Source organism: Sylvia atricapilla, chromosome 9 (genome assembly GCF_009819655.1).
Source record: "Sylvia atricapilla isolate bSylAtr1 chromosome 9, bSylAtr1.pri, whole genome shotgun sequence".
Classification (NCBI taxonomy): domain Eukaryota; kingdom Metazoa; phylum Chordata; class Aves; order Passeriformes; family Sylviidae; genus Sylvia; species Sylvia atricapilla.
In genome coordinates, this window is record NC_089148.1 from 12,938,339 (window position 1) to 13,054,257 (window position 115,919).

A 115,919-nucleotide genomic window follows, 5' to 3' on the forward strand; every position below is an offset into this window, starting at 1 on the left:
CTATAAAAAGGTTTTTTGATGGTATGCTTTGAATTTTTTGGTTTTATTGTGTGAAAATGGTGGTTCAGCTGTGCCAATGCCCACAATGTGGTCAATAGTGCCGGATTTATTCTGATGATAGGAAGGTCCTCACCCGTCGAGGCTGGTGGGAATCCACAGCCTCTCTGAATCTTGTGGGGAAGCAGTAAAGACTGTGGTGGGATTAGCCTCCAATCTTGAGTGCTCAAACTGCTGCAAAACTGAGCTGTGTGTCTGAGCTCATCCTCTGATCCTGCTGCCCCCCTGGAGGACGTTTGGGAGACAGGAGCACAGGGGAGCAGGAGGCTGCTGCTGTGGTGGCTGGGAGCTGAGAACCACACTGTGCCACCCCTGCTGCATCAGGCCCACCTCCCACCAACCCATCTCCTGAGGTCTGATGGTGCAACTGCCCCAAACCCATCCTCTCCCTCTGCAGAGATGGCAAGGCACAGAAATCTCTACCATGATACAGTAGGGAAAAAGAAAACAAAAAACCCAACAAAACCCAAACCCACACACAAACATCCTTTGGAAGGGAATAAATCTGTCTGAGTGGGGACACCTTCCCCCGCACTCGTGCCTTCCTGAGGATGCTGAGGTACAAGGGAACACAGAGAATTTGAGTGGGTGTCTGCAAGCCCGTCCAGGCTTCATTCAGAGCCCTGTCATTTCCATCCCTGCTTGGTTTTGATGCCTCTTTGTAAATAATAGGTAAAAAAGTCTGGCACGTGGCTTGGCATGTTAGGTGAAATTACTTGCCTGGGAAGGGATCCTGGCCCATGCAAGGATTTCCAGCACAGCCCCCAAAATTTGGGAAAGCACCAATCTCCCCCATCTTAAACTGGGGAAAAGGAGGGAAGTTCTTGGTTCTGGATTGCCTGTGCACAGGGGTTTTTACTAGAGGGGGTCATCTGCAGGGCTGGGCCAGGGAAGGTGCTGGAGGGTGAGGAGCGATGCTGAGGAAGAGGTTTGGTCTGGTACTGGTGCCAGGGCAGGAGAGGCAAGCAGGGGAGCTGCCAGGGCTGCCCTCGGGGGGAAGGGGGTTGCTGTCAAACAGGTAAAGCCGTTCCTGGTTCCCAAATAACCCTGAGTGGGGGTATTTGGGCGCTTTACACCCTTGTTATTAAACTGTCGCAAGGAAAAAAAAAATAATTCACCGATACTCAGAAATCCCTCATTCCACACAAATCCATCACTTCTTGTTTGTATCTGAACAGTCGGGAAAATGGTACAACCTTGTCAGCACCCCCAAAACGCCCCCAGGGTTCCTGCAGGGAGTGCCGTAGGTCCCCCGGGGTATGTACAGTTGTACTTTAATTGTGATTTGAATGGTACATTTCCTCTGCCCACCTCTCCTCCTGCCTGCTTCATCTCTCGCTGTGTGGACCATCACCCCCATTCCTGTTGGAAACAGCGCTCCGGGGCAATGTCGTACTGTGTGAGTGAATTCCCGCCTTACGAATTTCGGTTTTTTTCAGCCCCCACCCCTTTCTCTGCCACCCTCCCCTTGGATTTCTGCATTTTTTCTGCAGAAATGAAGTAAGCAGACCTGGTACCCTGAGTCTCAACTCACTGTGGATGTGCTATTTAGAAAACACATTTGTTGTAATGTGTGTGTATATATAAATATATATATATAATGAATATATCAAGAATATTTCTAAATAAAGTTTTACAAAGCAGCCTCCGCTCGCTGTCTGCCTCTGTCCCACTTGAACCCATGAACCCATCATTAGTTCGGTGTTTCATCCCTGAGTGGAGATGCCCGGGTGGCCCTTTCCCAGCCAGCCACAGACAAAAACAGACAAAAAAAAAAAAAAAAAAAAAAAAAAAAAAAAAAAAAAAAAAAAAAAAAAAAAAAAAAGTTGCAAAAGTATCTGCTGAATTTTTTAATTTTTTTTTTTTTCTTCCTTGCTTGACTCACGCCGTCCAGCCCGGGCGGGAGGAAGAGCGCGGGGCCGGCAGGAAGGAAGGCGGGCGATGAAGCAATGCCCCGCCGCAGGCGAGCGTTACCAGCCACCCCCACCTCAGCCCCAGCCTGCCACTCGCAGGTCCCCCAAAGGCTCCAGCGGCCTTTTCCCTTCTTTTGGCGAGGCTGACTGTGCAAGGAAAGGGCTGCTGGGGGCCGTGCTACTTCCCTTTGTACCGTGGCAGGCCTTCGGCCATGATTTAACAGGCAGGGAGAGTAATTCCTCTTTTTTTAGAAAGAAATTATCGCAGCCAAGCGCATAAGTGCTTTCAAAAATATACAGCACTAATTAGGGAGAGTTTACAGGCTAAGTGGTCCATTGAACATGTGTGTGTTCGATTATATATATATATATATCTCCTATACATATATATATATCTCATACATATATACATCTTGTACAATATATATATTATACACACACATATATATATACACCTTATGCATATACATTTTTTATATCTATATAAAATATAGATATATACAGGACCATGCTGCTGATGGCAGCTGACACCACACCAAGCAGAGCAGATGAGCAGGAATGGAACCACGAGTATTGTCTTGTCTTTAATTTCTATGAATTACAGACTGGTTGCCTATTTAAACAAAGCCTTTTAAACATCCTTTGCTTCTCTTAAAGCCTCCCCACCAAAGCTTAGCTGCTAACCTCTCCTCCCCAGCAGCCTGGGAGCCAATGCTTGCTTTTAAGGTTTCTAGGTGAAATTTCCCCCAGATGGAAGAGGAGACCCTTTCTCAGGCTGCACTCTGGGCGTGCAGGGAGCCCTGTCCAGGCAGAGCCCCACATGAGGGACATGGGGGTGTCCCCTCCACAGCCAGGCTAAGCAAAGCCCCAGCAGCCAGGACTGGGCTGGTTTCACCCCAGGCACTGGGACAAGGCTTGGGGCAGGTGTGGGCAGTGTGTGGCTGCTGGGTGTTTATCTGGAGCTGGGAGATCATGGCTGTACATCTGGTTTAACCCGTCTCCTGTTCTGCTGCCAGCCCAGCAAGAGCTGATAGTTCACCCGTCGGTTATCTCTGTCTCCCACCTCCTGCCTCTCTCCCTCTCTCCTTCCATTGCCTGGACAATTCTCCTTTCACCTCCCCCTTCTGCTTTTTTTTGTTTCCTTCAAGTAAAATATCCTTGATGGCCACAAGCTGTTTGCAACCAGCAAAGGAAAAACACATCCTTAAGGGAAAAACACCTGCAGGGTGAAGGTTTCAAACAACTCTGTGCACGTTTATAGGTTCTGTAAGCAATGGAAAGGGCTGAGAGGCTTCCAGTGCCACCTGCTCCGTGGTGGGATGGTCAATGTCATCACTCCTGATGGATCCCAGTGGTGGGGAGACCCTGGGTGCTGCTCTGCAGGGACAGGCTCCAGGGCGGTGTCCTCAGGTGGTGGCTTCATGTTGGCCATCCTGGAAGAAGTATTTTTTTTTCCAGCATCTTTTTCTCCTGAGCATCTGGACCTTGTTGCTGCTTGGCCACCAAAATGCAAATGTCAGAAAAGGTAGCAGACATTAACCTGCTTTTGTGTCTCTTTTTAAAAAGTAATTTTTGAAAACCCTTCCCATTCTTGTCTTCCAATGGAAAATTCAATTCATTTCTCATCAAATGGTAATTTCTTTTTAGAATCATGTTGTGGTGCAATGCTCTGTGGATTCAAATATATGGGGAAAAAAATAACCAAACCTAACCCTTTTTTCTCCCCCTTGTTCATGCAAAACAGAAAAGAAATTTGGGGAAAGCACCGTAAGGTCCTGGTTGCCACTGCACAGAAGGGATTGGTGCAGCAGGAGGGAAATAGCCTGGGTGTCATGGGTGGCATTGCCCTCGACTGGGACAGTGCTGGGCCTCATCTCCCACTGGTGATGGGGGTTCTGTAGGGCAGGAAATTTTCTGACAAATAGCAGTTTCTTCACAAACTTGAAACAGATGCATTTAAAGGTGTTTTGTCCATCCAGATTTGTAAGGTGCTCCAGAAACTCAGTGACATTCAGGCTTCCAGAGGCAGGAAATTTCCCTTACAAGTGCATGGGATAACACTGGGGAGTGAACACAGCGGGGACCTACACTGAGATAAAATCGAATTAAAAACCAGAGAGAAGATGGGAAGATTGCATATATCCACAATGATCAAACAAGAAACACCAAACCCCAAAATCACACCAAATTTGGACAGCTACTATTTTCCAGCCTCATTATCTGTTTTTAATTACAGCCTTTGTGGCAAAGCCATGTTGAGGGCAGCTTGCACTGGCAGCCCTGCCTGGGAACACTGCCGAAACCAGGAGCAAGGACCTGCTTCATTAAGGGCATTCCCACATGATTGAATCAAATATGCTCACGGAAACGACAGGATCCAAACATTCCCACCCCGGCAGCCGATGAGAAAGCTTCTCCTCTTCGCTGTGACAGGCGAAGTGACAACAGGAGGGAGTAATTTATGGCTCTGTGGGACTGCTCGATCTGCCCTCCATCCCAGGGCTCATCCCTGACATTCCCAGCGCCACACAAAGGCTGCAGCCGCCCAGTGGTGCCCAGGGGACACCGCGCTGTCACACACAGCAAGGAGATGAGCAGTGAGCAGGATCCTCTTTCTCCTCCCAGCCCTATTTTTTCTCTCTGGCCCTCCTGCCTCTCCTTTCGCCTTATTTCTCACTCCTCGTTATTTTTTAGTCTCCATCCCGAAACTGGGATGGGAGAGCAGCGCTAGGGATGGATGGGAGAGGATGAGGATGCTTTTGAGACCACAGAGGCCACAGCGGGGACCTGCACCTCTGATGGGGATGCAGGAAACCTCCTGGGGGTGGGTCCAACAGGCACTTTCAAACTTGTCCCCCCGGTAAACATTCCTTTTCCCCTGCTCTTGGAGCTATTCTCAGCCGCCCCAGTGACCTTTCCGGGGAACAATTTACTATTGTGTTTTGGTGAAGCCCAGCCTCTATTTTTACACTCTGTTTTGCTGATGCGGGCGCAGGGAGCGAGACGGGAATCCAGCAGGAAATGGGAGGGAGCGTCTGGAGCACGGTGAAAACTGCCCCGGAGCTTTGATGTGCCGTGGCCGAACCCGACCGGCAGCACGTGGTGGGGCCGGGGGCTTCTCTCCATGCCCAGCCCTCTGGCAAATCCCACACGGCACCAGCTTAATCTGGCCGTGCCAAGGTGGTGATGGGTCCTGCAGCAAAGGGCTTTTGGCAAAGGGGCCGGCAAAGCTGCGGTGGTACCGTGCTCCTCGGTGCAGGCAGAACCAAAGGCAGCTTTCTGCGGGCATTGTATCGCTCAAGGAACGCTGGAAAGAAGGGAAGGAGCTGACCTGTTGACTGGGCTAGGAGAGGTTTGAGGACATGCCCAAGCTGGCGTCCAGGAAAGGCATGACAGAGCATCCTGGCTTGCATCATGGGAAATAAGCAGGCTGGAGGTTGCAGGTCTTCGTGTGAGCGGCTGTCAAGCCGTGATCCTTCCTGGTGTGGGACCTGGAGCTGGGCTTGCGGGGAGTGAACGGCTCCAAAAATGCCAAGCATCACAGCCTAGAGTGGCTAGGGAAGCGTGGCTGCCTGCACGCCCTGTTCACCGTGTTTGTGGCAGGGAACAACAAGAGTCCCACTCCAGATGTCCATCTGGGAAGATGGCCAAAGCCCAGGCAAGGGAGCGAATGTGTCCAGCCCTGCAGCTGTTCTGCTTCCACCACTGTCAGCACCTGCAGCACAGCCCCTGAGGCAGGAATAGGACCCTGCTGCCCAGGGCTTGCCCAGAGCCCACAGAAACCAGAGGTAAAGTTATCCTGCATGTCTGAAGGGTCCGGCCATGGTCTCACCTACTGCCCATCCAAGGCTGTCTGAGGGGGATTGAGAGCAAAGGCATGCTTTACAGCAGCTGTCTCATCTCATGAGCACTTTGCTTGCCGTGATATATCCCTTCACACGCCACTGCAGCTGAAACAAAACACATCAACACCAACCCAGTCTTGTCTTGCAACCATCCAGCATCGCAGCACCACTGCTCTGAGCATCCAGTCTGCTCCACCCCAGGAATGGCACTGAAACGGGAGCTAGAGGCTGGCAGGGGTGTCCTGGATGGGGTCAGCAGTGAGCCATTGTGGATGGGAAGTGCCTGCTCCTGGTGGGGAAGGCTCTGTGCCTGCCAGGGGTGCAGCTGGTGAACTGGTGCCCTGCAGCCCTGCACAAAGGGTGCAGGAACAAGCCTGGATGAGGCCCCAGTGTGGGACATCTTTGGAGGTGGGTTAGCAGTGACACATCTTGTGACAGGGAGTCACGAACACACGCTCCACAAATACCTGCCCATGCAGAGGACAGGTGAGTGTGCACTGCCATGCTCACCAACGTACAGCCCACGTGCTATTGCACTGTAATGGTGCACAGACACAAACTCCCCTTTTTGCACATCCCATTCCGGTGGGCACGCCCATGGATGCACATTTGCAGGCAGTCCTAAATGCATGTTTGGATGGATGCGGACATGCAATCCTGCATGTGTCTCCAAGTCCCCCAAGCCCATGACAGGCTCACAGACGTGTCACCCCTTGCACGCTGCCTTGCTTGTTGTCCCCAGCAGACAGAACTCCAGGGTGGTTTTGCTTTCGGCTGCCATCAGCAGAAACCAAGCTGCTCCCTGCCTCATCCTTGCAAACCCTGAGCTGTTTTGTCCCTTCTGGGTCAGGTGCCACCAAACCATCCAGAGCAAGCACTGGCTGTTTTTCCCGGGGTGTTTCCAGGGCAGCAGGAAGGCTGAGCTGAGCCGTGCCAGCCGTTGCTCCTATCTCGGCTCTCTGCCCGTCCCCGGGACCACCCTCCAGCTGGCTCCCTCCTGCCCCGAGCTGCTCCCCTCTATCGCGGCGTGCAGGTGCCGAGGGATGCGGATAAGGCCCTACACCCACAGCCCCGGGGACGGGCAGAAAGGCGGCGTGAGCGGGAGCGTGTCCGTCCCCTCCAGCGGGGACACTGTCCCCTCGCTGGTAACGCCAACGCCACCGCTCTCCAGCAGGAGCTCGCAGTGGCCCCTCCGCAGTGCCGTGTCCCGGGGTGGCAGCGGGACTGTCCCACGCGGTGTCCCCCGAGCCCCGGCCGCCTCCTCCGGGCGCCGTTCAAAGCGCCTCTTTTGAACAGGGCTGAGGGAAGCCCCTCGCAGATACACGGCACATCAAACCCACCGCAGCGCCAGCGCTTCCTGCCGCGGGCCGAGCCCGGCGGAACCGGAGCACAGCCGGGGCAGAAGCGGGCCGGTTCCGGAGCCGAGCCGCACACGGATCAGAAGCGGGCCGGTTCCGGAGCGGAGCCGCACACGGATCAGAAGCGGGCCGGTTCCGGAGAGGAGCCGCACACGGATCAGAAGCGGGCCGGTTCCGGAGCCGAGCCGCACACGGATCAGAAGCGGGCCGGTTCCGGAGCCGAGCCGCGCACGGATCAGAAGCGGGCCGGTTCCGGAGCCGAGCCGCGCACGGATCAGAAGCGGGCCGGTTCCGGAGCCGAGCCGCACACGGATCAGAAGCGGGCCGGTTCCGGAGCCGAGCCGCACACGGATCAGAAGCGGGCCGGTTCCGGAGCGGAGCCGCACACGGATCAGAAGCGGGCCGGTTCCGGAGCGGAGCCGCGCACGGATCAGAAGCGGGCCGGTTCCGGAGCCGAGCCGCACACGGATCAGAAGCGGGCCGGTTCCGGAGCCGAGCCGCACACGGATCAGAAGCGGGCCGGTTCCGGAGCGGAGCCGCACACGGATCAGAAGCGGGCCGGTTCCGGAGCGGAGCCGCGCACGGATCAGAAGCGGGCCGGGCCCAGCCCCGCCGCTGCCGCCAGAGGGCGCCGCGCCCCGCCCCGAGCGGCCCCGCGGGAGCGCAGCGCCCGCACCGCGGATTGTTCGTAACGGGGCTTAAAGTTCCCTCGGTGTTTTCCAAATAAAGTGTGTTAAAGGCTGTCCTTTCCCCTCTGCCTTCTTCCTTCCCTTCTCCTTTCTCCTATCCCCATTCTCCCTTTTCTCTCCTCCTCCCTTTCTCCATTCCTCCTTCTCCTGTTCGCCTCTTCCACCCTCAACAGGATCTTCCCGGGGTTACCGCAGACCGACAGTGGCTGTGTCAAACCCGCTATATTTGAACACTGCAGCTATTTTCCTGCAGAGTTTTGTATTCTGGGATAGAAGGCTAGAGATAGCTGCTGTTCCCCCCAGTTCGGGCAGGCTCTGGGGGTCTCGGTGCTGTCTGCAGGTTCCCACTCGCTGGAACGTGAGGCAGTGGGTTCTGTGGCCATCAGCTCCCCGTTGGCTCTGAAATCTCCTGGGATTTCAGCAGAGGTGAGGTGACCCTGTGAGGACTCACACTTTCCAGTAGGAACGCTGGTGGCTGTGCAGATGCCCTGCTATTTATTGAGTTCTAATTAATGTCCCGCCAGTCCTGGAAACAACCTCTCCGCCTCAGTCCCAGGCAAAGGCATCTCTCAGGGGTCTTCACCTTTTGTCCTCAAAACCTGTTCAGGGCTGGATCCAAGAGGAGCCTGTTCTGAGCTGCTGTGGCACATCGGCACGGTTAGGCACTGTTCGGCCCTTTCCTGTCAATCCTGTCCTTCTTGCAGGAGCCCTGGATCCCTGTCCCCATCTCACGACACTCAGCGTGTCTACAGCAGCCTCCTGGGGGGCCGGCAGCCTCCAAAGCCTCAGGAATGGGTTAAAGTTCCCAAAAATCTCTCCTGACTTCAATATACCCTGAGAAATGCCTTTTTCGGGTCTTGGAGTCACATGAAATCCCTCTGGCCTTTCCATGTCCCTCCCAGTCCCTTCCCCAGCAGTAGAAGTCACTGCTCTGAGGAGATGAGGACAGGTTTTTCCCCCTCTCCTCCATTACCTGCATCTGCTCTCTTGGGCGGCAGCCAGAAAAAGGACTTCATGCATTCAATCTTTTTTTTTTTTTTCCCCTTGCCCTTTATTTTTCATTTTATTTTTCTACCAGCCCAGGGCTCCCGCCTGTTGTAGAGTCGAGGGGGAAGCATCCCGGCCAAATCCTGCCCCTGTGTTATGGTAATCGCGGCTGCCACCCAGCAGATGCAGCTCGCCGAAATAAAAAAGGCTGTTTAACAGGCACGGAGAAGGAGAGGGGAGCTTTTGTTTGGCACTCGCCAGGGCTGGAGTACACTTGTAAAGCAACAACTGGAGCTCGTTGAAAAGAAGTGGAGGTTATTAGATTCATTTCACTTACTGCCGATGGTCCTGTTATTTTTATCCCTTCACATTCCAGGCCCTGGTTCTCAGAAGGAAAAGGAGAGAAATGCCACCTGAAAACCTGCTGCTTCTGCTGCTGGAAATAAGGCTGGTGCTTGCTGGCAGGGTTCTGGCTGATTGCAGCCCAGAGCTCAAGGATGCTCAGGCTGGTCTCCTGTACTGGGGATGCTCCTCACTCTGCCCAGGGCCCTTTCTTTTTCCCAGTAAGACCGTGGGGCTGGAGGAAGGAAATTACCTTCCTCAGATGGTGCTGGGCAGGAGTGCCCTACTGAAAGCAGGGATTCTCCGCCCCTTGGGGACCTAGACAGTCGTGCAGGGGTATCCTGCTCATGGGACATGGCCTCTCCTGATACTCCTCTACCTTCCAGGATGCTTGGTCCTGCCTGTTGTGAGACAGCAGAGTTAAGAAGACTCAAGAGCACACTTAATTGTACTTGAAGCTATCAAAACACAGGGCTTGTCACCGGAAAAGGTAGTCCAGAATCTGTCAGAGCTTGGACAGCAATGGGTTGCTGATGGGAAGGAAAAAAATTCAAGTGACTGCAGAAGCTGGGATGATATAAACCTGTGTCCTTGGGGGTTATATTTGTGTTTTAAAGTGTTGCAGTTTTGGATGGGAAAATGGCAGAAAGTAGTGCCATGGGGGTTTTGTCTTCCCCCAGGTAAGTGGGGACAAGAAAATTATTAGATGAGTTGGATTTCTGTCCCTGGTTCCCTCTACCTACCTATCCAGCCCTCTCCCTTGATCATCCCTCACCAGCCCTCTTTGCTCTGAAAAACAGCAGAGATCCCCTTCAGATGCCAGGAATAAAATCAGTACATTCCCTCTCCAATTCAGGTAGCTGTCCATAAATCTTCCCAGCTTCAGGCTGGTCTCCCAGGACTCCCACATCAGTTGGGAACCTATTTAATCACTGAGATGATCTGTGCTGTTTGCTGCCCAAAGGCCCTTTGAACTCTTTGTCTCCTCGCTGAATGATGCTCGAATCCCGTGAGGGTTTAGCCAGATTGGCCCATTCTGTGTGACAAGTCTCAGGTGAATAATGCCTGGAGCTGGCAGTGCCTCCTGGAGGCCGGCTGCGAGCCCAGGGTGCTGAGAAGAGTCACGGCCCCTCTGCCAAGGCTTTATCACCACATCTTCCCATGGCCCCTCGCTTGGCTCTTTCTGCAAAGCTCCATAAACCCACACCAGCATGAAGAGCACCCAGCCTGGTGCCAGGGGAGAAGAATTATAGCTCTTTTTGGGAAGGCTGGGAAAGGGCTGGAGGGGGTGTATGAAATCACAACCTCCTCCTCCTGGGGCTGCAGGTTTGATTTTCAGCATATTTTTAGTGCATTTTATGTTTTAGCTGGTTTGGAATCAGATCCATGCAGCAGCTTTGCTGAGGCACTTCTGGAAGAGGTTTTTCCATGCTGGTCCAGCTCTTGGAAACACAGACCTCAGCATGGCTTAGGATATAACCTCCAGGAAACAAATCTAAAGCTGCCCCAAAGCAGCAGGACTCTTGGATCAGTTTTCAACCAGGGAAACCCTGGAGTGCCACCTTTAGTAGCTGGGATTCTCTTCCAGGCTGTATTGAAGTTGTGCTGGACATGGCTTTCCCCTCCCTCCAGCAGCCTCCAAGAAAAGCAGCCTGGTGAGACCCATCCAGGTCCTTGCCCAACTCCATCCAACTACGGCCCAAGGGGTCAGTGTTTCCAAAGGCTTCTGCACTCCATGAATTACAGTTTAGCGTGGACCACCGTCAAAACAGGCAAAGTAACCTAATCTGCGGGCGTATTAGGGTGTTGGGAAACAGTAATCCAAGAAGGAAACACATTATCTGGCCTTGTTACTTTACAAAGTAATTTAAATTAATTTTTCCCTAGAGTGGTTAGGGAGCAGTGCAACTTGCCCTTGTCTATTCTCTCCGGCTAATGAAGCTTTACCAGAGGCTGCTCGTGAATTCCTATTAAGACCTCATCTTAGAGGTTACAGGGCAAAGCAATTTCTGCTCCTGGGAAAAATGCCTATGAATTTGTAATTGTAAGTCCATGTTTGATAGGGATTAGCATCTGAAAGGGGTAGAGTGGTGGGTAGCAGGCAAAACATTATTTCAATTAGCTGAAGAAAAGCAATTTAACATCTGATTATACTTTACACTTAATTTTCTCCTGTTTCTCCTGTATTTTTTCCTAATTTTCTGGCATCTGAGGTAATTGTTTCCTGAAAGTTTCCACCCTCACCAAATCAGCCACCTTTCCTTTTGTCCATAGTAGTTGAGATTCACATGTAAATGGTGAGTGAGTTGGGTTTTTTCCTTTCCCTCCTTCTCTCCAGATTCACTGAATTTGAGGCTGGTATAGAGGATGCTGTGTCAAATCACACTGAAATGGGACATGATATTTCTCTTCATGCCAAGGAGGTGAAAGATGAGGATGAGGCTTCTCTCCACATCCAGGCTCATGGTCAGGCTTGTGCCCAGCAGCCTGACACGGTGCCAGGGCCCAACTCTCCTGGGCAGAGCCCCAGTGCCTAAAGATTCTCTCTGTGCTCAGAAATTACTTCCAGTTCCCTCTTCCTCCCACCCCTTGGCCTTAGCCTTGAGCTCAGCTGTGCTCCATCTATTTTTTCGTGCCTTCTGGTCTCCTATTTCCTAATGACGATGCAATCAGCTTTCGGGTGGGAGATTCCTCGTGAGAAGCCTTGTTGTTATTTAAGGAAGATCCTGAAATCCATCCTTAATGAAAGGACGGGAGAAAACCCTTCCACCAAGTTACACTGAAGCCTGAGATTATCATTTTTATGGGCTCCCAATCTTTCCTGCCTCATGTCTTATCAGCAAATGCAGCTGGAGGCTTCAAAAACCCTCCCAGCTTGCTGCTGATTTTATGGGATGAAGATTAGAGATGATCGGATAGCAAATTATTCATTCCATTCGATATCTCTGGGCAGGAGGGAATATCCAGAGCAAAGTCAGCTCCTTTCTCCCTTTCTGAGCATCACACATTGGAAACCTTCCTATCTGCCACTCCAGCAACCCAGCGGCGCCTTCCCCCCACACTCAGAGGTGATTAGGGGTGCAGAATTCCCTCTGAGCAGATGGAAAAGCCAGGGGGAATCACAGATGCAGGCTCATCCCCCAACAATAAGGCAAAGCAGAGGCAGGAGTGGGGTTTCTTCTTGTTTCAGGGGTTTTTAGTTGGATTCCTCCTGGCCCAGAGCAGTCCATGTAGGTGTTTTCTCAGCCTAATTTTCCAAGGCTGTGGGGCCTGAGGCTGAGGTGAAGGTGCTGTCAGAGCTCTGGCAGCTCTTGATGTCAGGGACAGAGGAGCAGGGAGCTCAGAGGGGACAAGGGACAGAGGAGAGACCCCAGAGCTGCCCTCGGATGTGGGAGCAGCAGCATCAGGCCTCAGCACAGAGAGAGCAGGGCATGAATGCTGCCCAGACATCCATCCCAAAGTCAGCTGGTGTAGAAAACATCATCCAGGATGTCCCATGAAATACTCATGGGCCGCGGTGGTGCTGCTGGGCAGACCTTAAGGGCAAATGAAAGCCATGGATGCCTTTTGCCAAACCATTGACACTGAGGTTTTCAATAGCACACACACAGGGAAATATATATGGCCATTTAAAGGCATTTTTAAGGAGGAAAAATGAGGTACAGAGCTGTGATGGATGAAAACCCAGAGCAGGAACTGCTTTTTTCTGCTGCCTTTTACCCACACTGGCATACTGAGCCAAAAAAATGCCCTTTTTACAGTGGCTGTAGCTCCTGGTTCTGTCCTGGCAGCATCCAGAGCAGGATTTGCAAGACAAGTGTCAATGGGAAATGAGAAAAATCTGACAGAAGGAAAGAATATTTGGTTTGAATGGTAAATGTCAAAAGAAACAAGAAATTATAAATTTGATTTGTGGTTTTTTGAAGGGGTTTTGTGGTTTTTTTTTTGTTTGTTTTTTTTTTTGTTTTTTTTTTTTTTTTTGTGTGTGTGTGTGTGGTGTTTTTTTTTTTTTTTTGGTTGGTTGGTTGGGTTTTTTTTTTTTTTTGGGGTTTTTGTTTTTTTTTTTTTTTTTTTGGGTTTGTTTTTTTTTTTTTGTGGGGGGGGGGTGGTAATGTTTCATAGCAGCCATTGAAATGTAATAAATTTATAATTACTTTTCCACAAAAAAATACAATCTCTTCTTTAGGGAATGTTCAGGTATGCTCTCATATAGTATTTTTTTATTTTTGTGGTTCTGTCTGGGAGACAGGGAATAAATGGAGATGATGAAAGAGGGAAGGAAGGAGGGAGGAAGGAAGGAAGTGAAGGAGGTGAAGAAGAAAGAAAACTATTTCCATTAAAACACAGAGTCCCACAATGTTTTTCAAAGAGGAACTAGCATCTGTGCTTTGAGATGCATCATCCAGGAATGTTGCTTTGAGCAAATATTAATTTTTCCTAAAAATCATGTATTTTTTAGGGGAAATAATCACCAATTTTTTGGAGTCTATTTGTGCAAAGCCTGAAATTCCACTCCCTGCTTTGTGTAAACTCTGTTATACAGGCTCACATGGGTCCTTGAAAGAGCACTGAGCTGGCTCTGGCTCCACTTGGCTTTGATTAAATTGATTTGCTCTTCTGCACCTCAGTTTCCCTCGGCTCTGAAATGGACCTGTAGGGCTTTGTCTCACCACGGCTGGGTGAAGCTGGAGGCTAAAATGAGAGAGACAGCAAGATTTCCAGCATCCTGCAGCAGAAACACACAGTTACTTGTTATTGCAGTTTCCAAGCCACGGCCAGGACGACAAAAGGAAAACAAACCTGTTTGGCAAATAATTCGTTGAAGTTTCAGACTTTGCCCCTGCAGTGAGGCTGCTACAGCGACTTGCAGCCTCTTGTGCCCGCAGGCCAGACCCAGGGACATGCAAGCAAGGAGCTGCCACGGGGGTTTTGTCACAAAGGGACATACCTTCCTGATAGCTGTGGGGGCCAGCCCTGCTTCGGGGCACAGGGGAGCTTTGAGATAAGCACTGAGCGATTCCCTGGCCTCATCAGTGAGCCCAAAACGATTAAATCATTGAATTGACTTAAATTCCGCATCAGTGTGGGAACATGTGATTGGTAAAGTGTGATTTGCTCCTCAGGATGGAGCTGACAGCGAGGCCACTGTCTGGAAGGCACAGAGCCCTGCCCTCATCCCAGGGCCTGGTCGGTCATGTCCTGTCACCCCAACGCACCACAGCATGTGGGTGGATCCTTGAGACCTCCCTGTCTTTGGGAAATCAGCCCAAAGTCCCCGCAGCCATGCTGTGCAGAGCCCTGAGCTGATAACACAACCCAGAGGACGTGGAGAAGGAGCCTCAGGATCCAGCCCCAGGCGTGACAGGGGAGTGGACAGCAACAGCAGAATGTCCCAGACCTTGAGTTTCCCAGGGGCAGCAGCAGGACCGGCTTCTCTAGGGCTTCTGATCTGCTGATAAAGCCTTCTGCTCCAAACACCCCGGCTGCTTTGGCTGGGCTTTTGCAAAGAGAAAAGCAACAAGCAGGCAGCAAATGTGGCAAGCTCTGCACCTTTTCCCAGATAATGTGGAAGCAGGTCTTGGGGAACCCAACGTTCACTCTCGTTTTTACTTATTCGCAAGCCATTCCTTTTCCCCTGTAATATGATTAGGTTGTTTTACAGGGCCTGATTATGGGCCCCTGTTGTGACACTTCCTTGCTGGGTGCAGTAGGAAAGTCCCTGCCCCAAGATTTCACAAGCCAAAATGAGCAGGCTTGGCAGTGGGGTGATTCCACTTTGCAGCTGGGGACCTGGGGCCATGGAAAGGAATTTGGGAAAGAGTTGGGGACTGGCCTTTGATCTTGTACAGCTCAAAGTCAGATCTGGTTTGTCTTCAGGATAAACGATATTATTGTAAATACAGGGGAAAGAGTAGAGATGAAGGAGGGACGTCCTCCTTCAGTGGATGTGCACTCCTGAGGGTGCTGCACATTCCTGAGCACGGGTCCCATGGGGATAAAGTGTTATTTGCGTCTCAGGACAGAGCACGCAGACAGGGTCCCTGGAGGGGAAATCACCAGACCCAGAGGCTGGGGCTCAGATGCTGCTGAGGGGTTACAGAGATGCTGTGAGACATCACAAGAAGAGTGACAGTGAAAACCTCCTGGCTCACAATTTTGTCATTTCCTTCACGGGCAACCGAAGTTTCCCAGCTGTGAAGCCAAATAGCTTTTCTTCTTCCTGTGGGGTGGGTTTGCCAGTCATCCAAACCTGACACGGGCTGGAAAACTGCTGAATACGGAACCTGCAACACTCTCTGTCCTGCAGCATCAGTGCAGCTTTTGTGAAGGGTAAGCCTTGCAGCCTGCTGCAGCTCTTTGGCTGTTTCTACCTCTTCTGGCGCTGAAGAAATTTCAGGAACAGCCCTAATGACTCAGTAAAATGAAGGCCGGGTTTGCTCTGTTTAGTAGTGTCACCATTAAAGAAGGTGTGGGAGGTGAGAGGCAATTCCCAGCACAGAGTCTGGTCGATTAATTGGATGTTTTGAAGTCACAAATTTGTGTTTTGCTGGGCTATTAGTGACACTTGTTGTAAAGAAAAAAGCGAGGAAGTGAGTGGGGTGCCCCACAGGGCGGGAAGGAATGTCAGAGCTGGGGCATTGCTGGACTCCCCGGTGGGGAGGTGACCTGGGGGACACCACAGTGGGGCATTGCTGGATTCCCTCTGTGGGGAGGGGACCTGGGGACACCACACTGGGGCATTGCTGGATTCCCTCTGTGGGGAGGGGACCTGGGGACACCACACTGGGGCATTGCTGGATTCCCTCTGTGGGGAGGGGACCTGGGGACACCACACTGGGGCATTGCTGGACTCTCCTGTGGGAAGGTGACCTGGGGGACACCACGCTCCCCAAGCACCACAGCTTCACCGAGGAAGAGTTTTAGCCGCTTTAGGTCTCGTTTTTTCCACCTGGGCCGACGCGAATATTTTGTGCCCGAGTTGCCTTCCACGCCCTGCCTAAGGGGACTGTCAGGTTCAAGTCACCGTGGCCCGAATTCCCCGCGGGAGAAGGCGAAGAGGCACCTCCTTCCCGCAGCGGGATTTGAATAAGCAGGTGAGAGAGAGAGAGAGCGAGAGAGCATCGGCCTCCCTCGTTAGGGCGTTTGATAATTGACCAGGCGCTCATTCCTGCGGGAGGGCTCCGTGCCCCAGAGCAGCGCCCGGCTGTCCCGGCCCCGCTGCCACCATGCCCGCCCGCTGCCTGCTGCTCCTGCCGCTGCTCCTGCAGCTGCCGGCCGCCCTGTGCCAGCAAGGTGAGTGCGGGCACTGCCCCAGCGCGGGACACGGGGACACGGGGACACGGGGACACGGGGACACGGGGACACGGGGAAAGGCGGCAGGGTGCGCCCAGCGCCGGGCGAGGGGGACGAGGGACAACTATGGGAGAGCCTCGGGAAAATACATCCCAGCTCCTGCCTGAGCTTTAGCCCTGCCTTCACTTCAGGATGGCTGGGCGCTCGGTGGGGTTGAGGGGTTTTGCTGGAGCCGGGACATTGAGACTTTCTGCCTGTTTTGCTGAAGGCTGGAACTGCCACCTGAGGTTTATCTGAGCTGCTTGCACAGGGATGAACTGCTGTGGTTTACCTCTGGCAGGACTGTGCACCGAGATGAGTAATCTGTTTTCTTAAAGCCTTTTTTTTTTTTTTTTTTTTTTTTTTTTTCTTTCTTTTTTCTCACTCTTATCCTTGAGCAAGTGTTGTTCTGGGTTGCTCCCTGAGCTTTCAGATCCTCCTGTTAATCTGTAATTTTGATCATTGCTGTGAGGAGAGGGAGCAAATATTTTCCTCAGCAAATTGACCTCCTCTTCTCTTCCCAAAGACTTGACAGAGAAACTTCCTATGCTAGGGTATTATTTTTAGGAAATTCACTGAAGGGCTTCTCTAGTGCTAGAAATAATGAGGAGTAATCAAAACTCATCTGGTGCTGCCGAAGTCCCGGAACATTCCCTCCCCCTTTCTCCTGCTGATGCCCCAGCCCTGACCGCTCTTCCTGTGTTTGTTTACCAGCTTGCTGAGGATCTAAGAGTCTGGGGTGTCCATTGTCAGCAGGGTTGAAAGTTTTGCTCTTGCTTGGAAAGAAAAAAAAAAAAAAAAAAAAAAAGCAACCAGAAATCCTTTAATGAGGGTTCAGAGCCTGGCACAACTTCCTTAGAGAGTGGAAAAGATAGGCCAGCCAAAGCTTTCCGAACGCTCAGGGAAAAGGTGTAAAAAGGTGTTAAAAAGCAGGCCTGTGTCATCAAAGTAGCTGTTGAGTATGGAGATGGAATTGCACCTAGTGCACAGGGTTGTTTTGGCACCAGATGTGTGGAGACACATCTGCCAGGGCTGCAGATTCCACATTGCTTAGTTTGGCTTCGGAGATCTTGTTTGTGAGGGAAGAGCCCTTCATTACCATGGGGCAACACCGAGAGGAGGTGGCAGAGCCTGAGGGACAGGCTGACCCAGGCGGGGCATCCCCAGTGAAGCACTTTTCCAGGAACTCGGTCCTGTTTCCTGGGGTGAGGCTCATCCTCTCAGCCAGCCCTCCTGGCAGGGCAGTGAGCTGTGCTTGGTGGGGCTGCAGCCAGGCAGTGCCCCCGAGGGCTGGGACCCAAGCAGCCACTCCCTGGATAGATCCTATCAAGCTCTTGCTTCTGGCTGATCTCTATTCCTCCTCTCTTATGCCCGTGCAAGTTTCCCAGTGGGTATTTCAGCCCAATGGAGAGCCATTTGCCGTTCCCTCACCACCCTTATCTCCCCTTGCAGCCAGGCCCTACATGGTCTCTCAAAGCCAGAACCTCTTGATTTTGGTTTGGTGTTTTCCCTTTTGGCTTTGGATGCTCTGGAATCTGGTGGGAACAGCCACAGGAGTGAGATTTCACTTCCAAAAACACCCAGTACCTCCTGAGCATGGTTGCTCCAAGGAGGTTTGTTACCGCTTCTCTTCCCCCTCCTTTGCAGGAAGATCACGAGATGGAGATTTGGCAGTTTAAGTCTTTGCTGACTTCATTCCCTGGTTGAACTCCCTTAACCTCAGCAGAAACCTCATGAAGGGCTGGACCTGACCACCCCCCCACTCCAGGCTTGGGCTGGAAACCCTGAGTCTGGCAGGAAGAAAAAACCATAACTAATACATAAATGTGGCCAACAGCCAAGGGCAGAGTGAGGGAAGGATGCAAAGAGAGCCAAAATCCATCCAGGAGGCAATAGGTGTGTTTGGGGCTGTGCTCACAGGGGTGGTGGGCAGGAGCATCCTTGACCACCAGTTGGGCAGGAGGGGACCGACCCCTGCTCTTCCCCACTGTCACCACCCCTGGCTGCCACCAGCAGCAGCCTGCTGATACAATGGTATTTAAACACGCTGATACAAGAGGGAATTTCCATCTGAATTCCTCCTGCTTGAGTTTCTGCCCTGGGACCTTGCAGAAACACGACAAATGTCTCTGTGGGGAGAGGGGGCTGAGATGCTGCTCAGGGCTGTTCTCACAGGCCCTTGCCCAGGAGTGCCACTGCTTTCCAGACTGGCACTGCTGGTGGGTCAGCTAGCCAGGCTGATTTCACTTCCAAGAGGAAAAATGAGCTCTGTTTTGGGCTCTTTGAGGTTTTGTTGTTGTTTTATTTATTATTTTTTAAATAAAAATCTCTTGCAGACTCCAGGAGCTGGGGGTCTTGCCCAAGGACAGCCCCTTTCCCCGAAATCAAAGGGAGGGCAGGAGAGCTGTTAGCAGCAGAGTCAATGTGAAGCTGGATGTGGGTTAGGAGCTTACACGTGTGGAGCATGCAGCCTACTCTTACTACTGCTAGTAAAGATTATTTTCTGTTCATAGCAGAGGTTTGTCTCCTGTCAGACAGAGGAAGTGTTCACTGTAAAGTTCTGAGGGAGACCAGGGTATCCTCTGCTCATCCTGGGGCAGCTCAGCCTCGCAGGTGTCCCTGGCTGGGTCTGGGTGTCCTGAGGCTGGTGCTGGGGCTGGCAGGTGCCACCCTCCGCCTGCCCATGCAGAGGGACCACGTTATGTGCTGGGGTCAGTGCTGTGATCAGTGGATGAGGAAAAGCCAGGTCTGAGTAAACAGCAATTAAATCTCAAGGGGATGTGGCTGTATGGACAAGGTGTCCTTTAGTGCTGATGCGACAGCACTTAAGAAGGGGTTTGACTACATCTGTGTGCTCCATTGCCCAAAATCCAGTGGGAGGCAAGGAGCAGCCATCTCAGCAAGGGCTGGGACAAGATTTCCTCCTCTCACTGTCGGCCCTTGCATCCTGCCCACATCCAGGAATGTGTTTCACAGCCTTCCCACCCATGGCTGGATTCCTGCTTAGGTCTGGATAGAGAAAAACAAACTTGTCAGTCTGTTCCATGCCTGGGAGAAATGGGGCTATCCCAGTCAGCTCCCAGTGCCCACCCCAGTGCTGCCTTGGGCCCTCTGCCAGCCCCACCTGTTCTTTGTGCTGAGGTTATTCCTCTGATTGCATCAGCATCCAATTTCTGTCATAAATTGTTTGCTGCTCTGGAAACTTGCTGAATGGAAGATTGCATTTTACCAAGATCTGCAATGACAACTTTTTGCTGCGAGAATTACACCCAAATTTTACACTCTTCCTGTAACAGAGTCCTCATTTTACCAGTCAGTATTTGGAAAATATCCCTGGAATAATGTGTGTGGCATCTGGGCACAGAGAACAAGCAGTTTGCTGAAACCCCTCTGCCTTCCTTCCTTCGGCAGACATTCTCCATTCCTCCATGTCCCCCATGCCTTTCTCCCCCATCACAGAGTCACCAGCCCCTCAAAGTGCAGGTTTATGCATTTGTGTGTGTGTGTCAGTGTGTATGGGGCCCCAAATCTGCAAGGCACCACACTCCGTATACAAACACCAGTGAAAATGCTGTAAATTGTACTTTATTTCATTGCTGTCACCCAGGTAAGCCTCCCTGAATTGACAGCAGTGTGTTCTGCTCAGGTTTACAGGATCAAGCTCTCATCTGGACCTTGCTGAAGCTGGGTGGGAGAAGCTGGGGATGAATTTCTAACAGGTGTCCTCTTCTTTCCCTGCAGCCCGAGGCAGCCTGCAGCCGTGGTCACAGGGTGTCATCGCAGTGGTTGTATTTCTAGTCCTGGTGGCCATCGTTTTCGTGGTCAACAGGTTCTGGTGTAAGGATAAAGTGTAAGTGTGGGAGGCTGCTCTGGGTTGGGCTTAGCTGCCTTGGCACATGCCACTTCCAGCAGCCTCTGTGCATGTGCCAGGGCTGGGAACACTGTGCTTGCTGTGCTGGGAGATGGGCCGGGAGAGCAAAGACTCCCTGTCCTCGTTTCCCTGTCCTTTCGTCCCTGTCCTGGTCTCTGATCCCTGTTACTGATTGCCAGGTGTGAGCTTGCACCAGTCAAATGCTGCCATGAGAAAGAGCTGTGCTGGGCATGGCAAAGCCACAGCATCATGGCTGGATTACCTGGTGTCCAGGGGCTGTCCCAGCCTGGTTTTCTATGGCTTTGGGGGGTGCAGTTCCTGTGTGCCTTATATCTGTGGGATAATAAGCCTGAACCAGCTTTTTTTGCAAAGTAGACAGAGCCAAGTCAGAGAGGAGCTGGGACAAAAAGGAGGTAGCCAAGCAGTGGCAGTACTTTTCACCTGGAGCCCCTGTCACAGGCAAACGTGGTGTCTTTATTCCTCTGAAAAAGTCTCTGTGGGATGGGTTACCTCCTGCCTGATGCTGGCCAAGCGGAGTCACAGGCTGCTGCTCCTGTTCAGCTGAGCAAGGCCAGCTGGCTGAGTTACAGTAACCTGATCTTGAACCTGAGCCCAAAGGCAACAGGGGATGAAGACCAAAAACATCCCACGTCTGTTTCCTGGTTCCTCTGCACTGGTGAGGTTGCTTTAGGGTGGATTCCTCTTGTACCTGTACATTCCTGGTGTTTACCCTGATGCTCAGCAGGTCAGCTTTAGCCCCAGAGGCATTTTAAGCAGGTCTGTTTGGGATGCATTCTGGGCCAGTGCATAACACAACGTGTGTGTATGTATATATTGATATGGTCTGATTTGCCACTGTAGTCTTTGTTTCCCAAAGAAGAGCCTTTGTCCTCAAACTGAAGGAACCCCCAGCCCACGGAGTGGCAGGCAGGGATGGTGTTTCCCACTGCTGCCCATGCCTGACTGCCTTTTCCCAGCCTGGAGGCAGAGGATGCTGAGGAGAGCTTGAGGAGGGATGGTGCCTTGTTTTAATTAATCTGGCCTTTCTTCAGAAGAGCAGGAGCGAGGCTCGGCAGCCTGGAGCCCTGCCAGCTCTGCGCTGTCACTGTGACAGCAGCTATCAGCCCCAGCCACTGCCTGTTTATACCGGGTTATTCCTTGGAGAAGCCTCGGGAGCTGCCCTTGGGCAGGTGCTGGAGGAGGCAGGGATGTGCAGGCAGGGTGGACCCGCACCCATCCTCTGCAGCTAAATCCCCCTGGCGCTGCTCAGGCTACAGGCTCGCTCTGGAGCTGAGCTTTTGGAGCCTGGCTGAGGTTGAACACCCCATCCCTGCCCAGTGGTTCCTCCTGCAAGCCACCCAGACTTGCTTTTGGGAGAGAGCAGCTCGGCTTTGCTCACATGGACGTGCACAAGAACAGCCCTCCTGTGACAGGGCTGAGCCTCCAGCAGAGCCTTGACTGCTCTCTCCGTGTCCATCGGGATCCACAGGGGACTGTTCTGCAACAGATTACATAGGAGTAGACTGGAAAAACCAGTTAGCAGGAGAAAACAATCCCACGTATTGACAATGAGTCCTGCTGACTGCCAGCACGATGCTGGGCGTCGCAGCTGCAGAGACAGGGGCTGGACCTTGGCACAGCCTCTGCAAACCTGCAGTGAGGGTGTTTCTCCTCGCCCTTGTCCTGCTGGGAGGGAGGCTGAGCACGGTGTCCAAGGACAGAATCACATCCAGGCCCCTTATTGTCTCCATAGTGTCATTACCAGTTAGAGACTGCTCCCCAGCATAGCTCCTTTGTTACCCTGTCCCAGCCCCTCTCTTCTCTCCCTCCAGGGAAAATGCTGAGAACGTGGTGAGTGTGGAGGACAAGCCAGATGCTGTCATATCCAATGGCCACGAAGGGAGATATGTATCAGCTGCAGCTGACTTCAGGTGAAGGACGTGCTCAGACTTCTTCTCCATGGCTCCCAAGCTCTGTTCTGTTCCCCTGGGGACAGCTTAGACATGCAGAGCTGTGGTCTTGCCCACTCAGGGTCTTACACATCCCATGCACCTATTTTTGGGGCTTTAAAGCTTTCCAGGGGCTAAGCACAAGGCAGAGAGGGAGTATCCCCTTCTCCCTCATCTCTCACTGTCTCTGCAGCCCCACAATCCATCCACCACCTCCCAACCTGCCACACCACATTTTTCTTATGCTACATCAGAGCTTTCCAAGAGAGGAAACCACCAAAAGTGACCACGGGTCACCACGTAGATGGTGGCAGCCAAAACAGCCCTCACTAAAAATTAGAGCAATTCCCACCCTACACTTGGCTCTGGTCCCTTCAGGATCACCCCTGCTGTGGTCCCCATCTGACCCCTCTCTCAGTGCACAGCTGGCAGCAGCGAGGTGAGGGTGCCGGGGGTGGCTTTGGGGATGCTGCTCTTGCTGGGACAGAGCTCAGCAATGCACTTCTCCCACCGATGCAGGTCCAAAGAGAACCAGCACGCCTACGAGAACACCGTGGAGCCTGAGGAGAAGGTGATCACCACGGCCATGTAGCAGCACCCACCCGCCACCCTCCTCTTCCTCTCCGTTTGCTTCCCGCTATTGCCATGGGTGTTGTCACAGAGACCCTCTGCACTGGCACCCCCTGGCAGTGACGGGGCCCTGGCCTCTCCACGGCACCACTGCCTCCTGGTCCTTTCCTTTTCCACCCACAGGACATGCTCCTGTCCCTCTGGGGCTGGTGGTCCCCAGGAGAGGTCTGGGGGTGCCACCTCTCCTGCCTAGTGGTCACCCCACCTGGTTGGCGAGGTTCATGTCCCAAGTCCCGGGAGGGTGTTGACTTGTTCAAGACACAGAGGGGATCCCGCTGGATGCCTGGGACATCCCCACGCTCCCAGCTGCCCTCCAGGGAGCTTCTGATGGAAAACCTGCTCTTTTCTCCCCAGTTCACCCTCCTTTTTATGACCTACACCATGCATTTTAATGTCAGAACAAACCTCCCCCTCTGTACATATATTCCCGGTGAGCAATAAAGAGAATTGTTGCCTATGACAGCAAAGAGGGTCATTCTGCTAATCAGACAAAGGACTTTCTGGCATCTCAGCCTTCAGGCAGCTGGGAGAATGAAGGACATCAGGGAATGCTCAGCATTTGGACTGCCCCAGAGCCTCAAAGACATGTATAGGGAGTGAGAGCATCATTCCACTCCGATTGCCAGGTGGGGTTACTGAGCCACAGAAACAATCCAGCACTTCCCAGTGCTGCTTAATGGGTGAAAGGCAGCATTCCCTGAATCCCACTGACTCCAACGTGCAGCCCTACAGCCAGCTGGGAGCCATTTCCAGAGCTGGAGGCTGTGAATGGCAGTCATTAATCAATGCTGCCAGGAAGTGGCTGGGGGCTGCTCTGGGCAGTGCTGGCTGTCCTAGGGCAGCTGGCCATAGTGCAACCTGCTCCTGCCAGGCTGCTCATTAACCAGGGCCTGTCTTCTGCCGTGGTGGGGACAGTGCCAGGGCCACCATGGGAACAGCGAAGATTTCTAAGCTGTGGCATTTGTAGACTGAAATGAGAGACCTCTGATGCTTTGGCCATTCCCGGAACATAAGTTACTCCAGTGGCATGAAGGGTCTTCCTCCTGACCAGTGAGGAAAGGATTAAGGGACTCTGCAATCAAGGGCAGCGCAGCTGGAACAGCACTGGGGTGGGAGATTTATAAGAGGGGCATTTTTGGCAGCTGCAGGTTTTGGGAGGAGCAAGGTGTTCCTGGGGGTCTGCTGTGCACTTCCCACAGCTGAAGCTGCTGATGTCCCGAACAAGTGGAGACACAAAAATTCAGCCAAGTGTCCTCCAGTAACAGACCCACCTCAAAAGGCATTTTCCCTAGAGGCTGAGGTAGGTGAGTATTTCAAAAATGCCCTCAAAGGCTTGGCGTTGAGAAATCACAGCTCCCGTTGAGAAATTGCATGGGAGTAGAAGAAAACAGGCAGGAGGGTTAGAGGGGTCAAGCCCTCAGATGCAAAGGCAGGATGGCTGCATCTCCGGCATCACATCAGAGCTGTTTCCATCTACCACCCTCCCCTGGGTACCTGGAGGCTGAACCAGCCCCAGGCTGTGTCCTGGACCACCCCACTCGTTCCCTTGATGGATGCTGCTCTCCTGACTTACCTCTCACAGGTGCCAAACGTCACGTAGGTTTGGAAAAACCCAGGTTCCTCAAGGTTCAGTGGTACTGCTGCACTCAGCAGGGTTTAAGGATTAGTCATTACCTGCCGTGTCAGCACTTGGGCTGGGGGTGTGGCAACAGGAAGGGAACCCATTAATTTTTCACCTCTCGGTTGCAAAAGAAGTAAACGATGTCATCCTTACAATGAGTAAAAACAGGAGTTTATTCCCTGCCCTGTGTACACAGTGGACGTGTGACAGCTGCCTGAGCTGTTCACCCCACAACGCCTGGATGTGGGGTTGGAGCGGACGTGTACTGAGGGCTCGGTGGGTCTCCGTGCCCCTTTCCCCACAGGTCCCTGCCATGGCTGTAAGTCTGAGCAAGGACAAGGCTTTATTTACTGCTGGGCTTGCCCAAGAGCTTCCGTGCTTGGTCTTAGCACAGCCAGTGCCCCTTTGGAGTTCACTTCCCTGGGGGAAAACACCTCACGCAGGAGCCAGTGCCGTGTCCTAGCAGGATCTCACCTCTGCACTCTCCAGGGTGCTGCCCTGCCTCAGTTTCCCTCGTCTGTGAAGCTCCAGTCGAGGCTGACTGGAGCTGCCTTCCCACCAGCTGTGCAGTCGCTTGCAGACGCTTCTCGGTGTGATCCTAAAAAGAACAAAAGGGAGCGAGCATAAATGAAATTTATTGTTGGAAAATCTTAATTAGATTTTAAGCCCCAAAGGGAGAAAAGTGAGGTATTATCTGACACAGCTAATGAGTGTTAAGGGTCCATTGTTATATTTCTTGTTTACCTTTCTGTAGTGGCTGATACAGCCCAGATCCTCGCCTGTACTGCCATAATTAGGATATCTCATCTCTTGCTGATAGGGTCGGGATGCTCTTTAAAGCACAATGCTGTCTCATCCCTCCCTGGCAGGATGAGCGTGATTGGGAAGACAACTTCTGGCGTGCCAGTGCTCCTGCCTTCCACACCTCCCCCATGAGCTGGGGAATGTCCTCCAGAGCCAGGGCCGTAGCCGAGAGCCCCAGGTGAGGGACACCTCCCACAGCCTCAGTGACCTCTCTGAAGGGGCCTAAGCCAACCTGCCTGAGGGCCAAATCCTCCCCAACACCTCTCTCCATGCAGCACCGGAGCATGAAGGGGTCCTCCACAAACCTCCCCATGCCCAGCAGTGGAGGGTAAGGACACCACGAGTGCTCCATCCTGCCCCCCATTCTGTAATGCCATTATCTCTGAAGCCTTGGCCTTCAGAAGATGTCCATGGTCGTGTTCTGCTGCAGACAGGATAATCTCCTTTGGGGCAAAAGATATCCAGGGTGGGGTTTTTGCATCTCCACTTTGTTACAAGGTGGATCACCACTTTTCCTTGCGACAGAGGAGAGTGCAATCCATCTCTTGGAACCCCAGACAATGGGACATCTTGTTGAAAGCCACTTTTACTCTGATGAGCTCCCCCAGTCTCTCCTGAGCTCTTTAGCTCTGAAGGTTTGAGATGTCTCTGTTCCAGCTGTAACTGGAGCGTTTTGGGCAGGTGGACACCTACGATACAAATTATCCCAGGGTGATTTAATTACAGACTGGCTGTATTCAGGTAAACTGCTGCTGGAAGCAGCGCCAGCTCTATTCCTGCACCTGGGCAATGTAGCCTGGGGTTTATATCCTGGCATTGGGCACCTGGATACCCAAGAGGTGTCATTTGGATCTCCAGAGGGAAAAAAAGGGGGCCTGTCCCACCCTGGTGGTCCTTTGGGTGGGGAAGAAGCCCAGCCACCCAGGTGGAAGCCAGGAGCAGAGCATGGAGGAGTGGCTGTGTGTGGGCAAGGGGGCTGCAAAGTTTTTGGTCTCGATTCAAGCCACTGAAAGCCAGAAGTAAAATACCATCCATTGTTGGTTTATACACCCGTAGTAGCCAAACAAACATCCCCGGAGCCCGTCCTTATCACTTTATTACACCTGCTAGAGTGAATAGATTAAAGAGGATGGGGGAGGGGGGAGAAAGCTGAAGAATCCAGCAGAAAAACTGGGGTTTGGGATTGTTAATTATTCTCTGGGGTCTCTAATCTTTAACTGGCAAACAGCATCACTAACTGTCTTAAAGCCCCTCCTGGAACATCCTGATAATAAGCCATCTGCATGAAGGCACCCCGTTATCTGCCCTCCTCCAGCCGCCTGTGACATGGCTGGAGTGGGAGATAATGAATGTGTGGTGTGTAATAACGACACGTCATTCATGATTATCGGCCTGATACCCAACCTTTTAGCGCCATTGTTTGTGCTTCAAAAAGACAAAAAAAAAAAAAAAAAAAAAAAAAAAGAGACGGGAAAGAAGAAAAAGGGGAATTTTTTGGTGCTATGGATTGTCCCGGGGTCCCCGAAGTGTCTCCCTGCCAAAGGGGCTGGCTCTCGCAGCATCTCCCAGAGGGTTTGTCGGTACTCGGGAAGGGCTCGGCCGTGGATTGGCGGCTGCTGTAGCCATGGTGATGGAGCTGCGGCAGCGCAGAAATGTCACTGCCTGGCAGGGAGATACCCGGGGCAAAGGCGAGGCGATTAGATCTGTGTCCCTGGCTGCTGCCCGGCTCCTCGCACAGCTCCTCTGCTGCTCTCCCGACCGTTTGGTGGTGCCTTGGCAGAGGAGGTTATCTCCTACAAGCTGCTGTCCAGAAGCTGCCACCGTTTGAAGGTGGGGGGGATGTTTGTGCTGCTCAGTTTGACCTGGCTAAGCTGAAAACTGGAAGAATTTCCTCCCACTTGCTGCTGCTTTGGGGCTTCATGGTGCGTTGGTGCTGTGAGGCCTTCCCTCAAAAGCTTTGGCCCTTCAAACTGCAAACCTGGTTTAAGCATGATTCTTAACAGGAAGAGATTTTAAAGTGTTTGGCTCTGCTTACCTCAATTACTGTCATACTGCCATAAATACTGGAATAACAATCCACTTTTTGCATCAAAAATGGCAGCAGTTTTTCCTCTCTTTCCCAAGCAGATTACCAAGAGCAGTTTCCCTGGAGAAAGTCTCCCCTGGAAGTGGCTGGGGTTTGGCCATTCATAACAATCCAGCAATCAGAAGGACTCTTGGAAACCAAATGGGCAGCTTTGGCCATGGCAGTGAATAGGGTGATGGTCCCAAAACACAGGTCAGTGTACAGGCCATGGGGTAGGCAGCAGCTGGGGGTCCTAACCCCCATTCCCAAACCAGAAGATGCTGTAGTGACACCTTTAAGTGCCACAGGGTTTCTTTTGGAACCCACCACCAAGGAGACTGGGATGGGTTTTTGTGGCAAGAGCACCTGAAGCCTGAAGCTCATGTCTTGGAACTCCTGCTGGAGAACAGATGTGCAGAACTTCAAGGTAGTTTCCCTCTTCCCAGATGGGTGCCTGAAATGTCTGACAAATAGGATTTCTCAGTAACAAAAAGGTGTTTTTAAACCACTGCCCTCTGAAGGCCTCACTGTTCTGGAGCTGGGGAGGACAGCAGGAGTCTGACCTTTCAGACCTGACTCCACCAGCAGTGCCAGGGTGGTGGCACTGGCATCTGCACAACCTGCATTCAGACTCCTTCTGAGGGTGAGAAGAGGAGGTTTGGGAGAAGAGGAACTTGGTCTTCAGCTGCCCTGCAACATAAGCACAGCCTGCACCTTGCTGGTTAATCTCAGCATCCCTGTGCCTTTTGGTACCCAGATAGCTGAAACAAAGCTCTGGCTCCAGCCTGAGGAGAATTTTGTTTCTCAAGCTGAGGATGCAGCAGGCAGCAGAGATGGGGAGCAGGAGGGCTGCAGGAGTTCAATCAGATGGGGAGATGCTCAGGTTTAACTCTCTTGATCTGGCCATCAGCAGAGCTGCCCAGGCAGACAGACAGACAGATATGTCGGTGCCTGCAGTGATTCTGGTGATGCCTGTGCTGTGGATGAAAGCCGCACAGCCTTGTCTGTCCCTGTGGCATGACACATATGCAGGGTTTTGTGCCTTAGTTTCCCTTGCTGCCCACTGAGTGTCCAGGCCCTGGCAGTGACAAACTTCCCCTGGGCTTTGGGTAACACCACAGACACACTGGGGACTCTGAGAGACCAGTGGCTGCTCTGCTGAGCGTGGGGGACAGGGATGTCCCCAGGGATAGGACACATCATCTGCCTTGCTGTGCCCAGCCGTGCTGCCTGCCAAGGCCAGGGGTTTTTATCAGGGACCAGGCAGGACTTTTTCTGGGTCTCCCACTGCCACCTACTGATCCAATTCACACCCCGGACCTGCAGCTCATCCAGATGAGCTGGATCCACCTGCACTGGTGCTGGGGAAAGGCTCCTTGTACCCCCACAACACGCCCAATGCCAGGGTCAATGCTCACCTGCACCCCTTCGGCAGGCCACTCTTGAACTGAGCAGGCAGTTCTCAGCCTCTGCAGGACATGGTTTGAGGCAGAGTCATGCCTCCTCTTGTTTTATTTTCCAAGCTGACTTTATTCTTACTACCAGCACTTTTGTATGTGCAGGGTGTATTTCTGTTCTGCTTTGTTTGACCACAGATCATTTCAGTTGTTTCCTTACCACTGAAGCTCCTGGAGTCAAAGGTGAGGTGACAGGTGGTGGGGGATATGTGGAAACAGGCTCAACAGGGTGCGTGGAAACAGTGCTTGTGGCTTGAGGAAACACTGACAGTGCTGCACCCTTGGGTGCAGCCTTGCCTCTGGCCAGCTGGTACTCCTCTTGTACCCTGCTGGGCCCCAAATGCAAAGGAAGCCAAAGTCATGCTTGGAGATCATCACCACAAGGCTTTATTTTCGTTTCAGAGAGGAGAACAATGCCAATCACAGTGTGCCAAGTGCTTCCTTAGGTTAGCTGGTGGCATTTTCTGTGCTGGCTCCTGAGCACCCTCAGCTGAAGGAAGTTCAGAGCTGGGGCAGAAAGGAACCACAGGCATTCATGTCCATAATGGTGGGCACAGTGCCAGCCCCAGAGCAGGAATCCTTGGGAGGGAGGTGCGTGGGGACGCAGTGAGGCTGCTGGGAGGAGCGCTCCTGGTCAGGCACACCCAGGCTGGAGGCAGGGCAGGGGCTGTGCTGGGGCAGCACCCAGGCTTTAGGCATCCCTGCAAACCATGCCAGGTATTGTTCACTGCCAAGCCCAAGAGGGGAACTGACAATGGGACAAATCCACAGGCAGTTGGCAGAAGTCCTGTCAAGGAGCTTATCAGGGTAGGTTGGAGATGAGGAGATGAGCAGGACATGGAGGAGGATGCCCATGGAGGTGAAGGATGGGCCACAGCCATGCTGTGGAACCCCTTTGGGAGTGCTGCTCCCCCTGCAAGGAGGAGAACTGGACCTGCTGGGTTTGGTGTTTGTGGGCTCAGCAAGGCCCTCTGGACAACAGTGGGACAGGGGTTAATATGGGAGAGGTCCAATGTGCCCTCTCTGGGTCTGTTTGCTGATCCCCTCTTAAACCTCTGGGTGGAGGGTGTCCCTTGGGAGAGCTCTTGCTCTCCTGCCATGGTACCATGTGGGATCAGAAAATCCTCTTCAAATGCAGGTGTATCCCGTTGCTGGACCTGAGGACGATCTGTGGTATCATTATGGGAAACCTGGATGGGTCCGGGTGGAGCTCGAAGCGCTGCAGGGTCAAGGCCAGAGCCACCTTCATCTCATTCATGGCAAACTGCTGCCCGATGCAGTTCCTGGGGACAGGGTGACAAGTGCTCCAGTCCCTGCCTTCATCCCCAGCCACCCCCGAGCTGGACTCAGCCCATGTGTGAGCTAAACAAGGGAGTGGTGTTCCCAACACAGGCAACATAGAATGTAAGCATCTCCACAAAACCTCAATAAAATGTATGAAATCCTACAGTGACCACAGAGCTGACAGAGCATGGAAATCCTGTTACAGGAGATGCTGTAATAGGAGATCCCATTATGGAAAACCTGCTCGAGTTGGCCCAGCCAACTTGGCTTGTGGAGACTGAGGGAGGATTAGCCTTAGCAGCTCACATCTGAGCCAGGTCTCACATGCAAGGCAGCCTGATAGGAAGGAGAGGGATCAAAGATCTCCCACCTGGATCCGGCAGAGAAAGGCAGGAAAGCATGGGAGTGCCTCTGTGCTGAGTTCTCTGGAGAAAACCTCTGAGGATCAAAAATCTGTGGGAGCAAAAAAGACCATTTGGTCAGTGTTTGGTCTGATCTGGGCAGCACCAGGTTTTATTTTTTGGTCCCCAGGTTAGGGCTGGATGTGGCCTCTGCTGCTCCTGGGGGAGCTGCAGATGACAGATGACAGTCATCTCTCTACAAAGCCCCTGAGTGGATCTTCCCCTTGGAGATACCCTTGTCACCCACTACAATGCCCAAGATGCCTGCAAGTGTTTTCTCATCCATGGCAGCAGGGATCAAGCCAGGATCCCTCCATTCCAGAGATGCCTAACCTTGCTCTCCAGACAGCCACTGGAGAGAGGCAGCTATGCACCCTTCTCCAAACTTCCCAGATGATTTTTGGAGCCTCTAAAATATCATCTTCAAATAAAACACTGTCTTGTGGGGCTTGGGACTTCTCATACTATTCTAAGTGTGTGCAGGACGGCTGAAAGCAGTCAGAGCATCTCTGTCACCATGCACAACGAGACACTATTGAACACCATTTCCCAGCCCTTCGTCATGTTCAAAGCCTTTGGGGTGTTTGGTAACTCGATTGAACTGTGCATTTAGATGTGGACTGCTGGAATGAAAAGGGAAAAAAAAAATATAGGAGGGAGGCACAGGCTGCCTTCTTCAAGGGGAATGGATGTCTGGACTCAGAGACCATCTTCCCTTTCTTGTTATCAAGGTGAAATACCTCGGGGTCCTCCCACACTTCCCGGTTCCTGTGAATACCAAATATGTTCAGTCCAACCAGACAGCCTGTGAAAGAAAAGTGAGAAAAAGCTCATGACACCTCAGAGTGAAAAAGCAGGAGAGGTGTTTTTGGGTTACTCTCCCTCCCTGGGCTCTGCAGGGCTGTTCCAGGAGGTCAGGCAGGGATCTCCTGAAAACCTTGCTCACCAAAAACAAAGACCTCAGAGCAAGGTCCCTTTTTTTTCTATCACTTTGTATCACTTTCACTTGGCCAGGAACAGCACTCCACAAGTCTCCCCTGAGCTCTGGAGCATGTTCTTGGGACTCTGTCTGGCCACCCTTTCCAGGCTCACGGTGGTAGCAAGCTGTGGTAGCTCCATACAGCTACAGGAGAGAGAAGGGAGTCTGGAAGACCCTACGGCCCCTCCATGCAGAGCAAGGAAGCCACGCTTGCCACAAACAGCAGCATGAAGGATGAACAAACTCCACAAACCTGCTGGCAGGCTGCGTCCGTCAGGAAATGTGACGGGTTTGGAGAGCTGTCGGGACACGGCAGGAACCGGTGGGAACAGGCGTAAGCTCTCTTTGATGCACATCGTGGTGTAGGTCATCTTCCCAAGATCCTCCCTGAAAGCAAACTTGCTGAGGATGCACTCAATCCCTTTCTCTATGTCACTGACAAAGATGTTAGTGGTCTGTCCCAGTACGGACCCCTGAGGGAAACCACTCATCACTGATCTGGACAATTGACCACTACTCACTGGATGTCACCTTCCAAACAATTCCTCAACCAGGGAACAGTCCACCCACCAAATCCTTATCTCTCCAATTTAGGGAGAAGAATGTTGGGAGGGACTATGTCAAAGGCCTTCAAGAGTAAATTAAAAGAGTTCAAGATAAAGGAATAAGAAGTCCTATCTTACCACTCAATGGTATCTCGGTCTCCCAGGATGCCCTGGATCTCCTCCCTGCACCGTTGCTGGTGCTCAGGGTGCAGTGACATGCAGAAGAAGAGCCAGGAGATCCCACTGGCTGTGGTATCGTGACCCTCAAACATGAAGGTGTCCACCTCGGCACGCAGATCCTCATCGGACAGTCCAACTCCATTTGCATCCTAAGAAAGAGGAGAGCATGTCATTCCTAAGCACACAGGTCTTTTAATTTTTATACACAAAGAAATTGTATGATTTGGTGTCTCTTGTGCTTCCCTTCTTGTACTGATGCACCCTGGGTGCCACACAGTTCTGTTCTTTGGCATTTGGTATGATCATTTCAAACATTCACCTTGCTACAAAGAAGGATGTCCAGAAAATCCAGATGTCTCTTCTTCTGGATCTTCTCAAGTTCCTTCTCATTGGAAAGCAACATCTTTCTTTCTTGTATTACCTTATCTGCAGTGAAGAGAGATCAGTTTGGTGAATCCTGCCCCTCCAGAGTACCCTCGTGTACTTGACCTCTCAGTCATCAGCTTGGACTCTGTTTAATGTGTAACCCTCTGGCCAGTCCGTGCTGCAACCACACTCTGAGCCACTCCAGGGGCAAGTAGGAGAGAGGTTCAGCTGAGAAACAGCACTGGGGAGAAAGGGGCAGGAATACCTGTATGGGTGTGGGCCAGCTGGCAGGCATCCTGAAACTCACGGCCTTTGCGGGTCAAGCCATAGAAAATATCCTTGAAGGAAAGATTCTGGATTCTATTGCTCAGCAGGTGGCTCAGGTCAAAAACAGCTCTAATATAATAGTGGGAGTTGCTGTAAGGAGGCCAAAGTCAAAGCTGGTGTTAGCAAAATGAGTGGCAAAACAGGAGCCTTTGCTTTCCCAGGGTTTGGAAATTCAGGCACTGACCTCTCAGTCTGACAGTTGGAATTAAAACTGAAGGCACATTTCATGATGCTGTCTAGTGTCATCAAGCTGACATCCTGAAAGAGCTCCACTGACTTCCTCTCTGTGATCCTCTTGTCCCATTTATCCTAGAGGGAGAGGCAGGGGTAAGGAGAGACAGACCACCATCTGTGGTCAGGTCATATTTTCCTGTCACCATTCTCAGATCCACACAGCTAATTGCTTTCTTTTCTGGAAGCAGAGGTCCTAACTCATGGATATTCCGTGAACCTAATCTCACTCTTCTGCACATTTCTTTTCCCAGGTATGAAAGGATAATCATCAAGGCGTGAAAGGATATCCTTGCAGTGGTTGATTTTGTTGGCAAACAAAGAGAATTAACAAGTGGAATGTCCAAAGGAAGGTGAGGGGAGCAATTTTAGAACTTCAGAACTACTCCAAAAATTCAGTGAAAGTAGAAACTCTTTGAGTGCCATTCTCTTTCTCTCAGTCATTTTTTATTTTCACTGTTTCACAGCTGAAAGGTAAAAATGGCAGGAGTGGGGATTCTTACCAGCATCACTTTGACTGAGTCTGACATCAGGGCCACGTAAGGTCTCAGCACATCGTAATGAAAGGCTGGGGTGAGCATCTTCCTGTGCTGGAACCATTTGCTTCCTTCCAAGACCAGCAGCCCCTTCCCTGAAGCACAAACAGAAAAGGCACAATCAGTTCCTGCAGGCTCTGACCACAGCTCTGACAGCCTCACTACTGCTTTTGACTTACCAATCCAGGGAAGTAGGAATTTGTAGGGCATACTAGCCTTGGGATCTGTAAAATGGAATAGATATCAAAAAAGTATGAATAACTAATGAATTCAACACAACAAAAGAGAAAATTCAGGATAAATTTGCATTGGATTTCACCCTCTAAATCACATGATAGAATTAATCTCATTTCAATACTTAAAATACTGTACCACCAGAGGTAGAGTTTAAAAGTGATCATCTACAATTATGACAGCAGTAGACTTCAAAAAACAGAGAAAGTTAGAATAAAAAAAAATGTGTGTGGAAAAGAAACAGCCATGGTAAATTCTAAAACTGAGAACAATGGATGTGAGTTACTGGGGATGGCCATGTCTGTACCACTCATGCTCCACAGAAGGAAGCAGAGGAGAAGACTTAAGATGCCTCCTGAGAGCCATTGCCATGACAACTCACACTTTTTACTGGGTTTACTGGGAAGCACAAATATTGTGGTGGTAGAAGCCATAGAAGACAATAAGACAGGTGACCCTTAAATTGGGAACTGACAGGAATCTGGAAGGAGCAGGCACCAGGTCTCTGTTTTGCACAGGAATACAAACTGCTCCATGAGACCTGGGGCAGCCTCAGGGTGTTTGTGAAGAGGCGCAAAAGAACAATTGCAATAGCTGTGAAGGAAGCTGGTGGAGGGAGCAACTCCAGGCAAGTTTCTCAGTATTTTCTTGGTAGGAAAGTTTCAAAGGTTTCTTAAAACCAGAGGTAGAGACTCACCTGTTCGGCCAAGTATGCATTTGGCATATTCAGGATGGTGGATGACTAGAGAAGGCAGGACTGATCCAAACCATCTGGGAAAGGCATAGGGATATTCTTCTCCCCATGACACTAACTGGTGTAATAATTTTTCAGAAGTTATCTGCAATGAGAGTTAATCAGGGATTAAAAAGGGCAGAAAAAGAGGGACATGCCAGGGAGAGCAGAGTTTAAACTTGCAGCCTCATGGAAAGCACATGCAAGACATTCTCTCTTGGGAAACGAAGGAAGAGTGGGAGGACTTGGCACACAGGGGCTTTTATGGTGCAGGTGGAGGAGAGGATCAGCATTGCAAAGGGCCTGTGCACAAGAGGTAAAGCTGCCTGAGCCACCAAATCCCTGCAGCACAAGACAGCTCCATGGAGAGACCCTTGCTGGGCTGGCGACAGCTGAGACACCTTAGGGTGGCCTGGGCTTGGAGCAGCTCTATGTTGAACTTGGGAGCTACAGCTGGCATGGGCAATGCCAGGAATCCTGGTGGACAGGCCAGGAGGACCAAGGCTGTCACATCCCTGTTCCCCAGTTTCAGCAGTGCAAGGTGGGCATGCAGTGTGAAAGCAAAACATCTTCACTATGGAATGATGAAAATGGCTGCATTAAAACTCTTCAGCAGCTATAGAGTAAAACACTCCTTTTGCTAGAAGATTTCACGTAGCAAAGAGACATTTTATGATTGGTCATATTCAAATAACTTCACAGAAGCCCCATAACTCTTTGTTTAAGGTCATGATTGAAAAGAGCATGACTCTTTTTTGCTAAATGATGCACACCACATATCCAGCACCCTTTCCTCCTGCCCTGCAGAAGTATGCAGAGATACTCTCATACATATGCAGGATATGGCACTCCCTGTGCAGGGATCCTCTCCTGCAGGAAGAGACAGGAGCAGGGGACACGCACACCCCATCCCATCCTTCTCATCCTGACTGATACTTTGCACAGCTGACACAAACCCACCCTGGCTGAGCCCAGCCCACTCCTTACCAGGTGGTTGTGGCCATAGAGCCAATGTTTTGGGGGCCCAGGAAATGGCTCCATAGCTTTGATGAATTTCTTCCTCTCCCAGTAGAACTGGAGCACCTTCAGCAGCACAAAGGCTACACCAAGCAGCACAGACAGCTGCAGGACGATAGCAGAAGGTCTGACTATGTTGTCCAGAAGAGATGCCATGCTGCCTTCTGCCTGTTTCTCTCACACCTCAGCCAGGTGGTGAGCTCAGTGTGGGTAAAAATCCTCTTCCTCCTCCTCTGCAGGAGCTGAGCCCTGAAGTAGAGCTGACAGCAATTTATAGCTGCTGGGATGTCACGGCAAACACTGCGTCAGCTCAGCCAACAGCCTGTCTCACCCTTTGACCTGCTTTCTGCAGGTTATCTCTGCAACCTGGAGAACAAACAGCCACTGAGTATTTCCTGCTTTCTCTGGAGTCCTAGCAGTGCTGCCACACACATCCACAGTCCTCCATGCCCAGGGGGGTGAAGGCAGAGGAGGTGAGATGTAGGCAGGCTGGGGCTCTAGCTGAGCTCTGTGCTGTGCTCAGGGAGTTCAAGTACAGAAGCTGTTCATCTGCCCACGGGAAGTGAGGAACACACAGCACACAATGAGTGAGCTGCAGGGACTCAGCCACCTCCATCTGTGACAGCAGTGCTCTGTGTGTCTGCAGCATCAGCCAGCTCTGCTGGGTCATTGCCTTGGAGAACATCCCTGGTAGACACTACACCGAGCAGCGTTACCTTTTCACACACTTGGCCACCTTCATGAAAATTAGTGTACCTTTTCATACTGAGCCAGCTGGATCTGTGTGAAAGTGCAGGGCAGAGTTAAAGGTTGGTCTTTAGGCTGTAATCAGGTCAGCATTTTTTAGGAAGGCTTTGGCTGTAGCCAGAGCATAAGGGACTTGGTTTGACATGATAAACTCTCATGTGAAGATCTGCAGAACATTTATAAATATCATGATGCTGTGTAGCTGGGTTCCTCACAAAGGCTGCACAAGGAAAAGAGGGAGGTCTGATGGCTGAGGCTTTGTTCAGTGCCAATGGAGCTGTTTGGAATGTCCTGTGGTACCTACATCATTACCAGATGACCAGTCCAGACTTGGCTGGCACCTTTCAGGAATCCCCTACAAAATAAACACTAAATACCCCAAACCCACAGGTGGAGAGGCCAGGCCAGTGGATGGAGTTTCTGGTGCAGCCACAGATGAAACTTTTATAACAACACTGAAATTCTCAGTGGTCACAAAGTCCCTGGAGAGTGGGTTTGACCATGAACAGGGTCTAATGTTTACCAAGCTAGCTTCGTTATAGTTATAAAATAACTAGTTACCACTGTTGAGCGTGAAGCCAAGGAACATGGGTTGTCTTGGAGGGCAAGTGAGATACCAAGTGCTGAGTGGATATGGAGGGAACATAGAGGACAGAGTGGCTAAACTCACTTTTATGGGGATTTGGAGCAAAGATCTGATTTTGGGTGATAGCAAAACTGGTTTCTTAACCCAGCCTTCAGCCTCTGCATTCTATATTTCGCTAGTGGAGGGGAGAGAAAAACCTTTCTCATGTATTTCAGAGGTTTCACTGCAACAGAAGCCATGATCGCTTGCAGCCTGGGGAAGAAAACTCAGGAGGTTTTGCAGGGAAAGAAACAATGAAAGTCCAAAAGGGAAAGTGAAGTTGCTGCAGAGCTGCAAGTGGAGGAAAGTGAAAAGAGACAGTATTGATCATTGTAAGGGCCTAGAATAAGGCCAGAACAATCTGTTAGCACCAGGAGAATTTACAGCCCTGGTGCTGGAGGACTCCAGAAAAAGATCTCAGCATGAAAGGGCAGGTACAAGGGTCTTCTGAGAGCCACAGCAGCCTGGGGAGGCTGGCAGGGGGAACAGAAGCTTGGCTTGACTTCTGGACATTTGAGACCACTGAAACTGCAGCTGGGTGTTAAAGGACACCTGGAAAGTTGTCAAACGTTTGCAGAGAGCCTCTGGAGGGTTGGCTCGATGCTGTGGATGTCCAGGTGATGGCAGTGGGGCCAAAACGGTTCAAACCATCAACATAAAACAACCCACTTAACACTGAAGGATTTCCATCCCATCCCACAACCATGGACACAGCAGGCTGTGGAATTTGCTTTCTGGGTTTTGGGAATTTCTCCACTCACTTTAGACACCCAAGCAGAAGAAAGTGAGGATCTTCCCCACTGATGTAACTCACACTGTTGGAATTCATTGGAGAAAAAGTGATTTACTGAGCAGGTGAAATTTTGGTGGCAAATGGGTACTTTGCCCCAGAACACAACCTTGTAGCAGCTGCTTTCCCTGGTTGTGCCTGTGTTTATTCAGATAGGAAGAGGAGTCCAGGCCCATCTGTCCCTGTGTGTTCCTGCAGCACTTAGTGATGACAGATGAAATGTAGCAGTAATGCCAAAAAAAAATAATAACATTTCAAGCTTCCAAACACATGATAGATGAGAAAATCATGGCAAGAACCCAGCAAGTGTTGCAGAGTAATGCAAGCTGCCTGGATCCCATCTGACCACACATGTCTGGAGGATGAATGTATATCTGGAAGCATTTAATACAGCTGTCTTACAAATATGTTGCAATGCTTATTTAATTTACAGGCTGCTTCCAGTGTAAAACCCCAGGGGAGTTTAGATGGAAATTGCTGGTGCCGTCTGACAGTGAGTTCGCCTGGAGAGCGGGGTGGGTCCTGTGCAGGGACTGCATTCCTGGTGCTGCGAGCCAGCTGCTCTCCCTGCTGCTCCTGCTGCCTCCAGCACGCCTGGCAGCAGCTGAGAAAGTGCCACCAGCCAACTGAGACAGACACACACCCTTCACTGACCGCGATGTGGCCGCACAGCGCCGGTGACAACCTGTGGGGAAAGCAAAACCTGCAGGAACAGGTGGCATCTTTGCCCTGCTGCTGTCGGAAAACCAAAACCGCCGCGAGAAAAATCTGAGATGTTTTTAACTGAAACAAAGACTTCACTTGTTGCACCTTGTACAGCCGCTCCATGAGTGCTTGTCGAAAGAGTTATCTGAAGGTCTGAATCGCACAGTCCAAGGTCAGCCCACCATCTTTGCAATTACCCTTCCTGCAGAAAGTAGGGGAGGGTTGAAGAAGGAGGTAAAAGGACATAAACTTCCTGCAACTGGTCCTTGACTGTCTTTATTGCAGTGAGCAATACATCCCATGTGACAAGGTCTCTTTATTAATACTATATCTCTAATACCTAGGAGGGGAAAGGTAACTGCAGGGAATTGCTCCGAGGAGTCACATTCTGGAGAGATCTGGAGAGATCTGGCTCGCTCTGGCACTGGGCACAGTATCTCCAGGGGCCCTGCTGCAGCCTCAGCCTTGCTCTCCAGTTTGGAAGCAGGGCAGCCACGGGAGATCTGTGATGCAGGATGTGGCATGATGCAGGATATGAGATATGGGATGCAGGATGTGGGATGCAGGCTGGCTGGCCTGGCATGGAGAGCTGGCCTGCAGTGCCGGCCCTTGTGGCCCAGAGAAATTGTGAGCTGGGCTGCCACGTGTGCTGTTTTTCTGCAGATCGTCTCCTGTTTCTGGCCTTGGGGGGTGACAGCACCAAGGAGAGATTTGTAAGCAGATTTTATGCTGGGTTTGGGTGGCTGCAGGGGTACCCAGGCTCTGCTCCCTTCTCATGTGAAGAAGCCAGACGCACAACTCTGAGAGGACAGTAAGAATGCTGCAGAGTGTCTTCCCTTTTCCTCTTCAGATATGACGAGATAGCTTTTTAGTGAATTAGAAAAGTCATGAAGAAGACAATGACTGAACAGGATGAGGAAAGGAGCAGTCAGGCTTTTCCATCCCAGGGCCAGGAACATTCATGTTTTGGATGGTCCAGTTGGGACAGCAGCAGTGCAGCTTTTCCTGTACTCCCAGTTCAGTCCACTCACAAAAACCAAACAAAACCAAACCTTCCCCAGCCTTCTACCACATCCATTACCTCCTCTGGGCTTCTGGAGTATTCAGTAAAACCAGTCACCAACTTTTAAAACCTCTGCAGACTCCCCAGATAACCTGTGCCAGGGCTTGAGAAATCTTAGGGAGTGCTCGATGTTGTGTAATCTGTATCTACCCAGATGCAATTTAGCAGCTGCCATTTATTTACATAATGCCAGGACTGTTATGTCAAGTTCCCCTAGTGTGATCTCCTTTAACCTACTTTCTTTCAGTAGGTACACCATGATTTCAGCCTTTGCTGTTGCTCATTAGATGCTTGTGCTTTAATCTTTCACATTGGAATGCCAAGGTTCATCCACTCCTCTTTAGATGGTATTTTTTTTTCAAATCTTGTCTTTTTAAGAAAATTGCATCCAATACAGAGATGTATGTAATTTACTTCTGGTAACTTCAGTTATTTTGATTAAAAATTTTCTCATTTTGCACTTTAGAGTATGTAAGCTTGGAGTAGATGCAGTTGCTTTTATACTTAAATCTGCAAGCAGGGTTGAAGGACACTTTCTCATTTCATGTGCTGAAAGAGACACAAGTGAAAAATTTTTGAGAAATATTTGTGTTTATGCATCCAAGTAAGATGTTTGCTGTGATTGGAAACAGCAGGATATTATTGACTCATATTACCTTTTCTGTCTCTCCGTGTACAGAACATCCACTGGAGAGATTGCTGCCTGTCAGTCTTTTTTCCTCTTGGTTTTGTGCAATGCCTGTGCCTGTTCTTGTGCTCATGGACTCACATCCCATTCACTGCAGCAGTTTTTCAATTTACCAAGATAATTTTGTATCCTGACATGGCCCTCCAAAGAGCTTTTAGTGTCTCATAGTTTCATAACTTCTGACATTTTAATAAGCATCATCTGTCTCTCTCCATTGCATAATTCTGATTTCAGCTCAAGAGGTGCACCTCCTGTCTGAAGAGGGGACAGGCAGCTGGAGCAAGTGGATTTTCTCCTGGGCTGTCCCAGCACATCCCTGCAAACCAGCCTCTGCAGGTGAAGGCTGTATGAAGTCAGCTGCTGTCTAACTGCACAGCAGCCTTCTCACAATCCTGGAACTGCAGCTGACATCACTGTGATGATAATTGCAACAGCAGCTTTTGGGATTTCACAGTTTGATGTGTGATATTTTATCCCAATAATGATTCCTGTAGAGGCAGAGGACAGCTCACTAGTTTCCTCCAGTGTACCAACTCTTGTAATTTTATCAGCTTAAGAATATAAAATAATACTAAAAAAAGAAGGGATCTCCACCCCCTCAGACACACTTTCTAACTATCAGAACTTTGACTGATTATTGATTATTGGACCTGTTAAAGAGTTGCCCATGGAAGCAGATGCTGCGTTGGCTGGAGACCCACAGGCAGTTTCCTGCCCTGTCCAGGGTGGTCTCTTGCTGCTCATAGGCTTCCTCTCTCCACCTTCCATTTCTAAAGGGGTTTTACACAGCATTTGTGATGAAGCAGGCAAGCACCAGCAATATAAACAACACAGCTGCTCTTACAGGAAAAATTATTGGTTTATTAAGACAAAAATTACAGACTATTTTGCAGTTTGGGCATGATTTCGGAGCCCAAACTGGAATCAGTGCTTCCAACAAAACAGAGACCCGCTGAGTGTGAGAAGTGGGACAGAGGTCTGTCACAGGCTGCCCCCACTGCAGGAGAGGAGGGCTGACCTCTAGGCACTGAGGAAGGTGCTGATGACGGAGCAGGGCTGGAAATGGTCATGGATTTGGCCAGGGCACGAGTGTGAAGGCAGGATTTGGTAAGAAGGAGGCTGGCAGGACCTGCAGATGTTCCCAGACCAGGCCGGGCCAGCCCATATTGCAGTGCAAGGAGACAGAGAGCGTGGCCGTGCCTGGCTGCTCTCAGATCAGAGCGCTGGGGCAGAGGGTCTGTGCAATGTCATCCCAGCCTGCCAATAGCCTGGAAAGGGCGTTCAGCTGGTGGACAAAGCACTGAAATCAGGAATCCCCATTCCCAAACCCTGCCCTGCACTGCTGCCCAGAGAAACACCGTCCCGTCATCCGCTTGCTCCCTCCCTCTGGTGAAGGCAGGATGTTTTCCAGCATCAGCGGATTTTCTTTAAATACAGGGGAATGCCGTTCTTGGAGCGCAGGATGATCCGAGTGATTTTGAGGGGAGGCTCGGCAGGGTCGGGCAGGAGCTCGAAGCGCAGCAGGGTCAGCGCCAGCGCCACCTTCATCTCGTTCATGGCAAACTGCTGCCCGATGCAGTTCCTGCGGACAAACGGAGCAGCTCAGCCAATTCCACCCCAGTGCAGTCAGCACAGGGCAAAGGGAAGGACTGGCAGGGGGGGTGAAAGGGGGGAATGAAAGGGCAGGAGGGTGGGGTGCAGTCTCTGCATGGAGGAGAGGAGAGCAGGTGAGCTCAGGATGCTGCAGGCTCCCTACAGGATGCCAACAGGATGTTCCACGGCTCTGGGACACAGTTCTCTATCCCCAGAAGGGGCTTGGCAATGCTGCCTTCCCATTTTTCCTGCTGCTATCAGAACCCCTCTGTTGCACCAACACTTATATCTTCATTTAACTATTTAACTATGTAATTCTGCAGGGCCAGGACTGCAGGTGGTGGTCTCTGCACTACTCCTTCAGTGTTCAATTCCCTTTACCTCATTCCAGCAGAAAAAGGCAAAAAGGCATGAGAGTGCCTGCCAGAGACGTTCTCCGGGGAAAAACGCAAAGGGTCAAACACCTGGAATTGAAGAATATGCAGCAAGGAAAAGCGATTATTTAAAGAACACAGTACTGACTGGTATCTTGAGAAGTGTGACATCCCTTAATTTCTGAAGAACCCCATAGCAGAGAGAGAATTCTTCTCTCCTGTCAACAGGCGAAGGGGACATGGGAAGAGCTACATCACAAAGGGAAAAAAATTATTAGGAGATGAAAAGAAAACTCACCAAAGGATCTTTCCATACTTCAGGGTTTCTGTGAATGAGGTAAATGCTTATTGCGATGACGCTGCCTGGAAAACAATTGAGGAGGAGAAAAGGGCTCACTGGCAAAGAAACAAGCCAACATCTGCACAGCCCTGCCTGAACATCTGTGCCAGCAAGGATGCAGCTGGTGCCTGAGAGCAGGGGTTTGGTGCAGCAGGAGTGGGATTTACAGACCTTCAGGCAAGGTGCGTCCATCAGGGAAGGTGATGGGTTTGCTGAGCTGCCGGGACACGCCGGGCACGGGCGGGTAAAGGCGCAGGCTCTCCTTGATGCACATGGTGCTGTAAGTCATCTTGCCCAGGTCCTCCCTGTCAGGACAGGCAGGCTGAGCCCCACACTCCCCCCACCATGCCCAGCCACAGGCTGCTGGAGGCTGGGGATGCCGGGACACCTCGGAACAAATTGAACAACCACGGAACAAGCTCAAGTGCAAAGTGACAGTGAGAAATGCACATCTATGATGTTCTGAGAGAGCAAAGAGTAGTGGACTGCCTCGTGGCCCAGGACTTGGGATGGCATCCAGAATGCCCTTTCCAAGGTGGCAGACTTATCTGAAGGATCTGCTCCACTCTGTGAAGTCCCTGTGCATGCAGCAACCTCTAGCACCCCAGCTTTTGAGCCTTGAAGATGTCACGCACTTAGAAATGGTAATGACAAGAAAAGAGATAACAGCAGAGGAAATGGTGCAAACTTACCACTGGATTGTGTCCCGGTCCCCCAGGATACTCTGGATCTCCTCCCTGCACAGTTGCTGGTGCTCAGGGTGTATTGCCAAGCAGTATAAGAGCCAGGAGATGCCACTGGCTGTTGTGTCGTGGCCCTCAAACATGAACGTGTCCACCTCAGCACGCAGGTCCTCATCAGACAGCGCAGCTCCATTCTCATCCTAACAGTCCAGAGACACTCTCAGTGGCCCATATATATAAAATATATATATGTATTACAGTAACACACACACATATATATAAACATGTGAATATCCCAGTAGGGGCCATTATATTCTTTCAGCTATTGCAAAAAGGGCGTGATGATGCCTGTGGGATACACGTAAACAAAATCAATGTCTGTTCACACTGAATTCAGAGACCCTTTCCCTTCACTTTTAAAACTCTTTATCTCCCCATATTAAACCACTAGGACTACAAAATCTCTCTGCATTTTGTATACCAAAAAGATGCCTTCAACTGGGAGGGACTGGGATAATTTTTTTTTAATGGCTTGTGCAGTCCTGGGGGTCTCTGGTGGTTTGTGGCACCCTTGCAAAAGCTTTTGCACACTGTGCTCTGCCATATATACACTCCTTGCCACTCACTTTGGCACACAGCAGAATGTCCAAGAAGTCCAAATGTCTCTTCTTCTGGATCTTTTCAAATTCCCGTTCATCTTTAAGGGATTCTTTTCGCTCCTGGATCACCTTGTCTGGGGGAGAAAGGCTTAAAGGTTCAGCAGGTTCAGGAGATGCCAAGCTGCAAAACTATCCTTCCTTTGAATGCAAACCTCACCCAAGGAGGTGAGCACTGCTCAGTCCATGATGCATTTGAAATGTGCTTCTACACTACAGGCACTTTGGCTTTTTCAGCAGCATGGCAACAAATGCCATGGATATTGTCATGTATTTCTACAAACTTCTTTGTTCATCATGGACTTCCCACCTACTTTACACGCCCCTCGTGCATGAAAATCACACCTGACTTGGAATGGAAAATCATTCCTTGCACTGGTGTTGCCTGCAGTGCTCATCCCAGGCCAGAGGAGCATTTCCAGAGGGCAATTCCTCCATTAGTCCAGTTTAATGACCCAGGAGCTGCAAGGCCCCTTTGCTTCATGCCTGGATCAGACCACTACTGCAAGCTGAGGCCCTGCTTGGATCTCAGCTCTGAGCCTCTGGGCTGGGTCACTGCACAGGCAAGGAGATGACCTGACTGCCTCTGTTCCAAGTTTTGGGAGAGGATGCCAGCAGGGAATACCTGTGTGGTCATGAGCGATGCTGCAGGCCTTCCTGAACTGGAATCCATGGGGGCTGAGCCAGTAAATAATGTCATTGTGGTAGGGGAAGATGCGGAGGCGCTGGTGCACCATGTGGCAGAGGTCGTAGACAGCCTGGATGTAGGTGTTTTTCCTGGAGAGAGAGGAATAGGAAGCTTGTAAATTTGGGAGCACAGTGATGAGCAATTTGCCCATTTCCCTTCTGAGCTGCAAACTTCCTGCCAGGGTTTGGGGCAGCCAGTACTGACCTGTCTGTCTGGCAGTTGCTGTGACAACTGAAGGCACATTTCATGATGCTGTCCAGAGTCATCAAGCTGACATGCTCAAAGAGCTCCACTGGCTTCCCATCTGCTGCCAGCTTTTCCCATTTATCCTAGGGCACAAAGGAGACAGAAATGAGAAGACAAGGGTCAGCTCTGCATGATCTGCAGTCACTCCCTGGTTAAAGTGCTCAGACAGAGACACATCCCAGAGAACTGGAAAAAAAGAAGGGGATTTCTTAGCTACCAGCAAAATCCCAGAGAAGCCAGGAGTGGGATGGTTAATATGAGATTTGCCTCAGGCAGCTGCTATTCTTGGATCCTGGTGGTGGTGAGCCCTGCTATATCGTATCCTGAGGCAAGGGCATCCTGGAGAAGCCCAGGACAGGTGCATTTCTGGGTGATGGGGAGTACCTAAGTCTTTCTTAGGATGTAGTGTGTTTTTCTGTACAGGAGCAGCATATGCTGGCATTGGGCTTCCCTGGGTGTGTTCCTGAACATATTTGAGCTTGGTGCCCAAGATGCAAGCCTTGGAGCAAGGTTTTTTCTGTGTCACACAGTCTTTGTGCCAGTGTGTTTTGCCAGCACGTAATACAGGAGCTCTTGCTCAACTCTTCGCATAGGGGATCCCCAGAGAAACTATAAATCCTGCCTCTATTCCCCAGCAGACACGAAGTGATGATGAATCCTCGGTCCTCTCTCGGCTGTAACGAGTGGACTTAAAAGCTGAGGAAAGGAGGGGAGGGAGGAGCACGGTCACATCGGAGCTCCACAGCACCAAACCAGCCTTATGGGGACAGAGGCACGTCTGTAGCACATGCAGCGATTGCCACCTGGTGGCATGGGCTCACACAGCTGGCGCTGTGCACACGGAATTTCAAACCCCCTGAGGTTGGCTCTCCAGCCCCCGGCTCCTGGCTGCTCCCTGGGCCAGAAGGAGGAATCCAGCCAGGATCTATTTGAAGCTGCTGGGGAGGCTGGAGTGAGAGAGGTGAAGGAATAGCAATAGATCCAGACTCCTCCAGGTCATATGCACATAGCCTGGTGCCCTGAGTCTCCTGTAATTCCTACTGGTTTCCATCCTGCCCAGTACCAGTGGATTGAAGAGTAACACATTTTCACTGTTTATGAGGCATGGCAGGGATTGAAGTCCAGTCATGGGTATGTTGACAGCAAATAATACCCTTTAACTCCAGGTCACAGTATAGCTCTTCGCCAACCTTTATTTTTGGTGGATTTATTGTGATCATTTATTTACCTCAATTCTTTATTTAGACAAACGCCTTATGAGAAGTGGCCATTGAAAACGAGATCATGCACAGTTTGGGGATGGCAGTAACATTAATCCTGAAATCTCAGCCACAGATCCCAAGGCAGTACCAGAACACTGTCATTTACAGGGAGGCTCAACCTGCAAGGGTTGCTCAACTTCCAAGGGATGCTCATCCCTTCCAGCTCAAGGACAGGGATTTGGGGTGGCCCAGAAAGACTGACCATCAGGATATACCTTACAATTACCAGATAAAGGAAACCCTGCTCCAGCATCTACCTCCTAACCAGACAAGATGGGGAAAAGGAAACAGAGCAGAGAGAGGAGCATCATGAGTCCTACCAGCATCACGTTTGTAGACTCTGCCATCAGGCCCACGTACGGCTTCAAGACATCATAATGAAACCCTGGAGTCAGGAGTTTTCGGTGTTGGTGCCATTTGGGCCCATGTAAGATCAGCAATCCTTTCCCTGGGGAAACACAGGCAAGGCATGTTTTGCTGGGCACAAGCAGGATGCTCTCAGCTACCTGCAAACACAGCCTCAGCCTGCACAGAGTGTGATTAAATCTGCCATCTGAGCTGCTGTGAAAGGGTGTTTCCAAATGCTGCCATCAGCCCCAGGGTTCCTGGAGCAGAGCAAAGCCATGCTCATCAAAATGGCACAATGGTGTCTCTGAAAAGTAACACCAACCCTACTGGAAAAGAGAAGTTCAAAACAGCAGATACATTTTTCACCAGCCCTCCAATGAATTTAAGTTTCTCCCATCACCAGTCTTTGCTATCTATGGACATGTAAGTATTTGTACATATGTTATGTCTGAACTTTCCTTCCTTGAAAATAAATAGAACTACTTAGCACCTTTTTCAGTAAATGTAATTTTTTCAGGAAGCTTTTAGCTACAACTCCATCAAGGAAGAGGTACAGTGTTGTTTATTTATAGCATGGTTTTGACTACCTTCAGAATCATTTCTCCCAGGCAAAGCCCTGGGAATACATACCAATCCATGGGACAAGGTGTTTATAGCTGATATTATCCTTGGGATCTGTAGAAAACACATAAAGAAAGAGAAAATAAAATGGTAAATGTTCCATAGCACTAATCCAGGTTTGCAGCTGAAAGCACCTTCTAGGCTCTCACTTTTGGTTGGGTATGAAGCAAAATCAGTGGCATCCCTGCAGAATTCCCAGTAATTCCACACAAAACAACTTAGTCTCTGCCAACTGCAATAAATATGTATAAAAGCAGATGCTCACACTGGAAAAAACCAAGAATATTGGTAGTCCAAAGTCTGCACAGTCTGATAAATGATTAACCCTCTCAGACACCATTGTTCAGCCACCTTTCTTCTCAATGCACTAAAGATACTTCTCTGCAGTAGTAGCCAGGACCCTGAACCCAGAAAAAAAGCTCCTATGTGTCTTCTCCTTGCTGGGATCAGGCACTTAATAGTTAAATTTTCAAGGAGCACTTGAGGAAGTCTGATTTTCCAGCAATGGATTTGGAGCCAGGTCAGCCCTGTAGCCCTGTGCCTGAAGTACGCAGGGCACAGCAGGAAGGAGGGGTATTTCTCCATGCCTTTAGATGATCTGTGCAAGAAAACCTCTCTGTGAAACCCTGCCTTGCTATGAATTTTGAGGCTGGCATGGGAAATCTGCAGGCTGGGGCTGCTGCTCCCCAGCTGAAGCCATAATCTCTCACCTCCTCTGCTCAACAGCGCCTTGGCATAGTCGGGATCAGTGATAACCAGGAATGCTGAGAAACTCCCAAACCACATAGGGTGAGCATGTGGGTACTTCTGTGCCCAGATCTCTGCCTTGTCCAGCACCTCTTCCTCCTTGAGAAACTAGATGACAAGAAGAAAAAAGAGAAAGAACACACAGATTTAGAGGGGAAAAAAAAATCTCCCAGTACATTGTCCTAAAAGTTCAATGTCTTTCTGAGCACAAAACCACGTAAGGACAAAAAAGGTGTTTTTCTTCTGTGTTTGCAGAGCATGAGAAGCAGAGATGTTTGCCGCTTTTAAAGTTTCTGTAAAATAATTCTTCCTTTTCACTTGACCTTAAGCTAGAGAATATCCTTAGGCACTATGGTGGTGCCTATCAGCTCATATGTGTTATTTGCTATTTTTCCATGGCCACCCCATGGAAGACCCAGATTTGCCCCAGACAGCATCTGCATTTTGTGGCATGTAACTATATCCTCACTTGCACATGGCTGAGCAATTAGCATCCTGCAGCTGGGAGAAAATACAGCAGCCAACAGCATCACTGCTGGGTCTGCCCCAGTGCAGCTGTGGGAAACCACAGTCCCCTCCACATATTTAGGTGGAGAAGGCCAGTGTCCAGGAAAAATTCAACAGAATTACTCCAAATGGACTGTAGAGAGAAGGGAATGCTGCTTAGTAACAGTACATTTAGAATTCATTGATTCCTGGGAATTGAATTTTAAAGGCAATGAAGAGCTGGTGCTCCTAGAAAGGTTTATCTCCTGTCCTTGGAAGCTGCAATCTGAGGAGCAACATGAGCACCAGCTTTCGTATCAGCAGCAACGGCAGGTTCACTCCAAAGTAATCACTGCTTTATTGCTTTTACAGCCTATGTTGTTATGCACAGGCAATAGACAAAGAACAAGTGGAAAGATCCACAGTCACAGCCAGAGGGAAAAAAAAATCACAGAGACAAAATCATTTAAGATTCTTTTTTCTTTGAAGAGAAACTACTCTGGGCCAATATGCAGGGGGAAGTATTTTGGTAAGCCACATCGACGTAGCTGCTGCTGCTTTGACTTGAAGCTTGAAGGTTAATTAAACCAGCATACTGGTGCAGAAATCTGCCTCAAAGTGACCCTATTGACTGTATCAAGTGAATATTTGCTCAGTTGCTTTAGTGCTGAGTTATCTCAGCTTTTAGTCTGGCTGGTGTTTCTCAACCCAGGACATGGCTTGAGATCACCCACATCAAATAATCAGCCACGTGTGGTCTTGGAGAGGGTGCTCGTGAGTCATGGGGCGTCTGCCAGGGCATGTCCAGGTTCAGTTTCAAGGCTGAGCCCCACCTTCCTCACAAGCTGGGGGGTCCCTGCAGCACATCCCATGTGACTCCCAAATGCAGCAGAATTATGAACTACAACTAGTTATTACTTATTACAGAAAGCTCAACTTTGCTTACTCAACTTCAAGATTTTGAACACAATAAATAGAAGCATCAAGTTCTCTGACTTTAAGGATCAAGTTTTGGGGCAAAAGGAGGCAGCCCCCCTCAGCACTCAACTCTTCAGCAAATGCCAGCAGAAGCAGGGCTTGGAACAGGGCTTGGCCTTTAGCTAAGTGACACTTGAACACGTAAAGTCCCTTTGATAGAGCTGCTTGTGCTTCTCCTGTCATGAACCTCCAAACACATAATGGAAGTAACCGGGAGATGCTGAGCAAGCCTCGCTGGCAGAAGTCCTAATCCTAGAAGCCTTTGCATCCAACCTTGTCTTGGAGCACCACCCTTGGCTCGTGCTATCAAGAACCATCCCTGTGCTGGCAGAGGGTTGAACGGGTTTATTTCAGAGGAGAGGTTACCCTCAAGATGAGTAACCTGCTGCACCACGCACTCCTGGAGCAGAGGGTGTAAAGTGTTCCTCTGTGAGCTGCAGAGGAATAGAAAGCTCTCACGCCTTAATCAGGGCTCCAGCTACCCGGCTCTGCATGAAAGAACATCACTTCTTCTTCCCTTAGGGGCTTGAAAATAAAAGTATAAACCCCACTTGGGTCTAAGAAAGAAAGGTAATTGCCTAATCTCCTGCTGAAATGCAAGTTTTGAAATGGATCCAACACTAAAAGCATCTGGGAAGAGGCTTAAGGGCATTTTTAATGACTACACACTGATAGCAAATGAAAGAGAAAACCCAGGAGCTGAAATCTGAGCAGGAGAGTGTGCGGGGCGCAGCCAGAGCCGGGCTGGCTCCTCCCCACACGGGGCAGAAGTGGACAAAAAGCTGCCGAGGGACTGACACCCTCCTGGGCCAGCAAGGCAGTGACCCTGCCCTCCTCTGCTGCCACCACTCCCGTGGGGAGTCAGTTTGGTTCAGCTCAGGGTTTTGTCACTCTGGGCTTTAAGCAGCACGAAGTCGTGCTGCTGCAGTGAGACTGAACAGCTCCACACAAGCTCTTCCTGATATTTTAATGTCGTTTCTACTGAGTGATTTGGATAAGCAGAGACTAATACCCAGGGAAGGCCTTAAAAAAAAAAAAAAAAAAAAAAAAAAAAAAAAAAAAAAAAGTGATGTATTCCCAGAAGATCCACCCAGAGCATGACAAATACATTTGATATTCTAAAGTGGCCTGGATCAAACCTGGGAAACAATCAGTTAAATCAGCGGAACAGGAAATGGCAGTGCTCTGCCTCTGCTCACAGGTCCTCCTCCAGGTGTGTGCAAACTTTGTGTTCGATGTGTGCCAGACCATTGCCGCTCTCTTTGCTGACTCGGCGAACTGTTAGGCTTTGGGGAATTCAGCGGTATTAATCAGCAAATTATCAAATCTTGGAAAAAGGAATTCTCAAACAAACATTGTCTGAGGTAAAAGTTGAACAACCTAGGCATGATGACAGCGAGCATTTGCCACAAGTGATCGAATTTCCGCCATGACAAACAGTCATATCTAACAAACAGTAGAACATACTTTATTTAACTGCAGTTTTAAAGTCTAACTGGCAGTGCAACAAAGCCCTGAAACTGGCCCATCTTCATGCTTACATTGCCAAAAGACTCCTTGTCCCGTCCAGCACAGCAAAACTGGCGCTGCCACAGCACAGAGACAAGCCCTGTGAGGTCTCTTGATTTCCCAGACATTTTTCAGGGTGCATTTTTAATGTGCCACAGAAGTGGCTACGGCAGGACATCAGCAGAGCCCAGCAGAGGGCAAGGTGATTCTAAGCGGCGTTTAGCACGTATGGAAAAGCTGTTTGCATCAGGCAAGCTCAGTTACACCTCCTGAGGCTGCCGCTGGGTTGTGCAGATCTGTTTGCCAAGGCAGCCGTGGTGATCTGTGTGGGCAAGTGCATACCTCGGGGAATAGTCATCCGCGCCACCAGTGACCAGACACGGCTCGCCTGTGTAAGTGGCGTTAGTCATGACCTTAATGCAAAGTAGATCCACAGCCCCTGCACTGGGTGCAATGCCTGTGTTGTGTTTTGCGGCTGAAACGTGGCCCAAAATTGTCCGGTTCAGCTGGCCGTGAGGCCGGTGTAAGCCGGCGGGGAAAAGTGCCTTTGGATGCCGGGAGCAGCGAGCATCTGCTCAGCATCTCCCCAGCTCAGCGCCGCAGGGAGAGCGGCAGCGGCCCTGGCCCGGCTGTCAGAGGAGCAGAGAGGTGCCACCGGAGCCTGCCCCGGGACAGAGCAGCACGGCGGTGGCCTCCAGCCTCGCTGCCGGCTCACACCGCGGGATGACCCTGCCTATGCCACACTGTGTTACCGCTCTCTGCTTGCGAGCCAGCCGCCACCCTTTTCCGCCGTGCAGCCTGCAGCAGCCCGCGGGAGCTCTGCGTGAGCCGTGCTCTCGCTAAGCATCACAGACAGGGAAAGCACATCGGCCCGGCTGGGAAAAGGGATGCCCACCTCTCACCTACCCAGCAATTCTCGCGGACCACGGGGACAAGTCCCACCAGCATCATTCCCACACGCCCCCCGGGAAAGAAAGCTGCTCCCCGCACTTCCCCCCGCTCCCGGCAGCGCAGACCCGGCTCTCCCCCACCTCGTGGACGTGGCCGAAGAGCCAGTGGGTCGGGTGCCCGGGGAAGTCGGCCAGCGCCCGGAGCAGCTCCCGCCGCCGGTGGAACAGCTGGATGGCTTTCAGCAGCACGCATGTCAGGCAGAACACGGCGGCCAGGTGCAGCACCCTGGACACATCCACGCCCAACCACAGGAGCTTCATCGTCCCGGTGAGAGCCGCCAGCCGCTGCCTCCGGTGTCCCCCAGCGCCCCGGCGGCACCGGCCGCGGCAGCCAATGCGGGGCGGAGAGGCAGGTCCAGAGTCCGAGCGGCTGCCAAATCACGGCAGCGCTTGTTGGGAGGGAAGGGAAAGGAAGGGAAGGGGAGCATCCCGCGGGAACGCTTCGCTCGCCGCCGCACCGGCTGGGAGCTGCTGCCCGCCCCGAGCCCCCGGCACCGGCTGGCTCCACGCCGGGACCTCAGGCTGAAGAGGGAGGGAAAGACCGCACCCTGGGATTCCTCCTCCCGAGGTCTTCATCACATATTCCTGCCTCACGAGGTTACACCCTCATCTCCACCTATTCCCATCCCGCATCCCGGCTGACATCTCCCGCTCTCCTTCCCTGTCTCCCTCCCGGCTGCCGGCGCTGTGAGTCGCATCCCAGCGCCGACCGGGACAGCATCTCCCGGCAGCGAGCGCAGGGAACCCCGCACCGCGCCGGGCTGGCGATGCCGTGCGTCAGCCGAGGGCCGGGTACCGCGACCGCTTTGGCACGGCTTTGGCACGGCCTGGTGGCAGGTAGAGGGCAAGCAGCTGCCGGGCAACACCGCTTCCCTGCCGCCACTATCTCTGCGAGCAGCAGCCCCCGCCGAGCCTGGTGGGCGAGGGGTCGGAGCCCGGCCACAGCGGGCGGCCCCAACCGGGCCGAGCCCCCCGGCGCCTCACCGCCCCCTTCCCCGCCCGTCCCACCCGCCGGGGGCGGGACTCGAACCCGCGGCCCTGCCCGCGCTGGGCGGCCCGCGCGGGGCGGTCCCGCGGCGGCCAGTGGCAGCGCGGCTTGCTGGCAGGCGGGCGCGGCGCGGCCCGAGCGGCCATGGCGCGGGCGGGGCGGGCGGCGGCCGCGGGGCCGGGCGAGCCGCCGCGGGGCCGGCCGGGGAGCAACAGCCGCGGCCCCGCGGAGCGCCTGTAGCCGCCGCCGGGCCGCAGGCTGGCGAGCCGGGGCGCGCTGGCGGCGGCGGCGGCCGAGGAAGAGGAGGCGGGCGGGAGCCAGCCGCCGGCCGTGCCGCCGCCCCACAAGAGGATGAAGAAGCGGAAGGAGCTGAACGCCCTCATCGGCCTGGCCGCCGACGGCCGCAGGAAGAAGCCCGCCAAGAAGGGCTCTGGCCACCGGCTGCTGCGCACCGAGCCGCCCGCCTCCGACTCCGAGTCCAGCTCCGAAGAGGACGAGTTCGCAGGGGCGCGGGGCCGCTGCGGAAAGTGAGTCCCGGGCGCTGCGCGGGGCCCGGCTCGGACAGTCCTGCCCCGGCCCCGCGGCCGGGCTGCGCTGCCTTCAGCGGGTCGGGTTCCTAGCCGGCGGTGGAGGGGGCTGTGTGGGGCTGGGGACTGCCAGGGGACACGCGGACTGCGCTGAGCGTGTCCCATCCCGCAGGTCGCCTGTCTGGGGATAGAAGTATCGTCGAGTCGCAGAATGGCTTGGTTTGGAAGGGACCTTAAAGATCGTCTAGTTCTAGCCCCTCAGCCATGGCCAGGGACAGCTCCCACTGGACCATCCCCTGCTTTTTTTCTTTGTTTTGGGGGGTTTTTTGGTTTTGTTTTGTTTTGTTCTGTTTTGTCTGTTTTTTGCTCACCGCAGCACAAGTCCGTGTGGACCAAACTTGGGGGCGGCTCCTGGAGATGCTGGGCGCAGTTACACGTGTGTGTGCGCTCAGCGTGGCACCGTCCTGCGAGCCGGCTCACTGCTGGTTTTCTCGGGGACGTGCTGTGCTTTTGCCAGTAAATAAGCTTTTCAGTTAAGTAACAGCATTAATAATGGGCCTCTGTGCATACCTGAAAGTAGGCATGTCTCGGGGAAACTTGGGCTTTCATAACTTAGAACGCTCTAGAAGTACTTGTCGTAACATTATGGTAATACCTTGTCTTGAAGCGTGTTTTTCAAGCTGTCAGACAGATGTGCCTGACATGAGTTTGTGTCAGCAGAGCAGGATATTTTAGTAAAGGAAACCTGACAGTTGCTTTTAAATACGCTAGATGTTGCCTACTGAGGGTGAACTGAATAGAGAGTAACAGCTCTGACGTGACTTTATGGCCTTGTTTAGTCCTGAAAACGCTCTTTGTTGGCCCTTGTCAGCCAAAATGGGTGCTGTTACAACGCTGCCCCTTACTTTGCTAGAACAGCATTTAAAATAACACTTTTCTAGGCACTGCTGTATGTTCACAAGCTGTTCCTTTGTTTTCTGCAGGGGAGACTACCTGCGATGCTGCAGGTTCTGTTACCCTTTGTGTGCGTTTGTCATTCTTGCTGCTTGTGTGGTCGCGTGTGTTGGCTTAGTCTGGATGCAGGTGGCCCTCAAGGAGGATTTGGATGCAATAAAGGAGAAGTTTCGAACTAGTAAGTATGAATGTAACTACTATTCCGCATTTCCTTTGGGCAGTATGAAGAGCTTTAGTTGCTTGCCTGCTCAGTCAAAGTCTGAAAATACTGAGTAGACAAATAACATTTGAATTGAGGAGTGCTCTGAGCCAAGAGCACAGGCTTGGCAAATCTGAGCTGAATGTTATATATTCTTGCCTGCTCTGTATCTTCTGAGGAGCTGTGACACTGTACTGGGTGGGCCTGTAGTTGCTTGTATATACATTTCTAAAATTCCTTACTTTGGTCTTCAGAGTGCTCTCTTCTGAAGAAAGACCCTGTTTAAAATGTTCTGATCAGACCTGTCAAAGCAGTCTAGGATATTCTGGGGAAAAAAAAATTAAGGAAAATGGTGTTTTTGTCTTCAACTCTTTTAAAACCTCTGATACTTGCTGTGGAATTACTGCAATTTGAATGTTACTTCAGTACTATATTTTCTGTCTGTATCCTCTGAATGTTTTTCTTGCTTCACTGACCTGTTCTTGTTCAACTTTTACATTGTGTGGTGTAGAGTTAATATGTTTAACACTTTGAAGCGTGGAGTTAAGATGAAGCGTTTTGCTTGTAAAGGTTAGATTTTCTCAGTCTGTATTATGATTCCCATGCCAAGATTTTCAATGTAACCTCTGTAGGCTGAGGTAGAACAAGTGATGATTATATGCATGTAAAGTATGCTCTTGGCTCTTTGAACCTCACCTCTGGGCACAAGATGTATTTTGGTGCCTTGTGTTAGTAGTGTTTAAAATCCCACGTAGATTGAAAAAAGTAAGCAAAGGTGTTGTCTTGCTTGTCGTAAAAGAGGCATTGAGGAAGTGTGTGTAGAAATTCTTTGCTGTTGGTGTTTAGGTGTTCCTGTTCAGGCCTGTGAGGTGGGGAGTTGTCTGCCAAAGTGGATCAGGCTGCCTGGATGTGAGAGAATTGCTGATAGATGTGTTTTTGTATTAAATGCTATTGAACTGTGAAAGTTAGCTGTAGTTGGTGTCTGCCAGTTCTGGAGGATCCCTTCAGTTCCAGGTGCTGCTTTGTGGCTGTGAGTGTTCCCAGCAGTTCTGCAGTGGCTGTTTCTGTGTTCTGGGTCAGCAAGTCTGCTCTTCATAGACTGCTCCCCTTTAAGGGTGTGCTGGTGGTAAAAGTTTTGCATGAGGACAGCATTTGTTGGCTTCGGTGTTGTTAAGTTTCATCATTCCTGTTCAACACAGACCTCTTTGTTAAAGCAGCTGTTCTCCCTGACGGTTGTTCTCCCTGTCTGGCAATTACAGATGGGCTTGTTTTCTTCATAATAGCTCTGATAGAAAAGCTGTGCATTTAAGGAGTTGGACTGGAGCCTCATAGTGAGGCACAGCATTTAAATACAACAACAAAAAAAGCAGGGAGCAAGATCAACCTGGTTCCCAAAGGTAACATTTTGCTTTGGTGAAATGTGTGGGTGAACAGAGAAACAAAGGCAGGTGACCCATCTGTCGTACAGCAAGTTTGGAAAAGGAACCTTTCTCTGAATCTTCATCCAGGCTTTTTTCCCCATAAGAGCAGATGTTTGTGGCAGTATTTGATATGTTCTGTCATCCTTTGCACAAAGTGAACATGGGGTGAGTGCTTTTTATAAACAAGACATCTCTGCATCGAGTATCTTTGGAATAGGAGGGGTTCCATGTAATGTTTTCCCTTCAGTTGTCAGCAGTGATGCTAAGAACACGTGTGGCATTTAACCTTCCTTGTGTTGCAAAAAGCTCTTCAAGCAGAGTCCCACTGCTCACAGTGAGAGTGACAAAATGGAAAATAATTTGTCTACAAGAGCCTATGAAAACATGAGATTTAGTGGCAGCTGCTTGTGTACAAAAATGCACAAATTAGTTCTCAGTCTGTTTTGGCTAAAATACACCTTTCAGGGTCTTAACTTACCCAGAAGTGTTTTTTGGACCTTGGGTGATCCAGTTCAGATTTCTTTGCACCTACCTAGAAAGTATTTTTAGGACTTGCTAAAGAGAAGTGAGGCGAGTTTCTGAATATGCCCAGCTTTCCAGTTTTGTGTGTTGGGGCATCCACTCCACAGGCTTCTCCTTTTGACTGGATGGGTCACACGTGGTAATTTGTTCTGGGATCTGCCAGCTACACATCACACAGGTCTCACTGCTCTTGACAGGCTGGTCTGAACCGTGGCTGTTTGTTGTGGAGGTTTCCAGTGCTGCCTTACAGGGTGGACGTGCAGATTTTGGAGAACTCTGTCATCCTCGTCTCAAAAACCTTTGCTTATTTGTTTCTCAGACCTAGGGATTTAGGATTGCCACATGGCACAGCTAAACAGCTTAGTCACTGCAGATCTGGAAGGGCTGCATTTCTGAGGCTCATGGAATTGCTTTGAGCTGCATGTTTCCCCCTTCCTGTAGTATTAATTGCAGTAATAACTGACTTAATTTCCAGGGACCTTGTTTACTGATTTGTTTACCAACAGGCATTAGTGTATCAGCTTATACATTATTTTTTCAGTTGTCTTTCTGTCACACAGAACAACTAATTACATTACTCTCCTTGGAATTCACTTCATCTTCAGCAGCCCCTCTGCAGGCTTGAAAAGGGCACTGAGGTTCATTTCAGCTGCCTCCTTTGCCCTGGGACTGTTGGCAAATCTTATTCACAGGCCCATTACTATTTCATGTTCCCCTGTGGAGGTAATGCAAAATAACTGCACTAAATAAAGACCTACTGAGGTTTGCCAGAATGACAGGACTATGCAAAGTGTTAAATTTAGTACTGTCTCTCTGGGTTCTCTCTGCAGATATTGGTACTCTTAAAACAAAAAAGAGCTGTCATTCTCAGCAAACACTGAATCCAGACTGGCAATAAACCTGTATGTAGAAACTGTTACTGCCTTCTTTCACTGTTGTAAATGTTGCTGTTTGTAATTTGTTTTATGCCTTTTGGTGTTGTTAACCTGGATTTTTGTTCTGGTTTGCTTTTCATTCCTTCATTCTTTCAGTGGAATCTAATCAAAAGACATCATTCCAAGAAATTCCGAAACTGAACGACGATTTGGTGCAGAATCAAAAGCAGCTAGAACAAATTGAGACTGGAGAACTGGGGCTGAGTAAAATTTGGATAAATATCACAGAGATCAATAAACAGGTGAGAGGAGATCAGTCCATGGTTTTGAAAAATAATAAAATATTCCATTCAATTTTTTAAATGGAAATTTAATTTTATCTAAGGATTTCTGTGACCATATACGTAGCTTTTATTTTTAAAGTTCAAATAGGGTATAAAGCTCATTATAAACAAGCAGAAAACAGCTTGAGCATCCAGCTGGGCTGGAGACTCACAAGAGGAAAAATTACATAACTGGTGGAGGGAGTTCAGGCAGAATTTAAAAGAACCCGAGAACTGTGCAGTTCTTAATTTTTCTGCCAAGCAGTTGTGATGTTTATTATGAGAGATTTGACATTTCAAGTTTCTGAGAGTGTTTTGTAAGGTGTGGAAAAGATTTACTTGAGTCAGAGCAAGCTCCTGTTGCTACAAACTAGGGCCTGGTGTCCTGGGAATATAAACCCTGCTAACACACACTCAGCCTCTGAGCTGGAGTAAATCTTGGCACTGTTGATGGGGCTAAAACTAAGCCACTTAACAGAGACCTCTTTGCTCAGCTGCTTTATTAACTCACACTTCAAATGAAACATCCAGCAAGGCTTCTACTGAAATTTCTGCCCTGGAGGGTAAAAGTTCAGAGCTGCTCACAGTGAATGGTATGGAGAGGTGTATGTGGGTAACTCTTCTTGCCCCAGGTGCTCTGGTTTAATTTGTTAGAGTACTGAGGTGCTTGCCTAGATGGATTTTTCTTCAGTTCCATGTGGTGATTAAGTGCTTACTGGGGCACATCTGAAAATTTGATTTGCTTTCTTTAGCATCTCACTGTTTTAGCCACAGTTATTCAGGCTCTTCATGAGACTTTTAAAATGCTCTTATCTGCACCTGGCTGTTAAAGATACTTGCACGTGGTTCTTGCAGGTCCTCAGGTTACTTCAAGGTCTGGTTACAGTCTGAGCCAGATCTTGTGGGGATCAAAATTTCCTTGCTGTTTTTTCTTTTATTCGTGAATTGTTGGGATGTGCTGCTGGGAATAATCTCAGCCAGTGTTCAGAACTGTGAGCTGGAGAGTTTGCATGCCAGCTGATTAACATTGACCTAATATAAAATTAGGATCTTTTCTTCACCTTGCAAAACAACTTTGTTTTTTAACCAGAAGAAAGTGGATTTTAGTCTGTTCCACTTGTGTAGCAGAGGGTTTGGATGAGAGGCACAGCTTCTTTCCCCATCACTCAGCTGGAGAGCTTGCATGGCTTTGCTGGGTTTTGCCAGGCAGGTTTCATTGCTAAATACAAAAGTGGGTGGTGGTTTCCTCCACATCAAGACTTCTTGCACAATTTTTTAGGTCTTTCTTGGGCAACAGCCTTTCTCTAAGATGATGAATGTAAAACTGGCTTAGGGTGCCTTACTGAAAAGACAGGTTTTCTGTGGCTTTCATTTGGTTTTAAAAAATAGTTAAATAAAAACTTGCTCTTTTGCAAGAGGCAGAATATTTTTAATGTAGCCTAGGCAGGGCTTCTAACCTAGAGATGGGTGGGGTTTGTGTGTCCATGTATAATTTTGTATTGCCTTACAATTTAATATTACACATTTAAGCCATCAGTATTGGGGGAGGTGAGAATCAGAATTATGTTACCTAATTCTAAGTACCTCTTTTTGATTTTAGATATCACTATTGACCTCAACAGTAAATCATCTCAAAAACAATATAAAATCTGCTGCTGACCTGATTTCTCTTCCCCTCACAGTAGAGAAACTTCAGAAGGTAAGTTCTGTAAATGTGGCTACCACAAAATGTGTTCTGTGTGCTAAGCTGCAGCTGGGCTCATGGGGACAGCACTGACAGCAGGAGCTACCTGAGTTAAAAGGAATATTTACTCCTCTTGTCTTCAAAATTTGACTTTATAAATTGTGTGGTCCTATGATAATATGTGGCACGTAGAAAATTTAGAGGCCTTGTTTATCCCTTTTGGAGATGCATTTGTTTGTATTGTGCTGTCCCATGTGCACCTTGGAGCCGATCTTTCTGGTTACTTTCCTTCAAGTTGCAAATCTTAATATCATGTGAGACACTTGGAAAAAGTCTGTCTGCAGTTTTATAACTGCATGCAAATAGGTGGTTTGTTTAGCTTTTTTAATTGGAAAAGGAAATGCATTGCTTTCTATTAATACAATGTCTTAGTGTGTGCCTTACTGAGCATTCCTTACCGAAGAACTGTCCTGTTTATTTTGGTTAAAAAAATAGCTTGTTGAAACTTGACTGGCTCTTCCATGACAGTTCTGTTTATTTAGCAATAAACATTTATGTTGTGCTAATACTTAATGTTAGTCCAGTCTTTGTGGCGTTATAGGTTTCCCCATCTCATTTCCTATCCCTACAAAATTAACGTACAATCAACAAGCTAATTATATGCAAAGCAATGAGTGTCGTTTGCTGATGCGGCTGCCAGGATTTCTTTTTCTGGGAGGAGTGCAAAGCTGTTTGCTAAGCTCCTTATTTGCTGCTACAAGCAGGCTGGATTTTCACTGTGTCCAGGTCAGAAGCAAGCCTGAAGGCACGTTGTTAGGAGGAGTGTGGCCAGCAGGACCAGGGCAGTGATTGTCAGAATCAGAATCATTAGGTTGGGAAAGACCTCCAGGATCATCAAGTCCAACCCAAGCCTAACCTCAACTAAACCATGGCACTGAGTGCCACATCCAGTCTTTTCTTAAATACATCCAGAGATGGTGAATCCACCACCTCCCCAGGCAGACCATTCCAATACTTTATTACCTTTTCTGTAAAAAACTTTTTCCTGATATCCAGCCTATATTTCCCTTGTCCTCCTGTACTGGGCGCTGGTGAAGCCACACCTTGAATCCTGTGTCCAGTACTGGGTCCCTCAATTCAGGAAGGACATTGAGGGGCTGGAGAGTGTCCAGAGAAGGGCAGTGGGGCTGGAGAAGGGTCTGGAGCACAAGTCTGATGAGGAGCAGCTTGGGGGTGTTTAGCCTGGAGGAGGCTCAGGAGGGACCTTACCACTTTCTACAACTCCCTGAAAGGAGGTTGCAACCACATGGAGTCAGGCTCTTCTCCAAGTGACAAGTGAGAGGACAAGAGGAAATAACCTAAAGCTGTGCCAGTGGAGGGTTAGATTGCATAACAGGAAAAATTTCTTCACTGAATGGGTTGTCAAACAGTGGAGCAGGCTGCACAGGGAGCTGCTGGAGTTGCCATCTCTGGAGGTATTTAAAGGACGTGGATAGGAGCCTGGGGACACGGATTAATGGTGGACTTGGCTTTGCTGAGTTAACAGCTGGACTCAGTCTTAGAGGTCCTTGCCAACCTAAGTGATCCTATGACAAGACTGCATTTCTTATGTGGGATTTGGTTTTCTTGAGCCTTTTTCCTTGTAGGTACCATTCCTGGAAATAAGGATGCCTGCTAATGTTAAAATCCTGAGAGAATTCCTCTTGGGCAGTGGCTTTTGTCCATACTGGTGAAGGATGCTAGAGGTGTCCTGAGGGCCTCCAGGGCTGAGGTTGCTTTGGGTATAATTTGGAGTTTTGAGTGAAAAGAAAATCCAGATTCTTCAAACTTGTGTGCATGATTTTGTGGCAGTCTGCCTGCAGTTTCACTAACAAAACATTGTGTTTGTGATTGGTACTTTGGGATTGTGCAGTTTGAGGAAGGCTGAGATTCCTGTCATCTTTTTTCTTGCAGACTGTAGCCAACATAGGTAGCACCCTTACCAGTGTGGCTCATGATGTTGAAAATATACAGACAGCTATTGAGGAATACAAGAAGTCCATAGAAGTACTCCAGAATGATGTGGTAAGAAAAATGCACTCCTTTAACACTGCTTAATATAAAGCAGGTTAAAGAAATGCTTGGAGTTCTGCCTTTTACCTTTGAAACACTTCTGAGGTTTCAGTAGGTTGGTACATTAATTAGTAAATCTTCTAATCCCTGTGTGACATCTGTATGGTACCAAGTACTTGTTTCTCTGGAACAAGAATTGTTCCTTTCTACACTTCCTCTCCTGCATTTTTTTGCTTCTTGTTCCATGGATATGGGGCCTTGGGAAATGCTCCTGTGTGATGCAGGGTACTGCTTATGGTAACTTTCCTCTCTGTTTTAGTTTGAGAATGACAGAAAGTTGATATAGTTTGTTGGTTGAATTAAGAATCTATTTAAGGATTAAATTACTGACTGTCTTCAGCAGAAACTACTCACTCTATTTATCCTGACCTCTCACTTGGGGTTGACAAACTGAGTCAATAATTACAGTTTTTCAGCTGAACTGCAATACAAGAATTCTTGCAGATAAAATCTAAATTAGACACATAATAAAGCTTGATTCAGTCAGTGGGTCCTCTAAAAACATTGCAGATAATGGCAGTGTGTATGGTAGCAGTGAAATGTGTATCATAATACTTCATTAAATGGAGAAGAGTTCATTAGAAGGGTTTAATGAAAATAAATTTGGACCTTATTTTTGAAAGAGAAAACTATTAGCCTAGTTAAAATACTGCATGTACAGCAGATCTGAGTGACTGTAATTGTAGTAAAACATCCTTAGCTACAGTCTGCCAGTCGTTAAAACACTTACTCACAGGGATTTTGTAACACAATTTTTTACTTTTTTTCCTTAGAAGGAATTAAAACAGCTGCCTTCACTTCCTTCCACTGTTGTGCCAAGCACTGAGGGAAATCAGACAGAATACTGCAAAAAGGTATTTTTCTCCCTTGCATAAGAAGTTTTGGTACAAGTGTCATGGATATGTCACTTAGCCATGTGTTTTGCAGTACTGTAGTGTGCAAAAAATGTTTTTTATCCAGCATGCTTCAAAGCAAATCATAAGATAATTTTGCTATCGTTTGTTTCTGTGTATGTGCAAACAGGAAAGTGCCCTGGTCGGAGAGTGGGGGTTTTTTGTGTTTTGATTGGGTGAGGTGTAAAAAGAGTGAAAGCAATATCTGACAAATTATAGGTGTGCTTTGCTAAAGTAAATGAAAATAAGTTAAAGGCTTTTAGTGGAGTGCATTTTATGGCAGGTACTTGCTAATCTGAGCAAACTTGGGAGTGGCATGTTCTGAGTCACCCTCAGTGTAATGAGGTGTGGAAAGTAGTAATTCAGCAACGAAAAAAATAGAAAAGAAAAAGATTAATGTGTGTTTAGCTGAATGGGTTGGAACAGAATGACTGCACTTACTTACATTTAATACAGTCAATACCTTCCTTAAAAATGAATCCTGTATATAAATATGCTTGGTACATGCTTTCTTGGGAAAAAATCGTTGTTGTGCTTACAAAGCTTGACCTGGAAAATGAGATGAATAGGCTTTCTGTGTTCATTGCACAGCTGAAGTGATTATGTTAACAACAAAGAGGCTAGCCCTGGGGAAGAATCTGTTTCAAACTTTCTGAAAGTTTGGGATAACTTTCTGGAAGCTTCCAGTTGGCTGTTTTCAGTGATGTCAATGGAGAGCCAGCCTGAAGTCTGCCCAGGAAAACTGGGTCAGTCATGTTGTTAATAGCAGGAGTTGCTGCAGAGGTTGGGTAAACTGACACGTGCTCTGTTGATATTTCAGGAAAGCCAGGCACTGCATGCAGCTTTAGAACAGCTAAATAATACTGTAGTGGTGTACCAGAAGTTGAATGACATCAAGCTTCTAAATGTGGATTCAGCCATTGGCAACCTCAGCCGGAAAGTTACACTGCTGGAAAACTCTCCCCTGGTTGTGAAAAACCTGGACAAAAGAGAGAACTCCTCTACCATCGTGGTAAGTGTTTGACGGCTCAGGGTGTCTCCTCAGGCTACTGCTTCCTCCACACTGCAGATACAGCTTTTCAGACCTAACTAAAGAAAATGTCAGAGTGAAACTTGAGATGCTTAGGAGTTGTTTATAAAAGGCTGGAATTTGTTCCCGAACAAATAACTGGCATTAAGAGTGTCTCAGAAGCAGTATTTAATTTCTTTCCTGTAGTATCTACAGGGAAGTGTCCTAAACACTCTGACGTTTAAGAGTTGGGTGGGTGCTTTATGAGGCAGGATTCACAAACTGAGATATGTTTTAGGAATCACTCTGGCATAGATCTGTTAAGTCCCACTGAGGAGCTAAGTGGGACTCTGCATTTATTCAACAGTGGTTAAATTCTAAAAAAGCCTCCTAAATGAGTTTGTAAATTCTTCCAGTATTTTCTGTTTGCCACACTGGGGCCAGTCTGTGAGAACATGTTCTGTATGTTTAACAATAAAGGAACATGCTGACATTGCTGTGGTAAATTATATAACCTATTTATATGCCTTCATGTTTATTCTACAGTGTATCTGCCCTGGTTTTTCTCTGCTTAATGTCTGCCAAATTTGAAGGAAAGAAACTGTTGTAGAAAATAAAAAGCACATGAATAAACTCTGCTCTGGTTTTTTTCTGTAGGGGAATGATGCAACTACCTCTCTAAAAGTGAAAAATGAAGATCAATTAGATATTGAAACTCAGTCAAATAAAGAACTGAAGGTAAAGTAAGGAAATACAAATTACACTGGATTAATAGAGCATGTAATTGTCTTTATAAAGATGTTTTAAATGGACCTTAATTGAGCAAAGGTCTGCAAAGAGGGTCTAGTGGAGTCAAGGACTTGCTGAAAGCTCCTCTCAGTGATGGCCTGTCACTGGGAATGAGTTTCACTAAATGGCCAAATTGTGGGCTGGAGATAGGAGGGTTTGCTGCTGCGTTTAGTTTCCATCTGCTGGAAAGAAGGTGGGTGAGTGAACAGGCTGCACTGTCAGTTCTGGGCTTGTACTGATGTGAACTCAACCTGTCATCTGGAATGTGCCAATGAATAGAGTAAAGGAGCTGCAGATTAAAAAAAATATGGGGTTTTTAACAGGGATGCAGTGGCTCCTGCACAAAGGTATTCACTACTGCACACAAACCTTTGAGACAATGAAGCAGTTTAATTAATGTATAAATGTTCACTCCAAGGATGCTTGATTGTTTTATATTACAGCTTTCCAGCGTCTTGCTCTTTTCTGTAGGAAAAACAGAAAGTAAAAGATCAGATTCTTTTACAATGCCTGTTTCTCAGGCTGAGTTATTCATTCTGCTGTTTTCCTACAGACCATGTGAATTTTTTCATTGTATCTTCCCACAGATTATTTATTTATTTATTTATTTGGTTTAAATCTTTTTTATAATTTTAAACTTGATCAGCCTGGATAACTCAAAGTCAGTCAAAAGTGCTGACATATTTTAAATTATTACCTGTTCTGGTCTTCTGCATCTACTAAAGGGGTGCATTTTAAGATTTTTTTTTTTTCTGTTACACATGCAGGAAGCAGGAACTAGAGATTCTCAGGTATCAAAACTAAAAGAAACTCTTCAGCTGATCAGTGCTATCACAAGCAAGTCAGAAAATGACAGACCCATTGAGGCATCGAAGAATGGTAAGAATGTCTGGTAACAGTAGTACGTAAACCTGGAGGCTCCCCTCGAGTAATTCAGAATAACTAATTAAGGTGGATAATTTAGACTCTTCCTTAAGATTTTGATGAAGGTTTTTTAGTAAAGTGGTAGAAACTGATCTTCCTAAACCAGAAGACTCTGCATGATTCCAAAATTTGAAGGTGAATTAGAATGTGTATGGCAACATTTTCAAGTGGATTGATGGCTGGAGTTTGAAGGCATGCACTGATTAACTGTAGGACTTTATACCCAGTAACATCTGGTTTTGCTTTTTCAAAATGTAAGTGTAACAGAGAGGAAAGGTCTCTGCCTCTGCTGACTCCAGTTCTGCACTTCTGCTGAAGGTCAGGTTTTTGGATACTTCACTGCAATAGAACTGTGCTGCTTGTTCATTCCAAGCAGGAGTTTGGAAATTTAGCTGTTGGGGGATATTGGTATTGATAAGGTGAAAGCAACTGGGATGGGCTGGTGTAATTTGCTTAATGAAGCTTCTTCAGCACCCTCAGAGTGGGGAGCAGAAAATACTCCCATTCATTCTTTGTATGGGAGTTTATAAATACACACCTCCTAGTACAGAATGGAAGATTAAAGCTGTGTGACTGTCCCAAAACTGGTCTATCAATTAAAGTAAAAAGGGACAACACTGCTACATTCTGAAATATTGCATCATTCTTATCCTATACAGCTACTATGTTAATTTTATTGGATTTTTGTTTGGTTTTGCTAGCTGTAATTCTGTGGAATTAGTAAAACTAATAGAAATTGTTTTGTAACAGTTGATAGTAGTCAGAGTACTACAGCAAAGCCCACAGACCTTTCAAGGGTGACTTCAAGGTCAACTGATGACAACACAGAGAGAAACGGGCAACTGAGCCATCTGTCCTTACCAGGAATTTCCAGCATTGAAGGTATGTCCTTTTTAGGCTGACCTTTTCTTCTGAGTATTTCTTGTAAGTGTTAAGGAGAGGATAAGTATAAATATTGTGGGAGATGGGAAGTCAATTTTAAAAGCTTGAGGACTATGAGGTTGTTATTTTTTTTAAAATGCAATTAAGAAAAGAACTGAAGGGAAAGAATAGCATGTAAAAGAAAAGAAACTGAGATTTAAGCAGGAGTGTGTATTATTAGTGAATTATAATTGTTTTGAGTACCAAAGTATTACACTGAGTGCCCCAGAGGCTGGGGGAGAAGTCAAGGGCAGAATTAACGTGCTGAAGGAAAAAGAAGTAGCTATGAATGTGTATGTTCTGGGGCTTTTTTCTGTTCTGTATTTTTTTTTTTTTCCAAGAGAACACTGCCTGGTCAGATGAATGGTTTCTGGATCTTGCTGTTCAGTCTCTTCAGCTCCTGAAAGGGCAACTCTTTGCATAAGGAAATGAATAGACACTTTTCCCTTTATATCATCTGTCCTGTTGGTATAGCAACAGTCATTCAGAGCTTGCTTTTGTGGGGGATAGCTGCATCTGTATGCCGTTAGTGGTTGTAAAATGGGCTGTTAGTTGTGGCCAGAAACAGGGATTACTTTCTTCAGATTTAGTGCAATTTAATCCAGAAATGTTCATGCTTTTTTTTTTCCTACTAAACTGTTACCAGCAACTTGTGACAACATAGGAGGCAAACTCCTCACTCAGGGATGCTGTATGTAATTACTGGATGCCAAGAGACAGTGCTGTAAAACTGAGAAAGCAGCTTACAGGATATTCCTGTGGACTTAAAGGAGCTGTTTCTCAATCCTTGTTCTCTTTGCAGATCTTCAGAAACTGTTTGAAAAAGCACCTGCAGATGCTGATGGAAAACTCTCATACCAAGATCTTCAAAAGCTGCTTGGCTCCACAGCCCAAGAACTACAGAGCTTTAAGGAGTTTGACATAGATGGAGATGAGAAATACACACTAAAAGAACTGAGATTAGCATTAGGTGTCTAGGGTATATATTTAGAAATGTGATATTGGTGGATGTTACTGTAGCTAAAGGAAGCTACAAGACATGAAAAACTATGGCTGCACTTTCCCAGTGTTTTACTGATCTTTGGAGTTAAATTACTGTACACATTGCCACCTCTTTTGTTCAGTTGCATTTATTGAAAAGAAATTTACAGATTTATATGTCCACAGGACATAATATTGGGACTTCGTTAAAATCCAGAAAATTCCCAAACTTGGAAACATTTTCCTCTCGTTATTTCCTTTTCAAGGGAGATATTGGTTATAATTTAAAATGTGTACATACTAAAATAAAACTATGGTTTTGTATTTCACTGAAATTTGCCTTAAATTAGAGAGCTGCACTTTATGTAGAGCAGAAGGAAAATCTGTCTTGTGAAGATGGGCTGCTTCTGCTTGTAAATATTTGAGATAGAGTAAATTATGCATATTTAAGGAGAAATTGTGTCAGGGGCTGTGTTGGTAGTAGCTGTTTATAATGAGAGACTGAGCCTGGAATAGGGGTTTAAGAGCTTCAGCTAAAGTTTTGATTTTTCCTAAGTATATCCATGAATAAATTTGGGCCCAGTCAGAGGAAAGCAGGAGGGGTAAGTCATGCCCATCTATAGCAGGATGTATTTTTGAAGGGAAGAGTTGAAAGTGTTTTTATATCATGAGCCTACAGGAGCAATTAACTTACCAAGTGCTTGGGTTTTCACTTCAGCATTCTTTAGGCTTTGCTGTGTTGCATTCAGATTATATTTTGTGAGATGAGCCTGTCTATTTATTTTTTGAAATGAACATATTTAATAGCTTTAATAGATGCTTAAGAAGTAAAAGCCTATAGTGCAGTCTGCGGAGCAGCACCTGAGCAGTCCAAGCAGTCCTCAGTGTTGCTCTGACACACTCCAGGAGTGTGAGCGTGTGGGAAGGCCCAGAAAAGACTTGTGAGCTCTTTCCTGACTATTGTGACAGTCATCCCTTCTTGGTACCTTTATTTGTTTTGTCTTCTTGCCAACAGGAGGATGTATAAAGCTGTGTAGGCATGTGCAATGGCATCATCATTCTGTACTGACACATGGTTTGTAAATGAGGTTTCCTTACTAGAGGAACTGAAAAGATCTGTTAATACTAGTGGATTTAAACACAGAGTGTATTTGTTACCTTCTGGAACATAGAAAAATCACTTTTGCAGAGGGGATTCTCTCTTGCAGGCTGGATCAGGGCCAAGTTGGGTGATTTTGCTTACAAATATCACTGATCTTGTTAAAGAGTTTTTTGCATGATTAGTGAGTTGAAGTTGCCCACCTCGCTGAAACATCAGCTTCTGAGGAAGTCCGTTCATAATTGTTGACTTTTATATAACTTTAGACTGGATGTTTTATCAATAATTGTATTTTGGAAGTATGAATCAGCAAAGGAATGTACAAAATGGAGCCCTGTTACCCATTTCCTTGGCTTCTTTCGCTGTTGCTCCTCTATCCTGTTTGGATAATGGAGATGCCACCTAGTACCAAAATGCTTTTGATGTGACATTTGAAAATGCCGTATTTAAAAACAAAACCAACCAACCTTGGCTTTAGAGAGGACAAGAAGCCAACACTTGCTTCTTGCCACTGCCCATTTTATACACTACTGTATAATTCCTTAACCAAATAAAGAAAAAAAGCAATAAAATGTAACCATTCTGATATTTTATTTGTACATACTGTATCATAGCCATATGCCAGAGTTTGCAAAATATTTTTGGAAGTTTATTTGTATGAAATCTGACTTTACCTTAAAATTTAAAAATTACGGTGAACCGCCTTGTGAATCTTTTAGTGTTTTGTTTTGTTGCAGTTTGCTTTACTTTTAGAAAGCTCTTTAGCAGCAGTAGTGAAAATGGCAGCTAGACCTGATGTGTGCTGTTCCACTGCCCGTGTCCTCTGCCTGTGCCCAGGGAGCTCACGGCTGCCCAGGGCTGCTTTTCAACTCGCATGTCGAGGGCCCAGCCGGTGGCTGATTGCTGCGGTCACTTGAGGATGGGCTTGTGCTGTCAATTAGAGAAAATCCGAGCGTCCCTAAGCACAGTGGTACCGCAGGCTGGGGGCACCGGTCCCGTCCCCGTGTCTGGTACGCCGCTGCTGTCCATCCCGCATGCTCGCTGTGGGCAGGGTTCCTCTCCCCTGTTTATTCAGGGCAGATGAAAAGCCGTGAGTGTAGTAAATGCGCTTGTCCGGATCACCTCCGTGCCCTAACTGGCGCAGCTGCTGCTGGGGTACCAGCGGGGCGGCTGGATGCTCTGGGCAGCGAGTCCTTGAGAAAAGGGCGATATCTGCGGGAAATCGAAAGCAATGAAGTAGTGAGAGCAAACTGTAACAGGGAAAGAGCTATGCCCTGCCGAGACTCGCTGTTGTGCCGTGATTCCTGGGTTCGCTTTCGGGCTGTCGCTGTGAGTTTGGGTGACCACTGTGTACTCCCGCTGCGGTTACCGCCCTGCGCCGGGAGCGGGGCCGTGCCCAGCGCGCCTGTCCGCTCCGCGGCGCTCCATCGTGTAACGCTGTAATGTTGGGTAAATAAATGCTCCTTTCCAGCCTGCGGCTCCCGCCGGTTCCTGACGGGGGAGGTGGAACGGGCGGGCTGGGCTGAGGGGAGGAGATTGCGGACCGCAGGGCGGGCTGAGGGGAGAAGGGAGCGGAGGGCGGGTGTGGGGCGGGCTGAGGGGAGCGGAGGGCGGGCCTGGGGCGGGCTGAGGGGAGCGGAGGGCGGGCCTGGGGCGGGCTGAGGGGAGCGGAGGGCGGGCCTGGGGCGGGCTGAGGGGAGAAGGGAGCGGAGGGCGGATCTGGGGCGGGCTGAGGGAAGCGGAGGGCGGGCCTGGGGCGGGCTGAGGGGAGCGGAGGGCGGGCCTGGGGCGGGCTGAGCGGAGCCGAGCCATGGCGGGGCCCCTGTGCCAGGGCTGGGGCCTGGGGGCCGCCCTGCGGAGCCGCGCCGCGCTCCGGCCGCTCGGGCTGCTGGCGCCGCCGGCACGGGGAGTGCTGGGAACGGGAACGGGAACGGCAGCGGGATCGGGAGAGGCGGCGCTGGAGGAGAACCCCTTCTACGGGAAGTACCGGCACAAGATCCAGGAGCTGCGGAGGTGGGCCCTGGGGGAGACGGCAGGGACGGGCCCGGGCGGGCTGTGCTTTGCGGAAAGGGCGTGCCTGGGGAGGGTCCCTTCTTTACTGGGGGAGGGATTTCTATTTTAGCTTTTCGCCCTCATGAGAAACTCGGTTAGTTTAGGCCGTTTGCCTTGAAATTCATGTCAGTGAGAGTCGTCTCCCAGCGTGGTCAGCTTGATAAGAGATGGTGTTGAGAAAATGAAATTAAAATTTTAAGTTAAGAACTTGAATCAGTATCATAATAAACATTTTAAAATGCCAAATGATGGTAATCACCCAGCACTGCTCTCCACATTTGGAAACCACTGGAGCAGGTTAAGAGTGTTCCAACTTCGGAAATCATTTGAGCTAGCAAAGAGTATTCCAACTTACAGTCTTCCATCATGTTATTAAGGAGGATTTGGGCAGAAAATGAATATGCAGAAGTTGGTCTTATTTTAGGCGTAAGTCTGTCTGCTGTCCAGGCCACAAATCAAAACAGCTTATAGAAGAATCATGGTTTTGAATTATCCTGATAAAGATGGATTACCTTACTTAGCAATATAAATCAATGAAGCAAAAGGCTTCACTGACTCACAGAACCATGGAATGGCTTGGGCTGGAAAGCAGCTTAGAGATCAGCCACTTCCAACTCCCCTGCCGTGGGCAGGAACAGCTTCCACTAGGACAGGTTGCTCAGACCCCCATCCAGCCTGGTCTTGCTGGAATCCAGTGCCAAAAACAAATCCAAATCCTGGGGGTCTAGGAGATATTGTGCAACAGCTTTTCTTAAACACAGTTTCTTAACTGTGCATTGATTTTTCCTGTTTCTTGTCATAATTAAAACATTAAGATTGTTTAACAGCAAACTGGAATGTTTTAGTTACAAGAATTTATATCCAGATGGACAGGGAGCAGGGAGTTGGAGTTGGGTGATCTTTATGGGTCCCTTCCAACTTGGGCTGTTCTGTTGTTCTGTTGTACTGTTAACACTCCCTGTTCCAATTCAGATCCAGTCCAGATGTGTTTGAATCCCGTATGGAAAAAAGAAGTGAAGTGAAAAAGCAGCCTGTGGGACATTCCAAACAAGGGGAGTTTATCAGATGCATGGAGGAAAAGGCAAGGCCAATTTTCTTTGTAAATCACATACATTAAAGCTGTAATGTTATTTTTATAGGATCAGTGTAATGCTACAAACTTGAAGCACTCCTGTTAGTAGGAGTCCAGGAATCTCACTGCATGATGGCTAAAACCATTGTTCTGTATTCCTCTCTATTATTTTTAGGCTGTAAATTCCCTGCTTGAAACTTTCTTAAAGTTTAATTACTTCCAGATTAGTCTGGCCAGAGGAGTGACACAATCCTGCATTCATCATTTTTTAGTGAATGCAAGAAAACTGTTCAATAATATTGGATGCAAAATGCATAATAATTTCCTTTTGACTAATCCTTTCTGGTCTTGAAATTCATAATTCACATTAAGTTTCTAAGTTTCTTACTTACTTCACCTAATCAACCACGTATTTTATTGAAAATGCACTGCAGTAATCTTCAAGTATCTTGAGCTCCCAGTCAGGAGTTTTTGTCAGCAGGCAGGTTATGTGTGGCAGGGAAGGCAAATCAGTGGTATGAAAGCATTAAAGAAGAATGTTTTCTTGCAGGCAGAAGGCTTGGGCAGCAAGACATCAAAGGGAGGATTCACAAAGGATAAGGTAAGTGTTAGGAGGGGACATGATGGCAAGGCAAGGGTGTGGATTAATTTTTATTGCCACAGATAGTGTTTGTGCCAAGAACATTGATATAAACCTGGTGTTCATTATGCTGCATTTGAGTGTGAGATCTTGGTTTACTGTTGGGATCCTGTTGGGATCACTCCGGGTTTTTATTACCCTGTCCTTTCTCTGTGACACCCTGGAAGTTTCTTCCAGCTGGGGCATCTGTTCTGAACATTAAATGGAAAGGCTTAAGCTCCTTTTACAGCATGGAAATACATTTTCAGTGATCAGCCAGCCCAGGGACAAGAGAATTCTCTTTCACATTATTTTGGTAAATATTCAGTGTAAATCTGCCAAAGAGCATATCTTTGGCAAAAAAGGCAAAAGGCTGCAGCTCCTCTTGCAGCTTCAGTGGAGATCTACACAACTGGAGCAAAGCATGTGCTGTGTCCTGAAAGAATCTCAGTGTATGAATCTACATGCCAGTGTGTTGCTGCTGTATTTTGTTTGGCAATTAAGGGGATTAAGTAACACTGTAAATTGTATCAAGTTCCTCTAGGTTGATTTTGTTCTCTGTAATTGCATCCATTCTTTCTGGATTCTTACAAGGCCAGAGAAATGCCACCATGCCAGATTTTTTTTATGCTTTCTCTTGCAGACACTTGATTCAATTCTTAATGTTGAGATGGTGAAAGAAAAATCAGCAGAGGAGATAACACAGGTGATGGATTTAAACGGAATAGACTTTGCTTCACATCTGTGCTTAATAATAATCCACATGTAAGGATGGAAATTTTACTTAGACTGAAAAATAAAACACTGCTGTGGATGGATATTTACAAAAAACATATTCCATAGGAGAAGATAAAGTTTTCTCCATCTAGGTAAGTCCTCCTAGGATGTACTAGGAGGTGCAGGTACACTGGGTGTTGCCATTCTGCTGTGCTGAAGAAACACAACACAGAGGAGCATCCTGCAAAGACTGGTCTTCTGTTGAGAATGTTTTGTTTGTTCTTTATTAAAAAACCCCAGCAAAACACCACCAAAAACGCCAACCAAAAGTCATTAGTGTGACTTTTGGGAAAAATGTGAGAAGCACTCCTGATGGTTAATAAATACTGAGCCACCTCTGAGCCCACTGCTGATTTCTGTTACCTGGTTGGAATCTGTCCTTTGGTACGCTGGAACCTTTGGAGAAGTGTGTTGCATTAGCAGGAAGATCAGGCTTGATTGAAAAATGACTCCCCAAAGTGTTTACAAAGTTAGTTGGCATTTTAAAGCTTTTAACGTTGCTGCTAAATGCTGGACTTAATTGTATCTCATCTTCTTTGTTTCCTACAGATTTGGAATCAGTATTTTTCTGCAAAAGACACGGTTTATGCTGTTATTCCTGTAAGTAGTTCCTCTATAGGTCTGCAGTTGAAAAACCAGCATGCAAAGCTTTCCAACTGAGATTCTGTTGCTTTTAAAAGCAGTCATTAAAGGAGAGTGAGATTTCAAGAACAAATTTACTTTCTGGACTGAGTGATTTTATTGCCCCAAACAAAGGCTTTTGTTTTCAGAAATGCATACCCCTGTTTTTTCCTCTCTCAGAAGAGTCTCAATAAATCAAGGACCTCTTTCTGCACACCTGGCTGGAATTTCCAGGCTTATTTTAATACAAGCATCCAGTATTCTTCACAAGGCCCTAGTGTTTATTAAGTAGCATTTGTATTTTTAGAGGTATTTACTTTTTCTCAGAGTTGCTTCTTTCTTTGCCCTCTTCCCTGCAGCACAGGCAGCTGCCTCAAGGTTGATGTGGCAGTCCTAGAGCACTTGGCTGGTAACTTGCATGTGGCTAATCACTTAGGACTTACTTTCATACATTCACAATTATTGGCAGCACTGTCTTTCTTGAGATTGCAGGGTGTTTCCTGAGATAAGATCATACTTCTTACTCCCGATGACTTTTCCAGATGTTAATTGTTCTTAGTTTGCATTAGGCTGGAGGAGGCTTTTTTCACTTTGGGGGTTTCTCTTTATTCTTTTCTTCAGGGTCATTCCATGATTGTGATCTCTTAAATCTGGCTTTTCACAACTGTGTGTTCCTTGAGTTCTTGAAAGCTCATTTAGATCTGGGGTCAGATTTATAATTGTATTTGACCCTTTGAGCTGCAACTGAATTCAGTGGGAGGCAGTGTTCTAAATGTGTGATGTGCTGTATGCTCTGAAAGTGGAAGTGTGGGATTTGAAGTCAAGCAGCTTCATGTTTTGGTTTTCCCAACATGTGGATGTTGTGAAAATAGTTTGATTTGCACTTTTACTGTAGCAGAGTGCCAAAGCCATGGACTCCAGTTAAAATGATGTAGGTCTGTCATTAGTGGGGCTGGCACTTTGCTTTGGTGCACTGTTTTATGAGGAGTGTTGGAAGCTTTTTAAGACTTTAATGCAAACCAGATCCCAGGCACATTAGGAAGCAGTTCTTGGTGTCATCGAGGGGAATAATTCCCTTTGTCTTTTGCCAGAAGCTTTTTGTTGGCTGGAGGAAAGGCCTTTTATAATTCTCCCATGCTCAAAAGTACACATGAAGGAATTTCTTGTTGATGAATGGCATATGTTTTCTTTCCTGAACACCTAAGAGAAGATATTAATATAGTGCTGGGAAGCAAAAAAAAATTAGGCAAAAGATTTGGGGAAACACAGAACATGTGAATGAGATTGCCAGGTTTCATCAGGGCTGACCAAGTAGGGTTGTGGTTTTAATTTAAACCTAAGCAGTAAGTATGTTATTGAGTGTATATATGGGCTGCATTTTTATACTGAGGAACAGATGACAATGGTGTAAATCCACCATTTGGAGCCAGGGGTGTGTTGTCTCACTCAGCTGTTGACACTACATGATGCAGTGGAGCAATTACTGAAAGAGGATGTCATGGAAGCCTCAGGCTTGGGGCCCCCACATCCAAGGAATACAGCTCTGCATCCGAGGATTTTGCTGCTGCATCTTAGAAACAGCCTTGTTAAAACGGGTTGCTGATGACTTTTAGGTAAATAAGAACTAAATGCAGCTTTCCATGCACTCACTGCCACCTGTCCCTGCAGTGGGACCTTTTCCAGATGGAAGCCGTACCCTCTAAAAGTTAATGAGGTGGTTGTGAACAGCTCTGCATCCATGTTTGTGTTATTAAAAATGAACTTCTCTTTCTCCTTCCCCAAAGGCAGACAAGTTTGATTTGATGCGGAAGAGAGCCCAGAGCTGTCCATCGGTAGGTACAGTAGTGTAATGCTTCTCTTCAAAGCCTGATCCATTAACTTTTGACCCACCTGTGTTCATACCCATTGTATCAGCCTGATTAGTAAAATCCAGATGTTCAAACACTTGTCCTGGTGCTCAGATAAAGCAGTGCATATTCATTTGTATGAAACAATTTGATCTAGACAGAAGAGATGGAAGGTTGAGAGAACAGCACAGAATCTCCCAGGGAATGGAGACTTTACTGGATTGATAGATTAGTCCTACCTACTTCGCTTGCCAAGAGCAAGATCAAATGTATCTGGCTTCCCAAGCTGCTTGGAGAGGTTATTTATAGCCTGAAGTGCATTTCTGTACAGTGCCCTGGCATTCAGTCAGGTATCCTGCAAGATTTTCTGCTTTCGTGTTGTCCTTCCCTTGGTGTGGGAAAACAAGCAAGTCTGTACCCCATGGAGCTGGACAGGCTGTAAATCTAGAGAGATGCTGCCTGTTCTGGAGCAGCTGATAAAATGACAGGATGAAATGCTCTCCTCCATGTATTTGACCATTTCTGCTGTTAGTTTTCTAGATGAGAACAAAAAGGTCAGAGTCGGAATGTTCTCCACTCTCCTTTCCTTTTTATGTCTCAAAATATTGATAAAAGTATTTGTTAAGATATTTGCTAATGAATTAATACTGATAGGGTAATTCTACTTTATTGTGTGCTTTGAAGTCTGGTTCTTAGTGTCCTGTCACTTGTGGCGGGGCAAAGAAACTTTTTCTGTTGTGGTTCTGTCACTAAAACACTAATGCTGGAGACCAGTGTGACACAGGCAGCATTTTGTTCTGTGTAAGGGAAAACTGGTTTGGTTTTTTTATCATTTCTCTACAGTTTCTGTATGCTTTGCCAAGAAAAGAAGGCTATGAGTTCTTCGTGGGGCAGTGGTCTGGAACAGAATTACACTTCACTTCCCTGATAAATGTTCAGGTGAGTGTTTGAGATAAAAAGTTCAAAATTGACTTGGGATCCAGGAAGAGACATCAGCATATTGCAATATATGGTATTTAGTAAATAGTTTAGCCAACAGGTTGTCTAGCTTAACTTGAAAAGAATTATCATGACAAAAACCATTATTAGTTATGGTTTCATTGTACATTAGTTACAGATAAATCAGTAAAGTTATTGGTATTAAGTGTCTTTCTAATGTAGAGGAGAATGAGGTAGAAATTCAGTAGTCTCAAAACATGAGCAAGAGCCAAGCTTTTTAGAACTTTTTGTGCAAGATACTTAAAATAGCAATAAACACTGTAAGATTAAATATCTTCCTAAAAATTGTGGGTTCCTTTAATTGCAGAATGGTCTTTAGTCAAGGAAGAAAACAACCTAACTATGCAAATCCCTTGTTTTCTGTAAATACCAAGAATAATGAACTTCTAATTAGAACTGACCCTTAAGCCCTGGGAAGTAAATGCATCTGTGGCAGTTAATGCTCAAGGTTTTGTAACCAAGCACCCAAATCTGCAGTGGAGTGAGGGTTTTTACGGGATGGTGATAGGTTTCTTTCTGTCTTTCAGACCCAAGGTGAAAGTGCTCCAAGCCAGTTGGTCTTGTACCATTATCCTGATCTGCAGAAGGAGAAAGGGATAGTACTAATGACAGCAGAAATGGACTCCAAGTTCTTGGTAAGAGAGGTCTGCTCACTGGCTTCCTTCATTTTATGCTGCAACTCCTCCTACAGTTTTGAATTAAAATCAGATTACAGTGAAGGCTTTCAAAGACCCTTTGCCAAAGAATAGTCTCACTGTCTTTCTTTAACCTAGTGTACTTAATGCTGGTGAAATCCAGGAGAGAATCATCAGTCTTTGGTGATTTCAGTTTATGCATTCATTTTTTTTTTTAATTTGGGTGTTATAGTTGATCCTTGTAAAAGAACAAAGCTTCTGGTTTTCTTACTAAACAAATTTAAACAAAACAGAAGCAAATTTAAACAAAGGCTGTTGCTACCTGCAAACAAGTTAAAACAATGTTTTGAAGCTTAATCCTATTTGTCAAAGCAGGAGACTCCAGAGTTGTGTGTTCAGTTTGTGCACATCTGGTCTCTTTCCCTCTGTGTGGGCACACCACTATTGGCATAACTGTACCAGTGCCTGGACTGGTGGCACTGGGCACTGTAGTGGTGGAACAGGGTGACAGGATGATTAAAATATCCCTCCTCTAATTGACCTCCTGACACCCCTTCTGAAACAATGAGCAGAGTAACTGGTAAAGCTTTTCTTTTTTCCTGTTGGATCTCAGAGTAAACAATCAATCTTTGCAAGTAGGTCAGCTGTAAGAAGGGAAAAATGAGGACTTGGTGCATCTTGGAGTGGGCAGGGCTCACAAAGGACCCACTTGACCTCTGAGGCAGATGCACAGCAGGGGAGTTGCTAAAGACATACAGTGCTGGAGTGTGGAAGTAGGTCAGGAACCACAGTGGGGGTGGTTTGTTAAGAGCTTTGCTGAACTAAGGTGACTTGGGGTTGAGCCACGTGGTGAGCAGGACTGTGGCATTTCTTTCCCAGTGGGACACTGGCACAGCCCACTGCTAACAGCTCTGTTCTCTCTTCCAAGTGGTCCCTGATGCCCAGGGCTTGGGCACACTGCTAACAGCTCTGTTCTCTCTCCCAGGTAGTCCAGGATGCCCAGTGCTTGGCAAACCAGGTGCAGCTCTTCTACGCCACAGATCGCTCCGAGACCTATGCCCTAGTGGAGACCTTTAACCACAGATCCAGTGAATTTAAATACATGTCAGTTATAGCAGAGCTTGAGCAAAGTGGGCTTGGAAGAGAACTGAGACCTGGGCAGGCTTCTGACAAGTCATAGAGCCTGGCCTGTGGTGAAAGGAGCCAGCAGCAGGCAGGGGGTCCCAGGAGGGGTGGTCCAGTGTCGTCTGTTTCACAGCTTGGATTTGGCCACAGGAAGAGTCTGCAGACTTCTGGGAGAGTGACTGTCAAGCCTGTCTGGCACTGATGCAAGATTAGGACTTGGGCCATTTGAACAACAGTTACTAATTGCGAAAAAATGGTGCCCAGTACTTCAATGTAACTTCATCAGAAAGAGCCATTTTCCCTGTCCTGTAACTTCCTGCAGCCTTCTGGATTGTAGAAATCTGAAATAAAGTGACAGAAGGGGAACTGTGTAACAGGCTGTACTGACATCAGGAAAGAGATCACAACCAGTGTTTCTTCTCAGTAAATGCATTTTAAATGCCCACCACCATTATAATTGCATGGCTCAGTGCTTTTTAATCTGTGTGGAATTCATACAGGCTTGTCCATCAAGAAGAAAGAATAGGAGCAACGGTCTAAGACAGACACTTCTTTGTATCTCTGTGAGGTTTCTTACACACATGTGTATTGTGGTTTGAGCTTTTCTCAGGATTAAAAAAACAGACTCACTAGATTTGATCTGGGAGTTTTCTGCTTCTTAATTGATATAATAATTATAATCTGTTGTGATGTTTCTGTCTTTGAGATGTTGCTTTTGAGCAGTATGAATGTGGTTTTATTTTTTAGTATATTTCTAATGGTGTAGAGGAATCATTGCCTGTTTTACAGGATTATTTTTTCTCAGGCAGGCATCTAGTCAGCCAACGCACAAATGGCATTTGAAGGAATAAAAAATAACTCTTGTTCCCACTTCAGGAAAGGCGCTCTCCATAATAATGGGAAGATAGACTGGCATAGTGACAGAGAGAGTCACCAGACAGCTTCTTGTTTGTCAAGTGAAAAAAAAGTCTTGGTATGAGCATGCAGAGCTGCTTTAACACAGCAGTGCTGGTAAGAGCCTGGCTTCACAGACTGCAGCAGATTGGGGTTTTTAAACCTGCTCCCAGCAAAAGAATCCCAAAGCTGATGCTTTGAGCTTCTCTTGTGTTCATTCCCAGCAGACACAGGCAGCACATCCATGGACAAGGACGCTGCAGCAGTGTGATGTGCAGCCAGCACTGCCACCACTGCATGGGGGACACAGGACAGCCAGTAGCAACACTGCAGTGATTCCCATGTCATCATCAAACCCCCAGCACTAACTCATCCTTAGCACTCACTGTCCCTGGGCCACGTTGCACCTTGTCAGCCTGCAGGAGCTGGCAGGAATTCATTCCCTCCTTTGCCAGAGAAAGGGGGGAAAGAAGGATCTGCAGTTTGTGTCTGTTGGAGGGCATGGCTGGTATCAATTTTCTTCATTAACTACAACCTGACACGAAGCTGTGGTGAGCTATGAAGGTTTCTTTTTGCTCTGTAGTTGTAGGATCCCATTGCTGTAATTCCCATTGTCACTCTATTCCTCAGCCCATTCTTTGCACTACATGGCCTTTGAAAGGTCCCTTCCAACCCAGCCCATTCTCTGATTTTATCACATGAACACTATAGCTGAGCACTAAAGCTACACAGAGCAGTTTTGTGTTGAGGTCTATTTTACCACCAGCTCTTAGATGTTGTGTGTGAACTCCTGTCCAGTCAGGAAATTGCAGGATGTTTCCAGAAGAGGCAGATTTTTTCTTGGGCCCTGGCTGAAAGGAGATGATCTTGCTCCCTGGTAATGTCTTTTGGTTTCTGTTCACTGAGTGTATCCAGAGCAGTCTGCAGAGCAGGGGAATAATCAGTCACAGGAGGCATGGATAGGGCTGTGATAATCTGAACAGCAAATCACCTTTATTAAAAGGCATTTTATAGTGTTCGTGCTCCATTTATCATTTTTCCTTAGCTGATATAAAGGCTGTTTTGATTAAATACTCATTCCTGCTTTGAAGAAGTCGAAGTTGCTGCATTCGTTTTTAATATAGCTATAATGTAACACCCCTGAGAGTGAAATCTAAGGCTGCCAAATCTACATCACAGCCTCTTTCTGAGCGTAAAAAATCAAATTCTCAGGTGTAACGCTGTAGTGATCACTACCTGTAATTCTGAGAGGTGTTTTTTTCAACCCGTCATATTGTAATAAGTTTGCAGAGACTCTATTTTCTTACTGCATGAAAAGCCAATTCTTTATTCATGTATCTTATTTTATACAGTTTTTACAGACTGTTGTTTCGCGTGCCGTAGTAGTTTTCTTACTACTTCATTTTTTGGTCAGAAGGGGATTTGTGTGTACGTCCTAAGATTCAGGTCGTTTACGTTTTTCCTTTATGGGTTCTCATGGAACAGATCTTATTGTTTACACAGATGCATTATTTTCCAACCCAAGAAGAGGTGGTTGTGCGGCTGGGCCGCCACAGCCCTGCGGGGCTGCTGCATCCCCGTATCCCCCCAGACACCCGCGGCAGAAAAGCGGAGGGGGAAAAGGAACACAAAAGTCGTTGTAATGACCGCACGTCGCATAAGGGGGGAAAACACCGCAAACAAATCCAGAAAGGTTCAAAAGGCTCAAAGCGTTTGTGGCTCTCGGAGCGGGCGGAGCCGCCGGCGCTGTTGGAAAGGCCGCGCTGAGCCCAGGAGGGAAAGAGGGAAGGGATTGGAAGCGTCAGCAGCGGGGAGGAGCTGGGAGCGGGAGACGTGCTCCGCTCGCTGCCGCCTGCAGAGCGCCTTCCGTGCGGAGCTGCGAACCGGGCGGTGCCGCCGCCGCGTCCCGGGCAGCGGCCAGCCTGTGGTGGTTTTTTTCTTTTTTTTTTTTTTTTTTTTTTTTTTTTTTTTTTTTTTTTTTTTTTTTTTTTTTTTTTTTTTTTTTAGTTATTTTTTTAGTTTTTTTAGTTTTTTTGTTTGGTTGTTTTTTGTTTTTCTTGGGTTTTTTCTTTGGTTGTTGTTGTTGTTTGGTTTGTTTGGTTTTGTTTTTCTTGGTTTTGGTTTTTTTTTTTCTTTTCCCGTTCTCGGTTGGCCTTTCGCAAATTTTGGAATGAATATGAATAATTGTACCTGTATCGTGTTTTGTTAATAAGAGTTCAGAAAGGTGATGAATGTATTTTCTGACTGTGACATAGCGTGAATAGTGAAAAGACTGTGGTTTTTTTCTTTGTGACATCTAAAACGACCAGGCCAAGAATTATGGAGGACGGGGTCATCACCGTGTGGCCCTGCAGGAAGGCTGCTGAAGTTCTGGGTTTTTTATCAAAATAAAAACAGCCCAAACCCATGTTACCAGACAGAGTGGAGCCACCCACAGATAAATCTATCAAATAAGATGATAGGGGAAACTTGAAACAGAAAAGAATGTTTTAATATCTATTGAATATGTAAAACAGCAAATCCTTAAAACACAGTAATTGAAAGAGAAGGGTGTACTTCCTGGTGACGCACCCCAGCTGGAACCTTTGCTCTTATGTCTCCTAATTGTCTATTTTATTTTGTATTAAACTTAAAAATTTTTAAAAGAGAGTGGAACTCGTTTTTCACAGTGTGCAACACCTATTGGCTACTAGTTTTCTTACTATTTCATTTTTTGGTCAGAAGATGATTTGTGTGTACGTACTAGGATTCAGGTTGTTCACATTTTTCCTTTATGGGTTTCATGAAACAGATCTTATTGTTTACACAGATGGATTTATTTTTCAATAGATTGTTGTGTTAACGAACCTTTCATACCAAGATTGTTTTTGCATGGGAACTTGCAAATTGCTTAACTACACTTAGGAGATAACAGGCTTGCTATTAGATCAATAGATCTGGCCTGATTTTCTGAGGCCTTTCTTTTTTAATTCTTTTACTTGCCTCAACACCATCAGGGTTGGTTTGATTGTTTTTAATTTTTTTCCCTAAAATAAGAACTTTTCTGTGGCTTTAAAAAAGGCAGAAATGCCCAGAAATGATGAGCCTGAAACTGGGATGAAGACCCCTAATAAAAAGAACAGAATAACAGAAATAACAAAACAGAATAACAAATATAACAGAATCTCTAGGTCTAATCCTCTGCCCCACTGAATGACTGCTGCAAGGGGGAGTAACCCAGCTGAAGAAGTGGCCCTACAAACCACCCTTACTGCAGAAACCAGCGGTGATTTGTGGCTGTGTGGCTTCTCCAGTGCCTGGGATGCCCTTGTGCATGCTCTGTGGTGCCTGGCACAGCCTTGGCAGAGGCTGAGTGTGGGCACTGCAAGCTGCAGGCTGGACACAGACCCCCGGCGCTGTCTGGCTTTGTGCAAAGGAGCAGTTGCGCCAGTTTTAAGCCACTAAAAACTCACATAGAATTTTTAAGGTTTGATGCCCTTAGGATCTGTGCTGAGCCTTAAGGCTGGTGAAAGAAAAATAGTGCTGTTAGGCTTGGCATGGGGAGAGAGGTAACAGAGAAGGTGGCTGCGGGATTCATGTGCCATCCAGCCACTAGAGGGAAGGTTTGTCTACTGATTCTGAGCTCTGGACACACACACAACTTGCCTGAGCCTGTCTGCTCAGCTTTGTGAACTCTGTGGGTTGTGTGCTGAGAACCATAGAGATGCTCAGGCTGCTCCTGCGTGGTCCATAACGAGCTGGGCTGCGCTGAGTTCAGCTCATGGTTCCACCAGCCCCATGCCCTAGATCCCACCTGAGAGGGTCCCACCTTGGGGAGGGCAAACATCCTGCAGTAGTTTCCCAGCATGTTTTACTGACGACCAGTCTTTTTTGGGCCAGGACCTGCCCAAGATGGATGTGTCTGGTTTTAGTAGCCGTGAAATGGGCACATTCAGGAAGAAGCCCCACTCCCAGTGGCCCCATATAAACTTCAGCCTCTGCAGCATCCTGCAGCAAGGACTTGTAGGTGCTGTAGGAGCCCCCTCAGTGCTGGCTGTGGTCTGCCTCCAGCTGGAGAGCCCAGGACTGGGAAGTGGCAGGAATTCCCTGCTAGGAGTGGTGGAGCAAGTTTTGCAGGCAGATGTTCCTTGTTACCAGCACCTCAAATCTCTGTCTTGCCCACCTGCCCCTGTCACCTTGGGGAGATAAACCCAGAGCCAGTCCTGCTCCTAAGGGAGGAAGGTGTCAGTTAATGCAGTCAAGGAAATGCAGATTGATGAACAACATTCTTACTCTTCCTTAAAATGATGACTCCAGTGCTTTTTCATCTGTGTCAGGCTTTTTTCCCTGTGCCTTAGAAAATGGCAAGACTCCAGTGCCCTCTGATCCAAGGCTGAAGAAGTTCTCACTCCCTGTCTCTGAGTTTGCCCAGGACGTGGTGGAGCAGATCCGGGGAACTGACTGTTCCTGATGCTGCATAGCTGAGGCAAACTTTTCTGGACACGTCCCATTCCTCCCTGGGAATAACCAGAGCAAACCCACTTCTCCCCTTCTTTGTCCTCTGGTCTGCACAGGCATTCCCAGCCTTCAAGCCCTGCCTGGGAACAAGCATCTCAGGGCTGCTGAGGCGGCTGTGCCCATGAGGTGCTGTGCAGGGCATTGTGTGAGGGCTCAGCACAGTGGTGGGGGCTGCCAAGGGGCTCCTCCACACTCCCCCCGGTGCTGCCATATCCTGACAAGCTTTGCAAAGCTGCTTCACTGTCTTGGGCCTCTTCCCGTGGCTGCCCGTGAGCTCCGATGGAGCCGCCCCGTGCTCCGGGCTCCTTCCGTCCCTGCTTCCTTCCCCCGATAAATTCAGCCATGCACCTGCCTCCAGGAGCGAGGCCAACACTCCCCTCTTCCTTCCTCCAGGGCAGACAAATGCCCTCTTCACAATAACACAGCCCTCCTTCCCCAAACCCGTCCCTGGGACCTTTTCCTCTCTCCCAAGTGATTCCTGCTTCCCCTCCCCACAGCTGGGATACCGTGTGGCTCTGGGACCGTGGGCTCTCTGCTCTGTGAGGTTTCCAAAACCTCAGGAGAAGGGGTAAGTCCCTGAGCAGGAGGTGCTGCTCACCCCTGTGGACTTGTGGAGCTGCAGCTGATATAACTCCAGCCCTCCTGCTGTTCTCCTGGCCCCTCTCCTTTGGCTCCAGACTGCTGAGGCTGGGAGGACCCCATCTCGCCTCCAAATATTTTGGCTCCGTCTTGCCTGGATGTAAATCCTGGCTCTGAGTTGCCTTTGAGATCTTTGCTATCCGGCCAAGCCCCCTCACTTTTGGATTTCTGCCCATTTTCTGCAGGGATTTCAGTTGAAAGTTTCCTCCTGGCTTGGCATTTGCTGTTGGGCGTTGCATCTGCTCCACAGACCTCCACCTCCTGCTCACAAGATCTGAGGACATTTTGTTGTTTCCTGCATCCCAGGTCCCCAGGATGGAGGACAGCAGCATTGCTCAGCCCTTGCTGGGACTTGGGGTGGCTGTAATGAGCATCCAGCCTTGGGGATGAGAAAAGACTTCGCCTGAACCTGCTGGAGTCAGGAATGTGGCTGGTTTGCCAGTGACCATGAAGAGTCTGCTGGATTACTTGAGCATGATCCTGATTTTAGGGGTGTTACTTTGACCTGAGACTACCTGCAATGACTGTGAGAGATTCACTCACGAGCAGGGCAAGGCTGATGTGGAAAAGGCTCAGCCTGCAGGTCTGGGGAGGGTGCACACACAGAGTTGAGCTCTGAGGTTTTGTGGTACTGGGTTAGCTGATGGTGGTGGTGGTGGAAGCAGCTGGAGAGATTAATTTGACAGCGTGTGCTTCCCTCCTGCCTCAAGAGCTGTGCAGGGCACTTCACCTCAGGGCTTTACCTTTTCTGCAGATGAGAGACACCTCAGCCATCTCATGCTGTAGTGGATGCAGAGCACAGATGAATCCTGCATGTCCTTGGTGTGTCCTTGTCCTGTCCCTGGTTTGGGATCTGCCCTTCAGCCATGTCCCAAATGGGGACAGACAGAAAAGCAAGGGGCTTCTGGGGTGTGCAGGCTCCAACTGCCTTCAGCTCCAGTCAAAAGGGATCCACCAGTGGCTGTTGCCCAGTGAAATGAGTCCTACAGTGTCTTTTTCCCTAGTAATGAGACACTCCTGCAGGTGCCAAAGGGTTTCTATTGCAGCTGCACCAAACCAACCTCCCAGACAGAGGGAGGAAAGGACAGTAAATGCCTTGCAGGGCAGGGCTGAGCTCCCTCGTGGCTGGCTGGTCTGGGAGGCTGCTGGATGAATGTATTTTTAAAGGCTGCCTCTGAACATTGTGCCTCAAGAGCAAACCCTGGCAACTCCTGCCGCTGAGAAGCCTTGTCGTGGGGAAAGGATCTGGATCCTGCTGGAGGCACAGGCTGCGTGGGGTCGGGAGATAAATCCACAGCTGCAGCACCAGAGGATGCCAGGCAGGGTTCAGGGAATCAAACCCTCACCCTAAATCCTCCAGCTTCGTGCAAATGTGCCCATTAGCCACATCCTCCTTGCCCTGTGCCCCACTCCGCAGCTCTCCCCGTCACCTGCAAACACTTGGCTCCGCCTGAGTTTAACACACGCGTGAGAAAGGCTAGAAACCTTTCTCTCACTAGAACTGTCCCGGTGCCAAACAATCTGCAGACGTTTCGGTGAGGCCAGAGCATCACACATCTCATCCCCTGGGAGCGACACGTCACCGTGGCCGGAAGGAGAAGCGCGAGTGTCAGGGCCACGCTCTGCCTGCCCGTGCTGCGGCATCACCCGTGGGCTGCACACCGGTGTCTGGCCCCACGCGGGACTGACCCCAAGCACATCCCGGCTCCTGCCAAGCCATCCCACGCTGGCTGGCCGCTCCTGCCGGCGCCGAGCGTGCTGGCTCGGGCTTGCCTTCGCTGAGCAGGATTTAAATACCGCAGCGCGCTTCAGAACTCACCCCACCTCCGACAGAGACGGAAAGTAAGTGCCCCGTGCAGAGAAAGTTTTTTCTTTCTTTTCCCCTCTCCGGCATTTCTGTTTTGGATGGCGTCCAGCTTGGCCTGGCACGGAAACCCCCGGCTGGTTTTTGTGTGTGTGCAGAGCGGGGAAGGATGACGGGAGGGGGACTGTGAAAAGATGGGGGGAGGAGGGGAAAACACTCCGGGATTTCATCTCCTTTCCCCAGCTCCCTGCTGTCCTGTGAAAGCCGGAGCCAGCCAGCGGCACGCCAAGAAGGATCTCAGCCTCCAGGAATGGTGCGGGGCTGTGGGTGTGAGCGAGTGCCCACCCAGGAGCCTGCGAGCCCACGGCTGGTGGGGGCTGCCAGACCCGCTGCCAAGCGGGTTTTCCAGGGACAGCTGGAGCTGCCGGCAGGGTCAGGATGTGACATCACTGACCGGAGAAAATCCCTCGGCCCCGGCTTCTCTAACGAAACCCCCGTGAGCGCTGGAGCGAGGCAGTTCTCCCTGCCGCTGTTGCTACTGCCATCCCCAAACTGCCAATAGTCCCGAAAGAGAGCCTGGCTTGGACTTGGTATCTTTTTAATTTTTTTTTTTCTTTTTCCTGAATAAGAGCAGAAAGTGCAGCGGAGGGATTTGAGACTGGAAGCCGCCGCGCCTGGGGATGAGGTGAGTCCTGGGAGGTAAAAGTCAGCTCCGCATCCCTGAGGATGCTCCTGGGGTGTTTTCAGACTGGGTTGGCATTAGCCTAGGAAAGAGCGATTCTTCACCCAGCCGGGCCGTGGACGCCTGCGGAAAGCTCTTCCCCTTCCTCTGGGGTGTCCCGGCTCAGCAGCCAGTGTGTAAATACCAGGGAGCCTGGTTTGGGGACGCCGGGCAGGGGTCCGTGCCAGCGGCGGCGGTGCGCAGGGAATGGTGTCCCTCGGGGGACGGGCAGGGGACGGCAGCACACGCGTTTCCCGAGCGGGACAGCCCCGGCAGCGGCTTTGCCCGTGTCCGACGGAGGGCGGAAAGTTGTGGGCGGGGGAACTGGGTGAGAGCAAGAGGCGGAGATGCGTTTTCCGCAGCTGGCTTATCTCCTCTCGTCTTCTTCCTTGAGCTCGCAGGCCTGGAGCTCCCTGCGTTTGGAATTACGGCTCTGACAACAGAGTGATCACCCTTGGGACCTAACCAGAGCTGTTGGACACCACTGAGGCCACTGGACGCTTCTTTTCAAGGGCTTGCAGCAAGTTGCTGGTAGTAGCAGTGAGATCTCAGCTCCCAGGAATGAGGTACCCCTAAAAAGCCCCCAGCCCCACTGGGTATAGCCTAAAATGAGCGGGACATGCTGCCTCTGACCTGGAGAGATGCTGCTTTGCTTTTCTGCTTGGAGGTGTCTTGTGTGATCCGGGAAAAACGTTGTTGGTGCCTCTGGGCTAGAGCTGCTGCTGTGCTGGTGGTGAGGCAGGGCAGAGGGCAGGACAGAGCGGGGGGACAGCAGGGGACATCTGTAGGGCGGGTGTAAACAGTCTCGTTCCTGGAAGCCATCCAGGTCCGTTTCTCACGAGCTGGGGATTTCCAAGCACCATGTGAGTTGGGGGAAGCTTCCCTCTGGCAGCTGTCCCCAGCTGGAGTGTGGGGGTCAAATCCCTGCTCTGCTCCACGGATTTGTGCTCATGGATGCTCTCATGGGTCTCTGCGGCACCAGGGGAGTTTGCACAAGGAAGGTTTGGCAGCAGGGAGATGCTGCTGAGAGCCCAGGGCTTCTCTGAAGCACCCCCAGCCCATGTGCTGGGCCTTGATCCCCCGCCCAGCATTTTGTCTTGGCCCATTTCCTGGAATTTTCTATCGTTTAGGTTATATTTGGGATCAGCAGCCAATAACCCCGTTTCTCATGGACAGCCCAGCTGGGGTTTGGCTCCAGCAGGAAGCACAGAGGGAGTGGGGTCAGTGCCCCAGGACTCTGCTCCCCAGCACCCTCCTTCTGAAGCCCGCCTTCCTTAGATGATTACAAGGCTGGAAAGGCTTGTAAAAAGAGGGAAATTCTCCCATCCCTGGAAGCACCATTTGCCCACAGTCCCTCCCTGGGTCAGGGCTGCAGTGTCTGCAGTTCAGGGTTGCTTGGGAGAAATCTTTGGGGCATGAGTCCTAAGAAGCAGCCCTGGTTGCAGAGATGCTCTAGGACAGGCTGAAGACCAATCTGCATCTGGACTTCTTTGGGGCTTGAAGGGAAGCTCAGGACACGGCCACTGACTCCTCAGCCAGGCAGTGAGGCTTTCTAAAGCAGTGAAAAGCCAGCTGGGGCCAGCAGGTTTCTGGGCAGACTGTCCCTCTGGAAGCTGTCTGTCTGCCTCAGGGCTTTGGCACATGGTGGCTGAACTGATGCTGTCCTTCTCCTCCCTCCGGGATGGGACGGGTGGGACTTTTACACTGTCTGTGGTAGGGAGAAGGGAATCCCCTAAAGCGGAGAAGCAGTAGATATTTGGGTGCCCCAAAGGCAAGAACCCCTGGGGAAGCCCGAGGGGGATGTACAGAGCTGGGGCTAATTAACCTACACTTTGCTCTAAGGTGCCTGGAGCTGGACAGGTCTGTGCTCTGCCTCCTTGGCCTCTTCCCAAAGCAGTGGGAGCTGGGATCTCTCTGCAGGTTGCCCTCAGTCCTGGACCCCTCTTTGTGCTCCCCAGGGGTAGGAGGTCGCACTGCCCGCAGGGGTAGGAGTGTGCTGCTAACACAGCAGTTTCCAGGCAGGTGCTTCTGCCAGTGTGTCACTGTCTCGGGATGGATCCAGGGAGGATGCACTTGGCACTGGAGCCATGGAGGTGCTGGTGTCAGAGCTTTCCTCTCTCTTTACCCTTCACGGTTGTTAGTGCTTCCCAGAGACACTTGCAAAGCACTTTTCCCCCTGAAGCCTTTGCTGTCGCAGACCTTAATATAAAGGCAACCTGGGGAGCGAGATCAGTTTTGAAACTGGAGACACTGAGGCAGGGAGCCAGAGACCAGCACTGTGACCATTATCCTGGAGTCTGGCAGTGCATCTGTCTGATCCTTCCTGCGGGGTTTCTCACTAAAGCCTATTTGGGGTCAAAACCAAAGGTTTTCTTTGGTGACCTTGCCCCCATGCCTGCAGGACTGTGAGGAGGAAGCCACTCTCCCACAGCTCTGCCCGCTCTGCCCTTTTGTTTTGTCATCTCTAAGCAGACCTTTCAGAGTCTTTTAATTTAAAAGAGTTTTTAATTTACAACAAAGCCTTTGCCTTGTTGTGTAACTCTGTGGTTTTCAAATTATAAGAAGGAAGGAAGGAAGGAAGGAAGGAAGGAAGGAAGGAAGGAAGGAAGGAAGGAAGGAAGGAAGGAAGGAAGGAAGGAAGGGTAGTTTAGATAAAAAACATAACCAACTCTCAAACCTGAAATTAACAGCTAAGTCTGACCCTGAACTTGCTGAGGCTTAGGGAAGAGAAAGTCTCTCTGATCCAGTTCATTTCCTTTCATCTCTGGACTTGCCAGCAATCTTGGACATCAGTTTTTCACATGTCTGTGCCTGTTACCTCCCTAGCAGTGGTTCTGCCTTGTCCTTGCACAGCTTAACCCTGTGCTTTTTTGGTTCTTGCTAAACCCCACCGAGTTTTGCTTCTGCTGCTGCTTTTAAAACCAGCAGCAGGACTGAAGCCAACAGCAAAACCAGGGGGAGGACTGAAGCCCAGCAGCCTTCATGGCCAGGGATGGGCTTTGTGGCCACTCAGCTGGGTTTGCAGCCAAGCTCCTCAAAGCCAAGGCTATTTTGGGAGCGTGGATGGGGGCTGAGCACTGAGGAGACCACAGCGTGGATGTCCCATGGGAAATCTCTCAGTCTCTTTCCTCCCAGAAGCTTTGTTCGTCCTCTTCCAACCATCCTCTGTGGGAACACAGGGTGACAGCTGGGCAAGTCTCCAGCTCCACCTGCTTCACGCCTTGTCCACTCCCAAGCATAGGATGAGGTTTGATTTGGGGGTTTGCAGATGCTTCAGAAAGGGATTTGTGACCTCCCCCCCCCAGAGCGCCAGCACTACCCTGTGATGGGAACTGTGGTGTGGGGAAGAGGGTTTGCAGCCTTTGCCAAGGTTCCTCCTGGAAAAGCTTTGATTTTGCATGTGGGAACCGAGGGCAGAGAGCTGCAGGCTGCTGGCACGGCGCTGCCCGCGCCGGCTGGGGCGGGACCTGTACCGTCATGTTGTAGGAAGTTGCTGTCTAAGCTTGTTGGATAGCACTGCGCCCTTAGGATTTCCCAAAACAGGCAGTCTGAGCAGCAGTTAGGACTTGGACGGGTCTCCTGCCCCACCCCAAGCCCCAGTGGGCCACAGCATGATTTCTAGGAACACGACAGCCCTGAACGTCAGACTCAGCTGAACTTTGCACCATAAACCTTGGAAGATCTCCCACTTTCCGCTTCTTTCCATGGATCTGCTCCAAATACTTGGTCAATGATGGAAGAGCACCAGTCGGGTTGGATGCATAAAGGTGGAGACTGGGAAAATCTGATTTTGCATTGGCTGAGGCCCTTTTCCATCACTTAGACTCAGGATGTGCCTGGGTCCATTCTCAAAGGATTCTGCTTTTCTTCCCAGAAAACAGGAGGGTGCTGAGTCTCTGCCTGAGGAGAATCTGAGGCACTGGTGACTTTGCAAAGCCTGTTTGCTCCAAGCTGGTGCATCGCATCTCATCTGCAAGGGCCAGAGCTGGGATCTCATGTCCTGGTCCTGGCCACCACTGCTCCCATACTTCACCCTCTACATGGATCTCTCTGGGCAGTGAGAGCTCTGAAGCAAGGTAGAGAACAAATGTGTTCTTTGGCTCAGTGCCTCTCTCCGCTTCTTTAGGTCATAAATCCCATTATGTATTTTTGGCTTTGTGTTAAATGTAATTTCTAGAGAACATCTTTGTCCAGTAAATATTAACAAGGTCTTTCAATGACTTGGTGATTTGGTAGTGGTGATGATGAGGATCCTGAAAAGAAAACCACTGCCTGGGAAGCAGGTGGGCTGTGCTGGCATCCTGCAAGCTCAGGGACAGGTCAGCTCCAAGCACTTGGGCAGCAATGCATTTTACTCTCCATTCCTGCTAGAACAGATGTATGGTAGGAAAACACCTGGCAGATGTTTAGCACTTTTGCTGCTCTTTTTTTTAACTGGTGTTTTATTCAGATGGTGCTGGACCACGAAGCACATTCCCACCTGCCTGATGAGTGAGAGCAGCTTGCAGGGTGACACAGAGATCCTGCTGTGGATGATGCAGGGATACTGTTGTAGATGAGCTACAGGTATGGCTTCAGCAGAGAGATGTTTATTTCCCAGTCAGTGGCTCAATATTTGCAGAGGACTTGCAGTGTGAGGCACTGAAAGAGAGCTGATTTCACTGTTGTCAGCCCCTGGCAGTGACATGTTTGATGGGATGTCATCTGCCAGGTTGGCTGCTCATCACCATGGAACTGTCCAGTCTCTGCATGAAAATCTGCAAACAGCAACAGCTCCTGAAGCAGAGCAGATGCAGCCAAGGCCAGGAGAAATGGTGGCACAGAGAATGTCTGTTGGCATGACTTCCCTTGCTGAAATTCCAGGGAAACCTGGCTGCAGGGCCAGGCACTGCTCAGCCCCATCATTCCTGCTTTGCACTACGGGCAAAGCCTGCTGAGTGCCTCATCCTGAGCATATCCCAGCACTTCCTACATTACTAAATTAGGATCCCTGTTGCAGTGGTTATATATATACATATATATGTATGTATGCATACATATTTTTGAAAGTGTTGTGTGTTAGCAAACTCCCCAGAAGGCTTTTTTTAGAGGTGTTATCAACAGGATGTGCTTGAATATGTGGAATCCAGGAAGCTCTGGATAAGGGCTTTTCTTTAGAGCCTCACTGTGCCCAGAGTCCCCTGGCCTCCCACGGGATCCATAAGGACTGCTGTAGCACAGGCCATTCCCAAGGGACAGACAGGAGTCATGACATCATGCTGGCTTCACTGCCTGGCATTTTGGAGAGATTATGCTCTTTTTTTGAAGTGGGAAACAAGCTCTTTGCCATGGTTGGAGCCAGTTGCTTGGAGCAGGGGAAGAAAAAGCATCCAAGAAACATCCTCCAGTCATTGCCCTGAGGCAATAAATGAAGGTGACAGGGATGTGGCCATTAAAATCCCACCCAGCCACAAGAGATGGGGAAGGTCCGCAGATACCCTGGTGTTGAAGTCATACTGCATAAGGTTGTGTGATGGCTGTGACCCCCTCTGTGGGGCAGAAAGCACCTAAAAACACACTCTTTTTGCACGTGGGCACAGTAGAGTGTGGTGGGGTTTGGTACCACTGTGCTGTGAGCTGTATAAGGGTGGCAAAGCTCTGGCTCCAGCCTGTGGGTAAGGCCATGGTTGTGCACTAATGGCATTTGTGCTGGGCTTCCCACCCACACCAGGGCGTGCATCCATATAGGGTTTTACAGGTGCTGGCTGCAGTGCAGAAATCCCCACCAGGCAGATCCTGCAGGCATTGGGATGATCACTAGCTCCTCCTGCCTCCCAGTGGTGACCCCGGGGTGAACCTTAAGGGGAGCAGGAGGTTTCACTTGAGAGATGTTTAGCTGATCACAAAATAGGACCTGCCTCAGGCTCAGGACTGAGTTTAGAAAACAGAATTTAAATAGCAAGCTTTTGGCTAAAGTTGTCTTTTTAATGATGAATGTTCATCCAAGGTTTGCACCATTCCCTCCTGCTTGTGATTTTGGGTCAGTCACTTCCCTTTTCCATAAATATTTTCCTTCCTTTTTCTTAACTGCTTCTCCATCTCTTCCCATCTGGGGGAGGCTGTTGGAGGACTTTCTCTTCCCTAAGCCTCAGCAAGGCATTGAGCACCAGGAGGCCTTGGGCTCACATTAACACCACTGGTGATTAATGCAGGTAACAAAATGCACAATTTCAGCCCGTCCAGGACAGCCTTGGGCGGATGGGATCTCCACTGGATTTCAGGGAGGAAAAGGAAAACACAGCCCTCATCTGTGCTGCTAATCTTGGGCAGGAAGGGGTGAGCTCAGCACTTTGCTGAGCCCTGGAGTCACCCGGAGCATCAGCTCCACCACCCCAAGGGCTGCTGTGTGCATTGTGTGCACGCCGGCAGAGCTGGCGGCATCCTGGCAATGTTGTTCTGCTGTGCTGGGCTGCGTTTCCCTTCTTCGGATGTGGGTTTTGTTTTCTTGGACAAACACACCAGGCAGAGCAACAAAAACAATCCCCCCTTTTCCCACTGATCCTGGCGCTGGGGCTGTGTGAACCAGCAGCCAGCTGCGGTCGCAGCTGTGGGACCCAGGGCTGCTGCTGCAGGGTTAGGGGTTATTCGTAGTGACAAGTCCCTGGGAAAGAGATGCTTCCCCCTTGCCAGGAGAGGAAAAGGCCACCAGAGTGGGACTGCCCAAACCGGTGAACTCTGCTGGTATCATGGCTCTCAGTTTATTGCAGCACTTGTTGGTAAAAGCCTGGAGGGAAGAGGTTGGCTGGAGCCTGTTGAGCTCCTGGGCTGCTCAGGAGGGAGGAAGGGCTCGGTCTGCCATCACGCCTTGGATGGGGCACATGTGGCAGGGTTTACCCTCTCCGGTGCCAGGAGCTGCTGTGTGAGGTGGCAGCAGCTGCTCCAGATCACCCTGGTGTGTGTGAAAGGGCCAGAAGCTCTATCCAAATCTGTGTCCCCATGTGCTGTCAGAGCAGTGGGGTCAGACAGCATTCTGGTGCCACCCTCTGCAAGCGTGTCCACATGTGCAGCTGTCTGCATGTGTGACTGAAATGTGTCTCTTTCTCCTCCCAGAAACCTCCATCCCTGAAGACCCCGGCCCTGGGTTTCATGTTTCTCTGAGCCTCTGCCCTCAGCCTGGCTGGCCCTGCCCACAATGGCCCTGTGTCTCAAGCAAGTCTTCAACAAAGACAAAACATTCCGTCCCCGGAAGAAGTTTGAGCCGGGCACGCAGCGCTTTGAGCTGTACAAGAAAGCCCAGGCCTCCCTCAAGTCTGGGCTGGACCTGAAGGCAGTGGTGCAGCTGCCTCCTGGAGAGAGCATCAACGACTGGATCGCCGTGCATGTGGTGGACTTCTTCAACCGCATCAACCTCATCTACGGCACCATGTCGGAGTTCTGCACGGAGAGGAGCTGCCCCATCATGTCCGGGGGGCTCAAGTACGAGTACAGGTGGCAGGACGACAGCAAGTACAAGAAGCCAACCAAGTTGTCAGCCCCACAGTACATGTGCATGCTGATGGACTGGATCGAGATGCTCATTAACAACGAGGACGTCTTCCCCACCAGGATAGGTGAGTGGGCTCTGGTTCCCTGCAGGAAAGCTGGGGTTGTAACTGGTGCGGGTTCCCAAGCTGCTGGTGCACCTCAGTGCTGGTATTGATGAACTTGTGATTCAAACTATTGTGGCATTTTCTGTTCCAGGCGTTTCTCAGTGTCTGTCCCACACCCTTTTGCTCCAAACTGAGTTTGGGATTTCTCATCCTACTACTAGGGGATGTGGAACACGGTGTTCTCCTTTTCTCTGCTTGAACTTAGTCTGTGTTTGTGAGAAATAAAGGCTGGTAGGTCATTAGCTTCCTTGCCTTTCCTCAAGAGGTTGACCTGCAGGACTGGTTAGAGGTGGTCATCACATCCCTGCTTTTCTCTCAACTAATCAACTCAATTTCTTTCTGGTTTTCCATGTAGATTCATGGTCCCAAGACCCAAACCCTTGCTGCTTAATTCCTCAGCCCCTTTCCATCTCAGCCCTGATTATACCTCACATCTTGCCATGTAGCTGAGGCACTGCTGGAGCAGACATGCCCATCCCCAGGATGTGGCCTTGGCAGTGGCAAGGTGTATAATACAGCTCTTCAAAAATGTTTGGCCGTAGGAGCTTGCAGCAGCTGCCAAAGGCAACACGGCTTTCAAACTAACCCCTCTGCCGCTGACCTGCAATGCTCAGCAGTTGCCAAGGCTGATATTATCTGCCACTTAGCTGCTTTTTGTCATTTGGGGAGATGAGTTCAAGGGTTGGAGCTAATGGGGCTTCCAGAGTCTCAGGTCATGCCTTGGAGAGGTTATTTTTCAGATGGAACATGAAGCTACTTGAATGTAAAAAAACATTTGAGGAGTTTAGGAGGGGAAAGGCACAGCTTTGCAAGTCTGCTTGACCTTTTTCTGTTTGCCAAGCAGACAGAGCTGTATGAAATCAGTGCAGCTTATGATCAAGATTTTCATTAATATGCTGGGAAGCATTGAAGAAAATGGTCTGTGTGGGATTACTGTTGTAGCCCTCTTTGGCTGTGCTGTACATGTAGTTGTGTGTCTTTTTAAGGAAAGTCTCTGGCCCTTGGAATCTGAGAGGGGTCATGGGTCTCTGCAAGCAAGAGGGGAGGCAGTGCCTGCAGCCTGGTTGTGCCAAACTGTTTTGGCTTTGGGATGGAGTGACTCCTCCAGACTCCTGATGAGATGTGATTGCTCTGGCTTGCCTGGAGTTAGGGTGGGACAAGTCCCTGAAACCAAGACCAGCAGGCATTTGTTGCCTTCCTCCCCTAGCTGACAGTCTGGGGCAGGCAGGGTGGCACAGCAGCAGCTCCTCATGCTGGAGGACAGGCAGGATGCCTTTGGGGGGTGTGGGAGAGGCAATCCCTGGGATTCCCTGGGGGCATTCCCTGTGCTATGGAGGCATCTTTCCCTCGTGGGCACAGTGGTGTCCGTGGATGGAGGGGGCTGGAAGTGTGGCTGGCTGGCAGTGACTGTGCAGGATACTCTGGGCCAGCAGTCCCAGCTCTGCTGGGGACAGCAAAGTCCTTGTTCATTCTGGCTGCACAGACTTGCTGCTGCTGAGGGGTGAGACAGCAGCCACAGAGAGCAGGGTACGTGTTCCTCTTCCTGAGGTGGCTTTTCCCCAGTGAGAAGATCTGCATGCCATTAAAAGCAGAGGCACAGATGTGGATTTGCTCTGTTTTCCCTCCAGGCAGAAGGGAGTGTCTTGATGCAATTTCATGCCTTTCAGGTGGGATTTGAGATGTGATGCTCTTGACACTGCTTTGGGGAGTAAAGGTGTACAGGGAGTATTAACACCTCAAAAAGCAGGCAGCCATGGGAGAGACATCGCAGCACCCTCTGCTCTCCCACATCTCTCTGAAGTGCAAAAGTCTAATACAGTTCATGGTCCTGGTGGCTTTCACCTCATTTCTGGCACTTCTCCCTCTGAGTTGTAGCATATCCTGATGTGGGATGGGATGGCTGGTGCCTCTGGTTTCCACTTCTCCTTTCGTTTCAGTTTGGGGGCAGTTCTGGGTGAGATCCAGGATGACTGTAGATGAACATGGGTCAAATCCATTTTTTTCTCTTCCAAGGCTGGGGTCCTGGGGTCCTTTTCCAAGCCCTTTTGTCATGGGGACCCTTGTGTCCCCTGACTGACTTCACGCTCTGTGTCAGCATGTCTTGGTGGTCTTGGCCTCACACAAGTGAAAGGGAACTCAGGCTGAGGTAGCACTCTAAAACACATGAAAGGCTGTTGGGAGAGGCAGAGGGAGGAGGGAGCTGGTGGCACTTTGTCATCAGTGTGTCCCCAATTATCTGCCTTTCACTGGCCTGCCTTGTTCACTGGGTAATTGCTTGGCAGCTCTGGCATTTCAGAAGACGGAGTGTTTGGCTGAAGGGAAATGCACTGGATGACAGAGGAGGCTGGCCAGGATGTGGGGCTCAGGGACAGTGGCCAGGGTGACCAAAGAGAGGTGCTTAATCTCTCTCCTAAAGAGCAAGCCCTTGGGAAAAGACTCAGGACAAGGGGAGTGAGGCACTGAGAGGACACAGAGGAGATGTGAGCTGTTTTAAGGAGCAGAAAGGAGCTTGATGAATTGAAGAGGAGAAATTAAATTTTTATGCTTTGGAGTTGTGGTAAGACTCTTGGATGTTTGCAGCAGAGATGGGATTGAGCATGAAGATTTGTTTCACTCCTGCTTGTGCTGGAGAGGACCCTGGGCACAGCTGCCCACTATCTCAGCTGGTTTAATGAGCTTCCTGCATCTCAGCTTTTCCTCCTGGTCCCTCTTTGCCATGTGCAGTAAAGCTGCCCCAGCACAAAGATTTCCCTGGCTAAGGCCATCTGACTGCAGACAAAACAGACCTTTCTCTTTTTTGAAATTGTTTTTCTTAGAAACAGCAAGTGTTCCCCAAACTCACAGACATTGTGGGAGGCTAATCTCAGCATCCTCCTCCACCCAAGAGCTACACAGCCTGAAGCAGCACTTGATTCAGCAGGGCTTGCTGGTAGGCTCCTGACAGTTGAGAGACATCTCATGGGTCAGAGGGGGGAAATCTTTCGCCCTGGGGTGAGAGGTCCAGCTAGAAATGTGCAGAGATGGTTCCCTGACTGGTGGGCTCACAGGGGAGACCTTGGCTGGGGTAAATGGTTACAGCTCCAGTGACCGGAGCAGAGCCGGGCTGATTTGCACATTAAAGCATCTGCTCCTCCAGCACATGTCAGAAGTGGGAGGGGAACAGAGTGACAAACACCTTTGGTTTAGCCAAGCTGAGTGCTGCAGAGCTCTTGCCAGCTCTGCAGTGAGGCCAGAGGGACAGCTGGCATCTGACAGGGCAGGAAGGGAGCCCGACAGCAGCAGACAGTTTGTGACCCGGCAGAGTTAACCAGCAGGACTGCAGCCCTCGGGTGGCACCAGTAGAAAATCCCTATGGTGGAGATTATTAGCAAGTCTGAGGGGCTGCCAAGCCCCCTGCATACCACAGCAAGAGTTGAGGGAGATACTGTGTTTTCCCCATGCCCAGGGAAATCTACCTGCAGGGCTCCATCCCACTGTCTGATCCTTTCTCTGCAGTGGGAACCTGTTTGTCAGCCAGTTAAGATGAGATAAATCCCTGCATGGTGTGAGCTATGCCAGCCTGATGGCTATAAATCTACAGAAGCAGCAGCTTTCCCAGACAATCCATATCTTTTGGTGTGTGCTAGTGCTTTGTTTCCATTCTTCCAGCCAATGTAGCTGTCCTGAAAAATACATTTAAATGGAGAACGAACATATTTTCCCATGCAGGGAGAAGACCAAACGATTCTGCAGGTGTACTTTCACCAGCTGGTAAAACTATATCAGTAGATTTATTCAGTGAGTGGCCACATGAAGAAATTATCACCTGGAAAATATCCTCTCCTCCCAGGAATCGTTCTGCCCTGTGGTGCCTGGGCTCAGGGAGCTGCTGCTGGGCAGTGCTGAGGAGGAGGGATGGTTGGATGGGGTTTCCAGGGTCCATGGCTGTGTCTGCACTGGCCAGCCGAGGGTCAGGCTGCTGCTTGCACAAGGCCAGGTGTCCTCCATCAGCACCACGGTGGCTGCTGAACCCTCCCTGTTGTTAACTGAGTGCAGACACAGGGTTTGGAGCAGCCCCAGCCCCGGAAACACCTCGCGGTCTCTGCCAAATTTGCCTGCGGCTCCACAGAGCACCGGCCACAGGAGGTTTTGTAACAGTTCTTGGAAAGCTTTTCAGAACTCAGGCCTGTCACTCAAGCATAGTCCCAGAACAATTATAAAAACCAGAGAAAACCTGGTGCGAAATTATCCGATACTGTCTTGCCATAACAACAGGAGAAAAATGTTCAGAACTCAGCTAATTATTGGTGTTCTCTCAGCTGGCTCTTTTTTACATAATCTGGTGGGGATTTTTTTCCCTGCTTTTTTTCTCCCAAAATTAATACCACACCAGCTTGCAGCTGCCATCATGCCATTAGTTTTAAACAGGGCTTTAAAGACTTATTTTTAGAAAAAATGAATCACTGAACACAACGGTGGCCAAAATGAAATTGAGAAATAACAACAACAATTCATCACGAATAACACTGAATTACTGCATTTGCAGAGGAAAAGAAATACAACTGCCAAGAAGCAAAATAGCTTCCCAGTACTGATTCATCATGAAAAAATTAAATTGGCTGGTACACAAGTCTTGGGGATAGGAGATGGCAGGAAAGATTCAGGACCCTTTGGCAGTCCCTTACCCTAAGCACAGGCACTTTGTCACCTTTCATTTTCATTTCCTTTTACACATGGTTTCCTTATGTTTTGAAGCAATCAGCAAAGAGTGGAGAAAACAGATTCCTTGGAGCTTTAAATCATATCTTGGGATTTTCAAGCAAAAACATCCAAGACAAACTAAAGGTGCCAGGGCTGTGAGTCACTCTGCTTGGAGTGAAATTGTACCTGCTGTACTTACCGCTTTTGCTTTGGCTTGGAGCAGAAATTCTTCCTAATATCTAAACTAAACATCATGCAAGAAGAATCAGAGGGTGGCTGCCGCCTGCCAGACTGTGGGCTTGCTGCTGCTTTCTCCAAGGTTGCTGGATGGTGAGCACCAGGGAATTAAATGTAAAGGTAATTTCAATGCCTTTAAATCAGCCCAGGTGAGTTTTGTGATGTTCTGCTGTCCCCCTGGGGTAGTTAGATCACAATCAATGGGATGAACTAGGATGGTGTTTTTTGGTCCCTGAAGATGTGCAGGGCTGGGGAGGATGAAGCAATCCCAAGCAGCGTCACCCTGTTGGGGTGGTTTGTCAAACCTGGAGGTCCATCCTGACTTTCCCCTGGCGGGTGTATTTCTGCTAAGAGGACATCTCAGCCATGCATGGGCTGTCCCACCAGACTCACCCCTCTGTCTCATCCATCTGCTACTGTCTCTGGTTTGTGCCATGATGTGCCACCTTCGAGATGAAGCAAATCCCCTTGTCAGTAACTGATAGACTGTCCTGCTCCCCAGCTGCATTCCCATATCCCCTAAGCAAGAGCCACCACTGCCCCACTCCCAAATGCCTCCATCGGTGCCCTGGCCGCTGATGGGCTCTGTGTGTGCAGGCTGTGAGGCTGATCTGCCCGGCCCAGCCTGGCAGGGAGGTGGGAGCCCTGAGAGGAGCAGCTGCCCGCTGGCTCCGCTCTGGCTGTTGCAGTGAGCCCTCCCAGCAGCCGGGGCAGCTCTGGCGGCAGCGAGCTTGGCTGCTCAGGGTAAAGCTGAGCACCCACGAGGGCAGGAGAGGCGCCAGAGTGTGGCCAGAGATCCCTGTCCCGTGGCTTTCCCCCGGCTGGGACGTGCCGGCTGCAGTGTGTGCCTGGCTGCAGGGGGGAGGCACAGCCTGCCCCGTGTCCCCTCTCGGGCTGGAGAGGATGTCACATGTGTCGTCTGCTGGACATCCGCTGCGCCAGCAGCCCTGACCCAGGGCAAGCCGGATTCATGCCGGATCCTTCTGCTGCTCTCAGATGCAGCCCTTACTGCAGAGCCCTTTTCTTTCAGCTCTGGGCAAAGGGATGGGGTGTTTCCCCAGCTCCCCACCAGCACGGCCAGTGCCTGCTGGGGCTGCTGTGGGTTTCTCTCCAAGGCACTGGAGATCAGCAGCGAGGCACTGCTGGCAGAGGCAATCTGCATGTCAAATATCCGCTCTGCTTCCTTCCCCGGGGGAAGTGCTTTGATGAGCTGGCGCAGAGCCCTGTGCCAGATGCAGGGTCCAGTCCAGCATCTCTGGCCTGTATGGAGGGTCCCGGCACAGGACACAGACCTGGCCGCAGCACGGGGAGAGGAAAGGAAGCAGGAGCCAGTTGTGCCTCCTTGGGCAGGTGTGCAAGCGAGAGGGGTGCTGCAGGGAGGGAGAGGCAGAGCCGGACCCGAGTGATCCCAAAGGACCGCGGTGAGGGGTGTGTCCTGACGTGGGACCTGTGGAAATCCATCAGTGACAGGCAGCCGCCACCAGCACAGCCTGGCCGTGCCTGGAGGGGACGGCCACACACTGACACCTGGTGATGGACACCAAGAAGGGCAGCTCAGCGTCAGCTCCCGGGAGCTTCCGATGCTCCTGGTTTCACTGGGTGAAACACAAGTGTTGAGTAGTCCAGAAGTGAGCTTCGGAGGTCCTGGCAGCCTGATGGTATCTTTCCATACATCATTAGGTTAAGGAGTTCAACAGCTCCCATAATTGCTGATGACCATGAGATTTTAATTAGCTTTAAAGACCCTTCGTAATTCAAGCTATTCTTTGATTCTGTGATTTAAGCTAAATCTCTCTTCCCTGATGCAAAAACTGCTTTTGTAGAACCCAGAATGTAGCTGGAGGTGTCTCTTCTCTAAGTCTCTCAACTGTTAGCGTGTCCATGAGGACTTGCTGGTGACAGATGTATAAGACAATTCCTGGCTAACCTCAGGACAAAAGCTGTGGAAAGCCACTTGCCACCATCTGCCATGTCTGGAGGTGGCAGCAGGATCTGCACCTCCAGATGTGCAGATCTGGAGCGGGATCTCTGACATATGACAGCATCTGTCAGAGGATCTGCACCATAGATGTTGTTGGCCCTGGGAGCCTGAGATCTGTTTGATCTGCTGTTCACTCTCTGAGCTTATTTCCTTCTCAGCTCAGGACTGCGTTGAGGGTTGCTGCTTTCCTTCACAGCCATCCTTTGCAGTTTGGCAATAAATTCTTGGTGATGGTCAGGTCAGATTTCTCTTTCACTGTTTGCTTTGACTGGGGAGGCAGTTGGTGACTGGGATGGGTGACAAACTGAAGGCAGCCAAGTGCTTTCCTGCCTGCTCCTGGGCACTTGCTGAGATCCCAGCTGCCTCTGGCCCCAGGGACGTGACAGGCTGTCCAGAACTCAGAACAGTGTGTATTCCCCAGACACTGCCCAAAAATGTGCATTCACCAGCAATTATTTGCTATGATAAGCTTTACTATAAAAAAAAAAAAAAAAAGTTTCTTAACCAGTTCTTCAAAGCTGGTCTGCAGGGGCCACCCTAATGGCACGTCTGAATCCCCAGCTGGGTGATTCCAGCATTTATTTGCTCAGCAAATCCTCACTTAGTGCAGAAAGCTCAAATGAAGCCACTGATAAAGCACTGTGTCCCTCCTGTCCCTCTCTGATCCCTGCCCATGTCAGACTAGCAGGCAAGGAGAGCTCTGGAGCCAAGGGTGCTGGGCAGAAGCAGATCTCCAGTCACATCTCTAAGGTGTTGGCATAGGGACAGCCTGGTTGTACTTTGCCAGATGTGAACACCTTTCCTGAGAAGTCCTAATGGGATCTGTCAGAGCTGGCAGTGAAACAGGTCATGCTGAGGTGCCTGCTGCAGGAGCAGCCCTGGAGCTGCAGTGTGCTCGTGGTTATGCAGAGCAGTGGCCACAAATCAGTCTCAAAACCACCTCTCTGTGTGATGCTGAGCCAAGATCTGTGTCCTTCCCCAAGTGGTGGCTGGGACATCCAGATGTGGCACGAACACAGATGCTTCAGTCCTGCCCTCTGCTCAAACACTGTGCATGCAGGAAATGGAGACTGGGCTGTGCTCAGGGTGACTGTGCTTTAGACCAAAAATAATTTTCTTTTATGAATTCCAAACCCAACGCCTGCCCAACCCTGGCAATTGAAAAACAGGGTCCACACGTGATGGTGGAATGACAGAACCTTTGCGTTTGCCACCCACGGAGGAGAGGGGCTCAGCACTGCTGCTGGGAAACAAAACTGCCAGGAGCCTTTGGGAAAAAAAACAGCTTTAATTGCCTAGCAAGGCTGGTGAGAAAGATTCAAAGATAAAATTACCATTTTTAATTTTTTTAGCTAAGAGATTTGCTGATGCTTTCCTGTGCGCAAAAATGTGTGAGCTGGCCATGGTTGAGCAGAGTTTGTTTGGGAAGATTTTCAAGAGGTTATGTGCTGCATTAATAAGAAGCTAAGGGAGGAGGCTGGTACAACCGTGGGAAGGGAGGTTTTTATTTTTTTGTGTGTGTATTTGCATTGAATTGCTCTCGGGAGAGGAGGAAGCTCAAGGAAAACAAATATCAGTTGTTTCATTCTCCTCCTCACAAAAAAAAAAAATCCCAAACAAACCAGCCCAAAAAGTTTAGTGTTTCAAAGCCATGTTTCCTTTAGAGATTTACCCCAAGGTTGCTGGCATTGATGGTATCCCACCCTGAGATTTTCACTCTGATAGCAGTGTATTTTGAAAAGGATGGAAATATTCAACACTGTGTCCTTGTGTGGGACAAAGCTGAAAGTACAGAGCCAGGTGTGGTGGGTCCCATCCTATGAGGATATCTTGGGATTATACAGGCACAATGAAATTACAACCCAGTCATTAAGATGGGCAGTTTTCTTCCTGATTTAATGAGACATTTTGTTGAAATACGAAAAAAATGAAGGATCAGGAAAACGGTAGAAACCCTACCCATTTCTGTTGATGCATCAGAAGTGATGCTTGAGGAGGAAGGGAAACAGTATGAGCCATGCTTTTGGGTTTAGATGAAGGTATCTTTTCTGGTGGGACATGGTTTGACTTTGTTCATGGACCTGTGTAAATACAATTTGACTTATGTCATGCCTCAGAAGGCTTGTAGGAGAAAGGCAGAGGGCAAAAGGATCTTCTGCCAGATTGCTCTGGATTGAGCCAGATGTGGAGAGTTGTGGCCTCCTTAAATGTATTAGGAATTTTCTCTCCTAAGGCAACTCTCCAAATCCTGAGCCCATGCCTGTGTAAAATTGCTAGCTGGGCAATGAGGGAAAATGTGGGAAGAGCTCAATGGCACACTGCCCCAGTGTCACTCCTGACATTAGCCAAGGGTGTCCTTCCTTGTCATCTATGACTGCCTGTCAAGCATGACACAGACATTTAAATGCTAACTGGTTTTTTTATTGGAAATGTTCAAATGGCTTCCAATTTACTTCTGCTTCGCAGGTGTTCCCTTCCCCAAGCAGTTCCAGCAAGTTTGCACCAAGATCCTCACCCGCCTCTTCCGTGTCTTTGTCCATGTCTACATCCACCACTTTGACAGCATCATCAGCATGGGTGCTGAGGCTCACGTCAACACCTGCTACAAGCACTTTTACTATTTCATCAGGGAGTTCAGCCTCATTGACCACCGGGAGCTGGAGCCTTTGGTAAGGATGGCCCTGGGATGGGGAGGTGGTGTGGGCTGGACACAGTGCTGGTAGGTTTGGGTTGAGGCTGGACTCCGAGCAATGCTGACCCTCTCTGGACTATTTTGGCCACCCTCCCTCAGACACACAGTCATGTTTTCTGTCCTGGGACCATCAGCCTTAGTGCTCCGAGAGAGAAATTCCCAGCAGCACCAAGGAAACCACTGATCCTTTCTTAATCTTTGCCTCTGTTGTCATGTCTGTGATTTGTACTTCACTACCCTTAAGGCCACCACAGGTTGGTGCCCCCATAGTGACTTGGTAGCTCTAATGCAATTTGCACATTGAGGTGTTTCAGCCAGTTGTGCCCACATGGCTTTCAGGAGTCAGATTTGAGCCAAAGTCTCTTCTCCACAGTTTTTCTTTCAGCATTATCTGCTAGTGTGAATTACTCTGGGGCTGTGCAGGGAAGGCAAGCCCCAGTAGGACACACAGCTTCAGACAGTAACTGTCAAGGCCATGCTGGAGAGTCCTCACTGGATTTCCCTACAGCCTCCCTTGGGAAGCAATTAGCCAGGCAGAAGGTGAGAGTCCTTGACAACAGCCGGATTTGTGGGAAGCAGAGGCCAGACAGGCCAGGGCTCATAAACTAGAAAATGCACATAGCTGGCTTTGTAAGAGAAGCAAGTTTGTCACAGACAAGGTTGAGTATAGTCTGACTTAGGGAGGACATACTGCAGTGGGGAAAGAATTAATAGGAAACCCAGTAGTTTACTTGCTGTGATAAGGTCTGGGTTGCAGAAAAGTCCATATCCAACAGCAGAGAGTCAGGAAAGACCAAGAGGGTTATAATCCGAGAAAAAGCCAAGGAGTCCCAGTTGCTTGCTTAGGATCTGCAGGTGAGGGAGATGCCCCAGCCCTAAGTGCTAAGCACTTTACTCCTCTGCTTTTATTTGTCTCAGTTTTCTGTCTATCTACTCTAACCATGATTTAGAGGGATGAAAAGATGATGATCTAATCAGAGGAGACTTGAATGACAACAGTATCGACTTTAATTATTTTGTAGAATTCAATTGTAACACATTTTATCACAATGGCCCTCAGCTCCAGAAAAATGGCAGCTCAGCATCAGTCTGTCCTCTGTCAGTGTTCCTCATTACAAGCCTCTTCAGCATTGCTATACAGTCCATAATAGTGTCATCCCCTTTGATTGCTGCTTGCTAATGTGAGTAATTAACAACTGGGAGCCAAAGCAGAGGCTGACTTTGCTAAATAGAGTTTCAGTGCCAGTGACTCACATGCAACATGAGATGATTGATGGGTCTGCATAAATCTCAGGTGAACAGATTCTTTCCCTGTGACGCAACCACTGTCAAACTACAAGGAAATGAGAACGCATTTGCCCCTGGTCTATCTGTGTCTCATTGCCTGCCATCCAAGCCTCAAGCAGACCCAACTACAGGGTTGAGAGGAACGACCAGGGAGGAGGACAGGCCTCCTTCCCTCAGGCAGTGAGTTACTTTAGGTGTGTATGAGTGTCCTGCAACCAGGCTGCCTCATCAGCCTAGACAGCTGTCCCAACTTGCATTTAGTCAGTCACCATGAATCCCATGACAGACTTCTAAGCTTTCCTCTGGCTGAATCTCTCTTTGCTGATTGAATTTCCCTTTTGTCAAGCTTCTGTGGGCTGTGATTTCTTAGCAGCAAGTGTTGGGAACTGAGAATGAGATCCTTTGTACAGCAGAACTAGCAAAAGGCAGTGAATGATTCCCTCTCTCAGTAAATAAGGAACATGGGCTGGAGAGAAGCTGTGCACTTGCTTCCTTCCTTGACGAGGGCAGCTCGTGGTGCTGGGCTGCAGCACTGGCGGGGCTCCAGCTGGTTACACACTCAGGCACGGCTGTGGGGATTTTCTGAATGTGAGGAATGCTTTGGACCTTTGGGGCTGGCCTGAGGAGCTCACTGGTGACTTATCAGCCCACTGGTCACTGCAGTCCCTCCTGTTTATGGCTGCTTTTGTGCCTGGTGTTGTGCTACTGTGGTAGGCACAATGCTGTTGCAAGAAGATGTGCATAGTCCTCTCACCCTCTTCTTTTCCTTCCAAGATGTTTGCAAACATTTCCTGTTAGCAATGTGATGTTGTGGCAAACTTTTCATTTGGTGGCCAGGTTCTGCACTGAGATTTTGCATGTTCTCCTACAAGAAAACCTTCTCTTTGCCACTGTCCCTGATGGATTTGAAAACCAAAGTTCCCAGCAACGAAGATCAGTTTGCTACTTCTGTCTCCCTCGGTCATATAACTAAAGGGCCTTTTACAGGGTTACTCAAGGGTCATCCTCCTTTCCTAGTTCTTCTTTTTTCAGAGTTGCATTCTTCCTTCTCCATGGACCAGTCCTACTTCCAGTCTATTTTAGGAGTACCATTTAATGTGCAAACCTTCCTCTGGGGTGCATGAGGGGGCCTGGGGGCACACAGATTCACAAGCCATGAACCTGATGAGCCAGCATCACACTTCTCTCACTGCAGGATTTACAAGATACCAGTTGAGCTTTTTAAGGCAAGGACAAATACTGTCTTCCACCAGCTAAAAGCTGGACACCTTCCTAATGTGGCTGGCATGATGACATTCTGGCTAAAGAAAACAATCTGTATTCCTAAACATAGTGTGGTCTCACTGGAGGTTTCCCGTGCACTCATTTGCATTGCAGTGTGACTGAAGGATCCCTTGCTGTAACCACAGGTCCTCTGAGTGAGCTGTAGTCAGCTCCTGGAGCAAGAACTGGGAGCAGCTCCATGTCCCATCTCCTAAGGCTGCAAAGAGAGACTCTGAGAGTGGCATCACCTTGTCTGGCTGCTCTGCAGCTGAGCCAGGAGCAGGACCTTCATCTTTCAATATCTCAGCCAAAGCTCTTTCCTTGGACTGCTCTCAAGGCTAGGGCACAGCCAAAATAGCCTTGTGCCACAGAGACTGGGGAGAGTGCCAGGATGGAGTTGCTGAGGCAGCTGAGTTCCCAGGAGGGCTGTCATGGGAAATAAAAAAAGCCTCCCCAAGACTCCCACGGTTGCTTCCCTGGGTTGGTTTTGGACGTCTCCCAAACTGCCTGACACATCACGCTACTCAAAGCTGTCTTTTGCACTTACCGTTTCTTTTCTCTCCCCCTTCAATGCAGAAAGAAATGACAGAACGGATTTGCCACTGAAGTCTTCTGGCAGACAAACTCAGCTGGCTCACTCTGAGCCTGGTGGGACAAGAAACCCTGTGGTGGGAGACCTCTTCCCTAGGACTTGTTCTGGGCATTCCAGCTCACTGACCTATAAACACTGCAGAAGAGCCTCTCCAGGTCAGGATTCAGCTGAATCCTAAGTTTTCCAAGAACCTCTGGACAGATTTCTCTTCTTTTAATAGATCCCAATCTCTGTTGTATGGTTCCTGTTTTAGAAAGCCACTGACTAACTGGAGAATGAGGCAAGTCTGGTTTACTTTTGCACACTCTGATTTTTAAGACGCAATTCCATGTCTGACATCAAATTTTCAGCAACCTTCCCTCTCGTTTCATCCTCAGCTATATTGGTCTCCAAATATTTCATTAGCGATTCCTGTCCTGTGAGCAGATGTGACCCTGGCTACCTGATAGTGCCTGTTACCTTTCCCACAGGCAGTGCGTTTGTGGTACCACCTGAGGTCAGCCTTGCAAAGCTGGTGGCATTTCATCCCACTGCCTTCCCATGGTTGGTTGTTGATGTGCTGTTTTTAACTATGAATGTCTCCTTCTGCCCTAATTCATGCTTTACCAAAGGGACCATTTTTCCCTTCAAGGGATTTCTCACATTTGGAAAGGGGACTTAATGATGTTCTAAGATGCATCCAATGCTGCTTGGACTGATGGCAAGTGGCCCCATGACTGAGGAGGTGAACGAGGTCACTATTGAGTGTGATCAGCACAGTCTACCTGAGAAAGATCTCAAAAACTGGTGAAAAGAAACTGTTGCCAGAAAACAACATTTTCAACATGTCAGCATTTCCTGATGTGTTGTCTTGGCTCCAGATGGGCAAATGCTGGTTGTAGAAACTGTTGGTTTTCCGTTACCCAACCTTACAGCAGATGAAGAAGGACTCATAAGAGACATCTCCTCTATTCTGTTCTCTAGGTCCCCTTCCAACCCAATATTATTCTGTGATTCTTAAACCTTTTTGACCATCTGCAAGCATTCTATGGTCTGTGTCATTACTCCCCTGAAAGGTATCGTGTCTCAAAATGTCCTCCCCTTCTGCTTGCAGTGCCTGATAATTAGTGTTGTGTTCCCTGGGCCATTTTTATTTTGACAAAAAGATTTTAATTTTTCCTTTTTTATTGCTTTGGGGAAGTGAAAATCAATTTGTCTGAGCCACAGAATTGTTATGTTTGTGTTTCCTGCTCTTTTTCTGGCAAAGTTTTCAACATCTGACAGAGGTAACCTTTATAGTCTGGGGTTTGCCCACTTTTGGGGTAGGTGGGGGATGTGGCTAGAAAATGTAAATGTTTAGGCCAACATTAAAGTGCACAAGTGAATTTTTAGTGCTCAAAGCACTTATTTTGTTGTGAAAATCTATTTTTTTTAATCTTGTGTACCAGATGTATATTTTTACATGGAAATAAAACAGAGCAAAATGGACACAAAAACACCTGATACATCATTCCAGTAATCCTCTGTGTGAAATACTCAAAGTCCAAACATATTTGTTCTGTTACTAATTAAAGAAACATTAATAAATCTGGTGTATTTCATTCTACCCTGATTCATCTGTATTAAACAGGCCTAATGAACAAGGATGACTTGAAGAGTGATTTTCCCCTGAGAGCTGCAGCTCTGATGGATCTTAATGCCATGCTGAGACCTCAGCTTGCATCTCAGAGAATGGCTTAACAGAGGCTAGTGTTTCTGGCCAGCATCCTCCGCCTGCAGGCTTTGCTCCAGGATTCCCCTGAAGGCATTATCCCAGCAATTCATGGTGGTGAGCTTTACTCACTATTTTTTACAAAGGTGTGTGTGTCCTGGAATTGGTGTTCCTGTCTCTTCACATCAATGAGAACCGCAGGCACAAATTGTTTGTGGAGCAGAGGCACGAGTCAGCAACAGCTCTGTCAAGAAGCTTCTGCTTTCCTGAGGAGTGGAACTTGTCTGGACTCAATGCACAGCACCCTCTGGGAGCTGGGAAGGTTGGGAATTATGGAGAAGCTGTTTCAACAGTGGGGTCTAAGGCATGAACTGACAGCAGCCTAGAGCTACTTCCAGCTGAGGTACAAGGATGACAAAGTCAAACTCTTCTCAACAGTGAAAGATGATGAGATGGTGACCAAGAGCAACAATTTGCAGCTTGGGAGGTTCAACTTAGACAGTAGAAAACAAAATCCAAGGGAATGGTGCAGGCAGTGACCAGGTACTCGGAGAGAAAGTGTTAACCTTTCCTTGGTTAGACAAGACTTGGTGTAAATAATTTCCATAAATAAATGAAGCACAGAAGCCGGATTTTATTTTTGTCCTCCTCATAGTCCTGAGGCAATGAGTTCCACCAAGTAATTTATTCACTATGAATAGCAACAGGGAAGTGTACTTCAAACCCATGCCTGAGGATTTCAACCTGCTGCTTTGGGAGTGCTTCCTGTTTATCTCCTCCACACCACGGAGCTCCTATAGATTCCTGTGGAACAGAAAACACTGTTTTTGAAAGATCAACTCACAGATTCATCTCAAGCACCAATTTACAAAGAATTTCAAAGGTCTTGTTGTGGGTTTTTTTTTTTTTTGTTTCTCTCCATTTTTAATCTGGTTTACCCAAGGAAATAAAGCTCACAATTGTTCTGTGACAACTATCTTCAGTTACTCTGGAGGCAGTTTAAAAAGGAGACAGGGAGATCATTCACTGCCAGAAAGGTCTTTTTGTTTCTCTCCAAGACACTGAGCTGTTCCCCAGGTCCTCATCCATCTGAGTGCCTCCCAGCCTGGAGACTTTAAGGCCTGAGATATTTATGAAGCAGAAAGTGCTGAGATAAGTATCTGGGTCAAACTGCTCCTTTCAGGAGTCTCAAGTGTGCCTGTGAAGCTCCAACAACCCCAGAGCCTCAGCAAACATCCCTGAGCAATTTGAAGGCAGACAGGAATGCTGGGATACATTAAATATGCACATATCACTTGTTAGCCCAGTTCCTCAAATGACTCATCTGCTCAGCTGCCTGCCAGGTGCTTCGGACTTGTCTGTCCCTATGCAGAATTCCTTGGTTCTTGTGATGAAGGGCAGATGTGCTACTGCTAGGATTTTGTTTTTCCTCTCTGCAGCCAACATTTCCTTTGGAACTGAACAAAAGGCTGGGCTGCTGGTCACCAGGTCAGGTAGAGGCTGGCATGGGACAGACTGTGCTAGGCAATATCTGCAGACATGGAGGAATTTAGGAATAGTTTTGGACAGGAGAAAAAGGGCTTTGTGGGATATAATGGCTGCTGTCCTAGTTGCCACGGGGATGTGGCATGGAGAGGGCTTGGGCTCAGCCAGTGAAGCAAACTGCCTTTGGCATAGGCAAGGACCAAGGCTGACCTATCCTGGCAGGACATGGGGTGGTGGTGAAGGGTTTGCTGGTCTGACTGGTGGCTCCTGAGTTTAAACCCGCCCAAGCTAAGGCTGGACAGTCCCGGATAAGTGCTCACAACAACCACAACACGATCTGGGCTGAGATACTCCTCTCCTGGTAAAAGTTTGTCAAATGTAAGAAGTCTGGGGAAGAGCGAAAAAGGAGACAATTAGAATCTGTTGCTTCCAAGGATTCAAAATCTGTCCATACTGGAAGATGACCATGAATCCACTCAGGATCAGGATCAGAAAAGGATGAGATGGGTTAATAATACTAGGTAAGGTTAATGCCACTTACTACACTGATAAATTCCTTGGTCACTTTTTTGGAACTGAGCTAACATGACTCAAAAGACTTTCACAACTTTCGCAACAAGAGTGCTGCTCCTGAATGTGTGCAACTTGTACTTTCAGGGGAGTGATGGCGCTGCTAACACAGCCTGGTTCGCCAGGTTCACTCATGCAGGTCAAGGAAGGACAAACAATCATAAACATCAGGAAAACCCTGAAGCAAGAGTGCAGCATTCAAGTTGCTGTTGTAAAGAGACCCTGAAATGCCATGTCTGCATGGAGAACAGAGCACCATGAGGTCTTCCAAACAAGAGAATTTCTTGCTGTATAGGTGGCTGGGAGAGAAACAAAAGCGTGGTCTGCCGGCAAGATTTCTTGAAGGTTTCAGTGGAACACTGAAATCCATTCATCTCCAGTGAGGCACCTTACATTTATCCATTGGGGATTGCAGGTGATGTCATCTGCTACTCACACCCACAGGGCAGGACTCACTGCCTGTGTAGTCACTCAGTGCTGCCCACACTGTGACTGCCCCATCATCTCCGGTCGCTCCCAACGCCTGAGCTCACCCAACCCTTCACCCATCCAAGCTGGCTCACCAATAGGGCCAGCCACAGGTTCCTTGGCAGCAATGAGGATAACTGGGATAGCATTCTTCAGGCAATACCCATTGGGTACTGAGTACAGCAGCTCCACAGCTGCTGCTACTAAAAGTATTTGGCATTTGTTCTCCCAAGTCACGTGTTTTGCGGAAAACTTGAAGGAATTTTGGGTCTTTGTAGGAATCCTGGATTGTTGGGCTTTTCTGACAGAACAGCTGAGTCCACATGCTGTGTGCTGGTTACTCCATATTTAGCAAGTGGTGGAATGCATTTGACTATCTGCTGCCAGGAACAACAATCATGAGGAGAGAGGATCCGTATTTTCAGGATTCTTCAACTTGTACAACTCTTCAGCCTGTGTTAGAAGGAGAAACTTCACTGCCATTTGGGTAATCCTCCAGCAGCAATCTGCTGGGTGTTACTGCTCTCTGATGCAAAAATAAATACCTAAATAGATCGGGAACATGAGACAAAACTGGGATTCTGCATTTGAAAATGTCACCTCTCAGAGGGAAATTCATCTTCCCACTTCTGTTTCCAGCAGTGGCAACAATCTTCTCCCCAAGACACTATTTTTGTGCTGTGACTTACAAATTCATTAAAACTCACAGACACTTTTATATGACATTATCTTGTAACAAGCCCATAGCAATAGGAGGATTAAAGAAGCTGCTTCTGCACAAGCATGAAAAATAAAACTCTGAGAGCCTCCCTCTTTGGTGCTCATCACTTGCACAGCAGCATCTCTCATGTCTGAGGAACCCACTTGGGTAGGATGAAGTTATCAACCCTCCTTTGCCTTTAATCTATGTACAAATATTGCCTAAACCTCCGGACAACTCAGAGAGATGTGCCACGTATAGTGTCATGAGATAAAACTGCAGCATCAAAAAAACTGGCCAAAGAGGTTGTTACTCATCTGGGTAATATCCCAGGGAACTCAAGGACATGAGACAGCTTAGCCCTGCTCAATCTAATAGGAATATATCATTAAAATGCCACGTGCAACATCACCAGATCTCAACTCTTTTGTCCAATGAGGAACAGTGAGGAACTGTTGAGGATGAAATGCAGTCTGCACTGGTAGAAGTCACAGCATTTTGCTGCTTGTGTCCAGAAGGTTTGGCTTGTTGCTCCCCAGAAGGCCGCATGTTTTCCAGGTCCCATGTTACTCTCCATTAAACAGAGTCAGTTCAGGATCTCTGTCCCAGAGGGCAGTGGGGTGGCACGGTGTGAAGCTCTGAGTACTCCTCATGGGTTTGGCTACAAGAAAAGCAGGTTTCAGCCTGGCATTCACATCCACATGGAAATTTTTAGTGCCCATCTTGAGAATTTTTCTTTGTCCTCTGATGTGAAGAGCTTTGCCAGAGGGAACACTGAAACATGTTCTTTAGGGGTAGAGATATCCCATGCTACTGATACCCTACACATGAACCATAAGGTTTCCTGCAAGAAACAGTGCTTTCTCACGTGTTTTGTTTTGTTTTGTTTTGTTTTGTTTTGTTTTGTTTTCCTGGTGTTTTTTAGGAGGTGGAGATGAAGAAGGGACATTCACAACAAAGGAGTGACACAGAAGCTTGATCCTGGCAAATGTGATTGCATAAGCCTCTCTCTGGGTTTAACTGCCTAAATTTTCAGAGAAACTGAGCCTGTTCAGATTCCTTGAACAGCAGAGGGAACAGTACATGCTGTGTGTCCTGAAAATCAGAATAGATTGCAGGTGCTTAAATATAGATTCAGGTGCTTGGCTGTGGGCAGATAAGAGCAGAATAATTCTAGTCAAGGCTTGAAATAATTTCAGCAGTAAAACATAGGCCAGAGTACTGTGATCCATTTGTAACACTGCTAAATCAAAACTAGCTTTGGTAATTACCTCTTATTTTGCCTAACAGCCAATACAGGTGGATCCTTCTCTTCTCCGCTGCATGGGTAAAAAGCAGTCATGTACTTGAAAAACTATTAAAAAATAAAAAGAAAAGTCATGTGGAAGAATGAATTATTGTAGTTAATAAGTAAATTATACCATTTGAGGAGGTGCTTTCTTCTTCACTTTACATGGGGCTTACCCCTGAAATATTAGCATAAACATTTCCCAGAAATATCATGCCTATTCTATTAAAAACAACAAAATGAAAACCAAAATATTTATTTTTTTATTTTCCCCTCCTGCTTTATAACAGACTAGATTGAAACAAGATCTGCCCTCTGGTTAAGTGTGTTGTGCAGCTGGGTTATCATTCAAAAGGGACAGAAAAACAACAACTCAAGTATATACACTTGCTTTGAGAACAGACATCTGCTCCCACTGTAAGAAAAGATGCTGTTTTGTGTAAGAGCCCTTAAACCCAGCAGAAAAAGGTGGAACAAGAAACACTGAATGGGAATTAAAAATAACAATGAATTAATTTTAAAAATAGTGTACAGAAGTTTGACATTACCTCCCCTGAACTGATACAGTTCTCGATGCTGAGAGTCTGGATGTGGTTGCTTGGGTTTGAGCTACTCCCAAAGTCTACCCTTTACTTCTGCTCAAGTGGAGATTAACATGAGAAGTTGTACAGACTTGAGTCCTGAACTGTTCAAGGATAAAAGGTTTTGAGGTGTTGTGGAAATAAGTGGGCAGTTAATGGAGAGCAAAGATTATTAATCCCTTCCCTGAGGGGAGACAGGGAAACAGCATCCTCAGCCTGAGGTATACCAGAGATTCCTGTGGGGAACAGCTGCTGGGGCTGGCTTTGCTGGGGAGAAATACTCCTGGGGTTGCACCGTCTTAGACATCAGATACTGCACCAACTAGCATGAGTGCATCCCTCAGAAAACAGGCTTCAATGCTTCTTCTGTTTATTCTGCCAGCTTGGTGTCAGGAACAAAGCATGCTTTCACCCTGGGAGAGGCTACCACAGAGAAACCGCTGATGGCCACTAAAAACCCCATCCTGTCCCAGGACCTGCAGACAGGCTTTGGCTGTCTCAGGCACTGCTCTGCTCCTGAGCTGTGTCCTTTGAACCCAGGTGAGGGATTGGCAGCTCTCCAAAACCGTGGTGCATCCTCCTGGCCCCTTGGCAGAGAAGGCAGCAAGAGTAGGTAACATATGTCTGAACTTGCCTTGGATTTGCTGAGCTTGGTGTAGTTGAGGATATCAAGCTGCATATCCAGATGGAAACAGTGCAGTGCTGGGATGCTCATGGGTTAAAGCTGTAATTCATTAACTAACCTGAATTTTGTGTTTCCGCTTGAGCCATTTCAACAACAGCTAACACTACGGCAATTGAACAGTGAAAAATACTGTTATCAACAAGTTACTAACCCTATATGTGGCAGCTGAAAGGTTGAAAGGTTTGGGTCAGTACAGCTACAAGTATTTGTTCTCACTTCATGGCACTTTGAAGATGGTTTCTGTAGGAAACCATTCTGAAGATGGTGCTCTGTAGGAAGAAAGGGCTCTTTTCCTTTGCCATCCATTTTCCTACAGGCTTTTTGCTATTTAGCAGTTTCCATCTCCTGGGTGAAATGGGGTAACACAGTGTGAAAATTCCCAGATCTTCACAAAAGCAAACTAAAATGAGCTAGGACATCTATACGCGAGTTCCAAAGTCCTGGTAACTTGATAACTTGCAATTTACTTTGATTTTTTTTTCCAGGCATGTTCAGGTTCTGCTTCAAAATTTCCCATTATTGTCCTGATATCTGCATCCACACAGTACAATGCTTGGAGTCTCTAGGCATCAACATCTCCCACTTCTCAGCAAAACTAGCATCTCCATGGACGTTTGGAATGCTTAGGGAAACAATACTGTATCACAAACCAGGCAGAGAGTAGTATCTCACAGGAGTTCATCTACTCTTTTCTTCTTTTTAACACAAACTCTAAATTTACCAAGTTGATATATTTTCATTTATTCTACGCAAATGAGAGCTGAAATGTCACCCAAACTGAGAATAACCTTATAAAAGTCCAATCTGAGTTAATATGGAAATGAGCTACTTCTTGCCACCCTCTCCACAAATAAATCCACCTTCTTGTTCAAACTTACAGTGGGAAATAGCACTGACAGTTGTCTCTTCCAGAGCCTTTTTAACACCTGTGAAGTAAATCAGAACTTTTATTTGTAAAACTGAAAGACTAGACTCATCTGCAAACTCCAAAAGAAAGTTTTTTCCTCTTGGAGCCATTGTACAAAGCAGGGTGCCTTGTGTCTCTGCTGAGAAGAAAACCTGTTTGTTTTTCCAGTCAAATATATTTGCTGGCAATATAACCAACCTAAAAAGGGATAAAACCGACAAATTAAAAGCCTAATCCAACTGTAGTTGTTAAAAAGTATTTTTAGAAGTATTTGAGTGGCATGTTTGTCTTTCCTCCACTACTTACACTGCTGCTTCTCTTCTGTAGCTGTATTGGACACAAAGGAAACATATGTTTCACTGCTAATATGAAAAGAGAGATCAGTTGTGGGGAGATAAGGAATTAGCTGGAGGAAAATAGGCTGCATCTAAATTATTCAAGGCAGAGCAGTAAAAATGCAGAAAGACTTTGATTATCCCAAAGGGGATAGGAGCAAGTGAGAGTGGGATACAGGGCTGCTGCTGAGGAGGTTTTCAGCACCACATTTTCGGAGTCCTTTGGACACATTGCCCAACAGCAGGGTTTGCATGCTGTGCCTCCCTAGCTTTATCCAGCCTCTTGGTTGTTGTTACTTTACTTTTCCTTCGTGTTCTTAGTCTGTCCTGCTTGAAAGGCACACCTGCTTACTGAACGTGAGGTGTTTAAGGAAAAACGGGTCGTGGCACTCACTTTGACACAGCAGCAGCATAGATCGGATCTGACGGTCTTCGGCTGTCCAGCCCAAGTGATTCTGTGATCTCGCTCACGGGG

General features: G+C 48.7%; 6 protein-coding genes and 1 long non-coding RNA gene across 12 annotated transcripts; 5 read left to right on the plus strand and 2 right to left on the minus strand.

The window, feature by feature from the left end:
• Positions 1-16,293: 16,293 nt before the first annotated feature.
• Positions 16,294-23,430, plus strand: PDZK1IP1 (PDZK1 interacting protein 1). Its single transcript, XM_066324938.1, has 4 exons — positions 16,294-16,484; positions 20,265-20,373; positions 22,227-22,325; positions 22,863-23,430. Exons 1-4 carry the CDS (start codon positions 16,418-16,420, stop codon positions 22,933-22,935), a joined length of 348 nt encoding a protein of 115 aa, XP_066181035.1. The 5' UTR covers positions 16,294-16,417; the 3' UTR covers positions 22,936-23,430.
• LOC136364835 (cytochrome P450 4A4-like) lies at positions 20,093-37,235 on the minus strand. The gene is made up of 15 exons (XM_066324932.1): positions 35,724-37,235; positions 34,701-34,842; positions 33,949-33,993; positions 33,737-33,864; positions 33,187-33,311; positions 32,941-33,092; positions 32,629-32,735; positions 32,268-32,458; positions 31,838-31,971; positions 31,346-31,410; positions 30,575-30,657; positions 25,339-30,203; positions 25,069-25,192; positions 24,547-24,667; positions 20,093-20,355 (listed from the first exon to the last, which is right to left on the minus strand). The coding sequence occupies exons 1-12, from the start codon at positions 35,907-35,909 to the stop codon at positions 30,035-30,037; spliced, it is 1,527 nt and encodes a 508-aa protein (XP_066181029.1). The 5' UTR covers positions 35,910-37,235; the 3' UTR covers positions 20,093-20,355; positions 24,547-24,667; positions 25,069-25,192; positions 25,339-30,034.
• On the plus strand, positions 27,097-35,849 carry LOC136364841 (uncharacterized). Of its 2 annotated transcripts, XR_010744213.1 has the most exons (5): positions 27,138-27,228; positions 27,526-27,676; positions 33,488-33,586; positions 33,701-33,806; positions 35,809-35,849. It is a non-coding gene; the product is annotated as an uncharacterized lncRNA (long non-coding RNA). The 2 variants fall into 2 exon arrangements; XR_010744214.1 differs by lacking the exon at positions 27,526-27,676 and having other exon boundaries at positions 27,097-27,228; positions 35,809-35,847.
• Positions 37,236-41,047: 3,812 nt separating the features above from the next.
• Positions 41,048-52,848, minus strand: LOC136364833 (cytochrome P450 4B1-like). The gene is made up of 12 exons (XM_066324929.1): positions 51,934-52,848; positions 47,893-48,037; positions 47,192-47,236; positions 46,534-46,661; positions 44,910-45,034; positions 44,643-44,794; positions 43,988-44,094; positions 43,371-43,561; positions 42,850-42,983; positions 42,637-42,701; positions 42,346-42,428; positions 41,048-41,953 (listed from the first exon to the last, which is right to left on the minus strand). Exons 1-12 carry the CDS (start codon positions 52,111-52,113, stop codon positions 41,785-41,787), a joined length of 1,524 nt encoding a protein of 507 aa, XP_066181026.1. The 5' UTR covers positions 52,114-52,848; the 3' UTR covers positions 41,048-41,784.
• A 164-nt stretch (positions 52,849-53,012) lies between these two features.
• EFCAB14 (EF-hand calcium binding domain 14) lies at positions 53,013-68,650 on the plus strand. 2 transcript variants are annotated; one of them, XM_066324931.1, is made up of 11 exons: positions 53,013-53,367; positions 54,351-54,499; positions 57,495-57,640; positions 59,262-59,360; positions 61,299-61,409; positions 62,231-62,311; positions 63,171-63,359; positions 64,017-64,097; positions 64,916-65,027; positions 65,823-65,954; positions 66,796-68,650. In XM_066324931.1, the coding sequence occupies exons 1-11, from the start codon at positions 53,192-53,194 to the stop codon at positions 66,969-66,971; spliced, it is 1,452 nt and encodes a 483-aa protein (XP_066181028.1). In that variant the 5' UTR covers positions 53,013-53,191; the 3' UTR covers positions 66,972-68,650. The 2 variants fall into 2 exon arrangements, with proteins under 2 accessions (XP_066181028.1, XP_066181027.1); XM_066324930.1 differs by having other exon boundaries at positions 53,015-53,367; positions 63,171-63,362.
• Positions 68,651-69,844: 1,194 nt separating this feature from the next.
• ATPAF1 (ATP synthase mitochondrial F1 complex assembly factor 1) lies at positions 69,845-78,459 on the plus strand. Its single transcript, XM_066324908.1, has 9 exons — positions 69,845-70,086; positions 71,098-71,206; positions 71,748-71,798; positions 72,460-72,522; positions 73,143-73,193; positions 74,999-75,046; positions 75,905-76,000; positions 76,588-76,695; positions 77,681-78,459. The coding sequence occupies exons 1-9, from the start codon at positions 69,884-69,886 to the stop codon at positions 77,873-77,875; spliced, it is 924 nt and encodes a 307-aa protein (XP_066181005.1). The 5' UTR covers positions 69,845-69,883; the 3' UTR covers positions 77,876-78,459.
• Positions 78,460-85,634: 7,175 nt separating this feature from the next.
• Positions 85,635-109,307, plus strand: MOB3C (MOB kinase activator 3C). 4 transcript variants are annotated; one of them, XM_066324910.1, is made up of 6 exons: positions 85,635-85,692; positions 86,284-86,339; positions 86,770-86,941; positions 93,465-93,964; positions 103,368-103,570; positions 106,720-109,307. In XM_066324910.1, the coding sequence occupies exons 4-6, from the start codon at positions 93,547-93,549 to the stop codon at positions 106,747-106,749; spliced, it is 651 nt and encodes a 216-aa protein (XP_066181007.1). In that variant the 5' UTR covers positions 85,635-85,692; positions 86,284-86,339; positions 86,770-86,941; positions 93,465-93,546; the 3' UTR covers positions 106,750-109,307. The 4 variants fall into 4 exon arrangements, with proteins under 4 accessions (XP_066181007.1, XP_066181006.1, XP_066181009.1 ...); XM_066324909.1 differs by lacking the exon at positions 85,635-85,692 and having other exon boundaries at positions 86,108-86,339; XM_066324912.1 differs by lacking the exon at positions 85,635-85,692 and having other exon boundaries at positions 86,108-86,339; positions 86,777-86,941.
• Positions 109,308-115,919: the final 6,612 nt, after the last annotated feature.

Coding starts and splice junctions, on each gene's coding strand:
- PDZK1IP1 (XM_066324938.1), top strand. CDS start 16,418: ATGCCCGCCCGCTGCCTGCTGCTCCTGCCGCTGCTCCTGCAGCTGCCG. Junction 20,374..22,226: donor TTCTGGTGTAAGGATAAAGT/GTAAGTGTGGGA, acceptor CTCTCCCTCCAG/GGAAAATGCTGAGAACGTGG. Junction 22,326..22,862: donor TCAGCTGCAGCTGACTTCAG/GTGAAGGACGTG, acceptor CCACCGATGCAG/GTCCAAAGAGAACCAGCACG.
- LOC136364835 (XM_066324932.1), bottom strand. CDS start 35,909: ATGGCATCTCTTCTGGACAACATAGTCAGACCTTCTGCTATCGTCCTG. Junction 34,843..35,723: donor TCTATGGCCACAACCACCTG/GTAAGGAGTGGG, acceptor CTCTCATTGCAG/ATAACTTCTGAAAAATTATT. Junction 30,658..31,345: donor AAGTGTGGGAGGACCCCGAG/GTATTTCACCTT, acceptor TTGCTCCCACAG/ATTTTTGATCCTCAGAGGTT.
- LOC136364833 (XM_066324929.1), bottom strand. CDS start 52,113: ATGAAGCTCCTGTGGTTGGGCGTGGATGTGTCCAGGGTGCTGCACCTG. Junction 44,095..44,642: donor CATCGCTCATGACCACACAG/GTATTCCCTGCT, acceptor TTTCTCCCCCAG/ACAAGGTGATCCAGGAGCGA. Junction 42,984..43,370: donor GACCGGGACACAATCCAGTG/GTAAGTTTGCAC, acceptor CTGTCCTGACAG/GGAGGACCTGGGCAAGATGA.
- EFCAB14 (XM_066324930.1), top strand. CDS start 53,192: ATGAAGAAGCGGAAGGAGCTGAACGCCCTCATCGGCCTGGCCGCCGAC. Junction 54,500..57,494: donor AAAGGAGAAGTTTCGAACTA/GTAAGTATGAAT, acceptor TCATTCTTTCAG/TGGAATCTAATCAAAAGACA. Junction 57,641..59,261: donor TCACAGAGATCAATAAACAG/GTGAGAGGAGAT, acceptor TTTTGATTTTAG/ATATCACTATTGACCTCAAC.
- ATPAF1 (XM_066324908.1), top strand. CDS start 69,884: ATGGCGGGGCCCCTGTGCCAGGGCTGGGGCCTGGGGGCCGCCCTGCGG. Junction 73,194..74,998: donor CGGTTTATGCTGTTATTCCT/GTAAGTAGTTCC, acceptor CCTTCCCCAAAG/GCAGACAAGTTTGATTTGAT. Junction 75,047..75,904: donor GAGCCCAGAGCTGTCCATCG/GTAGGTACAGTA, acceptor ATTTCTCTACAG/TTTCTGTATGCTTTGCCAAG.
- MOB3C (XM_066324910.1), top strand. CDS start 93,547: ATGGCCCTGTGTCTCAAGCAAGTCTTCAACAAAGACAAAACATTCCGT. Junction 93,965..103,367: donor CGTCTTCCCCACCAGGATAG/GTGAGTGGGCTC, acceptor TCTGCTTCGCAG/GTGTTCCCTTCCCCAAGCAG. Junction 103,571..106,719: donor ACCGGGAGCTGGAGCCTTTG/GTAAGGATGGCC, acceptor CCTTCAATGCAG/AAAGAAATGACAGAACGGAT.